The sequence below is a fragment of the Ipomoea nil genome, unplaced genomic scaffold (assembly GCF_001879475.1).
Source record: "Ipomoea nil cultivar Tokyo-kokei standard unplaced genomic scaffold, Asagao_1.1 scaffold0457, whole genome shotgun sequence".
In the NCBI taxonomy this organism is placed as follows: domain Eukaryota; kingdom Viridiplantae; phylum Streptophyta; class Magnoliopsida; order Solanales; family Convolvulaceae; genus Ipomoea; species Ipomoea nil.
Window position 1 is genome coordinate 1,102,552 of NW_017616885.1, and position 123,968 is coordinate 1,226,519.

At 36.1% G+C, this 123,968-nt stretch overlaps 7 protein-coding genes and 2 long non-coding RNA genes across 12 annotated transcripts; 1 reads left to right on the plus strand and 8 right to left on the minus strand.

Moving 5' to 3' along the window:
• The first annotated feature begins 35,872 nt into the window (after nt 1-35,872).
• On the plus strand, nt 35,873-37,540 carry LOC109172929 (E3 ubiquitin-protein ligase PUB23-like). The gene has a single exon (XM_019322180.1). The coding sequence runs from the start codon at nt 35,969-35,971 to the stop codon at nt 37,196-37,198; it is 1,230 nt and encodes a 409-aa protein (XP_019177725.1). The 5' UTR covers nt 35,873-35,968; the 3' UTR covers nt 37,199-37,540.
• A 4,913-nt stretch (nt 37,541-42,453) lies between these two features.
• Nucleotides 42,454-43,320, minus strand: LOC109172954 (dof zinc finger protein DOF5.3-like). The gene has a single exon (XM_019322205.1). The coding sequence runs from the start codon at nt 43,318-43,320 to the stop codon at nt 42,454-42,456; it is 867 nt and encodes a 288-aa protein (XP_019177750.1).
• Nucleotides 43,321-55,152: 11,832 nt separating this feature from the next.
• LOC109172955 lies at nt 55,153-60,727 on the minus strand. Its single transcript, XM_019322206.1, has 4 exons — nt 60,311-60,727; nt 56,925-57,326; nt 56,389-56,721; nt 55,153-55,794 (listed from the first exon to the last, which is right to left on the minus strand). Exons 1-4 carry the CDS (start codon nt 60,725-60,727, stop codon nt 55,153-55,155), a joined length of 1,794 nt encoding a protein of 597 aa, XP_019177751.1.
• A 23,988-nt stretch (nt 60,728-84,715) lies between these two features.
• On the minus strand, nt 84,716-86,531 carry LOC109172956 (probable indole-3-pyruvate monooxygenase YUCCA8). The gene is made up of 3 exons (XM_019322207.1): nt 86,526-86,531; nt 84,847-85,143; nt 84,716-84,746 (listed from the first exon to the last, which is right to left on the minus strand). The coding sequence occupies exons 1-3, from the start codon at nt 86,529-86,531 to the stop codon at nt 84,723-84,725; spliced, it is 327 nt and encodes a 108-aa protein (XP_019177752.1). The 3' UTR covers nt 84,716-84,722.
• Nucleotides 86,532-87,672: 1,141 nt separating this feature from the next.
• LOC109172975 (33 kDa ribonucleoprotein, chloroplastic) lies at nt 87,673-90,251 on the minus strand. The gene is made up of 4 exons (XM_019322222.1): nt 89,643-90,251; nt 89,342-89,443; nt 88,151-88,459; nt 87,673-88,062 (listed from the first exon to the last, which is right to left on the minus strand). Exons 1-4 carry the CDS (start codon nt 90,135-90,137, stop codon nt 87,910-87,912), a joined length of 1,059 nt encoding a protein of 352 aa, XP_019177767.1. The 5' UTR covers nt 90,138-90,251; the 3' UTR covers nt 87,673-87,909.
• A 1,032-nt stretch (nt 90,252-91,283) lies between these two features.
• LOC109172974 (pentatricopeptide repeat-containing protein At4g39530) lies at nt 91,284-94,044 on the minus strand. Its single transcript, XM_019322221.1, has one exon. It carries the CDS (start codon nt 94,035-94,037, stop codon nt 91,419-91,421), a length of 2,619 nt encoding a protein of 872 aa, XP_019177766.1. The 5' UTR covers nt 94,038-94,044; the 3' UTR covers nt 91,284-91,418.
• Nucleotides 94,030-96,610, minus strand: LOC109172976. Its single transcript, XM_019322223.1, has 3 exons — nt 96,240-96,610; nt 94,595-94,702; nt 94,030-94,504 (listed from the first exon to the last, which is right to left on the minus strand). The coding sequence occupies exons 1-3, from the start codon at nt 96,549-96,551 to the stop codon at nt 94,193-94,195; spliced, it is 732 nt and encodes a 243-aa protein (XP_019177768.1). The 5' UTR covers nt 96,552-96,610; the 3' UTR covers nt 94,030-94,192.
• A 16,326-nt stretch (nt 96,611-112,936) lies between these two features.
• LOC109172977 lies at nt 112,937-116,223 on the minus strand. Of its 3 annotated transcripts, XR_002052824.1 has the most exons (7): nt 116,128-116,223; nt 115,893-116,015; nt 115,669-115,768; nt 114,117-114,410; nt 113,766-113,925; nt 113,466-113,613; nt 112,937-113,342 (listed from the first exon to the last, which is right to left on the minus strand). It is a non-coding gene; the product is annotated as an uncharacterized LOC109172977 (long non-coding RNA). The 3 variants fall into 3 exon arrangements; XR_002052825.1 differs by lacking the exons at nt 112,937-113,342; nt 113,466-113,613; nt 113,766-113,925; nt 114,117-114,410 and adding an exon at nt 115,540-115,554 and having other exon boundaries at nt 115,665-115,768; XR_002052823.1 differs by lacking the exons at nt 112,937-113,342; nt 113,466-113,613; nt 113,766-113,925; nt 114,117-114,410 and adding an exon at nt 115,558-115,572.
• A 1,006-nt stretch (nt 116,224-117,229) lies between these two features.
• LOC109172978 lies at nt 117,230-118,249 on the minus strand. 2 transcript variants are annotated; one of them, XR_002052826.1, is made up of 3 exons: nt 117,986-118,249; nt 117,635-117,712; nt 117,230-117,443 (listed from the first exon to the last, which is right to left on the minus strand). It is a non-coding gene; the product is annotated as an uncharacterized LOC109172978 (long non-coding RNA). The 2 variants fall into 2 exon arrangements; XR_002052827.1 differs by having other exon boundaries at nt 117,635-117,689; nt 117,986-118,030.
• Nucleotides 118,250-123,968: the final 5,719 nt, after the last annotated feature.

The following is a 123,968-nucleotide window of genomic DNA, read 5'->3' on the forward strand; positions in this document are numbered from 1 at the left end:
TGTTGTTAAGGAACCAAAACAAACCTCAAGCGCAATATTTCATTCATTAATTAAACAACTTGACTCGAATTTGATATTTCTAATAACTAATTTGTACTCTATCGCTAAAAATATATTTAGTAAGAAATTACTTATAATACAATATTACAATTAAAAATGTATACATTTTAAACTTACAATTAAAGTAGATGAACTCCTCCTCCTAGCCATAAATTATAGGAACAAGAAATGTTATTTTCCAACTAATGGGATAAATGAATCACGTTATTTTTGGACTATTCAAACTTAATTCAACAAATATAGAATTTGATTCAATTACTATCAAACCAAGTTTGAGCAATAAGTCAAGCTGAATTAATTAAGGCCTCTTAATACTCGATTTAAGCAGCTCACAAGTCTATTCAAGCTTTTTAAAATTTTTTATTATATATTTTATACCTAATATAGTTATATTTTTATAACTTTAATTAATATATTTATGTCTATATGTTATAAAATGGCTAAATTGAAATGAAGTCTTTATTTTTTTTAAAAAAAAAAATAGTGATTGGGTTCGCAAAAAAAAATGTTGATGATGAATGTAATTTAAATTTCATGGAAAATAAATTACTAGAAAGATTGATTCAATTGTTTTGTTTGTGGAAAAGAAATTAATGGAATATTGATTCCATTATGTGGATATGTTTGGAATTTTAAGGAATAATGAATATAAAGATAAATGTCCCAACACAATAATAATGATAATAAAAGTAATAATAATTTGTAAATTAAAATATTATAATTAAAAGATTACAATATATATATATATATATATATATATATATATATATATATATATATATATATATATATATATAAATTTTATAATTACATATTTTATTATAATAATATACTCTCGTCGTCTAATTTTATGTATTTGGTTCGATTAACCGCCATGATGGATGTAGTGGATAGAAGGTTGTAATTGGCAAATTATACCGTGTACCATGGTCCAAAACTACACCATTCTTTAAATGAAAAGAAAAGGCACCCGTTACGCGTCGTTCCGCATAAAGTAGATTTTATTTGTATATATAACATATTCAGTTTCATTTTATATACACTGCAGTTTCATTTAAACACAACTACAGTTTCATTTCGATATAACTACAGTTTATTCGATATTATACAATCAAATATGTGAAACTATTATTTAGTCTCATTTTATATACACTATAGTTTTATTACAACACAACTACAGTATCATTTCGATATAACTACAGTTTCATTCGACAATATACACTGCAGTTTCATTTCAACACAACTATAGTTTCATTTCGATATAACTAGAGTTTCATTCGACATTATACACTCAAATATGTGAAACTGTTATTCAGTTTTATTTTATATACACTATAGTTTAATTACAACACAACTACAGTATCATTTAGATATAACTACAGTTTTATTGGACAATATACACTCAAATATATGAAACTGTTATTTAGTTTCATTTTATATACATTACTGTTTAATTTCAACACAACTACAATTTCAATTCAATTTAATTACAGTTTCATTTGATAATTTAAAAAGAATATGTGAGACAATTTAATTTTAAATACAGTGTAGTTTCATTTTGTAATTAACAAACCAAAAATACGGGCTCTGTTAAGCTGTAACGGCAATCATTTCTTCTACTTAAAGAAACGGTGTCGTTTTTGGACCATGGTCCACGATATAATTGCTGGTTGTAATGCAATCGTTATACCCTACACCACGGCGCACATAGCACTATGCGCCGCGCGCCTCCCAAAACGACGTCGTTTTGGGAGGCGCGGTAGGAAGTTGGTGGGATTATGGGTATTTGTTCACACAGTTATGTGTATTTGTTCATACAGTTATGTGTATTGGTTCATACAGTTATGTACATTTTTTATACAATTATGTACATTCTTTTTATACAATTATGTACATCCGAATCAGAAAATTTGTGTGTATTATGTTAATAGTTGATGTGTATTATGTTAAAAGTTTATGTTTATTATGTATTATGTTAGATTATGTGTATTATCTTTTAAAAAGAGTATGTATATTTTGTTATATAATTATGTACATTCATGTATACAATTATGTGTATTCTAGTATAGCATTATGTACATTCTTGAACAGCGATTTTTTTTTTTAAAGAAAAAACTACTGCCATTCACTGGGGCGGGAAATTTCAAAAAAAAAAAAAAAATTAAAACGACGTTGTTTTATATCTGAGTGCATAGTGCAATGCGCGCCGTGGTGTAGGATATAAATTGTTGTTGAGGTCACTTTTGGGCCATGATGTACAGAAGCAGTTTTGAAGATATCAATAAAGGGAGAAGATTTATTTTAAAAAAAAAATATTTAAGAATTTATGATTAACTTCATGGGCTTTTGTCAACTAAGATAAATTTATGATTAAGATCTCTCTGTGCCTATTTAAGATGGCAAATTATGCTATGCGCACGTGCGCACTGCGCTAAAACGGCGTCATTTTCCGTGAAAACGACGCTGTTTTAATTTAAAAAAAAAAATTGTTCGAAACGCCGTTAACGGCATATTCGTTATGAAATTATGAATGTACAGCTATGACATTATGAATGTACAGTTATAGAATTATGAATGTATAGTTATGGAATTATGAACTTACGATTATGAACATAGAGCTTCGAAAATTATGAATGTTCGGTATGGAATTATGAATATACAGTATGAAATTATGAATGTACAGTTATGGAATTATGAATGTACTGTTATAGAATTATGAATGTACAGTTATGGAATTATGAATGTACAGTTATGAAATTATGAACATAGAACTCTGACATTATGAACTTACAATTATGAACATAGAGTTTCGAAAATTATGAATTTACAGTTATTGAATTATGAATGTACAGTTACGGAATTATGAATGTACAGTTATAGAATTATGAATGTACAGTTATGGAATTATGAATGTACAGTTATGAAATTATGAACACAAAGCTGTGAATATATACTCCTATAACGAAGCGGTTTGAAATTAAATTTAAAAAAAAAAAAAAAAAAGGGAAGATAACGGTGCCTGACGGCACCGTTATCCGTGCGCATGAAGCACGCTGGGCACGAGCCCACAGCATAACTATCCATTTAAGATTCTCGTTATTTCGACGGCTATTAACAATGGCCCATAATGAAGAAGTGGGCAAATTATTGTGTTGATCATGATTCACACAGTATTGTATGAACCATAATATATATTATATAATATAATATATATTCAGTACACAAATAATGTATATCTCCTGAATATAATGTACATTATTTTTGTATTGAATGTATATTATTTTTGTACTGAATATACATTATTTTATAATATATAAAATATAGTCCACACAATCATGATTGGAATCAGTTGTATTGTGACCTTTGGGCCAAAGTAATGTTAATTTATCTATATTTTTTTTATGGGACCTTATATAATTATTTTAAAATGGACGGCAAATTATGCCCTGGACCCGTGTCCACAGTGAATTGTGGACACGGGCCCAAAACGACGTCGTTTTTTAAAAAAAAAACGCATCATTTAGTTATAAAAAAAAAAAAAAAAAAAAAAATTCGCGCGCGTTTTGCCGTTAACGGCGTTAACAGCGTTATTTTTTTTGGATTATGAATGTACAGTTATGCCGTTATGAATGTACAGTTATGCAATTATGAAATTATGAACACAGAGCTCTAACATTATGAACTTACAATTATGAACATATATAGTGATAAAATTATGACCATGGAGCTTTAAAATTGTGAATATAGAGCTTCGAAGATTATGAATGTACAGTTATGGAGTTATGAATCTACAGTTATGGAGTTATGAATCTACAGTTATAAGATTATGAATCTACAGTTATGGAATTATGAATGTACAGTTATTGATCAAATTATGAACAAAGAGCTCTAACATTATGAACTTACAATTATGAACATATAGTGATAAAATTATGAACATAGAGCTCTAAAATTGTGAACATAGAGCTTCGAAAATTATGAATGTACAATTATAGAGTTATGAATGTACAGTTATGGAGTTATGAATGTACAGTTATAGCGTTATGAACGTACAGTTATAGAGTTATGAACGTACAGTTATGGAGTTATGAATGTACAGTTATTAATAATATAGTAATAAAATTATGAACATATATTCCTATAACGAAGCGGTCTGAAATTTAAAAAAAAATAATAAAAAAATAAAAAAAATAATAATAAAAAAAAAAATAACAGTGCCTAACGGCACTGTTACCCGTGTCCAGCAAGCATGCTGGACATGGGTCCAACGCATAACGATTGAAAATGGACTGCGTAGTTTGTTTTCTAAAAAAAACTCAACATTTGATGAGCCATGATGGATGGTTGAAGCAAATGGCAAATTATACCGTGCATTAGGGTCCAAAATACGTTATTTTGTATATTTTCACGTGTCTGCTATTAACTCCTTCAACAAAATATTTCATGTTTCGAATGTACAAAATTATATAATAGAATACACCGAATTTTATACCTGAAAACACAGATTTTATAACTGAAAATTCACATGTTTCGAATGTACAAAATTATATAATAGAGTACACAGAATTTTATACCTAAAAATACAGAACTTACCAAAACGATGTCGTTTTGGGAGGTGCGGGACGCACATTGCTATGTGCGCCCTGATGCACGGTATAACGATTGGAGGCAAATTATGCTGTCAGCACGTACCCACTTTGCAAAGTGGACACGGTTCCATATCCATAATTTCTATACTGTAGATTCATAATTTATAGACTGTAGATCCAAAATTTCTATATTGTAGATTCATAAAAGAGTTAGTTCCACTAGAGGTCCCTTGTCTTTAGTGGCAATTCCAAATTTAGTTCCAGACTATTGTTTTTGCCATTTTACATCCCAGATTATAATTTTTTGGACATTTTTAGTCTTTCTTATGACTTTTTCTATTTTTAGTAAGGTCATTTTTTGTCTTTTGGTTATTTAGTTCCTTTGGTTATTTTCCTTTGGTTATTTTTCTGATTTCAATCGATTTAATTGGTATAGGATTTTACTAAAAATGGGTTGAAAAATATGGCGGTGCCTCCCGAAAGGCGCGCAGTTGTTGTTTATGCAAGCTAGCTAGGTGGGAAAAAGCATAGAGACTCGGGACTTATCCTCTCGACTGATGCCAAGCCAAGACTAGACATGCACGAGTGGTTCATAGAAGCAATAAATCAATTCGGTGGAGCAGACAGTAAGTATACATACATACATACATACATACATCTCAGTTTCAAGCTAAGAAGAAAAAGATGAAAAAGTAGCAGCACTTCATTGATCTAATTGAACTCAACATGCCTGCATACTCCAAACTCGATTTTGAAGCTAATGGGAATTCAAGGATTAACCTTATACCACTTAAGGATCGAGTCATCTTCTGGTAAATTTGAAAGGGGTTAGTTGTCCTGACCGTGATTGTTTATACTCAGAAACATATACATAAGTGAAGCCATACAAATGCTAGTTGAAGTGCAAAGGCTACATGAACAGCTTGAGGTAACAAACATTTTTTAACAAAATTTGTCTGATCCTTTGAGATTCGGTCCTGTTTGGTAAAATGGCTATTAGTTGTTAGTTGATAGTTGATTGTGTTAATTAGAGGATATAAATAGTTGATAACATTAGCTAGTTGTAGAAAAGTGTTTGGTAAATTAGCTGTTAGCTGATAGCTGTTTGGTATAATTTCTTTTCTCAAAAAACTAATTGAAAAAGTTGCTTGGAATAGCTTTTTGAATTTTAGCCTTTTGGAGTTGCAAAAAGCTAATTAACCAAATATTTATATTGATATTTTTACTAAACCAGACAATTAATAGTGGTAAAATAAGTCAAAATTGACCTATAGGCCAATTTTTTACCAAAGAGGGCCGAAGTAAAATCATCTGAACTGAATGTATTCAAAATTAAAAAAATGCTCACAGTTGCAAGTTGCAAGTAAGAAATTAAAGGGAAAGACAGCACATATTACATATGGTAATGAATAAAAGAGAAAATTGCAGCTTGCAGTGCCAGAAGATTATCAAAGAACAGTAACTTCACAAAATACCAAGATCTAAATTCAAAACTATCATTCAAAATTGTAAACCAATGATCATTGGCTCAAAAAAAATATCAAATCAGATGCAAAAAAATTGAACCTACCTAATTTGTTCAATCAAAAGTCAAACATTGAGAAACTGATTGACAAACCCTACCTCATCCAATCCATCAAAATCCCCTGCTAAGAAATCAGAATCAATAATCGGCATCTCCAAACTGTCCGTTGAAGGATTCGAAGCCGCCGTAACTTCCACCACCACCGGAGTAGTATTTCTTGATTCCTCCATGGCCAACAGCTTCTGCATTTCGGAAACATCGCCAAAAATGTATGGGTTTCCTGCAGGAGAGAAGACAATGGCAGCGACTCGAACTTCCCGGAAGAGGCGGCCGAGCTCCGCCGGCCTTCTTGAACAGCCCCTGGCGGCGCTTCGTGAAACACACATTCCGGGCTTGCAAAGACTCCATTTTTTGATCTCGATCTTGGCCTTGCCTTTTCCCATTGACAATTATTTGGAAAACAATGTGCGTTGCTAATTCTTTGGAAAGTGGTGTTTCAAAAAAAAGAGCATTCGAATTTATAAATCCGGCAGGGGTTGGGCGCCGGAGGAACTAACGGTCATATGGGTTCATTTGAAATTTTGGAAGGTTTAACGACAGAGCAGATAAGGCGGCCGAGCAGAGGGCGCTGAGAGGGATTAACGGGCAATTAATTTGAAATTTTGGAAGGTTTCCGACTTCCTTCCGGGCTCCGGCAACGCGCGCGGGGAGTGTTTAACGCTCATCTCATGTCATCTAGGCACTTTTGGCAAAGCTGGTAATTTGGAGGAATTATTATTATTATTATTATTATTATTATTATTATTATTATTATTAATTATTAATGGGTCATTTAAGCATGTTTTAGCAAGGGTTGGTATTGGGCAAATTATTGTGTGGATCATGGTTTACACAGTGTTAGGTGGATCATAACAAAAAGTATACTTTTAATATATTAAATGTACATTATTTTTGTGTTGAATGTACATTATACAATATGATGTACACTCAGTATACAAATAATGTACATCCTCTGAATGCAATGTATAATATTTTTTTTTACTGAATATACATTATTTTTGTGTTGAATGTATATTATTTTACAGTATACAAAATATGATCCACACAACTTGTGTGGACCATGATCCACACAATAATGATTGCCCTGTGCAAGAGCAATCGTTATGCCATGGAACCGTGTTCACCATCCATGGTGAACACGGTCCCAACGGTGTTAGTACACCGTTATCTTTTTTTTTTCTTTTTTTTTTTCCCCTTAATTAATCGCGTGACTTTTCTTCTTCATTTTCACATTTTCGCGGTTTCATTTTAATTTGAGGTGAGCAATGATTTTGGACATTCATAAATTATGAATCCATGCCTGCAAATTCACTTTAGAACCATGTCTACACATTCCCGTCCAAAACCATGGCTGCTTCTCTGTAGCGCAAGCTTCTTCAACATTCATAAATTATGAATTTTCTGTTATGAGATTATGAATTTTCTGTTATGAAATTATGAATTTTCTGTAAATTCATAATCTCATAACAGAAAATTCATAATTTAATAAATATTTTTCTTTTATGATTATGAATTTATAGTACATTCATAATCTCATAACAGAAAATTCATAATCTGACCAAACGCACGCCATTAACACAACATTAGCAATTTTTTTTTTTACGAAAAAATGGCACCGTTTGGACCCGTGTTCACCATTCATGGTGAACACGTTTTTAGGGCATAATTTGCCGTGCAAGAGCAAGCTGGGCCCTAGCCCAGGGCCCACCCTTCCCAATACCTTTTATATATACTAGGGGTGCATTTAGTTCAGATTTTTTTTTTTTTTTTGGTGTTTTTATTTTTCATTTACCACATTAGTGTTTTAGACTCTATATCTGAATTACTTTTTTTATGTGCATGTTTTAATGTTTAGTACTAGTAAAAAAATTCAATTAATTAATTATTTATTTAAAATATCTATATCACATTTATATTAAGGATCGGTTTAAAAATCTAAAAAGTAACTTCCAGAAATTATTTTATGTATTTTTCAATACTTGACTATTAATGAAAATGAAATCAATAAAAAATACTTATTATGACCATATTGAAGGGAAACCGACTCATTTTAGTAGAAAATATGGATCTAGCCAGCCTGCCCATTACTCCAAAGATTACAAAACTTTTAAGGTTTTTTTAAAAAAAAAAAATTATTTTAGTTTAGACTTATAAGTTATAACATTTATTAATAACTGATTAAAATATGACTTGAGCTGGATTGTACCAAACAATAAAAATTTTGGCCCAACCCATAACCTTTTTTTTTTTTTAAAACAAACAAATGTCTCCTATTTCTTTTATTCAAAGTTATTGCACATTTCAATGGCAAATTATGCCCTGGACCCGTGTCCACATTGAATTGTGGACACGGGCCCAAAACGACGTCGTTTTTTAAAAAAAACGCGTCATTTAGTTAAAAAAAAAAAAAATCGCGCGCGTTTTGCCGTTAACGGCGTTATTTTTTTTTGGATTATGAATGTACAGTTATGCCGTTATGAATGTACAGTTATGCCGTTATGAATATACAGTTATGCAATTATGAAATTATGAACACAGAGCTCTAACATTATGAACTTACAATTATGAACATATATAGTGATAAAATTATGACCATGGAGCTTTAAAATTGTGAATATAGAGCTTCGAAGATTATGAATGTACAGTTATGGAGTTATGAATGTACAGTTATAGAGTTATGAATCTACAGTTATGGAGTTATGAATCTACAGTTATGAGATTATGAATCTACAGTATGGAATTATGAATGTACAGTTATTCATCAAATTATGAACAAAGAGCTCTAACATTATGAACTTACAATTATGAACATATAGTGATAAAATTATGAACATAGAGCTCTAAAATTGTGAACATAGAGCTTCGAAAATTATGAATGTACAATTATGGAGTTATGAATGTACAGTTATGGAGTTATGAATGTACAGTTATATAGTTATGAACATACAGTTATGGAGTTATGAATGTATAGTTATTAACATATAGTAATAAAATTATGAACATATACTCTTACAATGAAGCGGTCTGAAATTTTTTTTTTTAAAAAAAGAGATAATAGTGCCTAACGGTACTGTTACCCGTGTCCAGCAAGCATGCTGGACACGGGTCCAACGCATAACGATTGCATTTCAATGTCAAATTAAATATGAGTTAAACTATGCGGAGCAAAACAATAAAAATCCTTTTTCAACTCGACTCAGCCACATCCAAAAGAAAGTAACATCCAAAAGAAAAGTAACATACATATTTATAAATTTCTATATTTATTTTTATTATAGTAAGTTACAAGTTAAGAATTATTTATTTACATCTTTTTATTATAATACTTACTAATTATTAAAACTATTATAAATTTTAATTTATAATATTTATCTTGAGTAAACAATAATTATTGTCATTATTAACAAAAAAATTATAAAAAATAACTTAGTAATAGATTTATGTTAATGTCTTTTAAAACGAACCAAACAGAAATGTACAATTTTCTAACTTTAAACCAAATTGAAAAAAAAAGTGTTTTTTTCTTTTTTATTTACAACCAAACGCTATCAAATGAAAACGTTTTTCAGAATATGAATTATTTTTTAAAAATCATTTTTCTGTGCTTCCAAACGGACAGTGGATAATGATAGGTAAAGTAAGAAATGATAGCACTGCGCCTCTGTCCATTTACCTGTCATTCTTACTATTTATTGGTCAAATCATCTCTCTATTTTTTCTTATTTTTAGTATCTTTTATCTTTAAATTTAATTTTTTGTATTTAATAGTACTTTTGATGTAGTTCTTAAATATAAAAATTTTGTATGTTAATATTAAACTTAATATTATAAAAATTAAATTATAAATAATCTCGTTAACCGAATTAGACTAATAGAATATGACAGATAGAGTAAGAGTTAATTTCACCAGAGGTTCCTTGTCTTTGTTGGCAATTCAAAATTTAGTCTCACACTATCGTTTTTGTCATTTAACATCCCTAGACTATTATTTTTTTGGACACTTTTAGTCCTTCTCATCACATTTTCTATTTTTAGTAAGGGCATTTTTGTCTCTTCATATTTTTCTTTTGTTATTTTTCCGGTTTGAACCGGTTTAATTGGTTTAGAACTTTACTAAAAAATGGTTGAAAAATATTATTACAAAAAATCAGAGATTACCTAAAGTTATAAACCAATTAAACCGGTTGAAACCGACAAAATAATAAAAGGAAAATATATAGAGACAAAACATACTAAAAATAGGAAATGTGATGAGAAGGACTGAAAGTGTCCAAAAAATAATAGTCTAGGGATGCTAAATGACAAAAACGATAGTTTGAGACTAAATTTGAAATTACTACCAAAGACAAGAGACCTCTGGTGGAATTAACTAATAGAGTAATGAATATTGTCGCAACCATGAGTAAATAGATAGTAGGGGCAGGGGTGGTGATGGAAATAATGAGTAAATGGATAGGATGGGAAGTAGTTCATTAAAATGGGAAAATTGGAGTGAGTTAAATATAAATAGAAAGATTTTGAATTTTGAACAAAAATAACAATTTGAGGAATTTTTGTGTGTCAAAGTATGCAAAAAAAAAAAAAAAAAAAAAAGAAAAAAAAAAGTATTTCGTAAATATGTTTGACACGAATTCAGTTTTTCAGTTATTTCTGGAAATTTTTTTTTTTTTGGGAAAAAAAAACCTCTTTAATAAAGTTGGATTCATAAAGCACGAAGGTTCGTAATATAATTTGCAGATGAGATATACATTGTGCTTATCTGACAGGGGCGGAGTCAGGATTTGTTGGTGCGGGGGCCAATCACAATTTGAGAGAGAATAATAATTGAATCTATACTAAATTGTTTTGTGTTATAAATATATCATAAATGGACATTATTTTTGTAATGGATGTAACAGTTATTATTAATACCATCATTATGACTTTTGTATTATATCTATATATTGTCATGTATTGTACGTAAGAATATAAGGTGAAGACATGAATAAAGAAAAAGCTCCCTTCTCTCTCTACTCTCTTGGTTCCTACATCTTTATGTTTATTCTACCTCTTTGAGTATATGACCTGCAAGTTCACCGGTTAGGAGTTGATAGGCCAACAGACGCTATAAAATATAACACCTTATAGATATGTGGATATGATATTTAGATTATATGCATTTTCTTTTCGAATCATCATTTCTTTTTACAACACTGTTTATTATTCAAAATCAAAGTGTGCACAATTGATGATCTTAGAGCTCAAACTGTCATTTTCAGATATTAGAAATAATCAACCTACATTAATATCTTACACAATTTGTAGATCTCTTTGTTCAAAAACTACTTGCATTCAAAATCAAGGACAATATGTGTTTTGATCTATTTGTATATATCAATCATTTTTTTGAATCTCAATTACAAATAAAAAAAATGTAATTCAAAGCAGTAGTGAGTATTTGGGCTAAATAGTTCAAAGAATGTTCGACTACAAGATTATTGGAAACCCTCCTATTTTTCATTTCCTAAATACATCTGAGTCAAAGGTTGTGATTGGATTTGTCAATAGAGTTTTTTCCACTTTTGGTTCTATGACTTAAGTGTCTCCGTCAATTTAGGTTCACAACTTTCATTCTTGACATAAGTAGTGCTTGACTTTGGTGTTTTTTCCATTTTTAGTCCAACCGGTCATCTGAGCGGCGAGTTTCAACCGGAATTAATGAATTGCTTTGTATATTTAGATTTTAGAAGGATAAATAAGTCTTTCACCCTCAATTAAACAATAAACAAAAAAAAAAAAAAAGAATTAAAGTCATCAGCTCATCTTCTCCTCACTGTATCCGCATCCTCCCACGGTAAGTAACAAAACCTCTACAAACCCTAACTCAAATCAAGTCGATCCGATTGCTCTGAAATTTCGCATTTTGTATCCCAACCATCCCCGGCGTCTCCAGTTTCTCTTCCTCAAATGGCTCCACCAGTACCATCTTTTCTGCCTCAAACCTATGGAAGCTTCCAATTTGGCTCACCTCCAACGGCGGAGAAACGACTCTTTAGCCCAGAGTTCTTGGCGATGCTACAGGATGTGATAAGGAAAGAAGTGAGGGACTACATGTTCGGGATTGAACACTGTTGCCTCTGTTTTCAGACTTAGGCAATCCAAAACGCCATTGTTAATCGAATTGGCATCACCAAGATTGATGGGTAATTTGTTTAGTAGCGTTGGTGATTAGGAGATGAAAAATAATTTTGCAGGCATTTTAAGTTGGGAAGAACGGTAAAATATGGCCTATTCAAGAGAAAACGCATTAAAAAACAAAATCAAGAAGCAACAAGCAAGCGTAGTCTTTGAATTCAAGGACCTAAAAATTACAATCCAAATCTTTTATTCTAAAAAACGAACGTTTAAAATTATGGGAGCGTTTATATTGTTCGTTTATTGGGTTACTGTGAACACAACTTAGGGCATCCAGAATCGAAATCAAATACTTGATAATGGTAGATGTAAGAAGATGAAGATATAAATTAAAAAAGGTTAAGAATAATACTCCAAGGAGATAAAGAAAGGGTAAATTGCCATGAACTCCGATCCATTCTGGGAAGCCGAAACATGGAGGATGAAGATGTACTTGATCAGAGTACTAAGAGAAAGAAGCGCATGGAGCTAATGAGGAGGAAAATAACGCACAAATCCCCGACTATAGGATCCGACCACTACTCGTTACTACTCCAATCTAAGCTGGGATCATCAACCACAAATCCCCGACCGTTCATGTTCCAATTACCTTGGTTAACGTGCCCAGAAATCAGAACTATAGTGAGAAGCAACTAGCAGAACACTAACAGAAACCTTTGCGAAAATAATACAAGACTAGCCAAGGAACTAAAAATCTGGAATTCAACTCAATTTGGAAATATATTCAAGGAGGACAGATTAAAAGCTAGAATAGCAGGTATCCAACGGAGGATGTAGGGTGGTTTTTCCAAAGGCCTAGTGAAACTAGAAGAGAAGCTAATGAAGGAGTTGGAAGAGGTGTTGTACCAAGAATTACACTGGTTTCAAAAATCAAAAGAAGAGTGGATTACATCTAGAGAAAGGAATACACGTTATTACCACATTTGGTGCAAGAGTGCTTCTCAAAACTCTTCAAGTTACCCCTGGCTTTCCCGAGCTCAGCTCCACTGAGACTCGATCTCATGACCTCTCACATAAGAAATGTCATTATATGTCATCTGAGTATAAGGTACATGGCATTCTTTGAGTGTTTTTAGCATTTTAATTTATTATTATTAGAATAATCTTTGTTAATGAATTGTGTCAACCACTACAATGCGGCATGTGCTGCACACGGTTGTAAAAAGGGCGTCGTTTTACTTTTTAAAAAAAATCATTTTCGATTGCCTTTAGTTATGTAAACATATGTCCATAATTTTATAATTTTACATTTTGAATGTATAGTTATGAAGTTATGGATGTGTAGTCATTGCTGGAAATTATGAAATTTTCGACTACTTGAAAGTGATCTTAAATCAAGTCGAAAGTCTTGTTCCGACCACTTTTGGTATCCGGAAAAACTTTTGTTGCTATTTCCGACCACTTTTTACTTTTGACTTGATTTAAGATCACTTTCAGGTGGTCGGAAATTTCATAATTTCCAGCAGTGAGTTATGCAATTCTGAATGTATAGTTATGAAGTTATGGATGTGTAGTTATGTATGTAATTATAAATGTATAGTACAGTTATGAAGTTATGGATGTGTAGTTATGCAATTCTAAATGTATAGTTATGAAGTTATAGATGTATAGTTCAAATTATGCACAACATAACGCCGTTAACGGCAATCAGAATTGATTTTTTTTTAAAAAAAAATTGGACGTCAAAACGACATCGTTTTTGCAACCGTGTGCACCATGCATGGTGCACACGATTGCACAGCATAACGCTCCCTACAATGCTTAAGCCTAAAATTATTTCTGTTAAAAATGTTATTTATTCATGAGCCCTTATTTGAGGTAAGCCCATCCCACGTAAATAATCTTCTTTTAGCTTAACAACATCAGCGACGGTCATCAGAAGGAAGCGAGAAAAACTGCAGGGCTTGATCGGCAATGGTAGAGGATCACGGAAATTGGAGAAGAATCGGTCGGCAAACAGATTCTCGATGTGGGCTTCCTTTCATCAAGACCAATGGCTACGAAGATTATGGAAAAGGGTTGTTCATCGAGTGCTATAAATAGGGTATCGCATTTTATCAAATCCATCTATTTTTGGCGACGTTGCCAAGGAACTATTTTTTGTGCAATTTGATTTCTTTCTTTTTGTTTAAATAATTGTTTAACATTTAATTTTTTAAAAAAATCACAATTTGAAAAAATGTATGAAGTTAATTCTAATACCGACTTGACTTTGAAAATGATAGAATTAACCAAACATATGAAAACTATGTGTTCTCTTTTAAGTTTAAACCAAAATAATCCATCTAGAAATAATAATAATTATTTTGGACAAGCTAATTCAATGAATGGTTCTAATCAAAGGCTTGCGGGTGATCCGTTTTATAATTCTTATAATCCAGGTTTAGAATATCACCCTAATTATTTTTGGGGTAATAATCAAAATGATTTTCAACCAAGTCATCATAATTTTTATTGGGCTAATAATCAAAATAATTTTCAACCAACTCCACCCCAACCTGAAAAACCATCTTTGGAGGATTCCTTGAATAATTTTATACAAGCCTACACTAGACAACAAGAAACAAATGATCAACAATTTCATATGCAACAAGAAGCTTATGAGCGACGATTCCAGATGCAACAAGAAGCAAGTGAACAACAGTTCCAACAAAATGATGCTTCCTTGGGAAAATTGGAAGTATAAGTAGGGCAAATCGCTAAAGCTTTGCAAGGACATGTGCCAGGTAAGTTACCAAGTCAGCTAGAAGAAGCAAAGTCCATAAAAATCATTAATAATGGTAAGGCTGTTGATGAAAGCTTTGAAAATACTAAACTTGTGCACAATGAAGATTGTGAGGAAGATGATCCCTATGTACCACCCAAGTCTTATGTGCCTCTAGTTCCATTTCTAAATAGGCTCAAAAGTTGTGTGTCTGAAATGGTAAGTGCAGTGCTACAAAAAGAATTGCCCACAATCCCAATTGATGTTCAAGCAGACAAATTGTCCAAAAATGTGCTTGATGAAACTGTTGAGTTTTCAATTTTTACATCTATAAATTTGCCTGATAGATCTAATTAACCAAGTTTTTACAGCTAAGGGGTTGAATTTTGCAAAGAATGGTAAGTTGGAGTTTGATAAAATTCAAAAAGAAAATCTTTTGAGTGTCGTTGATCATAAATAAGTTTTTCCTCGCCATTTAAAAACTGCAGGGCAAGTTGAGATCAGAATTCATTGAAAGGGGAGTCTAACCAGGGAGGACTCTTTTATCTTCTTTTCTTTCATTTCACAACATTGAGAATAATGTTGAAAATAAGTGTGGGGAAGGAGTTTTTACCTACAAATCATTAAAAATAAAAAAAATTAAAATTTTTTAATTTTCTTAGTACATTTTTATAAACCTTTTTATTTTAAAATTCTAGCATTAGCTTGAGATTTACCTTTGTGGATATTTTAAATAGCTGGTGATGAAATAATGCAATTTCTATCAGCTCTTAATATGTATATTGCATGTGGCTAGTTGTTAATTTCTTTATTTTTATTTTGAATAACTTTGTTAAAAAATCAAAAAAAAAAAATAAACAAAACAAAAAAACAAAAAAACAAAAAAAAAAAAACAAACAAACAAACAAAAAAAACCACATAAAAAGAAATTTAAAATTCTCAATACTCTTATATGTTTTTATTTTGAAAATACCCTTATATGTTTTATGCATTTTCTTTTATGGTTTATATGTTGATTTCACTTTATATTACGTTTTTCAAAATTCTAAACAATTCTTGAGTGCTATAAATTGTGGTGTAGTGTGATGGGGTGTGAACCCCGTGAGCTCAGGGCCCAAGAAGAAGAGGGATCAAGCCCAAAAGAAGGGAGGCCCAAAAGAGATATGGGCCAAACCGAGGGGTCGACTCGACCCGAAGGTCGGCACGAGTAAATATCATAACCTCCCAATTAATATTATTATCCATAACCTCCCAAAGTAAATATCATATTAAACACCCTACTAAATTACCCAACGACTATAATCCCATCCTACTACTATAAAATAAGGTTCAAGAGCACAAGAAAGGGGTCTCATCTCATTCATCTACACATGGGAGGACTCTCCTACAAGTACTATTCTCTCACTTACTAATCTTTCTCCCATAGAAAGACATGTCACTCTTCCTACACCACTATCCCAAGAAGACTACATTCATCTACACACATGAGAAGACTCATCACTCTTCCAAGGGGAGAAGACTCCACCATCCCTCCTCTCAACAAGAAGGCTTCATTATACACACTCCTTCAACAAAGAAGATCAAGAAGAATATTCTCTCTCTCTATATGCAAAGTATAGCTCTTTCCCTACACAATATTTTTATATACAAAATAGCCATACAACTTGTACAAACGATCCTAGAGAATAGTGAATTTAGGCTTGGCACCGCCCAAAAAGGCCCGTGGTTTTCACCTTTCAGTTTCCACGTAAAAATCATTGAGTCATACTTCTTCTAATTTAGTAGCCTTATTATGAAATGTGAATCCACCACCTGGTCGGACAGGTCAAGAAATCAATCCTAGAAATATGATTGGCAAGAAAGTTACCAGCAAGAGGACAAATACGGTGATGAGATAACTCTGACTTTTTCGACATTAATTTTATTGGCACTGATAATGAAGTCCAAAAGCAGCATAAGAAAGCCTCCGCTTTGCCCTTAGTACCTAAAGGGGGAGAGATTCAAAGTTCATTGAGGACATATAAGACAGACTAAAGGGCAGCCCACTAATTTGCAAGGCCGACTCCTATACTCTGACCGAGTAGGTCCGCCCATTTGCGCTGGGCCGACCACTCCGTGTCTGACATTGGATTGTCCGCCCAATCAGCTTCTAGGCCGACTCCTAGAGTCTGACCGATTAGATCCGTCCATTCGCGCTAGGCCGACCACTCCATGTCGGACATTGGATTGTCCGCCCAATTAGCTTCAAGGTCGACTCCTAGAGTCTGACCGAGTAGGTTCGTCCATTCGCGCTGGGCCGACCACTCCATGTCGGACATTGGATTGTCCGCCCAATCAGCTTCAAGGCCGACTCCTAGAGTCTGACCGAGTAGGTCCGTCTTTCGCGCTGGGCCGACCACTCCATGTCGGACATTGGATTGTCGGCCCAATCAGCTTCAAGGCCGACTCCTAGAATCTGACCGAGTAAGTCCGTCCATTCGCGCTGGGCCGACCACTCCATGTCGGATATTGGATTGTCCGCCCAATCAGCTTCAAGGCCGACTCCTAGAGTCTGACCGAGTAGGTCCGTCCATTCGCGTTGGGCCGACCACTCCATGTCGGACATTGGATTGTCCGCCCAATCAGCTTCAAGGCCGACTCCTAGAGTCTGACAGAGTAAGTCCGTCCATTCGCGCTGGGCCGACCACTCCATGTCGGACATTGGATTGTCCGCCCAATCAGCTTTAAGGCCGTCTCCTAGAGTCTGACCGAGTAGGTCCGCCCATTCGCGCTGGGCCGACCACTCCGTGTCGGACATTGGATTGTCTACCCACCTAGATTCATGGCCAACCACTGAGCGCCCGGACCTCGGGTGGTTGACCCATCTAGTTACACGGATAGAAGATGAAGAAGAGGGGAAAATTACAAACACACAAAAAGTACCGACGATCTCTCCAAAGCCGGTGAAAATAATAAAAATCGAAGGATTACATATGTGGCATGCAATACGTGGGCACGACTCGGCATTAAAATTTAGTGTCAAGCAATGCATATGATTTCCAAAACTTAATCACTCGTGGAATTCCTTGTCTACGGGGGTGTTACGCGAATGGAAGGGAAAGGAAAAAGTCACAACCGACAGTCGCCTCGACTGAGGGACTCGGCGAGTGCAGCAAAGAAACAAGGGTCAGGACCCTTAGACGTTTCTTAAGAGAAAAAGCCTACAAGGGTCACCTCGACTGAGGGACTCGGCAAGAAAAGAGAAAAGAAACAAGGGCGCTGACCCTTAGACGTTTCTTAGAAAAAGCCAACAGGGGTCGCCTCGACTGAGGGACTCGGCAAGAAAAGAGAAAAGAAACAAGGGTTCCGACCCTTAGACGTTTCTTAGAAAAAGCTAACAGGGGTCGCCTCGACTGAGGGACTCGGCAAGAAAAGAGAAACGAAACAAGGGTTCCGACCCTTAGACGTTTCTTAGAAAAGAGAAAAGAAACCGGGGCTCCGACCCTTAGACGTTTCTTAGAGAAAAAAGAAGCTACCACCGAGAGTCGCCTCGACTGAGATACTCGGCGAGTAAATAAAGAATTAAGGGTCCAAACCCTTATGAGCTTATTAGGGAAAGAAAAGTTACAGCCGAGAGTCACTCTGACGGATGAAGAGGCAGGGGCTCGAAGTCAGAGGATCACCTCTGCTGAAGCAGTCGGTCATACGGCAAAAGAAAAGTCACGAGGATGGAGTCATATGAAATCTTGAATAAAGAGTTGACCAAAAATCAGTGCGGCTAATAAAGTGAATTTCGAGGCGAGACAATATACTTTCCCATGCCTTGCTGAGTGCGAGACATAGAAAAGTGAGGGACTGGTGATGACTACCTGATATTTGGGCCTAGTTGGACTGCCTAGCCCCAATTGGCCCACCTAAACCCAGTCAAACTACCTACTAAAACCCGAATTGACTAGCCATTATTCTTACATTATCACCCATGAAACCTATTTACTACCCTATTATTACCCCACTCATTACCACTAGTTAATTACCTAATAATTATTATTATTATCCATAACCCCCCAAAGTAAATATCCTATTAACTACCCACTAATGGCCCCCAACGGCCATAATCTTAAACTTGCTGCTATAAAATGAGGAAGGGAGCAAGAAGGAAGGGAAGGGGGGGGGGGGGGGAGGGGGGGGGGGCATTCCTACACACTAGAAGACCACTCACTATTCTTTCTCCTCTAAGAAGACATATCACTCGTCTTCACATGGAAGCACTCTTCCTACACTACTCTCCCAAAGAAGACTCCATTTTACCACAAGAGAAGACTCTACATACCATTCTCCCAACAAGAAGATCAAGAGGAAGACTCCCTCTCTACATACAAAGTATAGCACCTTCCCTACACAATACTACATGTACAAAATAAGCCATACAACATGTACAATACACAACAAAATAGTGAAGTCTTTAGGTTTGGCACCGCCCAAAAAGGCCCGTGGATTTTCTTTCGGTTTCCACGTCAAAATCGTTGTGTCTAATTTCTTTTAAGTTCATAGTTTCTATTTAATGAAAGGTGAATCCACCAACCAAGGTTGTGTTGGACCTCCCTAGGCCCAAAAACCCTAAAACCAACATACATCAAAAACCATTTGCTCATTATTTTCACTAGGGCCCTCATTCATGTGTGGTTGTATTGAAGGTGAAAGCTCACCGTGACATGTCCAAATCCAATAATTTGGTTCAAATCCCCCTTCTTATACAAATGAACACGTATGAACATCATATGCAGACAAGTGTACTCTAATCTTACACTTACTACATGGGCACCTAATCTTCATTGAAGCCCTGTATACAGGAAGTGTGCTTGCATAATTTACAAATTCCTCAACACTCATTAAGAACTCACCAGTGTACCCCCTTTTTCCGGGTAACAATCGGTTATACATCCATTTCCGATGTTCAGGTAGCTGCATGTGAGTTTCCCGCCGGCGACTGGTGGAGGAGTTTTTTCCGGCAAAGGGCTGAAGATGATTTTTTTCAAACTCCAAATTTACCCTTGTAGTTTGACCAGAAAATTTGACTGAGGACCATTTCGTATAAAAGAAACATAGTTGGGGACTAAATTGAGAAATTTTGATAGTCGAAGACCAAATTGGTGAAATCCTCACAGTCGAGGGACCAAATCGGTAATTAACTCTATATTAAAAATAATACTAATATTTTAAATAATCATATACACTCATACTAATAAATAGACACATATAAAATGTAATTTTTAAAAAGTACGAATATATAAATAATTATAAACATACTCACATACATACACATATACATATATGCACACTATGCATTCTTCAATCATATTAAAATAAATAATCCAAATAAGTATTTACAAAAATATATTTAAAAAATCAAACTAGATCTAAAAAAAAATTCATATATACTAGTAAATAGACGCACATATAAAATGTAATTTTAAAAAAATACAAATATACAAATAATTATAAACATATTCACATGCATACACATATACATATATGCACACTATACATTCTTCAATCATATTAAAATAAATAATCTAAATAAGTATTCACAAAAATATATTTAAAAAAATCAAACTAGATCTAAAAAAAGTCTTAATAAATGGTAGATTTAAGAATGTAAATACATACCTTAGCTTGATATGATGTAGTACAACTTGATTTTAGCACTATGCATGAATTATTGAAAAGAAACCTGCAAAAAAGAAAAAAAAAGCAGTAGAAAGGGGTAAACACCAGAGAAAACTGGTCTGAAAATGCGCAAGGGAGGCATATATATATATATATATATATATATAAAGGTATTTCCGACCACCATTCATTGTGGTCGGAAAAAAAGTATATTTAAAGTTCAAACCATCGTCAGTTTCCGACCACCATTCCGACCACCTTACCCATTCGCCGGAAAAATGCGAAAAACATAGTTTTTTCGGCCATTTTTGAGGTGGTCGGAAATATGATGATTTCCAGCTGTGCAAAAAAATCATTGAAATTGCGTTAACTACAAGAGCATTTCGCTCTTCAATTATGAATATTTTCAAAAAATAAACATAAAATATATAACGGATCAACACACTTTGTATTGAAAAGATTAAAATGTCCTTCTATTTAAAGAAAGCGGACTGTCACCTATAAATCTAGGACTAAAAATGAAATTAACTCCTTTTAATTAGGGAATGCGATTTTTAATTGATGGGATAATTAAATTTCATAGTTATGTTTTAAAAAGTTATGAACCAAACACTAACTATGATTTTGATTCTCATTTCTAGTGTGTAAATCCATAAACCAGACACACTCTAAAATTGCATAATACTCGTGGAGTAATGGTAAAGGTAGATTTGGAACAAGGTCACCGCACCCATCAATCATTGGCTTTGGTATGGAGCAATCTTAAACCTCCAAGCGAGTTTCATCACTCAATAGAGGTGTCTACAATTCAGCGAAAAAATTAATCACTGTATTTGACGGTGTAATTGTGTAAAACTGAACTACACCCCAAAAAAAAAAAAAGAAACAAAAAAGGACTTTCGAACAAGGTAAGACATTTTTAATTGATAAAGAAAATGAGAAAAACGTGGGTTGACCGGAGTCGAGCCACTAGAAGTAGATTAATTAATAGTGCACATGCCGTATTTCCATCTTATACATATAGTATAAATATAATCATACACGTGCCATATTAGAAGTCCAGCTAGCAGCTGACACCGTTTTATATCGTGCACCGTATTCTTCCACTCAGACATATTGTGGAATGTTCCTAGGTCGTTGGGGGATCAGCGTGCTCTTTGGTTTTATCAATTACAAGTTGGGAGACCAAGAAACTTTTAATTATTCTTCTTAAATTTTAATCTCATGCATTTCATCTTAATTAATAAATACATAGAGAAAATTATCCAATTAGTATATTTTGTATTAATAAATGTACAATTTAATATTGTTATTGTGTTATATTTTCTTCTCCCAACAGGTTAAATCTCCATCCCTATGGGCCCCACACCCCAGCCGACATAATATTTGGGAGGATGTAAATATGATGACTCAATGGTTCAGCAGATAGGGTCAAATGACGATGTGCACAAGAGATCTACCCAATTTGAACATAGTCTCTACATTGTCTCCGTCGAAATTCGAACCTTTGTCTAGTGGGTCGAACCTATCTTGCTTAAGTTGTAAAGAATTGAAAAATAAAGAAGTTGAAGAAAGTAATTTAAGGTTGTAGATAGCTTGGAAACACAAGTTGGAGGACTTGGTAGGAGCAATATAATCACTCAAATGACTAGGTGAACAACTCGCAACGGATAAAAAGGACAAAATAAAAAGTGATAGAAATGGTCATGCTGATCTAACAATTATTTTATAGGAGTAAAATGTTATGTGACACGAGTTACAAGTAAATAACTAAATACAACTAGATGCAAATAAACGATTTGATATACATATTTTTATATAAAAATTAATATCTTTGAATACAAAACCCAATAACAATCCGTATTTGTTAAATATTATTAAATTATAAGATAAAAATATATATATTTATATTCTATACATATAAATGTATTCAATGAGATTTATTCATTACATAAAAAAAAAAATTTATCAAAACAAGCTACTTATAAGAGTTATAGCATATGGTAACATTTTATAGTGGTCAATTAATATTGACTTTTAACTTTAGATTAGAATATAAAAGGTAATTATTAGCCACTTATAAAAACAAATTGTGACAATTTAAGGACATCTTAATGCTTTCAAAAAAAAAAAAAAAAAGGACATCTTAATTACCTTTAACCGATGGTAATTAACCTTTGAAAACATGAGAGATTGAGAGAAGTCAAAAAAATTTGGCTGGAAAAAGTGGTGTCCAGCCATATCATCACCTGACACTTGTATTTTGGTAAAAACTAGCATACATGAGCAGATGAGAGCAGGCCAGGTCATTCAAAGATTCCATTTCTGTAACATCAATAGAAGCCGCAGATTTTTACTCCATTAATCCATGATATTGACTTTGAGATTCAAATAATGCACGCATTTCTGAATATTTGGTCGTGTGAACAACCTTGACTCGTCGCATTCATACTTAATTAATTCTAGAGAAAGGTTCAAACATCGATAGCAGTAGTATAGGGATTATGTCAACTTTAATTGCCTAGTTGCTGCTCTCTCCAATTCGAAATTGAGAACTATGTAATTTCTTTGGTAGTATCATTCACTTCTCGTATGACACATTAAGTTTGCGGAATAGATCTGGAATGAAATAGCATTCTCAGTAATAGGGTTATTCTATTGTTTGGTAAAAACATCTATTTTTAGAAACAATGTTCCTGAGAATGACCTATTCCCCATGCAAGGGGAATAGAGATTCCTAAGAGCCCCTGGTATAAGGCTATTCGTGAGTTCTCAAAAATAACCTAAAGTTGATATTTTCTATTTTCCCCCCAATTAAATTTATTTCTTATTTCACCACTGTCGCCGCCGCCACCACCACTACCCCACCACCACCACCCCACCACCACTAGCACCACCACCCCACCACCATCGCCGTCACCACCACTGCCTCTGCCACCACCATCACCGTTGTCACCATCGCCACCACCACATATTTTTATAAGGGTATTTATGTCTTTTAAAACATATTTCATTTCTATTTATTAAAGCAACCAAACACTGTAATATAATTCCTAAAGTCTATATTCATTACGCGAACCAAACAATAGAATACAATTCATATTTTATTCCTTACCTATTTCATTCCTTATGGAATAACATTCCTATTACCTCAAAATTCATTCCATGAACCAAACGTGCTGGTAATGAATGATCGAATTAGTTGTGTTTAATAGTTTTAAAGGAAATAATTAATACGGAGTCTTCTTTTTTTTTTTTTTTTTTCCCTAATTTAACCTGATTTTTTTACTTCAAAATTTAACTAGACCCACTAAATGATATAAATGTTTTAAAAAGAAAATTGGCATATGAGTTATCAATTATTTTGAGTGAAATTAACTATAAATTTAGATATGGTTAAAGTAAATTCAAATTATTCTAAGTGAATATATAAATTCTGTATATATATACACCAAAAATATGTAATGAATACATGACAAATCAGTTTATAAGATCTACAGATAAATTTGGGAGAAAAAAAAAAAAACTTTGAAAAGGCTCATTATGAAGGATCATTTGTCACACATCGAAAAAAATGTACATGAATATAATTTGAATTAGTATAATTAAGTATATTACTACATTTTTAAATTTGTGAAATATGTTGCTAGATACTTATCTTAGGTGTGTAAATTTAAATTAAATATTTCCTACTACATTATTTTTAAATATACATAGAGCGATGACACTTTGGTCATATAAACTAAATTTGAAAAAGAATGAAAAAATGATATGCATAAAATGTCCATATTGTTTTTGTTTTTTAACCAACCTAAAACAAAATAAAAACAAAGACAATTTTGAGAAGTTTTCAATATAATAACTTAAAACAAGATTTAAGGCACAACGAAATCAAAACTGTAATATAATCAACCTCGATTAGTATTTACATGTCGATTCATTTGAGTCCAATGAAAGCTCATTGTGACCACAAGCCTTCTTCAAGAAAACACGCAAACTACAACTATTTCGACTTTAATAAAAACTCATTATTTCAAATTATTCAAACCCAATTATTTATATTACTATTCGAAATTATCCTAAACCCGTTTAAAGAATTTTAGTAAAAGATAGATAGAGATGGAAGAAAGAAGCACTATTCTAAACCTAATAATTATATACCAGAATCGTCCTATTAAGGTCCAATTAAGCTAGCCTGGTATTAAGTGCTTCCCATGTCAAACAACAGAGACTTTGATAATTAGTTGTTAGTTGATTGTGTTAATGAATAATTAATAACTGATTTTGTTAGCTATTTTGAAAAATTGATAGTACGTATAGTACTAGCGGTTTATAAGAAAAATGTTTGGTAAATTAATAATTTACTGTTAGCAAGTACGTAATATTTAAATGACTTAAAAAGACATGAATCTGTTATTTTATTTATTAAATTATACTTAAATTATTTTTTGTTTTAGATATAAATTTTAAAATAAGTTGTTGTTGTTATTATTGTTGTTGTTGTTGTTGTTGTTGTTGTTGTTGTTATTTTTGTTCTTATTAATTATAATTCAACATTTAAAATGTAAATTTGATAAAAAAAAAATAAATTGAATTCATATAAACATCACAATAACCAACAACTATTAACACTACAAGAAAAACAATTTTTAGTGACAAAAAATTAGTGACGCTTAGAAAAACTCCTCACTAAATGTATTATTTGTATAGTTTTTGTGAGTGTTAAAAATTACTCGAGCTAAAGGTTTATGATTTAGTGACGAAATTTTAATTTTATAAAAATATACTATCGCTATTGGTATGAAAGATGTTGTTACTCCCGCTATTGGTGTCTGAAAATTATTTCACTAAAATCTAATTCCCACCAAAATTTTGTTTTTGGGCACCCTCTTGTACATAAAATTTGAGATATTAGTATATCACAAGGTTGCAAAACTCGGCCGCCTAGCCGCCTAGGCGGCCCCAAGCCTTGGAGTTTTGGCCAAAACTCGGTCGGCCGCCTAGGCGGCCTGGGCGGCCGCTAGGCGGCCTGGGCGGCCAAACTCGGCCAACTCGGCCGAGTCGACCGATTTCGTCCGATTTTGACCGGATTTGTTCGATTTTGACCGATTTTGTTCGATTTTGACCGATTTCGTCTTTCATTAATTATTGATTTTAATATTATTATGACATTATGACTTATAAATTATCATTATTTCATTTATTTAGATGTGTTATTTGAGTGAACGTTGAAAACAACCTCATTAAAATTGTCGAACTACAAGTCTGTTACTATTTTTTTTAATGTCAATTTAGATACTTTTAATGAAAACAACTGCAATTGAATTGAAATGTAACTGTAGTTGTGTTGAAATAAAACTACAGTGTATACGAAATGAAACTGAATAACAATTTCATATATTTGAGTGTATATTGTCCAGCGAAACTGTAGTTATGTCAAAATGATACTGTAGTTGTGTTGAAATGAAACTGCAGTGTATATAAAATGAAACTGAATAACATTTCACTATTTGAGTGTATATTGTGCAATGAAACTGTAGTTATATCGAAATGATAATGTAGTTGTATTGTAATGAAACTATAGTGTATATAAAATCAAATTGAATAACAGTTTCACATATTTGAGTGTATAATATCGAATGAAACTGTAGTTATATCAAAATGAAACTGTAGTTGTATTGAAATGAAATTGTAATGTATACAAAATGAAACTGAATATGTTATACAATCAAAGTTACTTTTTGCGTACGGCGCGAAATAGGTGCCGTTTCTTCTCATTAAAAGGAATGACGTCGTTTTGATGCCTGAATCACAATGCATTGTGGACCGCGGTCCACAATATAATTTTCCGTATATTGACTGTATAGGCCGATCTTGACTGTATAAGTTTATTGAATAAACCTCCAGTTATAATTAAATCTTTACTTTCTCATTATTATTATTATTATTATTATTATTATTATTATTATTATTATTATTATTATTATTATTATTATTATTATTATTATTATTATCTATTTCTCGATAGTTAATTCCTTGGTTTATATTTTTAGTTTTGATTAATTGAATTTCCTAATTTTGTAGACCTAGATTTATAATACGTTTTTTTTTTTTTAAGAACAAAAACTTAATTCATTAAATCATCAATAAGACACTGAACAAGAGAAGGAGGAGGGACATCAAAGCACTCCCCACAATCTGACTCAGAAACGGCCTCCCGAGCAATAGTGTGGGCGGCACGATTCGCAGATCGCTTTATAAATCGAAATTTAACACCATTAATCGACGATGCTAATTCTATAATGTCTCCTACCACTAAACCAAAAGAAGAAAAGAAAGAAGGTCCATGAATAGCATTAAAATGTAATTGCGAGTCAGTTTCCACATCAACTTCACCCATTCCCGTGTTCTTGAACCAACTTAGAGCTTCCCTCACAGTTATTGCATGCTTCCGCCACCTTCACCTCATAATTCCCAGACACACACATATTCTTTACAACGAGGAAGGCACCACTATCATCCCTGAGCACCAATCCAAAGCCCATAGTATTGCTAGCATTGTAAACAGCAACATCGGTATTCAACTTGAGTCTTCCCCCTTGCGGTTTCGTCCAACAATCCACAACCGCATGCACTGCAGGGACAGATGGACTCTCATAGCAGCCGTCCAACTTTCTAAAAACAGCCCCATTCCACACACTCTGATTCCTGCTACACCAAAGCCCCAAACAAACCATTAAAAATTTGGGAACCAAGTCGGCTTGCAATAAATTTAGACATACAAAAAACCAATCAGACACACAACTACCCGAGGGAATTGGGATTACCAACCCAGCCGCACTATACGCTCTGCGAAAAGGTGTCTAGCACTCTCCTCCTCACGCCTACACATGTGGCACATAAGATTACAATCAATATGTTTCTTTCTAAGGGCATCCCGAGTCGGTAAGTAACACGATGCTAATTGCCCGTCAAAGGTTTTGACCTTTGGCGGTACATTCGCATTCCAAATCCTCCTCCACGGTCTAGCATCATGAACCAAACGGATCAATCGTCTATAACTAGACTTCACCGTATAATCCCCCTTGTGCTCCCAATGCCAGACCCATGAATCAAAGGGCTTACAGAGGCTAATTGGAATTTTCAAAATTAAAGCAGCGTCACGCTCACTAAAAATAGATTTATAATACTTATATTAACTAGTATTTGATTAAATCAATATTGAGTTACGTTCGAGCTTAAGATTGAATTTGTTACATAGTATCTTCCTAGTGTGCTTTGCGAACTATTACAAACGAGTAATGTTTATCTAGTACACACAATCTTGTCATGGCTACACAATCAAGTTTTTTTTTTTTTTTTTTTTTTTTTTTTTTTTTATAATTACAAAGATGATTTTTATTTATTATTTAATAATATATTATTTACTATAAACCAATAAAAAATAAAAAATAACAAAAAAAAAAAAAGCATGAGGATCCCACGTAGAGGGGCAAATTATTGTGTAGACCATGATCCAAGACGACGTCGTTGAATATTATGTGTTAGAATAGTGTACATTACGTGTTAGAATAATGTACATTACGTGTTAGAATAATGAAACTTCTGAGATAATATAATGTACATTATGTTTTAGAATAATGTACATTATGCTTTAGAATAATGTAGGTTATGCTTTAAAATAATGTAGGTTATACTTTAGAATAATGTACATTATGAGTTATAAAAATGTATTTTGCAGCTGGTCGCGTGAAAAAAATTATACCAAAACTACGTGGTTTTAGAAATTGCACGTAGAAGTTCTCCATATGTATTTCTAACTTTCTAGTGGGAAAAGAAAAGAGATGCCTTTAAACTCATTTTTCTAACCCTAGGGCTTGCCTGTTCGAGCTTTAAAATGCACAATTATAATTTTTAAATTTTTAATATTTATGTTAAGTGCGTTTTGGAGAAATTTTAATTCTCCAAAACATAGTAGTATTTTGGATTACAACATTTCAAGTTCCAAAATAATCAAATTAACTAAATTTTAATCAAAATGTTATTTATCAAAGAAAGTCACAATTTGGCAATTTGCTAATCACTAACTGCGTGACTAATGCTGAACAATGTCATGATCTTTATTACTCCGTAATAAAATATAAATTCCAACATAAAGCAGAAAGCAGAAAGCAGAAACCAACAAACTATATATATAACCGATCAATCAAAACCTTAACCATGGGTCAAACCTAAATGAAAGGATCAAATGAGGTGTACGTACGTTTACTTTATTGATCATGTAAACATATGTATGGCTTTCGACCGCGCAAGTTGCTAAATTTGACATTTTCAGAAAAATCTAAAAAATAGTGGTTGTTCACTTGTTTGGGTTTGAAAATGATGGGACATGGACTCGTTGAGCCCATTTTATTTGGAAAGTCTTGGTCCAAGTGGGAATAGTTAAGGAAGGAGGTTTGCCCAAGTGTTGTAGGGCTAGGAAGGCATGGTGGTCCATAAAATACACAAAAGATGAGAGAGAAGGAGTTCGTCAGGGCAAAACTGTTGGCGGCCGGGCCAGGTGAAGGCAGCAGCGCACCACACCATCGCCTAAAGTAAAATAATAAAAGTTGTTGCCTTTATAGAGATTGAAACTAAAACCTCCAACATAGCACGCACATCCCAACCAACCAAGCAACTTCATATCTTGTATACTAAAGCGTTACTGCTTATATTTATTTTGCGTTTTTCGGGCTAGCAAATTTACAAACTTGCTAATACCGACCTTCGGCCGGACGACGCTTAGCCAGTAGCATAGCCCGCTGGCCACCTCCGGCAATAGTGCCCCTACTTGAGGGTGGGGGGTGGGGGGGGCATAATGTTGAATGTGTATGAAAATGGCCATGGGGGAAGCATGCTGGTATAGACGTGGGGGATGGTACGCATGGGCACGTGGATGACGGATGAGGAGGCAAAACCATGACCATCCACTTGATAAGACACGGGAAGCTCTTGAACACTATAAAGGGGGGGGGGGGGGGGGGGGGGGGCTGCCTCTTTTAGGACATCAAAGTCCGATCATTACAGCACCCCTGGTCCAGTAGTATATTGTTTGCCATTCCAAACCGTTCACCTAGGTTCGACTCCCAACATCTACTACATTATCCTTAGTCCATTGTCTAGGCTATAGTATTTATTATTTAGGCTGCCATTTTGGGCCAGAATCTCGGGTTTTGTACGCATTCTTTTGGGGCTAGCGCTTCGAGTAATAATACTACAATTTTCGTACCCCCATTTTGTACATCTATACCCGATTTATGGTGGACTCGATCCCGACAAAAACATCATTGGCTACATCTGTGGGAAACACTATGAAAAGCCTACGTTCCTAGTTTCTACTCGTTCTACCTTTTCCCTTTATGCAATCGAACCCGAGACACACAAAAATGGCCGAGTCACAAAGCAAATGTCCCCTGGACTCGTAGGAAGGCTTTAGTAGGCAAGGCAAAGCTCTATTAGATTCACGAAGGTCGGTTCTCCATCCAGAGCACACGAGAAATCTAACTGTCATATTTCCCGTCGGAGGTAACCCTACAATCGGCATGACCAACCAGGGTCCGTCAGTAGTCGAACCTAATGTCCAACCTTTGGCCCATGAGATCGCCAAAGTCATTGGAAACTAGGCCGCCCAACAAAGTGGGGGGGGGGGGGGGGGGGCGTATTCTGGCCCGGTCCAACAACCATCCATTGACTCGAACACTCAATCAAACCCTCCTCTCACCCAGCTCAACACTTTGCAAGCTAGGAGAAGGATGCCGCTAGCGATCAACACGGGGAGCATGAAGCCGCGGTTAGGGGCAAGATGAAAGGATCACCGAGAGAGGAGCCGGACCCATCTTCGAAGAAGCCATGGGCGAAATTACTAATCACAACTCGATCATGAGGGGACCGAAAGTTGTCAATGCGCACGGTAATAATCGGGTAGCCCTTTCTGAGGGATAGGCCGACATGATTAATGTTAAAATTAAGGAGTTCGTACGACGAAAAGAACAAGGCAATTTAGCGGTATGGTAATCCCGAAAATCGCGATCACCCCACCCTTCACACCAAGGATTTTTGAATGAACCCCTCCCCACTGATTTCAAGCTGCCAAGCATCCAACGACTTGACAGGGTAGGGATTCTTAGGAGCTATCTTTAGCTACTAAGCCGCTATGATGCAAATGGGAGCCATGGAGGCCGTTATGTGTTGGGATTTCTTTATAACCCTAGGGGGATCAGCTCAGCGCTGGTTCACGAACTTAACAAGGGGATCTATCGTTTGTGAGGAATGCTGCGAAAACCCTACGTTCCTAGTTTTTACCCGTTCTACCATTTCCCTTTACGCAATTAAACCCGTGACATACCAAAATGGCTGTGTCACAAAGCGAACGTCCCTTGGACTCGCAGGAACGCTTTAGTAGGCAAGGCAGAGCTCGGTCTGATTCACGAAGGTCGGTTCTCCATCCGGAGCACACGAGAAGTCTGACTATCACCTTTCCCGTCGAAGATAACCCTACTATCGGCGTGACCAACTAGGGTCCATTAGCTATCAAACCTAATGTCCAAAATTTGGCCCATGAGATCACCAACGTCATTGGAAACTGGGTCACTCAACAACAGTGGGGCGCATCCTAACCCGACGCGATAGCCAAACGTTGACCCGAACACTCCAGCAAACCCTCCTCCCCCCGACTCAACACTTTGCAAGCTAGGAGAAGTACATCGCTAGCGATAGGGCCCTAGCACGGGGAGGTGAGGCTGTGGTTGGGGCAAGATTAAAGGACCCCCGAGGGAGGACTTGGAGCCCATCTTCGAAAAAGCCGTGGGTGAAAGTACTAATCACAACCCGATCATGAGGGGACCGCAAGTTGTTAATGCGCTCGGTAAGACTCGGGTAGCTCTTCCCGAGGTATAGGCCGGCAAGATTAATGCTAAAATTGAGGAGTTAGTTTGGTGGAAAGAACAAGGTAATTTAGCAATAATCCCGAAAATCACGATCAACCCACCATTCACACCAAGGATTTTGAACGAACCCCTCCTCACTGAATTCAAGCCGCTTAGCATCCAACAGTTCGAAAGGGGTATGGAATCCCTAGGAGTATATCTTAACCTACCAAGCCGCTATGGTGCTAATGGGAACCACGGAGGCAGTAATATGTAGGGCTTTCTTTGCAACCCTAGGGGGATAAGCTCAATGCTGGTTCACAAACTTAACATGGGGGTCTATCAACTCTTTCCATGACCTGGTAGTGAGATTTTCCACCCATTTTATGATGGATAGAAAGAATAAAAAACATTTCACTTACCTGACCACGATGAAAGAGAAGGTAGGTGAAACTTTAACTGATTTTCTCACCCCATTTTTCCATATCTGTTGATGTTTCGAAGAAGAAACGCTTACCAAGGCAAACTGGTGTAATAGAGGTAGACGAGATGGACGACAAGTCCCCCATTATCATATTCGTCTAGGCTTTAAGGATCGGGGATCTATACAAAAGCCTTAAGCGCAAGCTCCGAGCACCTACGTTGCTTTAATGGCCAAGGCAGACCGTTACGCCGAGGCTGAGGAAGCGAACTAGATCAAAAGAGAAGAAGAAAATGGTTCTTCCAAGAGACCCCGAATAGAAGAAGCTCTCAAACCAAATAGAAAGGTGTCGGAACAACCTACAGAATAACACTCGGAGCAGAATCGGAGGGCCTTGTGGGCAGGGTCGCCAACCCTGAATATGACTCCGAGATTATCCACACCTATGCTAACGGCACCAATACCTTTGACGCCATTGACAGCTCAACCAAGTGAGGTATGCTCAGGAATGCAATATGGTGCGGTTACCCAGACCATCCACCACGGAGTCGATAAGTCAAAGTACTATCGATTCCACAAGCGGCATGGCCATGCCATAGATGAGTGTCATACTTTAAAGTGGGAGATCGAACCCCTAGTTCAACTAGGAGAGCTAAATGGCTTCATCTATTGGGAAAAATTGGCAAATTGAAACGTATGGAGAAAAGGAAACGTTGAACCGACATCAGAATCTCTAAGGAGTGAAGAAGGATACCATAACCGAGGTCCAGCATGGAAAGGGAAGCAACCTATAATCGACTAGTCTCATCTGAGGTAAAAACTTATTATAAATAAATAATTTTCTACATTTTCTTTCCTAGGTCCGAAAGCAAGGATGGCGGCTTAGCGAGGCATCGTGCCTCAAGGAAAAATAAAGAGACAGAGAGAGAGAGAGAAAAAAAATTCATATGGGCCTGCATGTAAGGAAGACGACATAAGGAGCTTGCATGTACGGAAGGCAGCTAATCGGCCCGCAAGTAGGGAAAGCCGCCCAGCATGGCATCGTGCCTAAAAAAAATGAGGATAAAAGGGAAAGAAAAAACAAAGTCATACGAGCTTGTGCGTAGGGGAGTAAGCCCAATGAGCCTGCAAGCAAGGAAGGAGGCTCATCAGTCTGCATGTAGGGAAAGCGGCTATTAATCATCCTTTATGGGCCCGCAAGTAGGGAAGGCAGCCCAGAGAGGCATTACGCCTCCAAATAAGAATCTTTTTTTTTTTTTTTTTTTTTTTTTTTTTTTTTTTTTTTTTTTTTTGGTGCAAGAAACATGCAATTCTAATGTCGGTTCAACGTTTATTGGTCAATGGTCTTGGTGCCATCAGCATAGGTCTGGATGATAATAATGATGATGATGATGATAATAATAATAATAATCATAATACATACATACATACATACATACATACATACATAGAGAGAGGGAAAAAAATCTTACGCTATTTGCTCTCTCATCAAGTGCATGCAATATTGTAAAATTAAACAAGATAATGTATTACTCTTGGGGCTTAGCGTATTTGGTTTGTTGCCTGACTTAAAAGTCATGACGAGATGTGGCAGTGTGTGAGAAGCAGAATTGTGTGGCTTGCGATTTACATCCGCAAAAATTGGTCTGGATTGGAAGCAGGATTGCGCGACTTGCGATTTACATTCGCAAAAACTCTAAGGGTGGGGTCCTGTAGGCTTAGAATTAGTCCGGAGTACTAATTTTTTAGGCATGTAATTAAATATACATAGAGTTGTATGTAAATCTTTCTTTTATATGTCAACGAATATTATTTGTTTAGAACAATTTATTTAAAGTTAATAACATATTTAAGCGTCAAAGTGTGTAACACATGCCATGAACGGCAATACGGCGTGAAGTTACAATTTATAAATGCAACCAAAACGTAAAAAGGCCGAAAATAAATTTCAACTGTACTTAATTACTAATTAAACTTTACAAATTAAACAATATCAGCCAAGTACGATTCAATCAAATTAAATGTCCAGTTTAGTATTTTAAGTGGTCGATCAATCAATGTTTAGAAATCTGAAGAGGCATTTGGAAATTTTGATTAATCTGCTGTGACGGATGTCTCTTGTACACAAAAGTGTAAATGTTGCAAAGAAATAGACTTTGAGGTGGATTTATGGGTTGAAGATATATTTTGGGGAATAAAAAAAAAAATTAAATGGCAAGTAAAGGGAATACAATTGCAGTGTCAAAGTGTGTAACACATGCCATGACGCCATAAATGCAGCCAAATTAAAGCAAGCATGCCAGGCCAGCCACAACAATAAAGATATATATTTCAACCATACTTGTTATTAGACCACTTTAAAAAACAATATGAAAAAAATAATCTTAAAAATCAGTGTTGCATCAAAGTTTTAACGTGTTAGCGTACCTACTTGTTTCTTTATAGAGTATTTAATGCTTTACTTAAGAAAAATGCTAGTGTATGACAACATTTGTAACATTTTGTATACCGAATTTAGTGATTAAAATTATTCACATATCAATATTTATAGATTCAAAAAATGTATATTACATACATGCATATAGGTATAAATAAAAAGGAAAATAAATATTGCATGTATGTTAAACTAATTTGGGAGTTTGGGACTAGACTTGGTTACAACCACGCTATCAATTTGAACCCGTGACCTCGACTCTAATACCAATGGATGAATCTTACACATACACTGACAACACACACATATGTGTTTGTGTTATGTGTGTGTGTATATATATATATATATATATATATATATATATATATATATATATATATATAAAAGTAAAGGTTATATATAATTAACAACGTTAGGAGAAAATTGGCCAGTTGACATTATATATGAATAAGGGTCATGAAGCAATAATTAAGTTATTTAATTCAAAAATTGTGATTAAGTTCCTAAACAATCTAAAATTATACAATTAAATTGAAGGTGATATGTTTTCCTAGCTAGTAGCTAATGCTAACATGACAGTTGTTACCCTATTAAAACTTTTTTTTTTTAACTTTTTAAGTTAATGTTAAATAAAATAAAATAAAATAAAATAAAAACAAAAAATCCAATCCCTTCCCCACCTCCATCTCTGGCAAGATATGAAGAAACGTCTTTGTCTCTAGGAGGGAGACGGAGTTGGATTTTTATTTTTATTAAAAAATATTAAAATAAAATTTTAAAATTAATCTTTTAATGGGTAATTGTTCACATCAATAAGACCCAAAATAATATGTTATTTTCTTTAATGGTATGATTTTGAATTATTGTTCAGAAATTTAATTACAGTTTATTTAAGTTGGATCACTACTGAAAATTATGGAATTTTCGATCACCTGAAAGTGATTTTAAATCAAGTCGAAAGTCTTGTTCTGACCACTTTTGGTATCCGAAAAATCTTTGTTGTTATTTCTGATCACTTTTTGCTTTCGACTTGATTTAAGATCACTTTCAGATGGTCGGCAATTCAAAAATCCAACCGTGAATGATCTAATTATAATTTTTCATATAATTTAATGGTCTATTTAACTCTTTCTCCAATATAATATATTATGTAATAGAGTGATATCATCTCATGTGTAGCTAGCCAACTTAGTTAACAAAACCTACTTTTGACTGTTTGAACTTTTTTTTTAGAATTGATACCATTTTGAAAAGTCTCCCCTCAACTCCGACAACTTTCCGTGTTTTTGACTTGGAATGGGAAAATCTGTTTCCACCTATAAAACCCAAACCAATAATCTCTTCAACTCATTTCCAGCCTGCTTCAACAACTTCACCTCCCTTCTTCATTTTTCATTCAAAGATCGATCGACTTTCATTGATTCCTCGATCTCTCCATTAATTGTATAGTAATGGAAGAAATTCAAGTTCCACCCTATTTTCTTTGCCCCATCTCTCTAGAGATCATGAAGGACCCCGTGACGATCTCCACCGGCATAACCTACGACCGCGACAACATCGAGAAATGGATCTTTTCCGGCAAGAACGCCACATGTCCGGTCACCAAGCAAGCCCTTTCCGGCACCGACGATGAGTTTTTGACCCCAAATATCATTCTCCGGCGAGTAATCCAGTCGTGGTGCACCCTCCACGCCTCCCACGGCGTCGAGCGCTTCCCCACCCCCAAGCCTCCGGTGACCAAGTCTCACATCCTAAAGCTCCTCCGGCAAGCCAAGTCGACGCCGGAAATGCTGGCCAAAGTTCTCCAAACCCTAAGGTCTATGGCCCCAGAAAACGCGGCGAATAAACGCTGCATGGAGAGCGCCGGCGTGGCAGAATTCCTGGCCCAAATAATCAAAACATCCGAGGATAATCCCACCGATGACGCTCTATATGTTCTCCACAACCTAGGATTATCCGAAAACGGTCTGAGATCCATCCTGGGACACGACACCCAGTTCATCGACTCCTTAACACGCGTAATGCAACACGGGAGCTACGAATCCCGAGCCTACGCAGTGATGCTCCTCAAATCAATGCTCGAAACCACAACCTTAAACCCCTCGTTATCACAGCTCACGACAACCTTAAACCTCTCGTTTTTCCACCAAGTGGTCCAAATCTTGCGAGACAATTTCTCCCGCAAAGCCTCCAAATCTGCGCTGCACCTACTGGCCAACGTTTGCCAGGGAGGGAGGAACCGGATCAAGGCGGCTGAGGCAGGGGCGGCGACGGTGGTGATCGATCTACTGCTGGACACGAACGAGAAGCGGTATTGCGAGTGGGGTCTGAGCGTACTGGAGCAGCTGTGCCGGTGCGCGGAGGGGCGGGCGGAGGTGCTGAAGCACGCGGCGGGGCTGGCGGTGGTGTCGAGGAAAATCCTGAGGGTGTCGCAGGTAGCGAATGAGAGAGGTCTGAGGATCTTGTACTCCATCGCCAAGTTCTCTGCTACTCCCAGTGTGGTGCAAGAGATGTTGCAGCTGGGAGTGGGGGCGAAGCTGTGTTTGGTTATACAAGTGGATTGTGGGGTTGGAAAGAACAAGGAGAGAGCTGCTGAGATCCTTAAATTGCATGCTAAGGAATGGAAGAATTCTCCTTGTTTACCATTGGATTTGATTCATAACACCATTGGTGTTAATTAGGGAAGCCAAAAGAGTTCACTTAACTGGTTTGAGCCGATTAGCTATGAGCAATATAACCTATCTAGGCTGATCGACTAGAGTTACAGACAAGTTTACTCAGTGCACACTCTTGAATATAGGTCATTCTTATAAGCTAAACTCCTCACTGATTCACTAGCATTTGGAGTGATCGAGATCGAAAAGATGTATAGGTTATGTATATGGAAAGGGATAATTAGACAAGTAAAATGCTTCCAATTAACCCTCTTTAGTACCCCAGCTGTACTGTGTAGAAAACAATGAAAAATTTTGCAGTATCTAGCTATAAGTATAATTGATTTCGAGATTCTTTATAATAAATTTTAAATTTATATACACTACTAAACTATAATGTTCGAATCAATGACTAGAATGTGTAGAATAGGGTGAGAATTTGTCAAAATGTGTGTTCACTTTTTTTTTGACAAAAATATGCAAAACTCTATTACCAGTTGCGTTTTTGAAGGTATTTAATCCGTATTTTTTTTTTTCGTTAAATACTTAAAACGCAACTGGTAGTTGCGTTTTTCGTATTGTATACGAAAAACGCATCTCCCAGATGCGTTTTCATCTTACGTATTGAATACGTTAAAACGCAATTGGGAGATGCGTTTTACGTATTATACTTGAAAATACGTAAAACGCAAGACCAAAATGCGTTGTGTTTATCGGCGTATTTCGCCAGAGAAAGTTACAAAAACGCAAGACCGAATTGCGTTATTTGAATAAAACGTTAAAACGCTAAAACCACTTGCGTTTTATAGGCGGTTCCGGCGCCGGTAGTTCGTTTTGTGTACTGTTCATCGGCTATTTAAGTATACTTAAAAAGACAAATATTAATAGAATGTGGTGTTGCACAGTTGGTTCAGCGTGGTGATTGCGAAAAAAGTCCTTGCACAATTAATGCGACTTGCGTTTTGTGGTTCTCGCCGTCCTTCAAATTCGCCGGAGACGGCCGGTACAAAAAAAAGTCAAAAACGCAACTTAGTTTTGCGTTTTACGTATAATACGTAAAACGCAAAAGTAAGTTGCGTTTTGGGGGATACCGTATGCGTTGGAAAACGCAAGAGCGTAATGCGTTTTACGTATACGAATACGTAAACGCAACTACCTCTTGCGTTTTACAGAAATACACGAAAAAAATATACACCAAAAATGCAACTCCCAAAGAAGTTTTACATATTGTTGTCAAAAAAAAAAAAAATATGACACATATTGAGAATTTGGGCTTGTTGACCGCACATTCTAGTCATTGATCCATAATGTTCTTGGCAACCATTGTTCATTATTTTTGCTATAATAATAATCTCAAAATCCAGTGCATAGCTTGGATACGATGAAGTTGATTGAAACTTGAAGCCAGATGTATAATTTCACCTAACATGTACACAAATAGAGTGATTGCCCACCTCCACCACATGATTTGAAGTTTTAAATCCGATCCGTAACCTATTCCAATACTTATTGTCATATCAAATGCTTACCATTATGTCATAAGTTAGGTTGTGACTTTATATTTTAATGGTAAAACAATGTTGAACTTGGCATTCTAGGCCTCCGCTTAACATACTTTAATTTTGTTATAAACACAAAGAGGGTATTTAGTAAATAGTTGCTGTTAGCTGATTGAATTAGTGAGTTTGATAAGTTTATAGCATCAGCTGATTGTAGAAAGATGTTTGGTAAATTAGATGTTAGTTAATAGCTGATTATATGCAAAATCTTTAAGCAACTTTTTGAATTTTAGCATTTTGGAACAATAAGCTGTTACAAAAAGTCAATTAATCAAACACTTATATGGAATGTTTAACCAAGTCAAACAGTTAATAATGATCAAATAAGTCAAAATTAGCTAATAAGCTAACTATATTACCAAACAAGGTCACAATCTGAAGTATATAGTTGGCTAAAGTTGATTTAATTTGTTAAGCATCAATCAATATACAAAACATTACTCCCTAAATGTTTAGTGATACGTACTATTCTTTGACCTTTTAGTTGGGATGAAATATATCATCCACCAATTTGATATAAGTGCATGTAAATGGTGATGAGTTTGTGTTATTACCTAAAACTTTTAGTTTGAAGAGAAGATGAAACATACCCATCCTTAATTATAATACTTTAGTTAAGTTCTAATTAATATAATCAACTTTAGTAGTCATGCTGTTCACACTAATCAACTTGCTCCATACAATATAATAATTATAATTCAAATTAAATAATTTGAAGGCAGAAAGAATGGTTAGCTTGCAGGAGCAATGAAGTACTAGACTACTGAAAGGAACCTTCCATATACAGAAAATATATTTTCAATTTATGTATGCATATATACGCGGATTCATGAAGACCCAAGATGGCGGGAACCTCAAATTACTTGAACAATTCAAGATTTACCTTGTTTAATTATTTATGAATTTGAAATAGTTATTCTTTTATAATGTAATATCTGTGCATACATAGTTACATACTTTCTCAACTTACGTACTAAACCTGTGACTTTCTATTTGGAAGAGTCACAGCTAGGCGCGCTTGACCACAATGTCTTTGGCGAATTTGGAATGTGTTAGCTAGTGAGGCTCAAGATATAGTTTGGTAAGACTAGAAATTTGGTTAAAAAAAAAAAAAAAAAAACCAGTACAATTAATCACATGCAGCCTCATTTTGTGAAAATTTTATTCAGAATTACTTCCTTCATCATCCCCAGTTGACTTAGTCAAGAACTGTTAGTTTAAGTAGACATTTCACATTTAAGAGTTCTATTACATAGACTTCGAAACTCTACTCGCTCATGTTTACTCCATAATGCAGTAAGAGATAATAAGTTATTTTTATTCTTTAAGTTTCAAAAAAATGTCAACATCAAAATTTTGAGTGAAGGAGTAAAAGTAGTAAGTAAAATTTAGGAAGTCGAGTAGTATTTTTGCATATTTAATTTGTAAAAGCTGATACAATGGTCAGTTTGATTGTATGCTCACCTTGTAAACTGTAAATAATACTACTCGTCACACATATTGGTTGAAGTAGTGCCTTATTGCTCAGTTTTTTAAATTAAAAAGAACCACTATACGTTAAACAATATAAGTTGTAACTTTATATAAAATGTCAAAAGCTTCGAGAGATAAATTCTGGGTTCTAGTCTCATGTGTACATACATCGTGGATGGGTCTATATACAACACATACATATATTTATTTTTATTATTTATATTTATAAAATGACCGTACCAGTACGCTTCTATATATATATATATATATATATATATATATATATATATATATATATATATATATATATATATATTTCATATTTGATTAAAGTAATATTTTTGAGCTAGAGACGTAAATAATATAATCCACAATCTTTGAAGATTGTTGGGGTATGCATGCTGGTTCCTTGGACTATGAGGTTTTCTAGGATCATGCGACTCACCAATTAAGTACTAAATTTATTGGTCTCAGATCCCAACTCTCTACCTTAATTGCCTTTCTAATTCTAGATGAATTTTACTAATCATTTTGATTTACTGAAAAGTCGACTGTCACAACCTTAAACTACGAATATGTGAGGTTAAATTACCTACGAAATCCCAGTCTTATAATTTTTATATCTCCATTTTGTTTATTTAATGCATGTATTTTAAAATGTGATGCAATTAATGACAATAATTAACGGTATTAATATTACCGTCAATTTAAGTTACGTGGTGCTGACATCATTATTGTTACATCGTGATATTTATATTCCAACTCATATATTACTTTATAAATATTTAAAGTTAATTATTTTTACCAACAATATATTAAAGTAGTATATCCAAAATAAATAATTACAACCATGTTCCTAATGTGATTTGGACACTTGATGTCAGCATGCTTATAATTATTTATTTTGGACATATAAATGTAATATATTAGTGGTAAAAATAATTAATTTTAAATATTTATAAAATAATATATGAGTTGGAATATAAATATCATGATGTGGGAGCAATGATGTCAGCGCCACGTAAGCTAAGTTAACGGTAATATTAACACCGTTAACTATTGTCGTCCTTAGTTTCGTCACTTTTTAAAGTAGATGGACTAAATTGAACAAAAGACTAGTACAAGGACTTCATAGGTACTTTGACCCATTAGGTCATGAAGCTCATTTTATAGTCCTAACCGTCAAAAAAAATTTGCCTAGACTATTCATAGTTGACCTGCTCAAAATAAAAAGACTAATAGACAACTTTTACAATGAGTCGTCAGATTTAATTTGAAACTATCCGACTAATTTTGTTTGTTGCACCCAAGCATGAATGCTACTATCACTACACCAGTGCAACATATACAAGAATGAAAGAACTTTTTTCACCCCTCTATAATTGCGAAATATGAGGGGCTATATATATATATATATATATATATATATATATATATATATATATATATATATATATATATAGTCATATAATTATGTTTGACATTTAAACTTTTATTAGGTTATGTCAATACAATCTTATTTATGATGATGTGATTTAATTAATGTTTAAAAACTAAAAGAGTTATTAGGTAAAAATATGGGTGTACTATAAATAATAAGCTTATATATGAATACATAAGAAAGTAGTTTAGAGATGATGATAACTTCACAGAAGCTTTTCATTCTATACATTAGTATGTAGGTATACTCACATATACATGCATGATTGTATTTATAGAATTTTCTACGGTACCAATTGACATGACTGCTAATAGTACTATGTATCAGTATAAAGAGCTCTACTACACGGGCTCCGAAATTTTATTCCTTAAATTTTACTTTTTAATGTGGTAGTCACTGATAACTTACTTTTTTCATGTGAGTCTCAATAAAAATTAAATGTTTACATCAAGATTTTGTACGTGAAAGTAAGAGTTGGGAGTAGAAAATGAGAGTACACATAGTATTTTCTTAGGAAAATACTATATATGAGTACTCCCACTTTATACTCCAACTTCTACTCTTACACACAAAATTTTAATATCCACACTTGTATTAGGACCCACAAGAAAAAGGCCGTCACATCATGAAGTAAAATTGAAGAAGTAAGATTTGAGAATAGTAGTAAAATTCATTTTTCTCGATACAAATGTTAATAGTAAAACATGTCAATAGTACTTGATACAACGAGATATGGCACCATAGAAAAATTCATGGACTTAAAAGTATACTGTATATAACAATATAAAAGAGCAAAGCAAACCTTTGAATTAAGGCCTGAAAATGGAATCATAAGTGGTGGGGATGCTGAAAAGACTTGCACTTGAACTGGTGTGATGGTTAGGACAACCTTGTACCTCTGGTTCATGATGAGCACTTATTGTGTGCAATGGAAACATCATATTCATATTCATATTCATGTCGGAGTTGTGGTTGGGCCACCCTTCTGAGGTTGTTAACTCTTGATGAGGAGGGAGTATTGGGGGCAACGACTCGCCGCAGAATTGTTCCTGAAACAGCGCTGCTGCGGAATTATTATTGTTTCCAAATTCATCGACGACGAAGCCGCCGTCTTGAAGAGCCATGGCGTCCTCGGGGACGAAATAATCCACGTTCAACATCGCTGGATAGCCGGAAAATTCAAACGATGGACCTGCGCCGCCGCCGTCATTATTATTAGCCAGTGTAGTAGTTTCCGGGATGTGCCCGCCGGGTTGAGGTTGAGGATTAGGATTAGGCTTTTGATTCATGAAGTTTGCATAAACGGCGGCGAGATCAATGTTGGGGGCCGGGCCATTAGTCCCGCCGGCGGCGGCGGCGGCGGCGGGATTATTGTTGTCGGCGGCTGCGGAGATCCCCTCCTGGGCTATAAACATCCCTCCTCGGCGATGCCCATCAACTAGGCGAATAGACGAGGAGGACTTGGGTCTCCTGGTTTTCCGGCAGCCGCCGCCGACGGGAACATTCCGGAGAGAACCCCCTTTGGTCCAGTACCTCCGACAACCTTTGCAGAAGTACCGAGGTTGGGTCAAGCTGTAATTGTTGTAGTAACAGAACTTGGTGTTCATGGAACCGCAACGAGGACAGGTCGGAGATATCTCAACGTTAGGCTTCCATGTCGCCGTCGATCTCTCCATCACAGGAAACCTTGAAAATATTATCATCAAAAATAATCATAAGCTCCCAGAAGAAGAAGAAGAAGATGTTCTTCCTCTCGAACATCTCCTCGGCCCAACAATGACCTAAACTCGTACAGAAGATCAAACTTCTTCTCTGCTGCGCAAATTATATATTTAAGTTATTATATATTTATGTGAATCAATGAATATATAATATAATATAATATACTATAAAATGGTGCAGTGCAGTGGCATTATATTGGAAATGTATGAAGAGGCACATGAAGGGGTGTGGTTCCCTTCCGGTGGCGTGATGGAAAGAGAGAGGTGAGGTGCTATTGCCTATTTGCCTAATGCCTATTCCGTAGGCTGATACGTTGTGTCGGTGTTTCTACGTACATTTGGCGCGAGGAGATTGGTTTCAAACCCCTCGAGAACCTCAACCAAACTGCCTTAAGCCCTTCAGCAGCAGACACTCTCAATTTTTATATGCATTTTGTCGTGACAAAACCAAACTCTCCTTTTCCAAATTATATGTAATATTCATACTAAAAATGTACTCCGCAATACATACTAGAAATGTAATACTAATTGAGAATAAAGCTAAGTATTTATTATTTATAAAGTGTTGACTCAAAATGTTTTGTCAAAGTTATATGCAAAAAAAATTTCAGCTCTATAAAAGAATACAAAGCCTAAGAGGAGTAGTTATTGAAGAATACTAGTTCTAAAGGGAATTGTTATTGAAATTTTTCTAGTTCTAGTCCGATTAAGAATAACTTTGTTATTCACGAATCTGTTAGGAGTATCTACTATAAATATGGGTTGTCATTTATTGTAGAATTCAAGCATTCAACATTAATCTTGTGAGGTATGAGAGTCTTTGAGAATAGGATATATACTAAATTCCCCTAGAAAGTAGTACATGTGTTTAGGTTTTAATAGTTTGGTAGGAAAGATCATTCTATTGTGTAATCTTACGTTCTAAACAATGTATTTTAAATATTGAGCTTTTAGTGGATTTAAGTAAATTCTCAATTTGAGAAGTTCCTTGCAGATTAGGGTTGTTTGCCCGAACTACGTTACAAATTGTTTGTGTTACAACTTCAGTTTCGACATCACTGTGTGCTGTGCTTTACAAATTTCAATTGGTATCAGAGCATAACTGCTTAAGTTATTAGCAGGATCCTAATGGAGTTTCCCAAACAAGGACGGTCAAACACCAGACCCCCAGCCCTAATTGGTACAAACTTCTCCTATTGGCATAGGAATTGCATCCCAATCAAAACGAGAAGGGAGAATCCAAAAACTGAAGGAATTCAGTGCTACGAGTGCAAAGGGTTTGGACACATCCAGTCAGAATGTCCAACATACTTTAAAAGGAAGAACAAAACATATGTGACAACACTAAGTGATGACTCCGACAGTGAAGAAGACACCAACACTAACTTCGTATCATTCACCGCAAATCATGATAATAACAACGGAAACAAAAATGATATACAAGAACTGCTAGAATCATATACCCAACTACATGCTAAATGGGAACATATCATCAAAGTGAATCTAGAGCTCATGCTAGATAATTAGTTTCTAAAAGGTGAAAAAGAGAGAGAAGAAAAACTCCTAAAAGAAACTCAAAATGAATTATTAGAATCTAAAAACAGAGAGGTCAAATTGTTACAAGAAATCAAGGTACTAACTGAAAGGCCTAGATCTCCAAACTCGGCTTCTGAAGAAAGTTACATACCTGAAGTTCCAGAGGTGTCACAACATCACTTCCAACATCGAAGAAGAATAAGATGTTACTACTGTCACAGACCCGGGCACATCAAAGCATATTGTTTTAAAAGAAAACATGATCTCCAATACAGACATAACGACAGGAGCTGGATTGGACAGGTTCAAAATCAGAATAAGAAAGTCTGGGTAAGAAAATATCAAACACAGGCTGTTGCATATACCACAAGAACGAGCAACAAGCAAAACATTTGGTACTTTGACAGCGGATGTTCAAGACATATGACTGGAAATCCAGAAAATCTTGAGAATATCCAATACAAAAATGAAGGGCATGTCACTTTTGGAGACGGTGGAAAAGGACAAATTATTGCAAGCTGCATCTTGAATGTCCATGGGCTGCCTAGGTTGCCAAAAGTCCTTTTAGTATAAAGTCTAAAAGCAAATCTAATCACCATAAGTCAGCTTTGTGAAGATGAACTAAAAATAGATTCTCTAAAGACAATTGCACTGTGTTTAATCAGAATCACAAGTGTGTCATGATGGGAAAAAGGTCAGCAAACAAATGCTATACATGGGATGGTGACCTATCATGTTTACAGACAACTATCAAGCAAACACAATTATGGCACCAACGTATGAGACACATAAATTCTCATGATATCAAAGGGGACCAAGGAATATCACCAAGTTATTTATCAAACAGTAGGGCTTTCAGAGTATTTAACCCCAGAAAAATAGTGTAATGGAATCCATGAATGTGGTCATTGATGACACAATTTCAACAGTAAACACTGATGATGAAGAAAACCCAGAAGCTGTTGAAACAACTGTTCCAACACCTCCGGCCACTGTCACACAGGAACACAAAACAGAGACAAAATCTGAAGAGGCAAAGGAGACAAAAATCAAAAGGGAACAGGAAAAAGTACATTCAATCGGGAACTTGAAAATTCAGAAAAATTATCCTCTAGAAAAAATCATAAGGGATCTCAATCAAGGAATCAAAACTAGGGGAAAGAAACAAGATTACCTCAAAATGGACGAAGAAGATTATTGTTTCACCTCAAGGTTTGAAACAAAGAATATTGATGAAGTACTAAGAGATGAATTCTGGATAGAAACCATGCAAAAGGAACTACAACAGTCTGAAAGAAACAAAGTCTGGGAATTAGTATCTAAACCCAAAAGATACTAATGCTATTAGAAAAAAATGGATAAGTGTTGACAAAGCACTACTTGTTAAGCACTATGGTCAAAACATTAAGATAGCACAAACCTACAATAACATAATATTCAGGGTTTTTGAGCGTGATAGGAGACCGGATGGATTGGAAAAGGGGTAGTAAGACCAGTAGAGGTGTTTGCACACAACCTGTTCGACAGAATGTCAAACTGGGCTCTACTCGTCTGTTTGATCTGAATGCAATGCTAAGCTATGAGGCTGATGTTGAAGAAGTTGCGATGGGCCTGATGAATGAGATAGCTGAAACTGTATTGAATGAGGTAGCACTGGTAGAGGAAGCTAGGCAGGAGGTGCTCCTTTCCTTTGACCATGCACGATCAGATAGATCATCAGAAATCAAATCGAAGGCTAATTGGAGACTTGTTCCCGGAGATTGGTCAAATTAGCGAAGGAGGTGACTAGTCTATATCTGCTATCGCGACTGGTGAAACTGCGAGATTGAAGGAAAACTCTCCGATTGTGACAATCTCAAAGCGCGGAATGGGAGGATCTAGTGAAATCGAAGGAGAGGATTGCTCTGGTGGGGCGTTTTTGCGAGAGAGCGTCCGCCTTTGGACCGCCTTAGGGCTGATCAGAGAGTGATCGAAAAAAAAATCTTTTTGTAGCTGTCAAGAAAACAAGAAAAGAATGATGAAGTCACAAATAAAGATTCAAGATAGCACTAATTAGATAAGAGAGATACGTGGAATCAATTAAGGGGGAGAAGAATCATAAATCAAGCCACTATGAAATCAAGGTTTTTGCCAAAAAATTTGACAAAGGGGGGGATTGTTGACTCAAAGTGTTTTGTCAAAGTTATGTGCAAAATGAATTCCAGCTCTATAAAAGAATACCAAGCCTAAGAGGAGTAGTTATTGAAGAATACTAGTTCTAAAGGGAATTGTTATTGAAGTTTTTCTAGTTCTAGTCTGATTAGGAATAGCTTTGTTATTCACGAATCTGTTAGGAGTATCTACTATAAATAGGGGTTGTCCTTTATTGTAGAATTCAAACATTCAACATTAATCTTGTGAGGTATGAGAGTCTTTGAGAATAGGATACTAAATTCCCCTAGAAAGTAGTACATGTGTTTAGGTTTCAATAGTTTGGTAGGAAAGATCATTCTATTGTGTAATCTTAGGTTCCAAACAATGTATTTTAAATATTGAGCTTTTAGTGGATTTAGGTAAATTCTCAAATTGAGAAGCGCCTCGCAGATTAGGATTATTTGTCCGAACTGCGTTACAAATTTTTTGTGTTACAACTTCAGTTTTGACATCACTGTGTGCTGCGCTTTACAAATTTCATAAAGTAAAATGTAATATTTTTGATGAATCAAGAAAATATAATATTTTTAATCAAAATATGCAAATGTAATACTTTTGATGAATCGGGGAATACATTTAATCAAATTATTTACTTTAATAGAATGATGAATGGATCGAATCACAGGGACAAATTATGCTGTGGAACCGTGTCCATGTCCACCTTGCAAGGTGGACACGGTTCCAAAACTGTTCATAATTATGAATATATAGTTCAAAAATTATGAACATATTGTTCTATAATTATGAACACAGAATTGTGAACATAATTATGAACATATAGTTCTGTAATTACGAATATAGAGATTCAATAATTGTGAATATGAAGTTCAAAAATTATGAATATATAGCTTTATAATTATGAACATATGGTTCAGTAATTATGAACATAGAGTTCTATAATTGTGAATATAGAATTTAATAATTATGAATATGAAGTTCAAAAATTATGAATATATAGATTTATAATTATGAACATATAGCCCAGTAATTATGAACATAGAACCGTGTCCACCTTGCAAGGTGGACACGGTTCCACAGCATAACGATTGAATCTCGGGAAGGGGGGGGGGGGGGGGGGGGGAGGGGGTCTTCTTAAGGTTGTAAGTCATGCATGCTTAACCATAGAGTTCTTTGGCTATCTGGTTGTCATATCTTACTTAAAATCAATTGGTGATAAGTAGGTTGACATTAACCATTTAATCACATCCCTAGTAAGCCACAGATCCACATCTCGAATTGAGCAGGGGCTGAACTCAGATCAACCCACCCAGCCGACGCCCAACAATTACACTTTCCAATATAAATATAAACATACATTTTTCAGTATATGTATTACATTTTATCTTGACTCGACTCGTCTCGCTAACAATCTCACACAAGTTTTTGCCATGTTTATAATGTTTTTCTCCTTGCATTTCCCATGTACAAACTAGTTCATTCCTTCAATTCCTTGACTCTTTCTCTTTTAAACTTGGTTACATTTTTCTGACCTCCTGCCATATAATAAACGGTAGAAGTCGGAACCATGAATCGTGAGTTGAGCACCAGTCTCATAGATACTATCATGCAATTGAATGCCTTCTTCAATCTGAATATGGACACCCAATTGCTCCAATGTCAATTCCAGCCTCCTTTTTATGCTTAAAGGAGTGTTGTGTGACTTTCCATTAAGGTGGCAGTTTGTTAATGATACATATGCAATCACAAAATTGTCATCCAAAACCATATGGAATTGTTCCATTACAAGTCTTGAGTTAACCATCTGATAACGATTAAAATCGCTAACAAGAAACTTCTTACTAGAAGAGCATCTTTAGTCTGATGAGAAGCTTAGAACATTACATCTATGCTGGGAAGAAGAAGAGACTAAAGTTGAAAGGGAGAAAGATGAACTCCATTGAAGATTGGAGAATGAACTAACTGATTACAGGAAAGAACAAAGCTACTGTTATATAGCTCTGGTGACAATTATAACAGAAAAATAAGAAGAGTATTTACAAGAAAATCCTTGAGCTTATCCAAGATCTGCTAGTAAATAAAGAAGCCATTGGATTTCACAAGTTGTGGATGCTAGGGTCCTGTATTTTGCTTCAGAAGATGATCTGGATACATTGGCTTGTTTCTTTGTTTTCCAAGAGATTAGGGACTGCCCAAGGTAAATGCAATAGCCAGTAATTGATTTCCTTGTTTATGCACAAGTTGCCTAGTCTGAATCAGAAAACCCCTGCAATCTAAGTTGAGAGTTTGTTGGGAAGAATAACCCTTTTTCCAGGAGATGCTTTGAGAAACCTTAGTACCTTGTGAGCAGCCATTAGATGTGTGCTTCTAGGCTTTTCCACAAACTGGTTTACCTGTGGTATAGCATAGGTTATCTCTGGCCTGGTGTTTGTTAAGTATAGAAGCTTACCAACCAACCTCCTATACTCTTCAGGCTTATCAAGAAGAGTCCCTTCCATATTGTTAAGCTTCTGTCCAGCAACTATAGGTGTTTGGGCAGGTTTAGCACTTAAAAAACCATTCTCATCTAGAATTTCCATGGTATACTTCCTTTGGCACAAATTAAGTCCATCAGAATTTCTGAAGGCCTCCATCCCCAAGAAATAATTCAATTGAACAAGGTCCTTTATCTTGAAAGCCTTATCCAAAGTCTGTTTTAGCTGAGCAATCTGTTTGGGATCAGTTCCTGTAACTAGAATGTCATCAACATATATGAGTAAAGCAATGAAAGAGTTACTTGAAGTCTTAGTGAATAGGGATGGATCTGATGAGGATTGCTGAAAGCCAGTATCTTGTAGGGCCCTTGTTAACTTGGCATTCCATTGCCTACTAGCTTGTTTCAGTCCATATAAAGATCTCAATAATCAGCATACTTATTTTGGCTTTTCATTCTGAAATCCAGGGGGTAGGACTTGTTAGACATATTAGGAATGTGCATGATTATAGTGATTATGATTTGATTGTGAGTGATTAGGGTGATTGAGTATTGATTGTAATTAGTCCTTTCCTTTCTAGTAGACTAGATTATTATTATATTATACTCTTGTAATCTTGTAACACAATTATTCTACAGAAATACAAACACTCATTTGGTATCAGATTGTGATAGGTATCTCTTTCCTTCTTTCTCTCCTTCCCCATCGATGGCCAACACCTCTTCTGAACGAACAGTCACGACCACCACCGTATCTCCCACTCCGACCTCCACCCAAAATCACCTCTCTTCCGCCCATCATTTTGTGTCGATCAAACTGACGACACGAAACTATCTTTTTTGGCGTACACAACTCATTCCATTCTTGCGTGGTCAAGGTCTTTTGGGGTATGTCACCGGAGAGAATCCATGCCCACCGCCGGTGACTGCTGCGATCACCACCTCCGCCGGTGCTACAACTGACGAGGCGACGTCCACTACTCCAAATCCGGCGTTCTCCAGTTGGGTCTAACAGGACCAATCTATACTTTCCCTCTTAATCTCCTCTCTTTCCGAGGAGGTTATGTATTTAGCAGTTGGCCGCTCAACCGTCAAGGAGGTGTGGGTTTCCATCGAGTCCGCACTTGGGTCCTCCACCAGGGCACGGTGTCTCAATCTTCTCAGCCGCTTCCAAGCCCTCCGACAGGGTGACATGACACCGGCAGAATACCTCGGCAAGGCACAACTGCTTGTGGAGGATCTTGCACTGGCCGGTGTCCGATTTCCCTCGACGAGCAGAACTTGTATGTCTTCCGCGGTCTTCGACCGGAGTTTCGATCAATGGCAGCTTCCTTGGCCGTTACAGGTACCCCGGTGTCTCTTCCTCAACTCTCCGATTATTTGCAGGCCCAGGAATTCATTTATTCTGATGAATTTCCAACGGGTGGGTTGCCGACTGGTTCGCCGACGGCAATGGTTGCGAATCGCGGTCGCTGGCAATCGACTGATGGAGGCCGGCAGTCGCGTGGAGGAGGACGCGGGAATAATCGTGGTGGCGGACGGTGGAACACTGGTCGGGGCATAGGAGGCTCACCGCGTTGCCAGATTTGCCGGTGTCACGGGCATACTGCGGTTTATTGCTTCCGCCGGTACAGTGACCAGCCACCGCCTCAGGCCAACGTCGCTGTGAATGGAGACACCGCCGGCAGTGTTGCAGTCTCGACCACGTGGTTCCCGGACACCGGAGCCACCGCACACGCCACGCCGGATGCCGCCATGCTATCTAATTCCGAGGAGTACTCCGGCGGGGATGTTCTTCGTGTTGGTAATGCGACGGGTTTAGGTATTTCTCGTGTTGGTTTTGCTTCGATTCCCACTGTTTCCAAATCCTTACAATTGTCAAATGTGTTATACGTTCCTAAACTGTCGGCTTCATTATTGTCTGTTTCTCATTTCACACATGATAATAATGTCTATCTTGAATTTCATCCTAACTTCTTTCTTGTTAAGGATTGCATCACCAAGGCGGTTCTTCTTAAGGGACCCAGTTCGGGTGGTTTCTATCAGCTGTCAGTCCCGAGGTCACATATGGCTTTCCTATCCGCCCGAGCTTCCCCCGTGGTTTGGCATCGTCGGTTGGGCCACCCGCATGATCGTGTTCTTATTCGTGTGCTACGGGTATGTCCGGTCATCCCTCATAAATCGAGTTCCTCACTTATGTTCGGCTTGCCAACTTGGCAAGTCTTCGCGTTTTCCTTTGGATAGAATAAACACTTCTAGTTATAATGTCCTTGATCTTTTGTACACGGACATTTGGGGTCCGGCTCCCGTTGTTTCAGCCGATTGTTTTCGTTATTTTATCTTATTTGTTGATGACAACACTCGCTATTGTTGGTTTTATCCACATCGTGTAAAAACTGATATATATATAAGGTTTTTGATTGTTTTAGGGCCATGGTAGAACGATTGTTTTCTCGTTCTATCAAGGCCATCCAATCTGATTTAGGGGGTGAATACCACCGTCTGCATTCTCTTTTTCTATCTCTTGGCATTGTGCATAGGCAATCTTGTGCTTATACACATGAGCAGAACGGGCGAGTAGAGTGCCGGAATCGGCACATTGTTGAGACTGGTCTAGCTCTACTTGCTGAAGGCTCGGTACCTCTAAAATACTGGGATTCTGCCTTTGAAACCGCAACCTACTTAATCAATCGCCTTCCATCCTCAGTCTTAACTTTTGACTCTCCTCACTTGCGTCTATATAAAACCCCACCAACTTACACTTTTCTTCGGGTATTTGGGTGCCTATGCTTTCCTTATCTACGTCCATACAACCGTCATAAAATAGAGTTTCGGTCCGCCCCATGTGTTTTCTTAGGGTACCCCATGTCTTATCGGGGATATCGTTGCTTAAACCTTAACACGGGGAAAACCTTTATTTGTCGCCATGTTAGATTTGACGAATCTGTTTTCCCTTTTGCTACAGCAGCTTCTGTGCAGGGTCCAGAACAGAGAGCGGACATTACTGAACCTTGGGGTTCAAGTCCAGTTGTACCTTTTACTGAAGGCTCGTCTACTTCTCCGTCTGTCCCACCAGCAAGGGATACGGTTGCTCCGTTGGATATAGAAGGACCTTGTACCACAGGCCGTCGGTCTAAGCAGCCAGTACAACAAAGTCATGTCATGCGCTTGGGTCACATGACTCGGGGTACCGATGAACAGTTTTTAGCCCTTGCTGCAGCTAGTGACACGGCTGATCCAACCTGTTACACTTAAGCCGTCAGTCACCCGCAGTGGCGGGATGCCATGGACCAAGAGTTCAATGCCCTGCTTCATAATGACACCTGGACATTAGTCCCGCCGAAACCCAACATGAATATTATCGGGTGCAATTGGGTATATCGCACTAAACGGAAAGCTGATGGGACTATTAAGCGCTACAAAGCGTGTCTAGTAGCAAAAGGGTTTCACCAGGTGGCCGGCGAAGATTTCTTTGATACTTTTAGCCCCGTTGTAAAACCTACAACGGTACACTTGTTTTCTTTTGCAGTATCTCGCCGATGGACTCTCCGTCAACTTGATGTCCACAATGCCTTTCTCAATGGGCGTCTATCTGAGACAGTCTTTATGTGTCAGCCACCAGGATATGAAGATCCAGGCTATCTAGATTATGTGTGCCATCTTCAACGCTCCTTGTATGGTTTAAAACAGGCTCCTCGGGCCTGGTTTAAACGGCTTCATGATTTTCTTCTGTCTGCAGGTTTCACTGCCTCTAAAACCGATGTCTCTTTATTCCACTACTCAGCTGGCTCTGCCCATGTGTTCTTGTTGGTGTATGTAGATGACATCATTATGATGGGAGATGATCAGACCTTGCTTGACACTTTGCTGCAACGATTATCTACGACATTCAAGATTCGGGACCTTGGCACGCCAAGCTTCTTCCTCGGGATTGAAACTCTATCCATCAACGGTGCCCTGGTCCTATCTCAGCGTCGCTACATGGGAGACATCTTAAATCGGGCCGGTATGACTGACTGTAAACCCCTCACCACCTCGGCTGCTGTTACTCAAGCTGTTGCACCTAATAATGAACTCTACGACAATCCCACACAGTACCGCCGCCATGCCGGCGCCCTTCAATATTTAACAATCACACGCCCGAATCTCTCATACTCTGTCAACCGCATGCGTCAGTTTATGCACGCCCCAACCATTGAATACTGGGGGCTTCTACAGCGGGTTCTACGGTATGTTAAAGGGACGCTATCTTATGGTCTTCGTTTACAGTCCTCTGCATCCACTGACATTCATGCATTCTCTGACTCGGACTGGGCCGGGTGTCCAGTAGACCGGAAGTCCACAAGTGGCTATGCTGTGTTTCTAGGCACTAACTTGGTCTCGTGGGTCTCCCGAAAACAACGAACCGTGGCCCGATCTTCCACTGAGGTAGAATACAAGGGGTTGGCAGATGTTTCGGCTGAAGTTACTTGGGTTATTTCACTGCTGCGTGAACTTGGTTTACACTCAGGTCGGCCTACGACGCTTTGGTGCGACAATCTTGGGGCCACATACCTCTGTGCTAATCCCGTTTTTCATGCCGGACTAAGCACATGGAAATTGATTTCCACTTTGTTCGTGATAAAGTTGCCTCGGGAGAGTTTCAGGTCAACTTCGTTTCTACAAAAGATCAACTGGCAGATATCTTTACGAAACCTCTCCCGTAATCTCGTTTTGGACTGCTGCGTGGCAAGCTCAATGTTGTCTCATCCCACCTTGAGCTTGAGGGGGTGTGTTAGACATATTAGGAATGTGCATGATTATAGTGATTATGATTTGATTGTGAGTGATTAGGGTGATTGAGTATTGATTGTATATTGATTGTAATTAGTCATTTCCTTTCTAGTAGACTAGAGTATTATTATATTTCTAGTAGACTACAGAAATACAAACACTCATTGGACCATGTATACTTCATTTTCTAGATCTCCATGTAAGAAAGCATTATTTATGTCTAGTTGTTGGATATCCCACCCTCTTCTGACAGCCATGGCCAAGAATGTCCTGATAGTTTTCATCCTAGCCACAGGAGAGAATCTCTCTATGTAATCCACCCCAAGCTATTGAGTATAGCCCTTGGCAACCAGTCTGGTTTTGTGTCTCTCTATGGATCCATTAGCTTTATGTTTAACTTTGTATACCCACTTGCATCCAATGGAAGTTTTTCCTGGTGGTAGATCTGTGAGAACCCAAATCTTGTTCTCAACTAGAGCTTTTATTTCAGCCTGCATGGCCTTCCTCCAAGCTTCATCTTTCACTGCTTCATTGTAGGATTGGGGCTCATGTGCAGAAATAATGGATGAAGCACATGCCCTGTTGTCAGGAAGCAAGCATTCATAAGATATAACTTTGCTGATATCATGTGGGGAGGTTCCAATATGTGATTTGCTTGCTAAGTGACAATGGTAGTCATGCAGTCTGGCAGGAGCATGTTTAGCTCTTCCTGACCTCCTAGGTTGAGGTGGAATAGGACTTTCATCCACTGCATCTTCTTTTGGAATTAGGTCAATATGTATTCCAGAATCCATTTCATCATTTGTCCTAGCATCATCTGCCATGATTCCAGCATTGTCAAAGTTATCATTACTTTATAGAGGTGTAATATCTATCTCAGTGGATATAGGAACTAAAGGCAGTGTAGGATTGAACATCTCAATTTCAGGTGCCTTTGGATTATCTGTTGAGTGGCTTTCTTTGAGAGGGTACACTTGTTCATAGAATTGGACATCTCTGGAAACAAACACTTCTTGGCTAGTCGAATCATATAGTATGTAGCCTTTTATATTTGCAGGGATTCCCAAAAAAATGCACTTCCTGGCTCTAGACTGCATTTTATTTCTTCCTTGTGATATAGTGGAACCATAACATAGACATCCAAAAGCCTTCATTTGATCATAATTCACATCTTTCCCAAATAACATCTCAAAAGGAGTTTTGTTACCAACTGTGGCAGTAGGCAGTCTGTTGATCAAATAGGAGGCATGTAAGACACAATGACCACAGAACTCCATTGACAAACCAGATTGGAATCTAAGAGCCATAGCCACATTTAGAATATGTTGATGCTTTCTTTCTGCAATACCATTCTGTTGAGGGGTATATACACAAGATCTTTGATGCACAACCCCTTTATCATTGCAAAAACTGTTCATCATAAACTCACTCCCATTTTCTGTCCTTACAACTTTGATCTTTGTGGCAAATTGAGTTTCAACATAGCTGTAAAAGTTCTGAAATAGGGACTTCACCTCTTATTTGTGCTTCATTAAATGTAACCATGTGAACCTACTATGATCATCAACTATTGTTAGAAAGTAGTGTTCTCCTTTTAGAGAAGCAACAGCCAAGGGCCCCCAAACATCCATATGTATTAAATCAAAGCATTTTGCAGCTCTAGAAGTACTAACAGGGAAATTAGATCTTTTGTGCTTAGCAAAATGACATGCATCACAGATAAACTCAGAGGATTTTCAAAACCGTAAATCTTTTATCCCATTCAAAATATGTATCTTATTCATAGGGTAGTGCCCCAGCCTACAATGCCACAATTCTAAAGATAGACTATTACAATTAACGGTCCTATCAATCTGAGTGTGTTTTCTTTTAATAGGAGGATGAGTGATCAGGTATAACCCATTCCTTTCTTTAGCAAAACCATCCACTATCCCATGGGGACCCTGAATGGTGAAAGAATCATTATTCATGATGATCTCACATGATCCTTGTTTTGTTAATTTGCTAGCAGAAACAATATTAAATGTGAATGAGGGGATGTGCAACACATTGGTTCACAACAGACTTGAGTGCAGTCTAATATTTCCTACATGTGTGACATTCACATTCTCTCCATTAGGTAGTCTAACAGATAATCCAAAAACTTTGTGATGGCTTTCAAAGTAATCTAATGAACATGCAATGTGATCAGTGGCACCTGAATCCAAAATCCATATAGCATCTATTTCACAGTTAATATGAAGGTTAGAAATGAACTTGCCTTCATTGGACCCCTTATAGTTGTTTCTGAAGTCTGTTCTCATCCCAGTGTTATTCATAGTGACAGCAGCATTAGTTGATGATGATTGACCTGCTTGGTTTTGATTCTGTAAGAGGACCACCAACCTCTGGAACTGATCTGCAGTCAATCCTATATCCCCAACCTGATTCAAGGATGAACTTGGGATGTCTTGACTCTATTTGTTTTTGGATTTATAACCTGGAACCCAGCCTGGGGGGGAGGGGGGGGGGGGTATCCATGCTTCTTATAGCATTTCTCCACTGTGTGACCAATCATGTTACAATATGTGCATTTTGGAACACTCTTTCCTCCATTATTATTGAATCTTTTCATGTTGTTTGGTACTGAACAAGCTGCAATACTTTGTTCATCTGTAAATTGATTCTGACTGGTTTCAACAGCATTTGATTGAATCAGTTCAGCAGCCTTTTGGCTAACAGCTCCATTGAGCTTTCTTTCTATCTTCAAGGTCATGTTGAGGACTTTCTCCATGCTAGGAATGAGGTCCATAACAAGCACTCCTGATTTTATGGACTCATACTCGTCATTTAGTCCCTCTAGGAACCTAATAACCTGATCATCTTGTTTTTCCTTCAGTATTTTACTCATTAGAGTGCATGAGCATCTAGGAACACATTCACAAGTTGGTAGGGGTCTCATGGCATTCATATGACCCCATAGAGCATTGCATTTCGTAAAATACTGATTAACACTTTTGTCACCTTGCACATTGGTGAAGATCTCATTCTGAAGTTCAGCAATTCTGTGAGGATCAGCTTGTGAGTATCTCTTGCTGAGTGCACTCCAGATGTTTGATGTAACACTCCGTGTTACGGCCTTCAATCCCAGATTAATTATTTAATTAGTTCCGTTAATAATAATTAAAAAGAATTTAATTCGGTTAGAATTTCCATTAATTAATTAATTAATGTGGTCCACCATGGATCGTGGACCCTTGTCTAAACTAGAGTCTTAAGCCTATTAGGAATAAAGAGAGTAAACCTTTTACTAGTCAGATTCTAATTAGGAATCCTAGCCCTATTTATCTATTAGGAATGAAGGAAGTAGGCCTTTACTATTCAGATTATGATTAGGATACCTGATGCTATAAATAGTGGATTAGAAAGCATTAGAACCCTTACCACCATAGTTATATTACACAAAAGTATTCCCAAGGGGTTCCCCACCACCAAGCCTAGGGAGGTCGATCGGATGGAAATTTTAGGGAAGAACCTTAATAGCCAAGGGAGGATTAATTAAGGCTATGAGGTAACCCATGTCTCAAAAAAACCTATTTTCCTTGCTATAATCTTCTTCTTTGGCCTCCTTGATATGCAATTCTATGCTTGTGTCTTGATAAATCTTTTATGATCTTGATGTTGATGAGATGATCTTATGTGTTGATCTTGATAATCTTGATGATTATAAGAGGTTCTTGATAATTGTGTGTTGCTCTTGATAAATCTTAATGTTCTTGATTTTAAAGATAAAGTATGATGTTATGGTTTAAATATGATTAGAGCCCTAGGTTAAATTGGGAATTTCGTATTGTGATGTACTTGATATATTTGGGTGGGATTTCGCATGTTCAGGTGTTGATTATGTTTAGAAATCATGTTAGGATATGTTCAATATGATTCTTGGTTTTGATCTATTATTTGACCACGTGGTGTCATCGTTCATGTTTAAAAGTGTCTAAGCATGATTTCGGGTTCCACAAAAGATCCCGGGACCCAAATATTGAAAAGGAGTCAGTGGGGGGTAGGTGGGGGTAGGGGAACCCGCCGCCTACTGGCTGCCCATTTTGGCGTCGCCGACAGCGGGCAGACGACTGCCCGCCGGGCACCCGCTGCCCGGTTTCTCGCCGCCGGCGGGACTACCCGCTGGTTTTTCCCCACCTCGGGATGTTGGCTTCCCCGTTTGATGTTTCCCCGATCCTCGTGGTGTCCCAACAGACTCTGTTTATCGTGCCTAAGTCTAGTTTGATGTTTCGGGTACCGTTCGTAGGATAAAAGAGTCTTGTGCATTGTATTCTAGTTGAATTGGTACCTCGTTGACCTAGGCGAAAGATGTATGAACCCCTTAGGATTATTCCTAGTATGTGGATGACCACGCATAGGTTTCGTTATACGTTTTCTCCCCCTTCCTAATGTGTTAATGTGGGTTGCATGTGCTTGTTATGTGTTATATGTGCATGACTCCCCAATATTGGCTGCGGTCAAATTGGTTTTACATGGGTTGCGGTCCACCGATTGGGCTCGTCAGCGGTGTGTAGGGCTGCAGTCCACCGTTGGGCTCGCCAACGGTTTTACATGGGCTGCGGTCCACCGATTGGGCTCGCCAACGGTGTGTAGGGCTGCCGTCCACCATTGGGCTCGCCAATGGTTTTACATGGGCTGCAGTACACTGATTGGGCTCGCCAACGATGTGTAGAGCTGCAGTCCACCGTTGGGCTCGCCAACGGTTTTACATGAGCTGCGGTTCATAATCCTGACTGTGGTCAGTGACACACTTTTTGGGCCACAGTCCACCGATTGGGCTCGCCAACGGTTTGATGAGTTGCGGTTCATCGGTTGGCTGCGGTCAACCTCTTCATGCTGCGGTATGAGGCAGGGTGCTGCGGGGCCGTGTTAGCGCTATATGTGCTGACCCTCATATATGGGCATGCGATTGGTCTTGTGGCGCCACCAAAGTGTGCTTATGTGATAAAGATATTGATTGAAAGATGACATGAATGATGTGAAACTAACCTGTGACCTTAGGATATATGATAATGTCTTTAATTATATGCTTGCTTATAACTGTTGAATGTGCTTATCCCTATCTGTCGAGTCTATTCCTGATTTTAAAGTTAGAGTATCCTAAGTATATATCTTCCTGCTTCAAAATGATTTTCTTATATATATATATATATATATATATATATATATATATATATATATATATATATATATATATATATATATATATGGTTGAGTTCAAATGAGGACAACAATATATAGAGGACTGTGAGGACAAATAATGGCCGCACGAAAAATTAATACCAAGCACACAACTTAATACTTTATGGCACACAAGAATAAATGTGAACATCAGGTTTCGAACCCAGGCTCTATAAATTAACAAATCTAGCACGCGACATACAAACTGTGGCACACGACTATATTCGGCCGTGCACACAACATACCGGCTAGTGGCACACACTACATCTGTCCTCACAGTCCTCTATAATATGCTTGTCCTCATTTGAATACACACACACACACACACACACACACACACACACACACACACACACATATATATATATATATATATATATATATATATATATATATATATATATATATATATATATATATATATATATATATATATATATATATATATATATATATACCTATATTGTATTTTAACGCGGTGGAGTAGGTTACCAGCATCATTCACTGAACAGATATATTTGGCTTTCAGGCACAGATGATTAGCTACCGAAGCGCGCTAGAGGACCCAAGGTTTAGGTAGTTAGATTTCCTTTCGGCCTGCGTGCCTTGATGATGTAATGATGTTTTTTAAAGTTAATTAGTTAGTATAGCCTGTACATCTGAGTTCTCCAGCTCAGGTGTGGCATAACACCCCAGACCCTTATGTTTAGAATGCTCTGTTTGGGATTAATTAACAGAATTGCTTTCCTATTATAAGATTAAAAAGTTTTAAAAATTTCGGGGTGTTACATTTGATGCTATGTCAAAGTAAAGTATGTTCTCTGCAATGGTGGAATTGAGAGATTTCATGATCCAAGAGCACACGATCTTGTTGCACCTCATCCATACACCATATTTGGGATCCAATACACCTGGACATGGTAAGGATCCATCAACAAAGCCATATTTGTTCTTAATTTCGAGAGCTACTCTCATAGATCTGCTCCATGAGTTGTAGTTGATTTCATATAGAGTAGGTGAGACTAAGATCAGGTTCGGATTTTCAGTAACATGCAGGTAGTAGGGATCATCAAATTCTTCACTTTGTTGGCTCGAATTCTGATTTGTTGCATTCTGATTCACATGATTGATGTTTGAATTTCCTTCGCCTGCTCTAGTGTTCATTGTAACAGCCGCTGCATAGCTTCGAGGAAGCTCTGATACCATGATGAGAAGCTTAGAACATTACATCTATGTAGGGAAGAAGAAGTGACTAAAGCTGAAAGGGAGAAAGATGAACTACATTGAAGATTGGAGAATGAACTAACTGATTACAGGAAAGAACAAAGCTACTGTTATATAACTCTGGTGACAGTTATAACAAAAAAAATAAGAAGAGTATTTACAAGAAAGCCCTTGAGCTTATTTTCAGTTTATAGAATGCTTCGTCACAATCATGTATTTGGCTATCCCACAACTTTTTGGTTATCTCAACATTTTGATAAATATCAAACAGGGAATCAATCATACCGTTTAAGATGTGACCATGACATATGAAGTCATCATTTCCCCACTTGATGCTTCAACGAGTTTGTTCAAGAGTCTCATCTTCAGACTCTTTCGGCATGGGGATTGTTCAGCACGTACACCACGTTCAAAGTGGCCAGGAGTAAATGCATCTTCTTCTGCCAATGCCTAAAGCCAACACCTTCAAACTTGTCCAACTCCTGGAAGATGGTTGACATGCCTTTCAAAGTGGACGCCATGATCAAGGAATTTCATAAACTTTTAGAATGTTAGAAGAAGGTGCATGGGTGTTGAAAAGGAACCTGATACATAGAAAACAAGGGAATGCTCGATCACAATTTTCAGGGCGTGAGACAGCTCATTGTCCTAAAACTTTATGATTTCCCTTAGCAAACAAGGTAAACAAATTAGAACTTTTGATATATATACAAGTAGAATATCAAACTTTTTAGGTTGCTTTATTAAAAAGTTCACCAAATTAGGGTTGCAATTTGAAATTTTTGTTTTATATGAAAACACTACTCTCTCGTAAGTACTGCAATCACTTAGTCAAGAATATAATACATTCTCGTCAAGCGTATATTGGCAACTGATGGAAGTCTATTTTATATCCATCATCAGACATCTCTTTTTCAATTCTCTTAAAATCCAGATTAATGAAGAAAGTTACTGAAAGTTTTTTGTAACTTCCACAATCATTATTCTCATAATGATTATAATAATTTAAATTTAATATTTAAAATATTCGCGGATTAAATATCAATGTAACTGATCAAGAATTCATTATATTAATAAATATAATATTTACAATTTCTCAAGAAAATTTTCAAAACCTTCTACACCTTCTTCCGAGAAGTAAACCTTTTGAACCTTCTTCCGAGAAGTTAACGCATGAGAAGTAAACCTTCTGGACCTTCTTCCAAGAAGTTAACTCACGAGTAGTTAACTTAGGCTTCAGGAAAGTGAGCTTTCAATCTAATTTTTCTAAATCATGAAAATTTTCTAACATTCTTGATCAATCAAATTATAAAATTTTCGCCCAATATAAATAATATTTCTAAATTCACAACACCAAAATATTATTTATACTTCCCGTAGTCATGGCTGAATTAGCATATTCAAGTATTTACTATATACATGTCCAACACGAACTATTCCTAAACTACAATAAAGTAATACAGGCCTAAAGTTTAGACTAATATTGTCTTGTACAAGGTTGATCCCGGTCCCATGTAGTAGGGGAAAATGAGCCACCAATCCAACTTCAAAATCATCCAATGTATGGGTGAGCAAGGAAAGATTTAAAAAATCTCATCTACATCGACTTAGGGGTGTGGATCTAATCCAATATATATTATCTACAAATAGCGGATTTGGTGGATTATATGTGAATTCAATGGCAAATTTTAAGTCTGACTTAAAGCAATGCTTATTGAGCTTGTGATTGTAATGTCACGGAAAACAACAAATCTGACTTGATGAGAGAAAAAGACGAAATTTCAAATTTCAAAAATAACAATTGAGAAAGAGAAACGTAAAACCCTAGACTACGCATAAACAAATTAAAAATTAAAAATTAAAAATTAAAAATAAATTATAATTTTAAATTTGGTCATCACATGTCATAGAATACTCAACAATGGACTACTAGGCTTATGTGTGTGTGTGTGTGTGTGTGTGTATATATATATATATATATATATATATATATATATATATATATATATATATATATATATATATATATATATATATATAGAGGAATGTGAGGACAAATGTAGTCGTGTGTCATAATTTGTATGCCGTGTGCATAGATTTGTCAATTAATAAAGCTTGGGTTCAAAACCTGATATTTACATGTACTCTGGAAGACTAAACAATGTACTCTGGAAGGCTAAACAATGTTCACTGGAAGACACATAATGTGCTCTGATAGGCATATCAGTGTGCTCTAGAAGGCACAACATTGTGCTCTGCAAGAAGGAAAAAATGCAATGAAAGACAAAAAAATTTAACTTACACAAAAGTATCATAATGCCACCGCAATTTTTTTAAAAGATATCTCCATTTTGAACGCTTGATCTAGGTTCAATCAAAGGATGAGATTAAACCCTATTTTCACCTTAAAAAAACTATATATATATATATATATATATATATATATATATATATATATATATATATATATATATATATATATATATATATATATATATATATATTTCGGATATATATCCAATAATATCTTATATATTTTTTCGTGTGTATATATAAATATTATTCTGCGATATACAAAAGTATCATAATGCCACCGCATTTTTTTTAAAAGATATCTCCATTTTGAACGCTTGATCTAGGTTCAATCAAAGGATGAGTGATAAATGCTTATTTGTCTATATTTTCTACCATTTCTCTAAGCCATTTTGCATATAGATCATTCCAAATTTCATGAGATTGGGACTAAATTGTGTTATTTTGCAAGGAGTTTGGTTTGGAAAGCATTGGAATCAAAGATGAGTAATATCATGCATTTTGGTGGATATTGGAGTCAAGTGGAGCATTATGGATACATTTAGAGTCCATGGTAGCCAAGGAGAAGCTAAGTTGATGGGCAAAACACTTCCAAGGAAACCTAAGAGTGGTGTATTCAATGGTCTTAGTCATTTGGGCAAACCAAAACAAAAGAGGAGCAAAAGATCAAGACATTGTAATTTTCGCTCATTTCGGATACTGCTCGGTGTTTTGACCATATCTCGGCCTAGGAATGTCCAAATGGGGTGATTCTTGCACCATTGGAAAGCCAACTTAAAGGGGTACAACTTTGCTGAAGACTATAAGTGCCAATAAAATGGTTTTAGAGGAGGAAAATAGCCTAGAAGTCAAGACAAGTGCACAGAATTCTGTTTCCAGGAGCCTCGTACTGCCTCGCGTACGCCCATCCCTCATCCCATCCGAGATCTGAAAAAGGAACCAGGTGGCGTACGCCCTGCCGTACGCCCGTACGCATGCCAGTACGACCATTCCAGTGTTCACTGGAAATGCACCAAAAATGGGACGCCCTTGCGTACGCCCATCCATCAGCCCATCCATCAGCTCAAGAATGAAGCAGGTGGCGTACCCCCTGGCGTACGCCCATCCCTGAGGGCGTCCCTACCTGCTCTGCCCCTATTTAAGCTCAAATTGAGCTCTTTTTCCACGGTTTTGAGCTATGCTTGAGCCCTAGTTTCTCTCTTTCACTTCCCTTCATATTTTTAGGTTAGATTAGGCTTAGATTTATGTTTCTTAACACTTTTGAAGCTTGTAATCTTGGATTTGAAGCTTGGACTCCAACATTTCAAGATTCCACCATCCAATTTCTTTAGAGAAGTTTTCTTTCTTTTTTCTCATTCTTTTGAAAGATTTATGTTTAATGCTTGTGCTTTTGTGTTCTTTATGCTATTTAATCATGAGTAGTTAGTTTATGAACTTGAGTTAGGGTTGTATTATCTATCTTGATGCTTGATTTGTGCTTATTGCAAAAAAAGGGGAAGAACACTACCTAGGGTTCATGTGTTTGTGAAGGTGTTGTGTTTATATCTTGTTAATGTTTGATGTACACATTCATTAGCTTGTTTTTGGAGGATTCCTTGCCTCAATGAGAGTTGGGTGATGAATCCAAGCCACCCCTTGCATAGACCCGATTTCTTCCTACGAAAATAGGGGAAATTGGGGGCTTTAGATGCTTTGTGTGCTTGATAGACTTGAAATTGATTCACCACGAAAGTGGGGCATTTCCTTGTCCTAATCCTTGTTTATTAATCACGAGAATGGTTCATAGACTAGGATACCTACGTGCATTCCCGCTTGATTCCTTGGTTACTTGTTCTCCCTAATCCCTTAGGTTGTTAAAGCATCTAGATGATAATGCTCCCTAGCTTGAGTCCTATTTCTTTATTTTGTGTTTATCTTTGTATATATGTGTTAGTCTTATCATTTTCTTAAACTTGTAGTTTGCTTAGCTTCTTGTTGATTTCCTTATGCTAGTGCCTAGTTTATTGTGATTGCATATTGCGTGCCATATCCCCCAATCCCCTGAGGACGATATTTCACACCCGAGCTCACATCTTATTTTTGCTACACCAATGAGATTAAACCCTATTTTCACCTAAGAAAACAATATATATATATATATATATATATATATATATATATATATATATATATATATATATATATATATATATATATATATATATATATATATATATATATACAATTAGATTCTGGTGCGGTTAGGATGCCCAAGTGCGGTTGTGAGGTTTAATCTGGGTCATTCATCTCGCTTAAATTAACATCCAGGATTACCAAAATTTAAAAAAAAAATGTGGTGGCAATTTTGTAATTTTTGCATCCAGGTCAAAATTAAGGTTAGCGGTGTTGTGATTAATGTGCGTGAGTTTTGTATATAAGATGCGTGAGTCTTATGCGTAAGGTGCGTGAGTTTTGTGCCTAATGTGCGAGGGGTTGTGCTTAATGTGAGTAGTTGTTAAAACTTAAAGTGTGGGCTTTTGTGCTTAAGGTGCGTGTGATTTGTTCTTAATGTGAGTGGAGTTTGTGCTTAATGTGCGTAGGGTTTGTGCTTAATGTGTGTGACGTTAGTGATTAATGTCAGTAGTTGTTGAAACTTAAGGTCTGTGAGTTAATACTTAAAGTGCGTGAGTTTTGTGCTTAACGTGCGTGAGGTTGTGCTTAATATGCTTGGGTTTTGTACTTAATGTGTGTGAGGTTGTGCTTAATGTGCGTAAGTTTTGTACTTAATGTGCGTGAGGTTATGCTTATTGTGCGTGGATTTTGTACTTAATGTGCGTGAGTTTGTGCTTAATGTGAGACATTTTAAAATCTTAAGTGTGTGAGTTTTGTGCTCAAAGTGCTTTGTTTTGTGCTTAATGTCCTTGGATTTTGTACTTAAGGTGAGTGATTTGTGTTCTTAAGGTGCTTTGTTCATGGAGTTAAGGTGCGTGGTGATTAGTGTATTTAAGATGCGCCATATTAATAATTAAGGTGCGTCCAACCACACAACCGCACGGGAAGTCATCCCCGCACCTGAACCCTTCCATATATATATATATATATATATATATATATATATATATATATATATATATATATATATATATATATATATATATATATATATATATATATATAACAACGGATTTGTGCTTAAAGCATAATCTCAAAATGCAAAAGAAGAGAAGGAAGAAAGATAGTAAGTACGAGTCAGGCGAAGTGGCATTTTTCCTTAAAATCTTATTTGCCACCTCCGAAAAGTGCTAGGAGCGTTGTGGCCTAGGCTTCCTAGGACAAAACGTACTACGGTTCGATGTTTGAGCACCCAAACGAGCGAACCAGACGAACTAGAGCACGGGCAGAACACAATTTCAAGAATGGAGTTGGAGCAGAGTTTTGAGAGAAGGAAATGTGCTTTCTGTCGTGAGTAGTGTTTCTGTTCTCTATCTTCTAACCACTGCAAAAAACCTGCTGCTCCTACACTAGCTTGTATAGGAGATGGAGTACTTAATAACATTCATGATGGCATTCAATACACTTTTTTGTAACACTTGAAACAACCACCATTATTTGAGATTTAATTTAATATTAAAAATTGAATTAATACAGAATTAATTTCGTAACGAATGAATAGAATCTCCAACAGCCCAGAACCGAATGGTTCGTGCTGTTTCAGCGTGCTGCTCCCTCCTCGGCCAAGGCATGAATTAACCAGCAACGACATTTGTGCCCGTAGATCAATTCGGGATTTGATTTGCACTGCCCCCCCCCCCCCCTGCGCACGAGAGGGAGCATCTATGCTATATAATTCAATAAGCCTCTAAAAGACTCTTGTATAAATAGTGGGGCAAATCCTCTTCCCAAACCAATGTGGGGCAAAAGCTCATCTTTTCCCCTTCATTTTTCCAACTCAATGGGTCTACTTTGAAAATCAATATCTCATTCACCCATTATCCGTTTTGAGCGTACAATATATCTCTTCGTCTCACTACGAAAAACTCGAATCTAATTTGACCCGACCCATTTAGGAAGTGGACCCCACTGATAATTGTACCACAAAATAGCCACTTAAAATGACACTTTAATGCTATTTTTCCAACAATCCCCCATATGAATGAAAAATTGATTTTTAGGGTATTTTGAAATCGGGAGTAACTGTGTTCAACGGTCGATCCCTGCATAGGATAGGTAGGGATCACTATACCCTTTGAACCTTCCCTTGTGAAGATATGTATACTCTACGGACTGTACGGTAGAACGAAATGTCTTTGAACCGACTGTCGTTTGTGTAGATGATGACATATCTCACACAGGAACCTCCCAACCACGCTCTGTTTTCATGAGTGTGCCCATTTTGGTCGTGGATCACCTTCCTGGTTCTGCAAGAGTTTGTGAAGAATTGAACCCTGTTCAATTCTCCTTCGAAGAAACCCCCACTTCTCCCTCACATAGGTGATTCTTTTCCGAGTATCCCGCATACTCACACATGTCAACCGACATTCGAATTATTAAAGCATCAACGTGCTAGCCTCGTGCGAGAGTCACTGTTTCTAACAAGGAGTAGTAAGGAGTCCGAGACTCCATAGTGATACGCTCCGTTCCATAATTTAGTTGTCCCAATGAATCTAGGTGCTAGCTAGATTGGGTATCCACTATAGAACTTTTAGTCCAAGGGCTTTAGACATATTCCTCGTTCTAATTTCTCAACAACCATTTGCTTGTCCTTGGGTTAGCGAGTTAGCGGCCGCTACGTTATCTTTTGACATTACGTAGACAATAGAGATAACTGTTAGGAATATAGCGGAATAATGCGGAAGCGAAGAATAAAAAATTGAAAATTATAGAAGTTAAATAATAGAAAAAATAAAATGACAAAATAATTAATAAGAATGGGAAAATATAAATATAAATATAAATATAAAATATATATATATATATATATATATATATATATATATATATATATATATATATATATATATATATATATATATATATATATATATATATGTATGTATGTATAGGGAAGGGATCAGGTGCATTTGTAGCTTCCCGTGCGGATGTGCGGTAGATTAATGTGCGTGAGGTTTATACTTAATGTGCGTGAGATTTGTACTCAATGTGTCTGAGATTTGTACTTAATGTGCGTCATGTTAATATGCGTGAGTTTTGTACTTAATGTGCCTAAGTATTGTGTTTAATGTGCGTGAGATTTGTGCTTAATGTGCATGAGTATTTCAGAATTACGAGCTCAGAAGGAAGCAGAACAGAAACTCACGCAAATTAACACCCAAGCTTCTTGTTACTTCTTCCTTCAATTTGACCATGGATTTTGGATTATCAGCTACCTTCAATGCAGTTGAATGTTTATATAAATGACGCACGCACAGTAAAATTTGCACAGCAGTTAAGTGTGGATTTCTGTTGTATTATTCCCATAATTCTTAACCATCATAGCTCGCCTCCGCATCATCATCATCAGGGAGGGGGCAAATGGCTACTGGGATGGGGAAGAATCTGACATCAATACTTTCTGTTGCATTTTACACATTCACGCACATTATGTACAAATCTCAGGCACATTAAGCACAACACTCACGCACATTGAGTACAAATCTCACGCACATTAATCCACCGCACATTCGCACGGGAAGCATTCAACCGCACGGGAACCTTTCACTATATGTGTGTGTGTGTGTATATATATATATATATATATATATATATATATATATATATATATATATATATATATATATATATATATATATATATATATATATATACTCTACTTAAGAGAAAGAGGTGAATGGATAAGGATGAATTGCTATTGATGCAATTACAAAGCAAAAGACAAGTGTTATTTATACTAAAAATTGAGAGAATTGCTCAAGAAAGAAAGGGAGGACGTGCGCAGTAATTAGGAAATGCATGCAGTATGTGGCTTGCACCAATTGCGATAGTGGAGGGAGTGCTGCATGGCATAGTCTTCAATTTGGGCCACAAAAATTATCTTAACAATCTCCACCTTAGATCAAATTTATTGTAGAATTAACAACTCGAACAGCGAACTAAACTCAAGCACTGATTGAACTTAGTAATAGGAAGAGCCTTAGAATAGCAGGATGGATCACCATCAACCTCCTATGCGACTGAAAAACCATAAGCAACCAAGTTGGTTTCATCATCACTAGCATACCCAGCAGGTTTTTTAATTGTCCTCCTAGGACGATTCATAGCAATGGAATACTCTCGTTGTGGCTCGACGATAGGTGCGGTGTTGGTAGATGCATCATCTTTAGTATTACCATTAGTGGTAGTAATACTGTCAATAGGCCTGAACTCAAACTCCACCTTCTCACCAGTACTCTGCGTCTCACCTGTACTGAGAGCTTTTCCAGAAGAAAGTAGTGCATTTTCGTCAAAAGTGATATCTCGACTCAGAATGATTTTCTGAGAATCAGGAGACCATAGACGATACCCTTTTGACTTAGAAGCATAACCAAGGAAAATGCATTTGACAGCTCATGGGTTTAATTTACCCGTACTGGAATGAGCAAAAGCAGGACATCCAAAAACTCTTAAGATAGAGTAGTCAACAAGATTACCTGACCAAACTTCCTATAGAATTTTGAAATCAAGGGATGAATGTGGAGATCTATTTACCAAATAGCAAGCAGTAGAAACGGCCTCGGCCCAAAAATCACGCTGTTTCCATAACCCAGCATTCTAGAGCATACAACGAGCTCTTTTCAATAGATACATGTTCAAACGTTTGGCAACACCATTCTGCTGGGATTTACCAGGCAAGGTCTTGTTCCTGGCAATTCCATTTGGCGCACAGAAGTCATTGAAATCTGACTCACAGAACTCCAAGACATTTTATGTCTTGAGCTTCTTGACTTTTTTCCCTGTTTGAGTCTCAACAAGTATTTTCCAATTTTTGAAAATAAAAAATGACTGATTTTTGTGTTTCAGGAAATAGACACAGACCTTACGAGAGAAGTCATCAATAATAGACATAAAATATCTACAGCCTCCCATAGACTGGAATTTAGTTGGTCCACATAAATCGGAATGTATATATTTCAATACATCTTTGGTACGGTGTGTAGTAGTAGAGAAACTAACCCTCTTTTTTTTTTTACCAAAAACACAATGCTCACAAAATTGTAATTTACCTATACCTGAACCACCAATGAGGTCTTTCTTGCTCAGGAGATGCATGTCTTTCTCACTCATATGCCCTAGACACATACGCTATAATTGAGTGAGATCCGCATCAGACATCGATGAGGATACCGCTACTGAACCTGTCACAGTACTGCCATGCAAGACGTACAAGCTTCCAGAACAAGAAGCTTTCATGAGAACAAGAGAGCCTTTTATAACCTTCAAAACTCCTCCTTCAGCTATGTACTTGCACCCCAGAGATTCCAAGGTGCCCAAGGATATCAGATTGTGTTTCAAATCAGGAATATACCGAACATTGGTAATAGTCCTGATAATGTTATCATGAGTTTTAATCTGCACACTTCTAATTCCACTAACCTTGGATTGGGTATCATTACCCAACAAGACAACTTCACCATCAACCGGTTCTAGAGAGACGAACCAGTCTTTGTGAGGACACATGTGGAATGTACAACCAGAGTCCAGAATCCACTCGGTTTCACTTCGTTTGCAACCGGAGCTAACAGATAACAAAACATCGCCTTCTGAATCACTTTCAACAACACTAGCTTCAGTGGACTTATTTTCTCTCTCTTGCTTGTTCTTCAACTTGAAGCATTCAGTCACATCGTGAGCCTGCTTCTTACAGTACTTACAAGATTTGTTGGACTTCCATCCTTTGGACTTGGACCTAGAATTTTTACTGCTAGTCTCTGTTTCAAGTGAACGACCCCTTACGGTTAAGCCTTCACCTTTATCCTCAGACTTAATTTCAAAGTCAAACTTTTCTTTGGACAATAGATTTGACTTACCATTGTCGAAAGAAAGGGTATCACTACTATTACCATACGACATAATTTCTTTGAAATGCTTGTATGATTTAGGGAGAGAGACAAGCAATAAAACAGCACGATCCTCATCTTCAATTATGACATAAATATTCTCCAAGTCCAATAAAATAGAATTGAATTCATCCAAGTGAGATTTAATAGAAGTACCTTTCGGCGTACGGATTGTGTACAGACGCTCCTTCAGGCGTAGCGTGTTCGCCAGAGTTTTGGCCATGTAAAGCGTATCCAGCTTGGACGATGAATCTAACTCAGTCGTCTCACTTACTACCTCACGTAGAACCTCTTTAGACAGACACAAAAGAATGGTTGAACGTGTCTTGTCATCCAAATCTTACCAATCTTCATATGTCATTGTAGCCGGTTTCTTCTTCTTCCCAGCTAGCGCTTTCTTCAAACCGTTCTGGGTTAGAACAGCTTCCATCTGAACCTTCCAGATAGAAAAGCTAATTTTCCAATCAAACTTTTCGATATCGAACTTGGTAACAGTCGACATCTTTGAAAATAATTCTCAAATAAACCACTCTGATACCACTTGTTAGGAATATAGCGGAAGCGAAGAATCGAAAATTGAGAATTATAGAAGTTAAATAATAGGAAAAATAAAATGACAAAATAATTAATAAGAATGGGAATATATATATATATATATATATATATATATATATATATATATATATATATATATATATATATATATATATATATATATATTCTACTTAAGAGAAAGAGGTGAATGGATTAGGATGAATTGCTATTGATGTAATTACAAAGCAAAAGACAAGTGCTATTTATACTAAAAATTGAGAGAATTGCGCATGAAAGAAAGGGAGGACGTGCGCAGTAATTAGGCAATGCATGCAGTACGTGGTTGCGGCAATTGCGATAGTGGAGGGAGTGCTGCATGGCATAGTCTTCAATTTGAGCCACAAAAATTATCTTAACAATAATCCTAGTTGTGAGAAATTGTTTAATGGTATTATGTCTCCAACTTATAAGTCTAGACTTACCATTACACATCTAACTCTGTACTTAACCAATTTGGCTTGTCTATCGCAACGCACCAAATTGGAGGTACGAGTTAACCTTTAGGAACATTCCCGAAAAATGGCATAGCCATTCGGCCTACTCACTCGCGACATGAGTCTAAGGCTCTCAGCTTAGATCCCGTCATGGATCTTAGCTATCACAAATCGTTTCGATAATTCTCATACATCCAATTGCACTAGCCTACGTAAACACGTAGCCTTTAATGGACTCAGTGTCCTTTGATATCCGTTAACGTGCAATACTTTTCAAGTACAGCTAGATATCCCACGTAGTGCAGTCCAAAGTCATGAGTATACCTTAAATATCTCATAACTCTCACTATTGCCTTCTAGTGTGTATCACTAGGGTTACTCGTATGTCTACTGAGTTCGTTAACCGCAAAGGCAATATCCGGCCTAGTACAACTCATTAGATACAATTAAACTACCAATAATCTGAACGTATTCTCCTTGAGAAATACAAGCTTCATGATTATTGGCTAGTTGTACGTTAGTATCTAACGGTGTCCAAGCCACTTGATTAATATCCTTTGCAAGGATTCAATCAACACAATGGGATTGGCTTAACACGATACCATACGGTCTTCTCAGGATTTTAATCTCGAAGATTAAATCTTCCAAACTCACACCTCTCATGTCAAATCTCAATTTAACATGTTCATGGTAGAATTGATCATTTGATCGTTACTACCCACAATGAGTTTATTGTGTATAAACGAATAGTGATATCACCATCTATCGTAAGCAATACGCAGACCCACTTGTCACTTTTATTTATACTAAACTCGTTAGTGATCATTGCATGATCAAACCTACATGCCAAATACTAAGGCAATTGTTTCGAACCATACAATGATCTCACCAATTACACACTTTCTTTTCACAACGTGGAACCACAAACCCTCAGGTCGTTCCATGTCTACTAAGAAAGCGGTCCATCCATTTCGATGAACTTCCAAGTCTCACTAAATGGCTGTGACAAGTATCATACTACTAGATTTCATTCTCATCACAAGAGAATACATATTGAAGTAACCGTGGCACTCGCGTTGCATGCAATCCACAATTACAAGCCCGACCATTTTACTTCAATAAAATCATCCGGTTTTATCTTCCGATACGTGATCCATTAGGATCCAAAGGTTTTACAACCCGGAGGAAGAACAACCAGATCCAAGTATGATTCTCTAAGATAGAATATACTTCACTTTTTCGTAGCCTCTTTCATATTGGTCCATCTGTAGAAGTCACAACTTCTACATACGTTTTCGAGGCTCGTTTATCTAACAATCATGTCATAAAATCCGGCTCATTTCCTAGTAAACAAGTTAGAATATGCGCATCACATTCTAACATGTACGTAAAGAAATATGGACCACAGGATTTTCTAATCCTAGCTCTCTTGCTACATCTAGCTTTGAGCTCGGGTTCTCTTTCATACCCTTCAACCATAGCTACGCCGAACGTTCATTTCAACGTGCTAGGTCTTTTTATTGAACCTTCACAGAAATACATCTTCAAAGAACGATGAATTTCTTGATTCAATTTATCGTGTTCTTATGTACATCCAAACTATAGGACTTCTGTACTAAGAACCATAAAAGGAAAAAAAAATGCCTTTGGCAAGACACCCCCACATTTCAGGTATTAGTAGGAAAAAGCTTCCTACGTACCCACAACCCATAAGAAGCCTTATCGAGTTTCATGCGAGTAACCTTGTTTAAAAGGTACTTGTCCAAAGTGTTGTCTCACCCCACACACTTTGAGGTAAACCCGAACCTATCAACGTCTTGATATTTATGTTCAGCAACAACGTTCGATTGAGATAAATCTCATACCGTACGCTCGAGTACGATACCAGCGCTTGCTCAGAAATCACCAATAGGTGTTTTCATGTTCACCACATCGATTGTTTGTAACCGCATTAATCCACGATTAATTTGGTTGTCTCTTTTATTCTAATAGAGAGTAAACATGTGCTACACGTTAGTACATCACGTAGGTGCGAACAAATCAGCACTTATGAATCCACTTGGGATTGACCGAAAAACCAAAAATACGAATCGATGCAGCAGGCGACTTAGCTATAGCACCGAGGCCGAATCAATGCATAATGCATTGACTCGTGCTTAGCTATAGCACTGAGGCCGAAGTAATTTACATGAATCGTGTGATTACCACCAAATTGTCACAAATTAAAGTTTATACTTAAGCTTAATCAACTCATAATTATATTGCATAATTACTCTGACAATTCTGTGCTGTCAATTCCAAAGTTAATTACATTTTCCAAGAACTCCACGAGTCTTAATTAATTAGCATAACAAAGATTAGTGCTAATCTTAAGTGCTAAAGTAATTAGCATTTTTCAATGCAATTCAATTTGCATTCTCCGTTAGTGCTACCAAAGCAGTTATTTAACAAATCAATATTTGTCTCAATTTTAACTTTCATACTAGTATAATTTATAATTTTTGATCAAGTTAATTTTGACACAATTAACACTATCAAATCAACCAAATTTTCCGACTAGTTAAATCAAGCTTATATAATTGTACTCAGAATATTATTTAAAATATTCAACAATTGAGCTGTGACGCTCACGATTATATAGCTATCCCAATTTTTGACAAATTGATCCTTGAAATACTTATCGTTCTACATGAACTAGAACCAAAGTCCTTATGAGATTTCAAACATGTAACACGCTTGTTACATTCCGTTCCGGCCATTAAGCCATTTTCGCATTTTTCCACATAATGCTACGTGATGCTCAAAGCATCCTTATTGAATCTTTTATATATTAAAAATATCACACAAGAATATTTTAAAATATACAAAGTTCAACACATACAAATGGAATAATTATATTTTTATTCAAATAAAAATATTACAAGGATATTACAATATTTATTCCACAAATAAATAAATAGGAAAATACATTGAAAACAGATTCTTTATTCCTATCTCGTAGTAATCCTTCAAACACGTGTGCCTTGTTCCATTTTCCAACCGTCCACTCCATGAAGGGTGGTCCCGTAGCGCACATCGGGGGTACCTGTTAAAGAAACCTCAGTTGTGACCTCACTCGTCCAACGATCCACATTCTTTAACCCAAGAGAAGTTGTCCTCAACCTTTTCACCAGGATGACAGTTCGTTTCATTGTGGCTGCTCACTTCTTCTTCATAATCATCTTCAGGCCTAAACTCTCCATACCATGTAGTGATCACACCATAATTGGATTCATCGTGGCTTTTGGCTGATCCACTGGACAACACAATAAGTACCAATTGTGTGCCACCAGCCACATGTCTACTAGTTCGTGAACCAAAGTTCTCCGGAGCACCATCATGTGTTTTTGCAACTCCCATGGAAATATCATTTTCAACGTTGCTGCCATTAACCGGCATCACGGAATGTGCAACATCGTTGCTGTTCCGACCATTTGAATGTGCACCACTTGCAACATTCACGGATCCAACACTTTTGGAATCCATCGACTTGTTCATTATCAAAAGATAAGGTTTTAAGATTGTTGGGAATAATGAACCAAAGTCGATTTAATATCGCAGAATAATATTTATATATACACACGAAAAAATATATAAGATATCATTGGATATATCCGAAATATATATATACACACAAATATATATAAATCAGACCCACGATTATATACATATATATCTACGGAAAAAGATATATAAGCTAGTGTAGGAGCAGCATGCTGCTCCTACACTAGCTTATATAGGATATGGAGTACTTAATAACATTCATGATGGCATTCAATACACTTTTTAGTAATACTTGAAACAGCCACCATTATTTGAGATTTAATTTAATATGAAAAATGGAATTAATACAGAATTAATTCCGTAACGGATGAATTGAATCTTCAACAATCCAGAACAAATCTGGTAGACCGAACCAACGAATGGTTCGCGTTGTTTCAGCGTACTTTCGTGCTGCTCCCTCCTCGGCAAAGGCTTAAACCAGTAACGAGAGGAACTCCTTCGGCCAAGGCCAAAACCAGGCAGGCAACTCGATTCGGCCAGAAACCGAATCCTACAGTTCGGACTTGGCTGAAACCAAGTGACTATTATGTTAGGAAAAGATACCGAAAGTTGGCATAACTTAGCTCGCAATGCCAGCCAATTTCCGGACGACATTCGTGCCCGCACACACGAGCTTAGGCTTGAATCAAGCCATTTCGATCTCAGTTTGGGATTTGATTTGCACCCCCCTGCGCGCGAGAGAGAGGCTCCAATAGTGGGGCAAATCCTCTTCCCAAACCAATGTGGGACAAAAGCTCGTCTTTTTCCCTTCATTTTTCCAACTCAATGGGTCTACTTTGAGAATCAATATCTCATTCACCAATTATCCGTTTTGAGCGTACAATATATCAATCTCTTCGTCTCACTACGAAGAACCCGAGACCACTTTGACCCGACCCATTTCAGAAGGGACCCCACTTATAATTGCACCACAAAATTGCCACTTTAATACTATTTTTCCAACATATATGTCATACCTATAGGCCTATAGGCTAGGCTTTAAACATATAGACATAGGCCTATTTGGTTAAATAGGCCTAGGCCTGGCTTATTCAGTAAATAAGCTAGGCCAAGGTATGTCCAAACTAGGCCAAGTCGTCAAGGGGCCTAGCCTATTTCTACCGCTAATCCCATTCACATAAGTGGATATGGATTGGATGGGAGCGAATTGATTAAAAGATATCCTTTCTCTCCCCTAATCTCGTGACCCCGAGTTTGGACATGCAATGCAATGGGGCAAATTATATTATGTACGTCGAGTTCACCTTGCATGGTGTGTGTGTTCAAGTATATGTTCATTTTTAGTGTATTATATGCTCATTTTTAGTAGATTCTTTATATTTTATTACATTTTATTTTTTAGTATATTAAGTTAAAATAAAGAGTGAATTCCATTTTTGGTCCTATTGTTATAGGGGTGTTTTCAATTTTAGTCCACTTTAATTAATCTTGCCACATTGCGACCACTGTCATTATAAGTGTTCCACTTTTAGTACACCGTTAATATTTCCGTCAGTTGGTCATTTTAGTCAGTTGTTTTAGTCCACCACTTTTAGTCCACTTTAATTAATCTTGCCACATTGCGACCACTGTTATTATAAGTGTTCCACATTTAATCCACCGTTAATATTTACGTCAGTTGGCCGTGTAATCTAGGGGTATTTTGGTCATTTTATATTTGTCTACACATTTTCCAGGCTTAACCCCCCAAGGTCGCAGCCATGGATCCCGTCTCAAAGAATTTCACCTCCTTCACCATCATCGAGGCCCTCGGCAGTGCCCTCACCAACAAATACTCTGAGGGCATGCCTTGGAACCTCTCAATCTCTCATCCCATTTTTTCATCACCGGTGAGTGGGTAAGTGGTAACCCAAAGCTATACATACACACAAACTAATATATATATATATATATATATATATATATATATATAGAGAGAGAGAGAGAGAGAGAGAGAGAGATGCAAGGCAGAAAGGATACTGTTGAAAACCCCAACGGCGATGGTATCATTGGCAGATGAGGAGGCCCCTACCCGTGGTTCCGCCCGCGGGTACACTACCCACAAGCCTATGTACCTGCGGGTGGGCGGCGGGTAGGGCTCTCCCCACCGTTCCGCCTGCGGGTACATACTCCTGTGCAAAAAGATCCCTTCGGGGATTTTCTTCTCCAAACACAAATTCAAGTCCAAAACATGCCAAATCTCACCCAATACAACAAAATGACTTGAACCCTGGAAAATGCCAAGCAATGGCACAAAGGAACCCTAAACACAAGCTCTAGATATGCAATATCACAAGACAAATGCATAAACCCTCACATTTCATAGCAAAACACAAGTAGAATCCAAGAAATCACATATAGGTAAGCAAAATAGGTTTTGTAGAGCATGGGTTACCTCTTGTAGACCAAAAGCCTTCACTTTACACCACAACAAGCTCCCCACAAGGTTTACTTTCCAAACCCACTTCAAGATTAAACCACAAGATCATAAAGATCCTACCTTTAAGAAAAAAGACAACTAAGATGGAACCAAAAACACAAGATGAACTTAGATCTTACCCTCCTAGATGCCCAAATATGTGAAAGGTTGTATCTTGGAAGTAAATCTTGGAATCTTGACAATGGTCTCAACTTGGCTTGGAGAATAAGCTACACTTCTTTTCTAGAGAGAAGGTGGAGCTAATTTCTAGGAATTGTAAGGAATGAAATGAAGAAGTCTTCTAGGTTAGGTTACAATACTAACTCTTGGTGAAAAGTCAAGAATACTCTTACTAACCCTTAGAAAGTGTAAGAAATAAGGGAACTCCCCTCAAAGCTCAAGGTACAACACAACTTTAAGGTTGACTAGTCAAATACTAGTCCTTGAGTATTAAAAATCGGGATTTTAGGAATTAATTCTTCAAATAAAATAGGATTAATTATTCAATTAACTCATGGATTGAATGTGGATTTTTGGGGTGTCACAAATCTGCTCTGGCATTTGTGCTAAAATCCTCTTGCTCCCGGCTTTGTGATGCAATTTCTGGAAAACCTTCCGCAGCCACTGGACTTCTTTGGTGTGATCTCTTGATCAAAGGCAAAATTAGGGTTTGAATCTTCAATTGATTTTGTGAGTTTTGTATTGAGCTTTAATTTCAGTATGTTCTGATCAATTAGTACGTTTTGTGAGTTTTGTGGGATTGGGCGGAAACGACGGTGCCGTAATCCATGGCGTCCATCTTCTCGAAGAAGAATTAATTGGAGAAGAAGCGGCCGGCGGGATAGGACATCGATCGTTGTTTCTCGGTGCAGTAACACTACCGGAGTTTCTCCATCTTGTGTCAGCACTGCACGGAAATCTTGGCCGGCGACGCGTCGGGGCAGCGGCTCACCACCGTCTCCACTACCGAGTCCTAGTCTAGAAAATTCTTGCTTGGCATCTCCTCCACCACTGCCGCTAAATGAGGAGAACAATAAACATGAAAAGATCAAAATTAGAAAGAACAAAATACCACTGGATTACATGGCCAACTGACGAAAATATTAACGGTGGACTAAAAGTGGAACATTTATAATAATAGTGGTCGCAATGTGGCAAGATTAATTAAGGTGGACTAAAATTGAAAACGTCCATATAACAGTAGGACCAAAAATGTAATTCACTCTAAAATAAATATATAATATACTTTTCAAAAGGTTGAACCCCAATCCCGGCCCGACAGAGCATCTGGGAGACCTTTGCTTAATGGCCACAAGGAACCCCCTCACTTTAAGAGGTTGCTCCTACACTGTCGACGGTGAGACTCGATCCCTGGTTATACTTTTCAAACTTCATCTCTATGACCAGTTGAGCTGTCCATGGGAGCTATAATATACTTAAATATGAGCATGCGGTGTATTAAAGTATGTAGAACTTGTATCAGGGTCTATCTTCATATATGTGAACCTCGGTCGATATATAAGCATTGATGCAATGGCCGCATATAAATAATTACAGTACTGATGTACAATAAATAAAATCTTTGTAAAAATTATTAAACGAGACCAATTATTTGATTAAATTAAGAATAAAATTACATAATGACAAATATTTCTCTCATGAAATTTGAATCTTTAACCATTTTGAATTAAAAGTTGTTACCTCAAAATCTTGTGAGTATGTAGGGACGTAGGGTGCAGGTTACAAGTTATGGTTTGTTTATATTGAGTATATTCCTTGGAGGTGAAAATATTAGCCGTACTATTGAAGGGAAATATTCGAATTGAACTAACGTACGTGTTCTTGCCTTCTTGGAATAATTTTTTATGTCATATTGAAATCACCAAAAGTTGAGGAAGTTGAGTATTGTTGTCTCTATTCTTCGCCAAGTAAACATTACAATTAAACAAGCTCACAATTTAGAACAATTAGTAAAGCGTACAGTTAATTTAACTGTAAATTTAGATGTGCATGGTCTACTGTTAATACAATTATAAAGTCACTAATTTGAATCTTGATCGAGTTAGACTTAAGTCGAAAGTTTAAATATTGAGTAAAATTTTTTTTTTCGAGTAATAGTTAAACTTTACAAGCGTTTTTGAGTACCGAGTCAATTTAAAAGGCAACTAGACCTTAATTTCTAAATTCCAACTAAAAATACTTAATATATTCACACTATAACGTAATAATTATATATAATAATATTTTTTATATTTTCCATTATTTATATTTATAAAAATATTTTATTTTGTAATAAATTGTTTAATATATTGATTAAATTTTTAATAAAAATTAAATAAAAAAAATACTAAAGATAAGTTTACGTACAAGCTTCATATATATTTTGTTTACATTACTTGTGAAATACTGAGTAGCCTTAAGTGGTTTGGACTATCGAGCTAGCGAGCTAGTCCACTAAATTTTGGATTAATTTGTTTGGGTTATCGAGCAAAATGATTTTTATCTTAATCTTAAAATTTTTTTTGTCCTGTTTGGTAAAATAGTTAGCCCATCAGCTAATTTTGGTTTATTTGACCACTATGAACTGTTTGACTTGGTTAAACAATCAATATGAGTGTTTAATTTGAGTAATTAACTTTTTGTAACAACTTATATATTGCTCCAAAATGATAAAATTCAAAACGCTGCTCAAAGTAACTTTTTCGTTCAGCTTTTTGGGAAAGTCATTTTGTATGTAATAAGAGCATCTATATTAGAGGTTTCTTTGGGGTTTTTGAAATAGTGTAAGGTGATGTAGAGGGAAGAGAAGAAGGAGAGAGAATGGCTTTTGCCCCTGCAAACAATGGTTTTTGGAACAGTGCAAAGCTATTGGAAATCATCACCTGCGCGCACAGCATTACAGTCTATTTATATATATATATATATATATATATTTATATTTATATCAGTTTTGCTTTATTTTTTTCCCTTTCCATATTCTCTTTCTTAATCACACTTACAAAAACTCTTCAAAAATCACTATTATGGCTACTCTAAGCGAACATCTAATTTACCAAACACTTTTATACAATTAGCCAATGCTATTAACTAGTCAAAATCACTAATCCAATCAGCTAACAACTATTTACCAAACACAATCTTATCAAGTCAACTCAATAATTTCAGGCTAAGTTTTGTGATTGAGTTTTTAAATTACAGAGTAAGCATAGGTGTGTTTGAAGCCATCCCCACACGTGTGATAATTAAAGATTTTAAGGTTCGTGAGAATGCAGATCAGAGAATGTCACAGATCAGTAACGTAGTATGGGCGGCAATAAAGTAATTAAGAATGTAAGATGTTTGAAAAGGCAACTAATCTTGCATCGGATCATGTGTTTCTTGGATCATGAAAATATATATATTATGATTTATGATATGATATCCTACTACCGATGCTCCTGAGGATCCATTCCTAATATTTAACAATTTTACTAATTAATTCTAATAACTAACTAATTCTTCTCCCTAATAAATAATTAATTATTAATAGAGAATGGAGATTGCCAGCAATGAGTTACAATGCAGGGATTTGTTTCCACAGGATTTGGATTCAGCAATAAATCTATACACTACACACAATTGAAGGATGTGATTTGTTTAAAAGAGGTATTCTATCCAATCATACAACAAAAACGGAAAGAAAGAATAAAATTGCAATTAGGAAACGGAAAGAGATCCTGTTTCTTTTTTTTTTTTTCTTTTTTCTTTTTTTTAAAAAAGATTTTTTTAGCTAATTACCTGTTGGTAACCTGCCACTACAGGTCACTTAGGACAAATTGCATGTTTTACGGTGTTTAGTGACCTAATTGCACTTCTTCTTCTTCTTTTTTTTTTCGTTCAGTGACATAATTGCACTTTCAGGTTACATTCAGGGGTCAATTTGAACCTTATTCCTAAAAAAAAATGAGACACGGACAACAATACAACCAATAGTTATGCCATGGACCTGGGTTCACCTTGCAAGGTTGACCCTGGTTCAAAATGATGCAGTTTGCGCATGTGAAAATAACGGTGCTGTTAGTGACACCGTTTCCACAGCCATTAAATTTTTTTTTTTTTAAATTATTGAAAACAACTCAACGAGTGAATATAGAGTTCTTTAATTATGAATATAGAGTTATGAAATTATGAAGAGTTTTCTCCCAAAATAGTCCCTCGACTATTATTGATTCTCAATTTTGTATTTTGACTTTCAATTGCACTAAATGTGGTCCCTCAATTTTCAAAAACTCACCCAATTAGTCCTCCGTTAGGTTTTCCATCTAATTAGTGTTAAAATGGAGGACATTCTCGTTCGTTTACCTATTATATGCCTAATATACACTAAGAAATAATCGATGGACCAGTTTAGGAAAAACTCCGATTTATTTCATTTTTGTTTATTTTCATTTTTTAGACTCTATAAAATTAGAATTCTATAGATTTTGTTTCTTACAAATATAATAGATAAAATCCCACAGTCCAACCTCAAAATTTTAAACTTTCTCTACAAACATTTTTCTTCTGTCTAAACAAACAAAGCTTTCCTCTATCCTTATAAAATTTTACAATAAGTTTCATAACTTTCATAAATACTCATATACTTTTTATTTGTATCTTTTTATGTTCATATATATATATATATATATATATATATATATATATATATATATATATATATATATATATATATATATATATATCATACAAAAAATTTAATAGACAATCAATCATTATGTATCACATTAAATATTATTTTTATTGTTGAAAATAACATTTTTATTTGTTTTACATACCTTGGTAACAAATTTTGCTTTCAAATTTAAGTTTATTAATATTCATATATAAAATACAAACAAACTTCAAAATGACAAGAACTTGTAATTTTGGTAAAAGATGAGGCTTTATGTTTGGGATTGTCTATTATGTGCTAATTATTTTTGTATTTGGCATTGCAGGCTAAGTTAAGCCAACTTAATTTCCAAAAAAAATTTCAACAGTTTGTCATTAACCGAGAAGTGAAGCGTACTTCTTAGTTCCCAGAAGTGCCAGAAGCACCTCTCTGACCAAGAAGTGCGCCATCGGTCGTGTGACCAAGAAGTAAACTTACCTTCCGGTTACATACGAGAGTTTACATTTCGGCTCAACCGAGAAGTTTACTGGAAAAAGTTACTGTTGGTTTTACGGCGTTCGGGTGCGCCGTTCGACGGGCCAACACTACCGTAAAATACTTAAAATGTTTGTATGAGTGAAAGACTTAGCCTAGTTGAGAGAATAATGTAGTATTATTTCTCTAGGGTTTCGACCGCTCAAGTGCCAGAGAGTTACATGGTGATCCCGTGGGGATATTTATACAAGAGTACAAGATCCATACAAGGAAAGATAGGGCTGACGTAGAGCCATGATCTACAAGGATAATAGGACTGACGTTGAGCCAAAGCAGTTAAGGAATCTGGCTTTCGTGATGCTATAAATACCTAGAATAGTAAAGGAAGTTGCTTGAAAAGAAAGAAGAGAAAAGCAGTTAAGGAATTAGCTTCCGTGATGCCATAAATACCTAGACTAGTAAAGGAAGTTGCTTGGAAAGAAAGAAGAGAAAAGCGAGTCAATAAACTCGACAGAGATCCTCCACAGTAAAAGAAGTATATCTTATTCAAATAAGAGTGAGAGTATATATATATATATATATATATATATATATGGATTTCTGTACGGTTGTGTGTGTCAGGTGCGGTTGCAATCATTATTGCATGGACCATGGTCCACACAATTGTGTGGACTATAAATAAAAAAGTAAATTTTTAATATACTAAGGATACATTATTTATGTACGTAAGGTACATTTTCTAAAAGTACATTTGTAATATACTAAGGGTACATTATTTTATATAATATATATTCAATACAAAAATAATGTACATTCAATACAAAAATAATGTACTTTTAATATATTAAAAATGTACCTAATATTCATGATCCATACAATTGTGTGGACCATGGTCCACACAATAATTTGCCGTGCGGTTGTGAATGAGATAAGAGTTATATTGATCTTGTCAAGATCAACGTCCAAAATTAATTAAATCGAAATCATTCAATTTATAAAAGAGAAAATTTCAATTTTGGTCACATGACTATAGGGGCTTTGTTAATTTCAGCACTTGAGTTTCAAAAGTATCAATTTAGTACCTTGACTATGCAATTTTTATCAATTTTGATCACTCCGGTCAAATTGCCGGCCAAATTTGACCGGAAAACTTTAATACAACATTTAGTCTATAATCTGAGGGATAAAATGGTCTTTTGATCTTTTCTCCTAATTGGTGTTAACCCGGTGCTATATTTGGGGCCTCGCCGTCGGCGCCTGCTTGAAAGAACACGGCGTCCCCTTCGTGATCCTCGAAAGAGCAGACTGCATTGCGTCGTTATGGCAGAGACGCACCTACGACCGCCTGAAACTTCACCTTCCCAAGCAATTCTGCCAGCTCCCCAAATAATGACAACTCCCAAGGAAACCATTTTAATTCATTTCTCAACCTTAATAATGACAACAAAAAGCTTATAGAATAAAATTCTGCTTTGCCTTACATATTAGGCAGTACATGAACCTGAAGAACAATAAGAACAATAAAAAGAGGAAAAATTTATTAGAATTCAACCATGATTTTGCATTAACATCGTCGTTTAGTTGATGGGTTTCTTGCTTACCGAACTGCGGCAAACCATGGAAGGTTTAGCGTCATGGTTGCAAAGATCGAGGGAGATTTCCATGCCGGAATTCCGACAGCCTACGACCAGAACTTTCCTGCCGCGGAAATTCTCGCCGGACTTATAATCGCAGACGTGGATCACTTCGCCACCGAATTCCTTCAGCCCCTCAATCTCAGGCACGACGGACTCCGCATTCTCACCGGTGGCCACGACGAGCCACTGGCAAATATACTCGACTTCTCCGCCGTCAGGGGAGGCCGTCTTGACCCACCACACCTTGCAGGCCTCGTCGTACTTAGCGGAATGCACGCATTCATTGAATCGCGGCTTGATGCCGACGGCGATGCCCCAAATATAGCACCGGGTCAACACCAATTAGGAGAAAAGATCAAAAGACCATTTTATCCCTCAGATTATAGACTAAATGTGTATTAAGGTTTTCCGGTCAAATTTGGCCGGAGTGACCAAAATTGATAAAAATTGCATAGTCAAGATACTAAATTGATACTTTTGAAACTCAAGTGCTGAAATTAACAAAGCCCCTATAGTTATGTGACCAAAATTGAAATTTTCTCATTTATAAAATATACAATTAATCAATTTTTAATCATAAATCAAAACTTAACCGTTCGATTTGGTTCGGCCCAGTTCGAATAACTCGAACAAAAATGCTCACCCCTAAATTCTCTTCCCATACCGACTTTCCCTACCCTCGATTTTTAAAAATATAATATTTTATAATATTAAAAATAAAGTGTAATTAGATTAGATTTCAATTGTGCAAAGTGTAACAAATTAGGATTGAAATCTAGAACCCCAAACTTCCTTTCATGGTACATTTGAGGGTCATCACATACACTTAGTACAGAGAACCAAACAACAAAATTACATTACAATAAGTTGATAGAAGTCATAGAACAGCAAGCTAAGGTGTTATCCCTGAAAGGATGGGGCTTGCAGGACGTCCAAGCAATAAGACTAGTCTAACAATAAGCACTCTCAAGTTAAATCGAAAAGAACCTTTCACTCCTAGACTCATAATAGCTTCAAAGCAAGATCAGATATTGTAAGTGAAAGTATATTGTATAGAATATATTGGCAATATATTTGTTAGGCTAATTAAGTTAGTATTATTAGTTCCTTAATTAATTGTGTCTGGGATTTTTTTAATTCATGAAGACAAAAGATGTGGTTGATATTCATTCAAGCAAAGATAGTTTGTGATGAGCTTTTTCAAGGTAAAGATTTGAGTGGGTGATTTTCCATGATTCAAGGAGACCTTCATGCAAGATTAATTCAAGGTATCAAGTATAAATTGTGATGAATATTCAGAGATTTTTCGAAGTTGAAAAATAGAGAGAAAAGATAATGCCTATATCCCTGCTTTTAATATTGGCCCTGTTTGTTAAATTATTTCAGGCTCAATTTATTATAAATGGCTGTCTAGATTAGGCCTTATTGATAGGTCCAGGAAAGGTAAAAGAAGTACATTAGGCCATAGTTGTTGTATGGAAATCTGTTAAACTTAGGAGAAGTTCTCTGAACTGCGTGAACATATTCTGGTTCTATTTATTTTTCCTGCACTGTTTTTATTATTTATTCTGTTCGTGATACAGTACTAAGTACAAATGGTTAATTTGTTCTAAAAACAAAATAGGAACTAGATAGGATTTCACCTGCATTTAAGAGTCACAAATTACAGTATATCTGAGTCAACATTCGTTGGTGGAATTTACCATTTTGGTGAAAATCATTAAAGATATCTCTACGGAAGTAGAAAGAAGAGTAGCAAGTAGTGGTAATGATTTATGAAAAACATGCATCACGGACTTGTAGATGGCTTTATTTATTTATTTATTTTTTTATGTAAACCACAATGTGGTTCAGGTCTTTTTCTGTCTGTTGTTTTATGATTAAAGCACAAATTTTGATTCACTTGTAATTTGTTTGAATACTAGATTGTTAATGAATTACATCCTAATAGAAAGGATTGAAGAAGAGTGGGGTAGAAGAATTCTAATAATTGAGGGATCATTTTAGGTAAAAATGGCATAATATTGCTCAATAGAGTGGAATGACCTATGCTTTGTACAGTTATGCTGAAAATGGATTTTTGTACTAGGAGTCTAGGAGGGTAAATCTTATGTGGGAATGTATCTCAACTATCAATTATGTCGGTTACATGAAAATTGATGCCCACCCACCCATCCACCCATCTCCCCATTGATTTAACAATGTGATGAAATAATTCTAATAGTCGAGGGGCCATTTTAAGTAAAAATTCATAATTAGAGACTAAATTAAACAACTTTGATAGTCGAAGATCAAAGTAGTGAAATCCTAATAGTCGATGGACCATTTTAAGTAAAAATTGCATAGTTAAGAACTAAATTGAGCAACTTTATTAGTCAAAGACCAAATTGGTGCATTGAAATTCTAATAGTCGAGGGACCAAATTGGGTATTTACTCCACTCCATTTTTCTTTCACATATCCCATTATTCAACTCATGTCATGTCCAAGGTTGTGCTCAGATGATCTATTGACCTCTTCCATGTGGGAGGTTGATCGAGCCTTAGTGGAGGCGTTGTTGACTCTTTGTGCTTCATTAGGTTGAGAAAGTATGTTTGAACAGAGACACAATTCAATTTGTTCCTTTTCAATCTTGCACCACTCTAACTACTCCAATCTCACTGATTGCCGTCAGAGCGATCCCCAAACACATACCCTTTGGTTATTAACTCATTGTTATGGGAAATGGGAACTTTTGTTATACTAAATAGACATAAAGTAATGTCAATGATGACTATATACGAAGTAGGTATGACTTGAAAAGATTTTCCTATCACAAAGTTCATTCAAAAAGAGCATAAAGCATATAAATTGGAAAAACTAAGTGATATATACTACTCCGATCCATATGGTTAAACTCACAAGTACTTCAGTAAGATATAATTTACTTACTTTTAGTTAATGAAAAATGGCAGATAAATGTGTAAGGGATTGATCCAAGAAGCCTGCAAACAGGGATGGGTGAAGAATATAGGAATGTTCATTTCGATTATGCAACTTCTTCCTCTTTCTGGGAGTTCGCGCTTGAAAGAAGTTCACTACTCTGCAGTTCTTTTACAGGATTCGTGTCAACAGCAGCGGGTGAAGAATTAGGCAGTTTTTGAATGGCAATTTTCAATCGCAATGGCCGACCTTCCACCTCCTAAAATGTGTTATAAAGAGAAGATAAATAACAATGATTTCCTTTCTACTTCAACAGAATAAATGGTTAGGTATTTAGTAAACTTTACCACTCCATCCATGGCACTAAGGGCAGATTCCAGCTCTCCAGCAGAAGCAAAAGAGACAAACCCGAACCCACGAGACCTCCCAGTCTCCTTGTCATATATGATCTTTGCATTCAAGACTCCCGGCTGGTCTGCAAAAGCCTCTCGTAGGCCTTGAGAAGTGAGGTTCCAGGAGAGGTTCGATGCATATAATCTGTGAGGACTGTTAAAATTTTCTGGAGAACTGCTCCTCGCCCGTGAGGCTATTACTTCCCTTTCTCCTCCTCTTGGCACCTCGGGGAAGTTCACCTTCGCTGTTCTCCCCCCAACTAGCTGTTTGCCATTAAAAGCATATAGCATGAGGAACAGAAATTAAACCAAAGCTCGGGGGAATCTACGCATTAAAACTTTAAAAGCATATTGAAGCTTGGCAAAAATTAATTCCATTGACATGAAGAACATGAGGGCACCAAGGTGTTTTGGCTGCAAACTTTTTTATTTAATCCCCGTCTTGTGACCCTGGCTGGCAAAGGACCACAAGGAGGTAAACAAGCTTAGGTGGTCAAACTTGAAACCTTGTAGTTACCAAGCTAACAACCCCCCAACTTGGCTGGAGTTATGCCTTGGCTCTAACATTTTTCTTTTAAACCCCACCTTGTGATTTTTGCTGGCAAACCTAGGCAGTCGAACTTGAAACCTTGTGGTTATCAAGCTAACAACCCGACCAACTTGGCTGGGGTTACCCGTTGGCTCTAACATTTTTTGCTTAAACCCCGCCTTGTGACTAACAAGGAGGTAAACTAGCCTACGCAGTTGAACTTGAAACCTTGTGAATACCAAGCTAACAACCCGATCAACTTGGCTGGGGTTACCCCTTGGCTCTAACATTTTTTGTTTAAACCCCGCCTTGTGACTCTAGCTGGCAAACGACTACAATGAGGTAAACCAGCCTAGGCGGTTGAACTCGAAACCTTTTGAATACCAAGCTAACAACCCGACCAACTTGGCCAGGGTTACTCCCTTGTCTGCTAACATTTACTAGTATTTGTAGCTGTAGCTACATTAGTTGCAGAAAGACTACATAGGCAGAAGATAGAGCAATCTTTGCCTTTCAGGATTGATGATTTTCAGAGGCATATGCATTCTAATGTATGAAACCAAGAAGAAGATAAAATGAATGCAGTCTAGCAGCCAAAACATTTGTTCAAGACTTACAGATCCATCAAACATCCGGATAGCCTCAGTTGCTTCTTCAACACTTCCCATTGTAATAAATGCAAATCCTCGACTTCTACCAGTAACTCTATCATAAACAACCTAGAAATTCATTCATTTTACAAGGTCAAAATATCACAGACATAAAAATACAATCTTTACACTAGCAATAGCTAAACATCCACAGCACAAGAATCCCACAAATTGTCAGCATTTATTATTCCACTTCATTATTAAGAATCTTTATTTCTTTTTTTTGTTTTGGCATAAAAAATCAAGAAAAGAGAGCTCAAGAACAGACCTCCACTTTACTAACACGGCCAGCTTCGGAGAAGATTTCAGACAACTGAGAAGAAGTTAGTGAGAAAGGCAAATTCCCAACAAATAATCTCCCGGCTTCAGCTGATTGAGACTCAACACTTCCATTATCACCATCATTATCATCATCTTCTTCTTCTTCTTTTTCAACTTCATCAGTTTCCTCCTCTTCCTGTTCTGCAGCTTCTACCACTTGGGTATCTTCTTCGATGGCCTCAATGCTGTCAGCTGAAGCACAGAAGGTGGCAGTGCGAGTGAGGGCATGGAGATTGGAGAAATAGGCAGTGAGTTTTGGGTGTTTAAAGGGCTTGGGTTTGGAGGGGAAGTGAAGGGGAGTAGTGAGAGAAAAGTGGAGCTGGTGGTGGTCCAATGGAAGATTAGTGTAGAGAGGAAGTGAAGATGGTAATGATGAAGTGGTGGTGAAAGCTACGGCGGTTGTGGCGGTGGTAGCTGCCATTAACGGGGAAGAATTTAACATTGTTGAGCAAAGAATTTTGCAGAATTGATCGGTGAAAATTTGATTTCCACGACGGGAAAGAAAGATAAGGTCGGATAAGTGGGATGGTATTTGGATAGACCAATTTAGAGTTATTCTATTTTATTTTCTTACGCCCGAGAATTATTTTTTTCCTTTTCCCCTTTAGTTTTTTTTTTTTTTTTTTTTTTTTTTTTTTTTTTTTTTTTTTTTTTTTTTTTTTAACATTTTCTTAGACACAATTTAAAATGTAATAGAAAAATATATTAATAGCATTTTCTGTGTGTTAAATTGTTAAATAATTTATACCCTTGCAGATATCTATTAGGCTCATTTTTAGTGTACTACACAAGTTCATTTTCGCTATACTTATATTAGAAATTTACTTCCAAGTTGCAACTAATATATTAAAAATAGACATATATATTACTCACTCCGTTCATTTTATGTGTCGAGTTTGATTTACGAGACTTGATTGAAGTTATTTATAATTTATATAAAATATTAAATTTAGAATTAATATGTAAAATTTATATATTTAGCATAGTTGAAAAAATCGCTAAACGCTCCTCGAGCGCTCGGGGGCGCCTAGGCGCTCATGCATTTTTTATTTTATTTTTTAGTTTTAAAAATTTGTTTAAATTTTTTTAATTGTTTAAGACATGATAATTATAAACTATTTAATAGTTAATACTAAAATATTAAATATTAACCTAAAAAAGCATCTAGAATTTGAACAATTTAAGGTTATTTCGCTCAAAACGATGTCATTTTGAGTGAAATAATTCATTTAAAAAATAAGGTTACAATAGCTAATCGGCCAACTAAGCGACCTAGTCGGTGTCTAGACGGTCTAGTTGGTACGTAAGAGGCTAGACGGTCAGCGCCTAGGCAGTCTAGTCGGCTGCCTAACCATCGATTATGGTGATACGCTAGGCAGCAGGCCAGCGCCTAATCGGTGCCTAAGCGAGATATTTGCAATACAGATATTTAGAAACTACATTAAAAGTACCGTTAAATAAAAAATAATTATAAAAAAATACTCCAAAATCGTAATGAAAATTAGTGAAAATAAAAGAGTTAATTTTGACCAATGAATAATAAATAAGATAAATAAATTGGGACAAAGAGAGTAGTAGATAACGACCTTGTAACGTGGACCATGGTCGGTGATTTTCATTAACAGGCCGGTTGGAAATCCAGAGAAGATCAATAGTCGAAGATTATATAGGGGAGAATCTGGAGACTGCAGGTACATACAAGGGAGCATAATGGAATTACTCATCAGTCATGAGGCACATAAGCCAGCCCTTTCATCTGCAGAATCAGAAATCCAAGAAGAGTGTATATGGCATGAGTTTGAGGGTGGCTTCCATCTCTTGAAATAAAGAAATGCACATCATTCTTGATCTCAATCCAACTATATCCTCTTTCTTTCACCACTCCATTTTTTTCCATTCTCTCCCTCACCCTTTTGGCATCACTCCACATACATTTAGAAGCAAAAAGATTTGAGAGTAAGATGTATGACCCACTATCCTTTGGATCCAAAGAGATAGCCATTTCTGCTGCATATTTTCCCAGTTCAATATTCTCCCCAGCTCTACATGCACTCACCAGGCTTCCCCACACTGTGGCTTCTGGTTGAGTTGCCATTCTCCCAATCAAATCCACTGCTTCACGCAATTCACCGGCTCGGGCCAACAGTGAAACCATGCAACCGTAATGTTCTTTTTCTGGCTCAATGCCAAACCGGGACAGAGAATTGAAGTAGGAGAAGCCTTCTTCTACCAGCCCGGAATGGCTACATGCTGAAAGCACCCCAATGAATGAGACCCCGTTGGGTCTGATGCCTTCGTTAATCATTCTATCGAACATACAGAGAGCATCCCGGGCTTCTCCATGCTGGGCATACATAGATATCATGGAATTCCAGCAAGCCACGTCTCTCTGGGTAATAGAATCGAACGCCTTCAGTGCATCACCCGAGCTTCCACAGTTGGCATACATATCCACCAGAGCATTTCCAAGAAACGGGTCTGAATCTAGGCCCGCCTTTATGATCTGGTTGTGAAATTGCAGCCCGTGGGGGAGACTCGCTAGGTTACCGGATCCTGTAAGAAGGGCAATGAACGTGACAGCATTTGGCTTTAGCTTTAGCCCCGAAGAATCCTGTAATTCCAAGAAGAGCCTCAGAGCCTCTGCGATTCGCGAATGTTGTACATACCCAAACAGCATCGTGTTCCAAACCACAATATCTTCCCCGTCCATCTCCTCAAATACTCGCCTCGCATCATCAACCGAAGAAGAGAATTGTGAGTAAGCATTTATAACGCTGCTTCCTGCAAACAATTCCCTAGAGAATCCGGATTTCGTGATGAGACCATGAAGTTGCCTGCTCAAAACCAGGCTAAGCAGGGAAGCCGATACGCCCAGCAGGGTAACAAAAGACAAAAGACTTGGGTGGATCGAGTTGATTCTCATTTCAGCAAAAAGATCTAACGCTTCATACAGCATATCCCTTCTATAGTACCCCTCGATCATTGCATTATACGCGATTACATCACTTCTCTCCATAGAATCAAAAGCCTTCTGTGCATCAACTAGCGAATCGCATTTAGAATACATACCAATCAAGCTGCTTAGAACATAGTCATCGGTATTGAGGTTAGCTTTTAGGGTATATGCATGTACTTGTCTTCCCTGGTCTAAAGCCTCACAAGAACCACAAGAAATAAGTACACTGCAGCAAGTAAAGCCATCGGGTTTCCAACCTAACCGGTTCATGTTCCCAAACTGCTCGATGGCTTGCCAATCGAAAGAATTTTGCATGTACCCAGATATAATTGTAGTCCAAGAGATAACATTCTTGGTGTCGAGTTGATCAAATAATGCCCAACCACTCTTAACTTTACCGGATTTCATATAGAAATCAATAAGCGCATTACTAACTGAAGCATCATCCATCCCTTCTCCCCACCGGAGCACATAGGCATGAATTTGCTTCCCAGCTTCAAAATACCCGAGTGATGAACAAGCAGTTAAGGCACATGTAATTGCGTACTTGTCTGGGACGAGACCGATCTTCCTCATCTGGAAAAACAACTGCAATGTAACCTCACTCTTTCCGCTTCTTGCAGATGCTGTAATAATAGTCGTCCAAGCAGCTGTGTTCTTCACTGGTAAATCATCAAACATCAATCTTGCAGCACCTATGTCGCTGCGTTTAGAATAGAAATCAACCAAGGCAGTGCCCACGTTGACGTGATGATAGAAACCGTTCTTGAGAACAGATCCATGCAACTCAACACCCCTTCCCGCACCACCCAACCTTGCGCAACAGTGAATGACACTAGCCAAAACAAACTCGTTAGGGCCCTCATCAGAACATCTACAGAACTCCACAAACATCAACAAGGCTTCTTCGTAAAACCCTCGATGGAAATACATAGAAATCACCGAAGCCCAAGTGATCAAATTCCTTTGCGGCATTGAATCAAACACAAGGCGTGCATAGTCCAAACAGCCCGATTTTGAGTAGGCATTAATGAAAACGTTGTTGAGGAAAATGCTCGATTCGAACCCCAAAAGAATCACTTTACCGTGGACTATTTTGTTGTACAGTCTAGGATCTGCTCCCTGGGGTGGTGAGAGTAAGAGTTGGCTCAGCTGGTGACTTTGGGTTCGCCTGTTTCGGGGAAAAACATGAACACTCTCAGGGCTGAGAAGTGGAGATGATGGAACTATAGAGAAACAGCGAGAAGTTTGTATATAGGAATACAGTTTCACCAAGTTGCAGCTAATCTGGCAGCACCTTCCCCTCATTGCATGGTCAAAACATGAACCACATAAGAAATAACATTGAGAGAGAGAGAGAGAGAGATAGAGAGAGGAAAAAAACATCTTTCCACAATCCACACAGAGGTTTAATAGTTTGAAGAAAGTAAGAGATTTACATATTTTTGCATACAAACGAAGGACCAGAGTGTATAGAAATAATGAAGGATGTTTAAGAATTTGTTCACCGATTCTATCCACATGTGGGAATAAAACACAGATTAGAAGAATTTGTTGTACTGACTGGTGAGGGAATCCTTGAGATTAGAATAGACGCTATAAAGGGAGTACTGCCGGAGGTTCTTCACTTCATACCACGAGTTGAAAACCGACTCGTGCTTATCAGTGCCGGAGAATGTCAGTTGTATTCCAAGGCTACAGTCTACATTCCCACCTCGGTTCTTGCAGGAATTGGTCTTCATAGCACAATCTTGACCATTGAGGCATGTGAAGCCTGAGCTGCCTTTGCACGATGCACACCCATCCCTCTTCCAGTACAGGTTTTGCAGTCTGCCCTTTTTGAATTCAAAAACCTGTATCATAAAGATCTCATCAGTTTCATTAAATAAATGCGGAAATTAATGAACATTGTGATAAATTTGCAGAATGTTTTTTCTTATTACCAGGGTAAAGCTTGACACGATGTAACTCCCGTTAGCAACAAAAGCTGGGGGAGACCTAGCAGCATATTTCCTACCAGCAAATGCCACCATATACCCTCCAACAGAGTCCTGTTGCAAGGTGTAAGTAATACGAAAAAAAGTTTTATTTGAAATCGAAGTATGAGTGAAAGAGACATCAAAATAGCATCATGAGACAAAGTGGACAGAGATAGCCGAAGAATTTAGATAGAAGAATGGTGGGTTACTGTAAAACAATGCAATTTCTTTCTTGTAAATGTCGTTCCTGTTGCAGGATAAGTGAGTTTTTAATAAGCTTAGAAATTCATTATTCAACTTTTGGGGTTTATCGTTGAACTCTATGTAAGTCAACCTTTTTCACTGCAGTGTCAAACTTCAAAATTATTTGCAATTTCAGCACTAACATTCCACTTTTTATTCAAGGCAACTACATGAACTATACCATGTAGTTTTTCTTCTTGAATATATTCTGTAAATTGGATTGTATTCTTCAGCTCCTTTTCAAACCAGAATTGCTAACATAGCAGGGTATACTAGATTACTAGGTGCATATCAACATATCGTACATGAAAAATTGGATCACGGTAAACTTGTCAAATTTCATTGAACTTCCCTCATTGCTATTACAATATTTTATCCCGTCCCTAGTTACCCCAAGAAAACATTGGATTGCTATTTCAATTTCATCTTTTCTACCACTCTTAATCCCACCTCAGGCTCACTGTAACACCCCATAGTCCCACATTGGTGGGAGAAGTAAAATTGAAGTATAATATAAAGTTAAACCTAAAGGCTGTAACTAAGGCTAGCTCAACAAAACATTGGATTGTTATTTCAATTCCAACTTTGATCCCACCCTTAATGCCAATCCCAGGCTCACTGTAACACCCTGTAGTCCCACATCAGTGGGAGAAGTAAAATGGTAGTATAAGATTAGGTTGAAACTAAAGTTTTGAGGTTTCTTGTTTCCGAACAAGTATTCCACCCGGTATCAGTGTATCACGCATATACCCAGCACAGATATTGAAGCCCAAGTAGCATAAAATGCAAGCATTAGAAAGCTATTTGTAGCATCCTACTACTAATGCAACTACATGATTGATTATGGTCAAACCATATATCCAGAAAGATGAGTGCATAATTTCTGTTAGTTTGTTAAGTTGTTTTCTGAGTTGTGATTCCAGATTGTGAGGGGGTGGGTTGAAGGGTATTTTGGGAGCTGTTAGCTAGCATCTTGGGGACTATATATTGTAGGGAAACAATTGAAACAGATATTCTTGGATAAATAACTCTCATTTCACTTTCTCCTCTCAACTCTCTCTTCTTCTCTCAATTCTCTCTTTTTTCCTGCAACAATTGTGGTGCATTACAGTATCTCTCAATCAACTGCCTATATTTTCAATTTGGACCAAGTAATTAGGAACGAAGCGACAAAGAACAATTTTATTCCCTATCCATCTACTATTGCCCTAATAAAGAATCCAGATAAACAGACCTTTGCAGTTCTAACCACATTCCTCCAATTATCCCAGTAAAGTATGACTAAACCTAAAATTCTCATCACCAATGAAACAATACACAAACAAAAACATAGAAATACAATGTTTGAGGGAAGGGGAATGGTTACCGGGAAGAAGCTGGAGGTGTTGACGGTGAGAAGCGAGATCTCGTCGACTTTAGGTCGGAAGACAGCGAGCTGAGCGTTGTTGAGGGAGAGGCGGCGGTCGCAGGGAGACAGCTGGACATCTTTGTTTTTGCTGTCGTTGATGAAGGTAGCGTTCCTCGCCGCGAATACGATTCCGAAGGTGAAGCCGTCGGACTTCTGTACCGTCGTATCGGCGCACGGCGAGAACACGTGGTTCGTGTCGCTGCTCGATTCAGCCAAGAGAAAGAGAGTTGGGAAGATCAGCAGAGAGAGAATCGCCGACGGCCTCGCCATAGTTGGTTTGATCGCCGTTCAGCAGTCCACAATGGGTCAGCAGAAGACCGATAGACTAAACACTCCAACTAACTCTGCTCCTTTGATTTTCTTTTAATTAATTTCACTTTTGCTCCCACAACTTTTGAAATCTTTTAAATTTTTGGTGCATGACTTTAATTTCTTTTTAATTTTAGTATCTAACTTTGTTATATTTATCAATTTTATCCTTCCGACTAAATTGACAATGAAATATTACCGAATTTTATATTTTTAGGGGCAAAATCGTCATCTCAATGAAAGATCTTCAAAATCTAAATAAAAGGAAAAAAATCATATTAAGAGAAAAGGGAGGGTTTGTCAATCGTTGACCCTATAAATCACATAAATATGTGTCTAGTTTTTGTTCGTCTTCCTAGGGATGGGCATTTGGGGGTTCTATTCAGGTTTTTTGTTTTATTTTTGTTTCGGTATTATGTATTAAAAAAATGAAATCATTTGATTTAACATTATAGTTCGATTCGGTTTCGATTCGATTTGAATAAATTTGGTTTCGATTCTAAATTGGTTTGGTTCAGTTTAAGAATCTCAAATTTTAATATGAGTTAATATCCATTTTGGCCCCTCGACTATTAGGTAATGCGCAATTTAATCATAAACTATTAAAAGTATCCAATTTATTCCTCTAACCTGTAAAATCATACCCAATTTGGTCCTCAGTAACAATTTTCATCTATATACTGTTATAGAGAGTGGCAAAAACGTCTTTTTATCATAGTCGAGGGACCAAAATGGGTGTTAACTACTACTACTACTACTACTACTACTACTACTACTACTCGATCGATCCGCTATCAAGATGTCTTCTTTTTTTTTTTTTTTTTTTTTTTTTTTTTTTTTTTTTTTTTATGACGAGAAAAATTCACAATCATTATTTTATATATGCACAAAAATCAAGAGAGTCCTGACAAAAATTGAACTCTATAATGATCTTCAAATAATGCTTCACTCACTTGACCACTCTTTAGTCCTTTCGGAATATAATGATATCTTTTGATGCTTTGATTTGTAGTGGAATTATTGTGCTCTTGGACGGGCTTGAGTTGTTTGAAAGAAATATTGTGAAAGCACGTAAGATCCACAAGCTTGTCTTGATTAGGGATTAGGGAGTGTGTAAACTTTGATAAATTTTTAATTAACCGATCAAATCGACAAAGTTCGGTTAACCGTTTTTAACGGTTAATTCGGTTTGAAGTTGTTAGTTAACCGAAATTATATATATATATATATATATATATATATATATATATATATATATATATATATATATATATATAATATGTAAAATTTTTATAAAATTGTAATGTTTTTATGGTATTATTTTTGTATATTTTTTTATGGATTTATCATTATTATATGTATTATATTATTTTAATTAGATTTATTATTATAGGTATTATTTTTTGGATTTAAAACTTTAGCTTAAAAATACTCACCAGGACTATGTGGTCCAATGGTACCTAGGTTGGATTTCCATTTGGAAGGTTGTGAGTTCAAGCCTCAGGGGATGCGTTATTAGCTCTTTGTGTTTTAATAGATTGAGAAAGTATATGAACAGATACTACAATGTAATAGAGCTAGTAGCATTCAAAAATGGAGGAAAGAATTGCCCCAATATCAAATATAATAATAATAATAATTTTGGTCACTCGACTATTAGATATTAATAGTTAATACCTATTTTGGTCACTCGACTATGATAAATGATGCTTTTGCCCCTCTCTATAACGGTGGATGGATGGAAATCGTAACAGAGGATCAAATTGGGTATGATTTTACAAGTTAGAGGACTAAATTGAGTACTTTTAATAGCTTGGGGCTAAATTACGCATTACCTAATAGTCGAGGGACCAAAATGGGTATTAACTCTTTTAATATTTACTAATTTTACAAACACTCTACCAAACGCTACATATTCACATAGTTCAAATCCAAAGTCTAAAACATTATATAACAAAATATCAATCCAAAGTTCAAACACACTATTAGGAATTTATTACCAAATATCAATTAGTTTTTTTACACAACCGACTCTTCAATTGGCTCATTTGGAATATTTTATTGACAAGATGAATAATCATCTATTTGTATAGTTAATATTTGAAGAACAAGTGTCAATTACTGTATAGTTAATTTTTGCACACAATACATCATTGCTAGTGCACTAAAATATTATTTTCCTGTGCATTGAAAATATATTCCTGTACTAGAAAATAATTCATGTGCACTGAAAATCAAAATTAGAATGATGTTAAAGCACTTTAATTTCATAGAAACATGAAACTGTTGAATATTGTAAGAATAACTTAAGTTAGATATAATTGTGAGGTAAAGAACAATTGCAGCAAACAACAAAAGTGCAAAGTAGAGAATAAGCCATAAAGAAATCAAATAAAAAAAAATTACAAGAGATACTAGTGAGAATAGGAAATGAACGACGGAGCAGGCATCAAGGGACTTGGATTTATTATTATTATTATTATTATTATTATTATTATTATTATTGTTGTTGTTGTTGTTGTTGTTGTTGTTGTTGTTGTTGTTCTTATTATTATTATTATTATTATTATTATTATTATTATTATTATTATTATTATTATTATTATTATTATTATTTTTATCAAAAGATATTCGGTTTGGCTTTTAACCGAACCATTCAGTTTACAAGAATCCCAAATTGTTCGGTTATTCAGTATATTACTAGTTCAGTTCGGTATGATTCGGGAAAACCAAACTAGCCCACCCCTATGTCTTCTCCATTATTCTCATCGACCAAACACCCATAGATCTGATTTACAATGTTTTTAGGGAAAATGGCACTTTTTTCCACTGAGTTATATACTTATAGCACTTTTTCCCCCTCATTTATTTAGGTAAGCACATTAGCCCCTTCAATTATTCTAAAAGTGGTGGTTTTTCCCCCTAATATATTAAATTGACATTTATACCCTTAAAATAAACATTTTATTTATTTTACTTCTCCAACAAATTATTGCGTATACGTAGGGATGACCACGATTCGGTTCGAACTGAATCGGACACTATAGCAATCGAATTAAAAATTTTCGGTTATGATTCAGATCTAGAACCCAATATTTGGATTTCAATTTATTAAAATTATGAATCAAAGAAATTGGATCCTGAACCGTGAACCAGCGGTTCCGGACCCGATTCGCGATTTTGAACCATTTTTATTTTAAAAATAATCTAAATTCAACAATAAATGTATTTTATTTTTTCAGTTCGGAACATGAACCGTCCATTCCGGGATTTTAATAAACTCTAAATATCGATTTTCGATTCTAAATTGTAATTGGAATATTTCGGTTTGGTTGCTATAGTGTTTATTTGGTTTGAACCAAATTATGGTCATAATTTGTTGGAGAAGAAAAATAAATAAAATATTTATTTTAAGGGTAAATATGTCCATTTAACATTTTAGGGGGAAAACAGCCACTTGAATAATTGAGGGGGAAAAAGTGATATAAGTATATAACTCAGGGGGAAAAAGTGCCATTTTCCCATGTTTTTATTTAGATATTGAAGATCTTTCTTTAGGATGACGATTTTACCCCTAAAATATAACATTCGATAACATTTCGCAATAAATTTGATCGGAAGGAACAAAACTGATAAAATAACAAAGTTAGACATCATAATTGAAAAAATTTAAAATTGTACACCAAAAGTGATAGAACCTAAAAAATCGTGAGACCAAAAATAAATTTAATTCAAATATTAATATGCATTACTAAGATTTTTAGTCCATAAGAAATGAATAACTACCATTATTTGAAAAATGGTATTCGTATTGCTCGTCGTTGATCCTACTTTGCTAGCAAAATAAATAAACCTCTTGAACTAATAGTGATCACTCTAATAAATTTAAAAAAAAATATTGCGAAGAAATTGAGTCATAATGAATAGTTTTGACTATTACGGTAAAATGTAAAAGAACACCGTAGAAAATGGACTAACACAATTCGAAACTCCCCAAATTTGATATTGATAGGGTCTCTGAATTAATAGTCAAATATTATTACATTGTTAATTTTGATAAAATAAAATTATTATACCTAATTATAAAGTGATACCAAATTAACAATATTTTTAATTTAGTAAAGTCATACTATATTTTGAGTATAAATCATTACAATATTATAAACAGAGTTAATAACCGATTTGGTTCTCCGATTATTGCAAAACTACTGATTTGATCCTCGACTATAATCCTTACTAAATTAAGTCCTCAACTATTAAAATCTTACTCCGTTGAAATTCCATTCATGAAACCTTAAATTTAAAGACAAAAACATAATTTCATATTTCTTTTTTATTCTCCAACGTCTGCATCTGCTGGTCTGTTCCAATTTGAAACGGCGTCCCATTAGTTTTAGCATTCACTAATAATGTTTGTCACAAAGAGAATCTCTCTCTCTCTCTCTCTCTCTCAACGCTCATCTGCTCCTCCATTTTCAGGATAGGGCTGTAGATCATCTTGTATTAACCTATCTCAATCTCTCTCCATCTCTATCTCATCTGGTAGATTTTGAAACCTGAGAGGGAAAACACAAGAATTTTCTGTGAAGTTAGAGTGGGGGTGAGAGGCAAAGTGATAATGGCTCTGTTTGGTAAAATGGCTATTAGCTGATAGCTGTTAGTTGTTAGCTAATTGTGTTAATTAGAGGGTATTAATAGTTGATAACATTAGCTGATTGTAGAAAAGTGTTTGGTAAATTAGTTGTTAGTTGATAGCTGTTTGGTATAATTTCTTTTCTCAAAAAGCTAATTGAAAAAGTTGCTTGGAGTAGCTTTTTGACTTTTAGCCTTTTGGAGTTGTAAAAAACTAATTAACCAAACATTTATATTGATATTTTAACTAACTCAAACAATTAATAGTGGTCAAATAAGCCAAAAATTGGCCTATAGGCCAATTTTTTACCAAACAGCAGGACCAATGTCTGTCTGTGTCTCTCTCTTCAAAATTTTTAAACTTGGATGATCTACTCCTATGTTCATTAGCAAACCATCTCATCAAAGTACAACTAACCAGAAATGAAAATGTATAAAATATTCATTAAATCATTGGTTTGGGAGTGAGCAAATAAATGAATAAAATAACAAATTTTACGTAACCAGCAACTGGAGCGACCCAGATAACCATCTCCGGTGAACCCTTCAGCCGACAGTGCCCTTGAAGCCACCACCCCAGCTCAAGCACCTGAATATCTAAAGAAACCGCCGCCGGAATATTGATCATTATGTTGGTGATAATGAACCACAATGGATTTAATATCCGTAAAATAATATTTATATGTATACACACGAAATATATATAAAATATTATTGGATATATATCCGAAATATATATATACACACAAATATATATAAAACAGACCCAACGGTTATATATACATGTATATCTACGAAAAAGATATACCAATATATATCAACCAAAAAGAAAATATAATCCTTAGATTATAATTCCAAAACAACAAGAAAGAACGGATTTTTGCTTAGAGCATAATCCAAAACAAGAAAGAAGGAGAAGGAAGAAAGATTCGTACGAGTTAGGCAAAGTGCCTGTCTTTCCTTAAAACCTTATTTGCCACCTCCCAAAAGTGCTAGGAGCGTTGTGGCCTAGGTTTCCCAGGATAAAACGTACAACGGTTCGACGTTTGAGCACCCAAACGAACGAACCCGGCGAACTAGAGCATGGGACGAACACAACTACAAGAAGGGAGTAGGAGCAGAGATTTTGGAGCTGGGAAAACAGAATTTCAGTGTTGTGTGTGTTGTTTTCAGTCTGTGTAGAAACATTGCTGCTACACCCCTTCTTATATAGGAGGTGAGGAATCAATAGCATTTAGTTTAGCATTTAATCCACGATTTGTAACACCTGAAACAGCCACCATTATTGAGATTTAACTCAAAAATTCAAAAGGTGGAATTAACGCTTCAGTGCTGTTTCAGCTCAGTTACCACACGAGACTGAACTCTCGTGTGAAAACTGTACAAAAATTGGCATAACTTAGCCCGTAAGGCCAGCCAATTTCCGGACGACATTCGTGCCCCCAGGTGCCGGCGCACACGAGCTCGGGCTTGAATCAAGCCTTTTTTTCAATCTCGTCTAGTTGGAATTTGATTTCCCCCCCCCCCCCCCCCCCCCCCCCCCCCCCCCCGCGCGAGAGAGCCTCTATGCTATACAATTCTACAAGCTTTAAAAAAGCTCTTGTATAAAAGGGGGGTGAAATCCTCTTTCCAAATCAATGTGGGACAAAGCTCACTTTTCCCTTACATTTTCCAACTCAAATGGGTCTACTTTGAGAATCAATATCTCATTCACCCATTATCCGTTTTGAGCGTACAATATATCAATCTCTTCGTCTCACTACGAAGAACCCGAATCCACTTTGACCCGACCCAAATCGGGAGTGAACCCCACTGATAATTGTACCACAAAATAGCCACTTAATATGTCATTTTATGCCATTTTAATGCTATTTTTCCAACAATCCCCCACATGAATGAAAAATTGATTTTCAGGGTATTTTGAAATCGGAAACAACTGTGTTCAAACGGTCAATCCCTGCATAGGATAGGTAGGGATCACTATACCCTTTGAACCTTCCCTTGTAAAGACATGTTTACTCTACTGGCTGTACGGTAGAACGCGATGTCTTTGAACCGACTGCCGTTTGTGTAGACGATGACATATCTCACACAGGAACCTCCCAACCATGCTCTGTTCTCATGATTGTGCCCATTTTGGTCGTGGGTCACCGTCCTGGTTCTGCAAGAGTTTGTGAAGAATTGTGCCCATCAATTCTCCTTTGAAGCGACCCTCACTTCTCTCTCACATAGGTGATTCTTTTCCGAGTATCCCGCATACTCACACATGTCAACCGACATTCGAATCATTAAAGCATCAACATGCTAACCTTGCGCGGGAGTCACTGTTCTAACGAGGAGTGGTGGGGAGTCCGAGACCCCCACAGTGACACGCTCCGTTCCATAATTTAGTTGTCCCATTGAACCTAGGTGCTAGCTAGGTTGGGTGTCCACTATAGAATTTTTAGTCTAAGGGCTTTAGACCCATTCCTCGTTCCAATTTCTCCACAACCATTTGCTTACCCTCGGGTTAGCGAGTTAGCGGCCGCTACGTTATCTTTTGACATCACGTAGTCAATAGAGATAACCCCCATTGTGAGAAATTGTTTAATGGTATTATATCTACGACTTATAAGTCTAGACTTACCATTCCACATTTAACTCTGTACTTAACCAATTTTGGCTTGACTATCACAATGCACACAAATTGGAGGTACGAGTTCACCACTAGGAACATTCTCGAAATAATGGCTTAGCCATTCGGCCTACTCGCTCGCGACACGAGTGTAAGGCTCTCAGCTTTGATCCCGTCGGATCTTAGCTATCACAAATTCATTTCGAGAATTTCCGTCCAACCGACTGCACTGGCCTACGTAAGGACGTAGCCTTTAATGGACTTAGTATCCTTTGATATCTGTGCTATATTTTCCAAGTACAGCTAGATATCTCACTTAGTGCAGTCCAACGTCACGAGCATACCTTGAGTATCTCATAACTTTCACTATTGCCTTCTAGTGCATAACACTAGGGTTACTCGTATGTCTACCGAGTTCGTTAACCGCTAAGGCAATATCCAGCCTAGTACAACCTATTAGATACAATTAAACTACCAATAATCTGAATGTATTCTCCATGAGAAATACAATACTCGTGATTATTGGCTAGTTGTAAGTTAGTATCTAACTATGTCCAAGCCACTTGATTAACATCCTTTGCAAGGATTTAATCAACACAATGAGATTGGCTTAACACGAGACCATACAGTCTTCTCACAATTTTAATCTCAAGGATTAAATCTGCCAAGCCCACACCTTTGATCGCATGTCAAATCTCAAATTTAACATGTTCTCGGTAGAATTGATCATGTGATCGTTACTACCCACGTTGAGTTTATCGTGTATAGACAAATAGTGATAACCTCATCTATCGTACGCATTACGTAGACATTTATCACATTTGTTTATACTGAACTAGTGACACATCATTGTATGATAAAAACTTACATGCCAAGTACTAAGGCAATTGTTTCTTCAAACCAAACAATGATCTTACCAGTTACACACTTTCTTTCGGGTTGTTCCATGTCTATTAAGAAAGCGATACATCCATTTCGATAAACTTCCAAGTTTCGCTAAACAGCTCTTGGGAAGTATCATCCTAATGGATTTCATTCTCATCACAAGAGAATATATATTGAAGTAACTGTGGCACTCGCATTGCATGTAATCTAAAATTACAAGCCCGGCCATTTTACTCCAATATAACCAACCGGTTTTATCTTCCGACTAGTGATCCACTTAGGATCCCGAGGTTTTACAACCTGGAGGAAGAACAACCAGTTCCAAGTATGATTCTTTTAAGATAGAATCTACTTCACTCTCGGTAGCCTCTCTCGGGTTGGTCCATTTGTAAAAGTCACCACTTCTACATATGATCGAGGCTCGTTTTCTAACAACCTTGTCAGAAAATCTAAATTATTTTCTAGTATGCAAGTTAGAATATGCGCACCACATTCTAACACGTACGTCAGAAAATATGGACCAAAGGATTTTTCAATCCTAGCTCTCTTACTACATTTAGCTTTGAGCTCGGGTTATCTTTCATACCCTTCAACCATAGCTAAGCCGAAAGTTCCTTTCAACGTGCTAGGTCCTTTATTGAACCTTCACAGAAATGCATTTTCTAAAGAACGATGAATTTCTTGATTCAATTTATTGTGTTCTTATGTACATCCAGAGCGTAGGACTCTTGTACTAAGAACCAAAACGCCTTTAGTAGGAAAATTTCCTACGTACCCACAATTCGTAAGAATTTCATGCGGGTAACCTTATTTAAAAGGTACTTACTTGTCCAAAGTATTGTCTCACCTCACATACTTTGAGGTAGACCCGAACTTATCAACGTCTTGATATTTTATGTTCGACAACAACGTTTGATTGAGGTGAATACCGTGTCGTATGCTCGAGTACGATACCAACGCTTTCGCAGAAATCACCAATAGGTGTTTCATGTTCACCACATCAATCACTCGTAACCGCATTAATTCACAATTAACTTGGTTATCCTTTTATTCTTATAAAGAATAAACATGTGTTACACGCTAACACATCTCGTAGGTGCTAACAGATTAGCCCTCACGAATCCATTCGGTTTTTGACCGAAAGGCCACAAGCCTGAATCAGTGCTTCCGAAATTGAAGCACGAATCAGTGCTTAGTAGTGAAGCACGAAACATGCTATACCAAGCACGAATCATTGCTTCTAAACTAATGCATCGATTCCAAAGCAATCTTTATTGCTTTAAATTATAAACTCACAACAACCTTTCGTTGCTTAATTTATAATTACAGTGCTACTTGGCACTAGGATTATTAGTTAATTTCACAATTAACCAAAACCTCCTTTTGTGCTAATCACATAACACTTTTACAACGCTAAATTTAATTAGCCACATACGAAAGGTTTAAGCTAAGTAGATTAGCATTAAGACCAATCATAATCTAGCACCTTTATTGCTATTACTAAAGCACCAAATGCTTAAGTTTTCAACACCTAAAGGTGCAGCCACCAAGTGGCCGAAAGTGCCTAATTAAGCACTCTACCTAGTGCTTAATAGCACTGTTACAGTGTTTTAATTTGCACTTTCCATTAGTGCTACAAAAGCACTATTCACCAAAACACAATTGATCTCAAATTAAATAATTTGGAATTTTTGATCAAGTTAATTATCACACAATTAACGAGAACAAATCAACCAAATTTTCCGACTAGTTGAATCAAGCTTATATAATCTTTCTCAGAATATTATATAAAATATTCAACACTTGAGCTGTGACGCTCACGATTATATAGTTATCCCAATTTTTGACAAATTGATCTTTGAAATCCGTATCGTTCTACATGAACCTGAACCGAAGTTCGTTACGGGATTTCAACATGTAACACGCTTGTTACATTTTATTTTGGCCGTTAAGCCATTTTAGCATTTTCCACATAATGCCCCGTGATGCACAACGCACCCTTATTGAATCTTATATATATTAAAAATATCACACAAGAATATTTTAAAATATACAAAGTTCAAAACACACAAATGGAACAATTCATTTTATTCAACAATAAAATGTATCACAAGGATACTACAACATTCATTTAACAAATAAATAAATAGGAAAATTACATTGGAAATTAATTTCCATTATTCCTATTTCGTAGTAATCCTTCAACCCGTGTGCCTTGTTCCATTTTTCAACCATCCACTCCACGAAGGGTGGTCCATAGTGCACATCGGGGGTACCTCGGTTGTGACCTCACTTGTCCAACCATCCACATGTCTTAAACATAGCGAAGTTGTCCTCAACCTTTTCACCAGGATGACGGTTCGCTTTGTAGTGGCATTTTTCCTTCTTCTCGTAATCTTCTTGAAAGCTAAGCTTCCGCTTCAGTTTCCTTCGATTACGGTTGAAGTCATTGGTAACACTACCATAGTCCTCAGACCATGTAGTCATTACACCATCATAGGATCCTCCATGGCTTTTAGCCGATCCACTAGACAACACAATAGGTACCAATTGTGTGCCACGAGCCACAGGTCTACCGGTTTGTGAACCAAAGTTCTCCGGAGCACCATCGTGTGTCTTTGCAACTCCCATGGAAACAACATTTCCAACGTTGCTGCCATCAACTGGCATCACGGAATGTGCAACATCATTGCCGTTCCGACCATTTGAATGTGCACCACGAGCAACATTCACGGATCCAACACTTTTGAAATCCATCGACTTGTTCATTATCAAAAGTATATAAGGTTTTAAGATTGTTGGTGATAATGAACCACAATCGATTTAATATCCGTAAAATAATATTTATATATATACATACGAAATATATAAAAAATATTATTGGATATATATCCGAAATATATATATACACACAAATATATATAAAACGGACCCAACGGTTATATATACATGTATATCTACGAAAAAGATATACCAATATATATCAACCAAAAAGAAAATATAATCCTTAGATTATAATTCCAAAACAACAAGAAAGAACGGATTTTTGCTTAGAGCATAATCCAAAACAAGAAAGAAGGAGAAGGAAGAAAGATTCGTATGAGTTAGGCAAAGTGCCTGTCTTTCCTTAAAACCTTATTTGCCACCTCCCAAAAGTGCTAGGAGCGTTGTGGCCTAGGTTTCCCAGGATAAAACGTACAACGGTTCGACGTTTGAGCACCCAAACGAACGAACCCAGCGAACTAGAGCATGTGACGAACACAACTACAAGAAGGGAGTAGGAGCAGAGATTTTGGAGCTGGGAAAACAGAATTTCAGTGTTGTGTGTGTTGTTTTCAGTCTGTGTAGAAACATTGCTGCTACACCCCTTCTTATATAGGAGGTGAGGAATCAATAGCATTTAGTTTAGCATTTAATCCACGATTTGTAACACCTGAAACAGCCACCATTATTGAGATTTAACTCAAAAATTCAAAAGGTGGAATTAATACAAGATTAATCCTGTAACAGTCCAGAACCAACAAATGGTCCGCGCTGTTTCAGCTCAGTTACTTTCGGGATGCACGAAAGTTCGTTGCTGCTACACCCCTTCTTATATAGGAGGTGAGGAATCAATAGCATTTAGTTTAGCATTTAATCCACGATTTGTAACACCTGAAACAACCACCATTATTGAGATTTAACTCAAAAATTCAAAAGGTGGAATTAATACAAGATTAATCCTGTAACAGTCCAGAACCAACAAATGGTCCGCGCTGTTTCAGCTCAGTTACTTTTGGGATGCACGAAAGTTCGTGCTTCAGTGCACACGAGATTGAACTCTCGTGTGTGCTCACAACACGAGAGTTCGAACTCTCGTGTAACCTCATGACAGCGCACGAGAGATCAAGTCTTGATCTCGGGTGATCTCTCGTGGTGTGGCCATATAGTGTTGGAAAACTGTACAGAAATTAGCATAACTTAGCCCGCAAGGCCAGCCAATTTCCGGATGACATTCGTGCCCCCAAGTGCCGGCGCACACGAGCTCGGGCTTGATTTTTTTCAATCTCGTCTAGTTGGAATTTGATTTGCACCCCCCCCCCCCCCCCCGCGCGAGAGAGCCTCTATGCTATACAATTCTACAAGCTCTAAAAAAGCTCTTGTAAAAAAGAGGGGTGAAATCCTCTTTCCAAATCAATGTGGGACAAAGCTCACTTTTCCCTTACATTTTCCAACTCAAATGGGTCTACTTTGAGAATCAATATCTCATTCACCCATTATCCGTTTTGAGCGTACAATATATCAATCTCTTCGTCTCACTACGAAGAACCCGAATCCACTTTGACCCGACCCAAATCGGGAGTGGACCCCACTGATAATTGTACCACAAAATAGCCACTTAATATGTCATTTTATGCCATTTTAATGCTATTTTTCCAACACATTATTCAAAAGAATCCCATTGTTTGACGTGGGGGAAAAGTTCTTGCCGAACAGAGGCTTCATGGCTTCAATCCGATGCCCGCATTTCGCCAAAATATTGATCATTATAGTGTCGGGAGTTAGCTGGTAGACCGGGAATTCGATAGACATAGCTCCGTCGGAGGTGCAATTCAGAGCGATTCCGCAGCCGGAGGAGAAGCCAAACGGGAACGGAAGTTTCTTTAATTTAAACCATCATCAACATATGAAAATGAAGTCAGGTGAGTATGAATAACAATTTAGAGAGCCAAAATCGTCATATAAACTATTGTTAATCACTATTGGATTCAGTTGGAGTTGGTGAATGGTGGTTGCTGTTCCATTGTTACACGTTAGCGATTTTTTCGGCGGCAGCCATGGGAAGGAAGACCAAAAGATGGGGAAGAAGAAAACAAGAATGTGAAATTACGTTTTTGCTCTTAAATTTAACAGCTCATGGATGGATTTTTAAAGAAAGACTAAATCGAGTAAGATTTTAATAGTTGAGGACTTAATTTGGTAAGAATTATAGTTGAGGACCAAATCGGTAGTTTCGGAATAGTCGGATGACCAAATTAGTTATTAACTCTTATAAACATAAATCATTACCAATATTTTTGAGCACAAAACTCATGCACCTTAAGCAAAAACCTCACACACTTTAAGTACAAAACTCTCACACATTAAGTACACACTCACGCACCTTAAGCACAAAACTCACGCATCTTAAGCACAAGACTCACACACCTTAAGTACAAAACTCACGCACATTATTCACCGCACACCGCACGGGAGACACTTAACCGCACTGGAACTTAATTATATATATAATGTCACACAAGAATAAATGTAAACATCAGGTTTCGAACCCAACCTCTATAAATTAACAAATCTAGCACGCGACATACAAATTGTGGCACACGATTACATTCGGCCATGCACACGACATACCGGCTAATGGCACACACTACATCTGTTCGCACAGTCCTCTATAATATACTTCTCCTCATTTGAATACACACACACACACACACACACACACACACACACACACATATATATATATATATATATATATATATATATATATATATATATATATATATATATATATATATATATAGGGAATGGTTCAGGTGCGGGTATAGCTTCCGTGCGGTTGTGCGGTTAGATCTGAGCCGTTGATATCAATGAAAATTTAAAAAAAAAAAACGCGTGTCTAGAAGAAAGAAGCATAAGCTAAAAATGACACACCTTAAGTGATAGAAACATGCACCTTAAGTGTTAGATCTTAAGCACAAACTCGCGCACATTAAGTACAAAACCCACACACATTAAGCACAACCTCACGCATATTAAGCACAAAACACACGCACTTTAAATATTAACTCACAGACTTTAAGTTTCAACAACTATTGACATTAAGCACAAACTCACGCACATTAAGTACAAAATCCATGCACATTAAGCACAACTTCACGCACATTAAGCACAAAACCCACGCACTTTAATTATTAACTCACAGACTTTAAGTTTTAACAACTACTCACATTAAGCACAACCCCACGCACATTAAGCACAAACCTCACGCACCTTACGCACAAACCTCACGCATCTTAATCACAGATCCACTCACCTTAATTTTGACCTAGATGCAAAAATTACAAAATTACCACTGCGTTTTTTTTTTTAAATTTTGATAATCCTAGACGTTGATTTAAGTGAGATGAATGGCCCAGATTAAACCGCACAACCGCACCTGGACACCTTAACCGCACCCGAACCTAATTATATATATATATATATATATATATATATATATATATATATATATATATATATATATATATATATATATATATATATATATATATATATATATATATAGAGAGAGAGAGAGAGAAAGAGAGAGAATGTTAATACCCAAAATGATTATCGACTACGGTTATTTTTCTTGAATTCGTTATAAATGAATTTAGTGAGTCAATGTAGTTACAAATTTTACGTTTTTCTTATTCTTAATATAGTCATCAGTTTATTATTCTGTCCAATTAGTATTAAATTAAATAGATTAATAGAAGGACAATTTAATAATTACAATATTTACCTCTAATTTATATTAAATAGAAAGACAAGTTGTTTTTATTACAAAGGTAGGGGATAAATAGAAGGACAAATTATTTTTATTACAAAGGAAGGAAATACCCACATATACAATCTACACCTACACCGAATCTCATACCCTAGACCTCTCATATAGGGGAGCAACCGGATACCACAAGATCCTTGGTAAATAGAAGGACAAGTTAATAATGACAATATTTACCTCTAATTTACTATCTTTCACCGTCTTTTATTTACGACCAGCGAAAGAGGGCAATTTATATCCTACACCACGGTGCGCGTTGCATTGTGCGCTCAGATACAAAACGACGTCGTTTCAATTTTTTTCTTTTTTTGAAATTTCTCGCCCCAGTGTTTGTCAGTTAATTTTTCTTTAAAAAAAAACCCATGTTCAAAAATGTACATAATGTTATACTAGAATACACATAATTATATACATGAATGTACATAATTATATAACAAAATACACATACTCTTTTTTAAAAGATAATACACATAATCTAACATAATACATAATAAACATAAACTTTTAACATAATACACATCAACTCTTAACATAATATACAAAAATTTCATGATTTGGATGTACATAATTGTATAAAAAAAATATACATAATTGTATAAAAAATGTACACAATTAAAAATATACATAATTGTATAAACAAATATACATAATAAAAAATATACATAATTGTATAAACAAATATACATAATTGTATAAACAAATATACATAATCATGTGAACTTCCTATCGCGCCTCCCAAAATGACGTCGTTTTGGGAGGCGCGGGGCATACAGTGCACTGTACGCCGTGGTGCAGGATATAACGATTGTCGAAAGAGTCACCTCCAAATTTTCTTCTTTTCTAACTTCTATGGTAATTCTTTGTTTAATTCTTTAAAAATCTCATATAAACTAGCAAAACCATTAAAAAACACAAAACTTGAAACGAAGATGCAAATTTTAAGGTGAGACAGAGAGTCATATTTAATACTACGTGGTCCATTAGAAAACAATATTTTGGACTTGTTTGGTTATTGATAAATCCGTTAAAATTTTAGCAAATTTTCCATTTTTAACATTTTGATCATGTCAAAACGCTGAAATATTTGTTTGATAATTAAATGGAAGTTTAGAGCAGCATATTTACTTCAAACTGCCAAAAATATGAGACACTATAATTTGTACCATTTCAAAAAGCCCAAAACACACTGTTGGAAATTTGCCATTTTCCGACCACCGAAAAGTGGTCAGAAATGGCCTTAATTAGGTCGGAAACACCTTTTCCGACCTCTTTTCCGACCAATTTGGGTATTCGGAAAAATACCCCTAGCTATTTCCAACCACAAGAGAGAGTGGTCGGAAAGAGTAACCACTTTTCTAAGACCATCGGAAAAAATGGCCAAGAGAATAGTTAGGCCGGTCCAGATTTTTCGACCACCGGTGGTCGAAAATTTCGACCACTTTGGTGGTCGGAAAACTGGACGCAATCAATAAAAAAAATTTATTTCATTACAGAGAGATCTCTGTAATGAAATGAATATATATATATATATATATATATATATATATATATATATATATATATATATATATATATATATATATATATATATATATATTGTTGCAAGCTGGTAAGATATTTGCTAAAAAAACATAAAATACACATTTCATATGCTTGAAGAGAATTCATTCATCATCTGTTTGAAGATATTTGCTACTATTGCTAGTTTTTCCATTTTGACAAAATCATCCATTAGCCTCATCTCTGAAACTCCAATCGTTTTCTGTTCAGAGTTACTCTTCTGGTCCTTATGATTCTTGAAATGCTCTAGTTCAGATATCTAAGCACAAGCCCAAGCTTCAGTAGAAACACTTTGATGCTCCTTCTTCATTTCATGGCTTGATATGGAGGAGATATCATTTGATATAGGTCCATAAACAGCCAACTCTTCCTTCATTTCTGCATACAATCCTTTAATGCACTGTTAAGGTAGCCTTCCATTCTTCTAACTCTTCCTTCAAACACATAATTTCAGCCTCCGCTTTCTTGTGAGCTAAATTTTGCATCAATTAACAAATTGCACAAAAGTTAGTTGGAAGGACTTTGCAGAAACGGGAAAAAAAATTTGAAAGAATCATCAATACAACATGAATAAACAAAGAAATAAAGTTATCACCTGCAATGGCTTCTTCCGCCATGTTTGTGAGCTTTGTGACTAATTCATCTTTAGCGTTGCACTCATCGAGAGCAGATGCTAACTTCTCATCAAGGCTTCTCACCGATTCCTCCAAAACTTTTTCCTTTTCATTCTGAAGGATCTGAACCTGGACCCAAAATTACAACAAAGCTTCCTTCAATCTAAGAAATTTATTTCAACATGTAGCAACTATATCACAAATTGCAGCATATTCATATGCTCATGTATCAAATATATTACTTATAAAAGTTCCTAGACATCTATAGATAGGACTCTCACCTGAATGTATCTTAATTTCCTTTGTTCGGTGAGCATACTTCAAAGTGTTACCCGTATGGTGATACTAACTATTTGCTAGAGATATGGTGACGATCATTATTGTCTGAAAATTACCACTCAGGCCATCTTTAAGAATACATGTTCCCTTCTTTAATTTATCCTGATTAACAGTACAAGGTAAAATCCAAAGAATGAAAATTTTAACATCAAACTGATTCAGACAAATAGCTAAAGACAGCAAATATTTACTTAATACAAAACAAGAAGTAAAAAATGACATACTAAATTAAGGAAAAACAAAGAATCAAAATATTATATCCAAAATTAAGCAAAATCCAGATGAGAACTAACCTCAAAAAATACAAAATCACAATCAGCTTTGATTTTGGGCCATTTTCATCTTTAACATCAGGACATCTTTAACAATTTTGGGCCATAGGTAGTTGGCTTGGAACTGAACAATGAGGGATAACTCATTCCACCAAAGGGTGATGATATTGAATCTGGTGATGAAGAGCCAGACGATATCACATCATCTTCCTGCTGGTGATTCATATCTTCAGTTCATCCACTATAATGTCCATATACAAGATCAATTTCAAAACTCCTTTATATGAAAGAAATTCTTCACATAAACACCTTGCACTGGAACAAAAAAATAAACAACTAAGATTTCCTGAAGATAGAAATAGAAGTCAACATAACTCTTCTCTGTTTACTGAAAATATAATAGCAAGCGCACAGATATCTCACCAGAAGAAATTTATGTCAGAAATTAGGGAATGACAAGGTTAGTAAGACTAAAACCTTAGCAATAAATTAAAGCAAGTTTTCATAACTAAATCCTTCCAATAAAGCATATTGAACAATTCACGGGACTAGAAACACCATGTAACAATACCCCACAAAGATATATAACATATATTATAACATATAATACTACATATTTATACAGAAATTAAAAAAAAAAAAAAGATTAACATTTGCATTTCTATTATATAGAGAGAGGAGCCAAATCAAGTGCAAACTATTCCTTTAAGTATAAACTACAAACACATCTTAACTATTCCCATGATTATATAAAACTGAATTTGGAATTCTAGAAAGATCATACTGAAATACAATCTATGATTCTATGGATATATATTGATGCTGTCTTATTCTAAGTGCTCCAGGACATATAAAAAGGTTTTCAATTCTAACTTCACTGACACAACTAACAGAGTGAACATGATTATTTGGGAACCTTTTCAGTTGCCTTTCGATTCACAGACGGGAACCAGCCAGCTACTACAATCATCCTCTCTAAAGTTATCACCAACACTATGAAAAGTTGAGGGAATCGTGAATAGAGCACAATGAAAAGTGGAGTTGAGGGAATCATGTAGTAGTGTATTAGTTATCAAAAAATCAAGAACATAATGATCATGAGTTTGTTTTTCATTTCTCAAGAATTAGTATGTAGACCAGAATCAAATTTGTGTCAGACCATCACATGACTTGGTGGTGAAAACAAGCAAGCAAACCCACAAAAAGTATTAAGTTTCTTTAATGAGTAAAGGATTAGATAATAGTTCAATAAAGAATTTACTTTGATAGCATAATAATGGCTGCAAAATTGATTAAAGAACATTTAGTTTTGAACTTGAAAGCAAACACAAAAAAAAAATAATAATAAAATAAAAAAAATCAATTGAACACATCATGATTATTTGTATAAAAGAAATCAATACTCTTGTCGCGAGGTGTTATTTCTGTTTTCTGTTCTCTGTCAAATACAATGTCATTTCTATTGTTGCATCCAAGCCTAGAACAGATGGATGGTGAGAATAAGAAATGGGTTTGGTATTCAATTCAAATCCAATGAATCCAGCATCAATAATAAAGAAGCATGTATACATACATTTATCAATTATGCCTTGGCTTTCAACAGTTTAGCTTTCAGTTCATCTGCCACAGCGTCAATGAATTCTTCAGTGTTTAGATATATGTCCCTTGAAAGCCTACATAATTAAGAAGACAACATTATAAACACAATGGGGTAATGTTCTTGATCAAGTCTAACTACAAAAATTTTTAAGAGTTATACTAAAGGGGGTGGAGGTGGGCCGTGGGGGTGACACTCACTTTGACCCATGGATGATAAGTGCAAGATCCTTGGTCATCTTTCCAGACTCCACAGCACCAATGCAAGCTGCTTCAAGCTTCTCGGTGAAATCCAAGAGTCTATCGTTGTTGTCCAACTTAGCCCTATTTGCATAATATTACAATCGTTAACTGCGTTATATATGTAGTGAGCAAAGCAATTAGTAGACAAACTCTATGCACATGTGTAAGCTTGGAAAATCGAAGAATGTTGTACCTGTGAGCAAGTCCTCGTGTCCAAGCAAAGATGGAGGCAAGTTTGGCATCCACCGTATAGTGGTGAACCACATAAGGTTTCTACAAAGGCCCTAGGTTGCAAAGACCTGCCAAAAATGGATAAATTCTTTGAGCAATTATTATTTGTTATAAGTGAGATTATATTGCCATTTCAGAAACAGTATGACCAACAGCAGAGTCTGTGAAGACTAAACGTTAAAACTCTATAAAGTTTCTAGAATAAATGCAAAAGGAGCAGAGAAGAACCAGATAATGAGACAGCAAACAAACACAATTTTGAAATTAAGAGAAAACAACAAAGGATTCCTGCAAAGAAAAAATGCTATATTTCCAAGTAAAAGCTGTTTAAGGATTTGAGACTACAATCAAAAAATGAGAACAATGCTAGAGCTAAATATATTTCCAAAATTTTATGAACAGCTTCTATCTCACTCTTCAAAGAATCCATCTTCAAAGAGAGAAAATATAAACCAGTATTATAAAAGATTAAAGCAAGCTGGGTATCAAAAAAACTTTTGATTATTTTGTCCTGTCCTTTTAATTCCGATAAAAGGGAGGAAAAATAACATAAGAAGGGGAAAAGCCAAAGAAGGTATACTTAGATTAAAAGAGCTGACAGATAAGAAATCCATAGACAGAGATATCCATTGACAGGAGTATTAGCTAAATAGAGTAAGAAAGGGAAAGAGATACACATAAAAGGAAAAAATTGTACAGTCAAAGCACACCCACTCTAAGAAAGAATAAAAGGAAAGAGAAAAGGTTTGTTTAGGCATCCTAACAGGAGTAGGGTGTTGACTTTCTAGTGAGATAACTTATGTGTAAACAAACAAATCAGTTATCAGTGTCCATAAAATATCTGCATTAGCTGTGATATATAGTGTTTCACTATTTCCCTCTAAATGAAATTCTTACTCTTTATATTATAAGAAAATGTTATCTTCACTAATCACATGAATGAACAACTTTCTATTCAAAACTTTTGAATTATCAAAGTATGTAGGTGTAAAGTAGACGCATACATACATGTGTCATTGTGCCAAACATAATTTGTGTGCTAGATGTGAAAGCAAACCTGTGGTTTTAAGATGGTGTCCAGAGATATACCTGACCACCGATGGTAGCACCAGCAAGCATCCCGACCTCATACTGGTGTGCATCAAAGCGCCATTGGATAGCAGGCATGTGTACACTTTGTAATTTCGAAACAATTCTCTTTTGTCTATTGAAATCATGTCAACTCCCCTTTGCAAGTTGCCAATGAATACATAGGAATCATCCTAACCCCATATAGCCCTGCTTCCCGAAAAGAATAAAAAATCAGAAGGAAAAAACGAATGGTGTTAATTCCAAACAGCAATGCATCCCAATTTAACAAACAAAACATGGAAAATCACAAATACATACCCAATCAGATTAAACAATTTATCATGCGCGTACATGAATACAAATAACTGATGCATATATTCACCGAAATCAAAGCATACTTTAGTCATGAGAGGTTTAATATAGTTCTCTGCTGCTTCTTGAAATTTATCACCCCTGAGAAAATCAAGAGGAATTTTCTGTAAAATGAAAAATATCACAAAATATAAAACATGTACAGGTTATAATAGTTCAAAAGAAAACAAAAAGTTTACAAAATAATATGAATTCTAGTGTTAGAAAACTGATATGTTATTGAACTTGACGAAGTGGAATCAATCATGGAAGGATGTATGAAGTTAGGTACATAGATACCTACACATATCCTTATGTAACCTAGGACTATTTCAAAGTGAAGGCCAATGCCCTAACAATAGATTAAGAAATAAAGAACCCTAAATATATGTAACAACCTGTTTTTGCTGCCTGCTGAGAGAGTGAGGGGCGACCGGCGACCAGGTGCGACTGCTGCGACTGTGAAGGCGGAGGGCTGCTGCGAATGTTGAGGGCTGCTGGGCGCTGACTGCTGCAACTGCCGGACTGGACTAGCGACCTGGCGTCTGAGCGGTCTGTCGACTGGTTGTGGCAGAGGCGGAGGCGGGCGGAATGCCGGTGGCGAAGGCGAAGAAGTCGCGAAGAGAAATCTAGGGTTAGTGTTGGAGAGTGTTGGAGAGTGTTGTGCTCTCGGCTGTCATCTGATGCTGTTGACCATGTCTTTTTGTTTTTGAAAAGCTGACTATGTCTTTAATAGACTTTTTTTTTTTCTTTTTAAAGTATGTCTTTCTAAACATTTAAACTGTAGAAAAAAATATTTCCGACAACTTGTGTGGTCGCAACAACATTTCAATTTAAAAAATTACATTTGGACGAAATATTTCCGACCACGATTTAAATAGTGATCAGAAATACCGATCACTTTCCGACCACTCTAACTGTCTGTCGAAAAAATTAAAAAAAAATCACTTTTTACGACCAACTTTTTTGGTGGTCGGAATGAGGTCGGAAAAACACTAATTTCCAGCAGTGACACCATTTAAATCTTAAAAAAAGAACAAGATTTGTTTTGTTAATAAAAACTTCGGGCTTTTTTAATAATGAAGTCTAAGGCTTCTCATCTCCTGTCTATTCGATATGGGAATCAAATGACAGGGGTGAATAAGGGCGCAAATTATGGTGTGCAACCGTGTGTACCATGTATGGTGCATACGGTTGCAAAAACGACGTCGTTTTGACTAAAAATGCGCGTCCCACTTAAAATTTGTGCATAACATTTTTTTGTGCATAATTTGAATTATATATCCACAAATTCATATCTATATATCCACAAATTCATAACTATATATCCACAGTGAATGAATAACACAAAATTCAGAATGAATGAACTAAATATCCACAATGAATGAACTAAATATCTACAAATTCATAACTATATATCCACAATAATTCATAACTATATATCCACAATAATATTGTTGAGGGGAATCAAAACTGATTTTTTTAAAAAAAAATAGGACACGCATTTTTAGTCAAAACGACGTCATTTTGCAACCGTGTGCACCATGTTGCACAACATAACTATTCGAATAAGGGGCGTTGAGCTCCCCTTTATTGAAAGAGCCCAACACCCTTTTTTAATTTATTTCTGGACATGGGATCTTCTGATCCCACATCACAGTTTGTTCTTTTTTTATTTATTTATTTATTTATTTTTTAAAAATTATTATGACTATTATTATTATTATTATTATTATTATTATTATTATTATTATTATTATTATTATTATTATTATTATTATTATTATTATTGTTATGTTATTATTATTCTATAATAATAATATTTTATTATAATTATAAATATAAGTATTACTACTATTATTATAAATGTCCTTTTGTGTCTCTTTTAATTTACAAATTAACTGCTAACATTAAACAACTAATTTTATCAAACATTTTTTATAAACTGTTAATGCAGTTCGCTAGTCAAACCTACTAACACAATCCGCTATTCGCTATCCGCTAATTTCATTGCACCCTTTGCCATTTATCATCTTCCTCTCCACTATTCGCTATCCGCTAATACTCATTTAGCAGTAGTGGTATATAACCGCCGCTAAGTACGTGTCGCTAAAAAATCAATCTGCTGCAGTGATATGTCTAGCTATAAGCCCATCAATTATAAATTTATTTAAGAGTTAATTCCATGAATGGTCATTCGACTACTGACTTTTACAATTTTTTATCCTTGACTTTAAATTTGACCAAAATTGGTCCCTTAACTATTGATTTTGTTCCCCCCGTTTAAATCTATGTTAAACAAGGGTTAAATACGAGGAAAATAATGTAAAATCAAAATCTTTGCCTTTTTCTTCATTATTTCTTTTCTATCGCTAGGACCATGGGCAAGGCCGGTTCTGAGCATGTCTAACATGTGCGACCGCACAGGGCCTCTAATTTTTGGAGGCCCCATATTTAAAAAAAAATTATATGTATATATAGTATACATGATTTCAGGCTAAGTGCAGAGAGATTGAGCCAATTCGTGATAGGGTGAAATAGAGTCTAATTGGCAATACTTTAAAAATTCAAAAAAATACATATATTTGTGTGTGTGTGTGTATGTATATATATTTTCTAATCCCTTGATTCCCTTCCCTACTTAAGAAAGACAATTCCCAATTCAAAATCTCAAATAACAATTAGTATCTTCGGCCGGGACCTTATGCTAATTAGCAATTACCATTATTTTTATTTTTTAATTCCATTCACAAATCTAAGTGAGCAGTGTGGTGATATTGATAGAAATGAATTGTATATTGAGATAAAATTGTTTAGAGAGATTTTATTGAAAGAAAAGATAGGGACAATGAGTATATTGAATTCATTGAAATAGATGGGTTGTTTTCCAAATGCTACTACACTACTGGAAATTATGGAATTTCCGACCACCTGAAAGTGATTTTAAATCGAATCTAAAGTAAAAAGTGGTCGGAAATAGCTATAAAGGTTTTTCCGGACGCCAAAAGTGGTCGGAACAATGCTTTTGACATGATTTTTGATCATTTTCAGGTGGTCGGAAATTAGATAATTTTCAGCAGTGCTATTGCCTCTACAGAAAGGAGTTTTTCAAAGTTGAAATTTTACTGATCAAGTTTGTTACGTTGCAAGAGAGACTCAAGGAAATAGTTTAATGTCCATTGAAAATGAGCTTTTGGAAGAAGTTGATATCAAAAGTTTGGTGGATGATTTTGCGTCTAAATGTGCACGGCGCATGTCACTTTTTAAATGAAATTTTAGATATATTTTTATATAATATTTATATTTTAATACAATTTTTTGAACAACTATTATTTATATATAAAAATTACTTTTAAAAAAAACCTCAAATTAAGATATTGCACATGACCTCAAATTTTATTGGAACGGCTTGACCATGAGTATACAGTCATTATCTCTCTATTTGTGCAATGAAGTTTGAGTTCCTAATTTGTTTACGTACTTCTGATTTTGTGTAGCCGGTGCTTGCGGACCAAGGCTATGGGGTTAACAATGCGGTGCTGAGCTCAGCTACGGTGCCTACCTCGTTGGAAACTCGTCCATTGTAGGCCACCGATCTCGCCATGCTTATTATGTTCTTCAAAATCGCTGTCTTTCGTGCCAGTATCGTCCCCGTCAACTTCTACCAGTAACCAACTTCTCTACCCATTTACAATATTGTTATGTATTTTTTTTTAAAGCAACCAATGTGGTTATATTATAGATATGCTGAAATGGAGTCCGGGAGGACGATGTCCCAATACATAGTCGTAGCATATATTGTTATGTATTTTGTTTCTTAAATATTGCAAATTTATTTTATTAATATAATAATATCATAATAAAATTATGTAACTTATAAGTAATTAATAATTAATTTGGACTTTTTCTTGATTTCAAAAGTCCTAGACAAATATCGTTAAGAAATTCTTGATTTTATTTTATAAGAAACGATTATGAAAAAGAAAAGAGGAAGAAGAGGGCGTGAATTTATATCGTGCACCACACCGCACATAGCAATGTGCGCCCAGGCACAAAATGCGCATGTTTCATGCTGATATCATACTGACATCATTCCGTTCATCCGAATAGACCAAACCTCATTATGTATATTCAATTAAAATTTTATGTGTATTGTGTTATAAGTTTATGTGTATTCAGTTAAGAGTTTATGTGTATTATGTTAATCAAACCTATTATGTTTATTCGGTTAAAAGTTTATGTGCATTGTGTTATGAGTTTATGTGTATTATGTATTATGTTAGATTATGTGTATTCAGTTATGAGTTTATGTGCATTCGAAACAGGGAAATTTATTTTAACAACTTAACAAAACGACGTCGTTTTGGGAGGCGCGGGGCGCACAGTGCTATGCGCGTCCTAGTGCACGGTATAATGATTGGAAGAGGGCAAAAGAATTGATTTTACATTCTTGCCCTCAGATTTAACAACTACCTAACTGAGATTTAACAAAAAATTCAAAATTGAAACAAAATCAATAGTCAAAGAATCAATTTTAGTCAAATTAAAAGTTGAAAATAAACATTGGTAAAAAATCAATAATCAAATGATCAGTTTTTAAATTAACTCTTTATTTAAATTTAAATAAAAGTTATTTGGTTTGAATTGGGCTGATTTAGCCTAAACAAATTACATGGAGAGTGACTTGACATGACCAAAGTATTCTAGTACATGGATTGTGACTAAGAGCATTATTATCAGTTGGGAATATTAGGGGAGAATGTAAGAGTGAGTAGGAAAGAAAAGATGGGAGGGAAAAGAAAAAAGAAAAAAAAAAAAACAAAACTGAATTTAAAAAAAATAAAATAAAATAATTGGCACTGTCAGGTGCGCCACCAGGCGCATGCACTGCACGCGCCCAGCTTTGTCCCAGCTGTGCGCAAAACGTTTCCTTTCTCTCTCTCTTTTTTTTTTTTTTTTTTTTTTTTTTTTTTTTTTTGCTGACATTATTTTGGGATGTTGCATGCCAAATTCTTTCTCAAATCTTTCTCTCCTACATCAACTTTGCTCTTCAACTTGAGAAATTAATTCTGAAATATCTTGGCATTCACTCCTAGTGTGGATGTTCTAAATCAACTCATGTACACATAAATCACATTGTCATCTTTAGTGACACATACATATCAATTCTTTTCATATCCATATTGTCTTTAACTATCATGTCAGGGGCGGATCCAGAAAAATGGTTGAGTGGGGGCGAAGTTTAAATAATAAAAAATGTCTATAAGTTTATAACAAAATGTTAAGCATCAAGACCTTCTGCGAAACATTAAAACAAAATGGATAACTTAAAAAGTATATATGTGTGTGTGAGAGAGAGAGAATCTCACATAGCCATAAAAACGTTCTTTGAAAGTCTAATCATTATTTAAATAGCTATAAACTATGTTTAAACCATAAACAATTACAAAGGATTCAAACCCACACCCTTCCTTAAACAAACAAAGATGGTTTACCATCTAGGCTGAATCATTTTTTGTTAACATTAACTGTTTTCTTTTACTACTTATACTAAAATTGTGTGCTACACACACACACACACACACACACACACACACACACACACATATATATATATATATATATATATATATATAATACAAGAATTATACATGGGGTGGGATGGGGTGAGTGGGGCAACTGCCCCATGCTAGCTCCGCTCCAAACAACTTTGATGATATATAAGTTCTCAAATCTCAATAAGTACTTGACCTACAACTTTTAATCTATTAAGAAAAATATATATCATTTTTTGTTTTTGTTTTTGTTTTTTTTTTTGTTTTTTTTTTTTTTTGTTTTTTCAACTAAATTTTATTTTTAGTATCTACCCTAGCATTATTTATACGGGTTTACTCTTTATTTTTTTATTTGTTTTGTTTATTTGAATTAGTTTACGTGGCCAAGTTAGTAAAAAGTGTACAATATATACAATGATGACATGCATGTTGATAGGTGAAAAATACTGAGTTATACTTCAATCATGCATGATGTTACATACTATAATTACCAACATGGCAGGCAGGCATTAAGCTAATTAAGTTTTTTAAACAAGGCATCAGATCGATCGAATCCCTTTCAACCTCACTGCAGCTAGACTTTCCGGCCTCATCCAAATAAAACCAAAAAAAACAGAGCCAAAAATATTACAACATCAATGTAGGGCAAATTATACCGTGGACCATGGTCCACAATAGTGCCATAAAAGAAACGAAAAGAAATGACACCCGTTTTGTGTAGTTCTGTGTAATTAAATTAGTTCAGTTTGTATAATATATTAAGTTTCATTTCATACACATTGTAATTTTATTTCAGCACAATTAAAGTTTCATTTCGTTTCAACTA

Excerpts from the sequence above, each read along its gene's own strand:
- LOC109172956 (XM_019322207.1), bottom strand. Across the intron at positions 84,747-84,846 it reads CCATGGTTTGCCGCAGTTCG|GTTCATGTACTGCCTAATAT; the intron begins GTAAGCAAGAAA and ends ATTGTTCTTCAG.
- LOC109172955 (XM_019322206.1), bottom strand. The coding sequence starts at position 60,727 with ATGGTATCAGAGCTTCCTCGAAGCTATGCAGCGGCTGTTACAATGAAC. Across the intron at positions 57,327-60,310 it reads ACTTTGACATAGCATCAAAT|AATGAGATCTTCACCAATGT; the intron begins GTAACACCCCGA and ends GCTGAACTTCAG. Across the intron at positions 55,795-56,388 it reads AGAATGTGAATGTCACACAT|AACTTTTACAGCTATGTTGA; the intron begins GTAGGAAATATT and ends TCCCTATTTCAG.
- LOC109172929 (XM_019322180.1), top strand. The coding sequence starts at position 35,969 with ATGGAAGAAATTCAAGTTCCACCCTATTTTCTTTGCCCCATCTCTCTA.
- LOC109172974 (XM_019322221.1), bottom strand. The coding sequence starts at position 94,037 with ATGTTTTTTTCCTCTCTCTATCTCTCTCTCTCTCTCTCTCAATGTTAT.
- LOC109172954 (XM_019322205.1), bottom strand. The coding sequence starts at position 43,320 with ATGGAGAGATCGACGGCGACATGGAAGCCTAACGTTGAGATATCTCCG.
- LOC109172976 (XM_019322223.1), bottom strand. The coding sequence starts at position 96,551 with ATGGCGAGGCCGTCGGCGATTCTCTCTCTGCTGATCTTCCCAACTCTC. Across the intron at positions 94,703-96,239 it reads ACACCTCCAGCTTCTTCCCG|GACTCTGTTGGAGGGTATAT; the intron begins GTAACCATTCCC and ends ACCTTGCAACAG. Across the intron at positions 94,505-94,594 it reads TCGTGTCAAGCTTTACCCTG|GTTTTTGAATTCAAAAAGGG; the intron begins GTAATAAGAAAA and ends TTTATGATACAG.
- LOC109172975 (XM_019322222.1), bottom strand. The coding sequence starts at position 90,137 with ATGTTAAATTCTTCCCCGTTAATGGCAGCTACCACCGCCACAACCGCC. Across the intron at positions 89,444-89,642 it reads GCCGTGTTAGTAAAGTGGAG|GTTGTTTATGATAGAGTTAC; the intron begins GTCTGTTCTTGA and ends ATGAATTTCTAG. Across the intron at positions 88,063-88,150 it reads TTAGTGCCATGGATGGAGTG|GAGGTGGAAGGTCGGCCATT; the intron begins GTAAAGTTTACT and ends AACACATTTTAG.